General features: G+C 45.7%; 1 pseudogene; it reads right to left on the bottom strand.

Moving 5' to 3' along the window:
* Positions 1 to 32,459: 32,459 nt before the first annotated feature.
* On the bottom strand, positions 32,460 to 140,395 carry LOC147975349 (uncharacterized; annotated as a pseudogene).
* Positions 140,396 to 144,179: the final 3,784 nt, after the last annotated feature.

Here is a 144,179-nt window from a genome sequence, read left to right as displayed (position 1 = left end):
TTGGCTTTTCCTATGGACTCAATGTGATCTTGGATCACTAAAATATAAAATGAAGAGTCTTGAGCTTTTGAGCTTGAGCCAATCCTTTTTCCTTAGCATTTTGAGGGTTCCACTTTCACATCCATGCCATGCCAATCATTGAGCTTTCCTGAAATAATCATCTTGGAATAGCATTAGCTCAATGAGCTATATGTTGTTATGAATTACCAAAACCACCTAGGGATAGTTGCACTTTCAATCTCCCCCTTTTTGGTAATTGATGACAACATATAGATCAAAGCTTCGACAAATGATAATAAGCATGAAATATATCGTCGCTTTGAGAAGTATGTGATAAGTAAGAGCTCCCCCTAAATTTGTGCATATTTAAAATTTGCTTTGGACTGCAAATGCACAAGGAGTTAGAGTCATGGGTTACTCTTCCATGTCACATACATCTTGGTGGAGCGCTTAAAATGATAAGAATGAAATACATGCACTCATCACCAAGAAAAGTGAAAGATCACATAAGATAGATAAGATAATAGCATTAAGCAAACATTAAGTGTAGCTTATGATCAAACACATGATCATCAATGTCTCACAAATAATGACGTAGCACTCAAAAGCAAACAAGTTTGAAAAACCACCAAGTAAAGCAAGAGAGAAAAGCAACACTCTCTCTCTCGAAGCCTATGATCTATACATCTTCTCCCCCTTTGGCAACAAGTTACCAAAAAGTTCCTAGAAAATGCATAGTGCTAGATCGACGCTCAGGCTTGATCTTCTGGTGGTGGTGGAGTTCGGATCACTCCAAGGACGAAGGCTTCGGTAGATGCTGAAGTAGACGCTGGAGTTGGAGCTGAAGTAGATGCTGGAGCTGGTGGAACTGAGACTGTGGCTGGTGCTGAGGTGGTGGCTCTTGTGTTAGCAACTGGCACGGCAGATGACCTCGGGCCTCGTGGCACTCTGGAAAAGGCATGAGTGGTAGTCCTGCCTCTCCTCTCGTGCATGTCCTCCTGGAGCTGCTCCACTGCAGACTGAACTTCCGTTACTTTGACATCCAAGTCATAGAACTTCTGTTCCATGATTCTCTCTAGGCTCTGCTGATTCTGAGTGAGGGTGGCCAGACTTTGCTCAATCCTCAGCGTGGATGCAATCAAGTAACCAAGCTGCTCTTGTTTGGTCTTCAAGAAATATTCAGATGCCTCCTCTTGAGTTGGCATCTTGGCAGCTTTCTCCTTCCTTGCCTTCTCCTTCTTCGCGTATGCTTGGGCAGATGATGGCTCATTCTCAGTCATGACCACTTGGTTATCCTCGAAATCTGGACGGATGGGCAGGTGTTCCTTGTCCAATAAATATATGCCCGTGCCCATCTTGGAGTTGATGAGCTCCTGAATCTGAGGGGCATATCCGCAACTCCTCTTCTGGTCTGCTGCAGTCCTCTTGATTGTTTCCACTATGAGGCTCATCACTTTGAACTTCTGAGGCACATCAAACACATGTAGCAAGTTGATAGCATGGCCTCTGATCATCTTGTGATCACCTGACTTGGGCAATAAGGTGTGCCTCAAGATCCAATTGATAGTCGGGAGCCCTGACAGAAGGTAATGTACTGAGGCAAACTTGAAGGTATCAAGTGCTTCATCTGGGATCTCCTTGTACATATTTGACATTGAGTTGTGGTCCATCTTCTTCTTGGCATAGATGTCCATGTCATCATCATGCTCCTCTGGGGCATTAATCAACTTTGCCCATTCCTCAACAGTGGATTGGTACCTCGTACCCTCAGACATCCATGTGATCCTCCCATCTGGATAAAAGTGAGCTGTGGAGTAGAACTGCATGATGAGTTCCTCGTTCCACTTTGTGAGCTTCTGCCCAACAAAGTCCTCTACTCCACACGCCTTGAAGCTGTCTTGCACTCCAGGATAGTGCTCCTCATTGTCCTTAATGTATTGCCAATCAACCCATCGCATATCACAGACAATGGGCTTCTTATCTAGCAGCACTGTCTCATAAAAATCCTGCTGCTCCTTGGTGTGAAACCTGTAGTCCACAGCAGTCCTCCTCCTTGAAGCATATGGGTCTGCTTCTCTCCACTTCCTCAGCCCTGAATCTCTCCTGAGCTTCATATCCTCAGCCACAGGATGAGCATCATTGTGGTCTGGGATCTTGGGCTTTAGCTTCCTTAGGACATTCTCTTCCTCTTCTTCTGCAGCTTCAGGCACTGGGGCCTTGTTCTTTTCAGCAGCTGGGATGCTTCTTGTGTTCCTCTTTGGCTTTGGCTTTGGAGCTGGCTTGGCCTTGGAAGCAGCTCCCCCTGATTTTATGGCATCTCCCATTAGCTTGGGTGCCTTGGGTGCTGGTGCAGCTACCTCTTCTTCTTCTTCCTCTTCCATGATGGAAGCTTTGCCAAGCACTCTAGCCACAGTCTTCTTCACCCTTTCCTTTCTTTTCTTGCCCTCAGCTGCAACTGGCTCTATGGGCTTCTCAGTTGACATTCTGGCCTTTGACATTGGCTGCCTGCCTGCTGGCCTTTTGATTTTCAGGCCTGGCTTAGTGCCTTGAGCTGGCTCAACTCTCTTGGAAGTGGCCTCTTCCTCTGCCACATAGTCTTCATCTTTGGAGTCTGAAGTTCTCTTCTTCCTCTGTCTCGTGGCAGCCTTTGGCAAGTTGCTAGGGGTGCTCCTGCTGCCTTCATCTGAAGAACTGGAGGGACTAGTGCCCTCACTCATCACCACTTGCTGTTCTGACACATTCTGGCTATCACTTTGATCAAACATGCTGTACTCTGACTGCTGACCCTGTGAACAGATTATAGATGAGGTAGAAAAGGATGAGCATCACAAAATGCAGAGATTTTTCCAAAAGAATGATCCAAAAACTTAGTTTTAGTTTCCCACTGAAATCATCTCGGATCTACCGATTTTCAAACTCGGTGATACGGAAGCAGTTTTGGAACCTAAACTAGTGAACTCGGTAGGACCGAGTCACAGTTCGGTGGCACCGAGACTGCTAGGGTTTCACAGAGTTCCAAAATCGGTCACACCGATAAGTAATTCTCGGTCAGACCGAGTCTCACTTGTGCAATGGCATAAGCCAAATCGGTGGGACCGAGTTTTTCAACTCGGTGGGTCCGAGATGGTTTCGGCGGAAACCTAACCCTAAAATTTTCGAATCAAAGCTAATCTACGGGCGTTTTGACTGGATAGGAGTGTTTCAATCGTGGCAAGAATCATGAAGAACACAATGTGCTAGGAATCAGATTGGAGAATAGCACAAAGATCAAGTCCATACCCTAGTTCGGCGGGGACTTGCTACGGCAGCAACGGCGGGGCAGAATTCCCGTTGACAGCGACGGAGACCAGCTACTCGAGGCGGCTGGCAGCGAGAAGACGATCCGGAGACCACGAGGGCAGAGCAGGCTATCACGCGGGCGAAGGGGTTCGAAGAAATTTCCAAAATTTTGCCCGTGAATATATATAGCCCGACCCTGTCGGTGTGACCGAGTGGAACAACTCGGTGGCACCGAGATTCATAACTGCAGGCAGTTACTGAAACTCGGTGTGACCGAAATGTTCAAATCGGTTGCACCGAGATCGAAAACCTAGATCAACTTAGTGATCTCGGTAGGACCAAAAGTGGGGTATCGGTCAGACCGAGAATCAAAAAGAGGTTTTGGAAGTTTAAGTCTATGACGAATCGGGGACTCCGAGCGCTCCTCACACAGAGTGATTCGAATCTGACTTGATCAAATTTTGTGATGCAGCATGAATAGAGTTTGAGACGAGAAAAGCATAGATAGCTAGAGGAGGTTCTTAGGCATTCTTGTCCATCCACTTGGCAGAAGAAGATAAAACCAAACAATCAAAACAACAAGTGGATGTCCTCGAATGAGTAAAAGATGCAACCAGCATGCTCACACAATAAGATGGCAAATGAAATATGTGACAAGGCATGCACAACCAATTCTAGCATCTATCAAGCAATTTGCGATGACTAGGTCATCTATATATGAGTATATTGACTTAGGAGTCAAGTGAGAACACTTGATCATAGGTCATACTCATCGTTTAAGCTCAAGTGGGGTTACCACTTTTACATAAAGCATTGTTGTGTTCACATCTTTAGAGTTGCTTTAGCTCAAGTCTTAGAGTAAAGCTCCCCCTAGATGTGATATCCCCCCTAAGAGGGATGAACTAACCTTGCGTTTTGTCGATGATGACTTCATGTAGATGTTGAAGATGTGGATGCTCAATGTTGATGTAGATCACTTGGAGCTATCCATTTGAGTGAATTGCACTTTCAACACCTACATGGGTTAGTCCCACAAGGAACAAACAAGGATATCCATAGACATAGTGTGATGCACACAAAAGATGATGTCCATGAAAACTTTTAGGTTACCTTGTCCCTTGTCTTACCAACAAGAGGGTTTGTGACTCCTTGAACTAGTGCAAGATGTGGAAGTTGATTGCACTTGTTCTTGCCAAAATGATAAGAGTGAAGTATGTTGGCGGAGTCACCCTCAAGAACTCTCTAGTTCTTCTTCTTTTGGATCCACATCATCTTGATGGGAATCCTTGGAGTTGTAGTCGTACTTGATGAAGTGGAACTTGAAGTAGTCTTGGGAATCCACTTGACTATGGTTTTAGGAGCTTCTTCAAATGCGTCAATCTCCTCTTGAAGCTTGTCCTTGCCTTTTTGCTTGTAGTCTTGTGGTGGAAGATCATCTTGAGCTTGTGTCCCCTTGAAAGAAGTATCATACTTCTCTTGTTGAGGAACAAACTTTGTCTTGGGGTATTGATCTTCTTCCCACTCAACTCCATTGGCATTGAACTTTCGTTCAAAACCAACACCTTGATTCTTCCGGTGCATTCCTTGCTTGCGCATAATTTCCTCCAATTGCTTACTCCCGGCAAGGCTTTTGTACACTCCTTTCTCTATAATTCCCTTCAATAAACTATTTTCTTGCTCAAGTGTAACTTGGTTAAGAGAATCATTAGTGGAATCAACAGAACTACTAGAAGCAACAATATTGGATTTAGCATGATCATTGTTACTGCTAGAGGAAGAATCTTTCTTGTTCTTGTTACTAGACTTGACTTGAGGCATGTAAGTGGATAAGAGTAAACGCTTGGCAATGTAAGAAGAGCTTTTCTTGCGGAGATCATCATTGATTTCTTTTAAGAACTCATGCTCTTGCTCAAGATTGAGCTTTTCAAAGCGTAATTTCTCATGTGCTCTTAAAAGTTCTCGATGATCTTCGAAGATAGTTTCATGAGCTAACTTAAGAGTGTTTAGTTCTTTAGTTAGAGCCTCAATCTTCTCCTTATCATTGTCATTCGTTTTATCTTGATTAGCATGATTAATTGGTCTTTCATCATAATATTCATCACTAGAGTTGTCACCAAGAAAATCATCACCTAACAAGTCATCTTCATCACTATTGAAATCAACATACTCGGGGTGTGTTACCTTAGGACCTTTGGCCATGAAGCATCTTCCAATTCCTTCATTTGGTGAGTCAAATATGTCATAGGAGTTGGTTGACACAAGTGCTAGACCGACAACACCTTCATCTTGAGTATCTTCGGAGTCGGAGTAATAACTTCTCTCTGAGTGGCTGTCGGAGTCGGAGCCGGATACCCATTCACCAACATGAGCTTGATGTCTTCGTCTTGTGTAGCTCCTTGATGATTTTTCCTTCCTTTCCGAATCCTTGCTTCTTCGTGAGTATCTTCGTTCATAATGATCATCTCTACTCCTTCTCTCTCTTGGTGGTGATTCTTTGCTTCTTCTTCTTGGAGAATCTTCTCTTCTCTTGTAGGGAGCCGTACACTCATTGGAATAGTGTCCGGGTCTTCCACAATTGTAGCAGTTTCGCTCTCGGCTAGAAGATCTTTTGTCATTGTAGGACCTTGACTTGAAGCTTCTATCTTTGCTTCTACTCTTGTAGAACTTGTTGAAGTTCTTCACCATTAAGCTCAATTCTTCATTGAAGTCTTGTTTCTCACTTGATGATGTAGGGGCTTCACATGAGGCTTTATAGGCACCACTTGATTTGTTGTGAAGTTCCTCTTTATCCTTAAGTGACATCTCATGAGCAACAATTCTTCCAATCACCTCCATTGGCTTGAGAGCTTTGTAATTTGGCATCATTTGGATCAATGTGCACACGGTATCATATTTTCCATCCAAGGCTCTTAGAATCTTCTTGATGATGAATCTATTGGTCATCTCTTCACTTCCTAAGCCGGCAATCTCATTTGTGATGAGAGCAATCCTAGAGTACATTTCAGCGACACCTTCACCATCCTTCATCTTGAACTTGTCAAGTTGGCTTTGAAGCACATCCAACTTGGATTCCTTGACGGAGTCGGTACCTTCGTGCATATCAATCAAAGTGTCCCAAATTTCCTTTGCATTCTCAAGACGGCTGATTTTGTTGAATTCTTCGGGGCACAATCCGTTGAAGAGAATATCACAAGCTTGAGCATTGTATTGCAACATCTTCAACTCATCCGCGGTAGCTTCACGGTTTGGTTCTCTCCCATCAAAGAAGTCACCTTGCAAACCAACACACACAATAGCCCAAACGGCGGGGTTATGTCCAAGAATATGCATTTTCATTTTATGCTTCCAACTAGCAAAATTAGTACCATCAAAGTAAGGACCTCTACGGTGATAATTTCCCTCGCTAGACGCCATACTCTCCTAGGTTGTGAAACCAAGGCTATGACCACCAAAAGCTATGGAGATCAAAGCAAATGGAGACCAAAGCTCTGATACCACTTGTAGGATCGAAAGTATGTCTAGAGGGGGGGTGATTAGACTACTTGACCAAATAAAAACTTAACCTTTTCCCAATTTTAGTTCTTGGCAGATTTTAGCTAATTTAGGACAAGTCAAGCAATCATCGCATAATTCAAGCAAGCATGCAAAGAGTATATAGGCAGCGGAAAGTAAAGCATGCAACTTGCGACAATGTAAAGGGAAGGGTTTGGAGAAATCAAACGCAATTGGAGACACAGATGTTTTTCCCGTGGTTCGGATATGTGGTGCTATCCTACATCCACGTTGATGGAGACTTCAACCCACGAAGGGTAATGGTTTCGCGAGTCCACGGAGGGCTCCACCTACGAAGGGTAATGGTTGCGCGAGTCCACGGAGGGCTCCACCCACGAAGGGTCCACGAAGAAGCAACCACCCACAAAGGGTCCACGAAGAAGCAACCTTGTCTATCCCACCATGGCCATCGCCCACGAAGGACTTGCCTCACTAGCGGTAGATCTTCATGAAGTAGGCGATCTCCTTGCCCTTACAAACTCCTTGGTTCAACTCCACAATCTTGTCGGAGGCTCCCAAGTGACACCTAGCCAATCTAGGAGACACCACTCTCCAAGAAGTAACAAATGGTGTGTAGGTAATGAACTCCTTGCTCTTGTGCTTCAAATGATAATCTCCCCAACACTCAACTCTCTTTCATAGGATTTGGATTTGGTGGAAAGAAGATTTGAGTGGAAAGCAACTTGGGAAGGCTAGAGATCAAGATTCATATGGTAGGAATGGAATGTCTTGGTCTCAACACATGAGTAGGTGGTTATCTCTCAGAACATATGAGTTGGAATGGTGTGTGTGTTCTGATGGCTCTCTTCTCGAATGTAGAGGAGGTGGAGGGGTATATATAGCCTCCACACAAAATCCAACCGTTACACACAGTTTTCCAATCTCGGTGGGACCGAATCAACAAACTCGGTCGGACCAAAAATGTAAACCTAGTGACCGTTAGAGATTTTCGGTGGGACTGACATGCAACTCGGTAGGACCGATATGGTTAGGGTTTGGGCATAATGTAATCTCGGTGAGACCGATTACACAAACTCGGTGAGACCGAATTTGGTAATTAGCTAACCAGAGAGTTGGTCAGGCAAACTCGGTGGGACCGATTTGCTCTTTCGGTGAGACCGAGTGGAACTCGGTGAGACCGAAAAGTTACAAAGGGGAAACACTGAGTTTACATTGCAATCTCGGTGGGACCGATTCGCTCTTTCGGTGAGACCGAAAAGTTATGAAAGGGAAACAGAGAGTTTGCAATCCCATCTCGGTGAGACCGAGATCCCTATCGGTAGAACCGAATTGCTAGGGTTTGGCAGTGGCTAATGACAAGAGAAACTCGGTGGCGCCGGATAGGAAGAATCGGTAGGACCGAGTTTGGCTTAGGGTTTAGGTCATATGTGGATATGGGAAAGTAGTTGAGGGTTTTGGAGCATATCACTAAGCACATGAAGCAAGAGGCTCATTAAGCAACACCTCATCCCTCCTTGATAGTATTGGCTTTTCCTATGGACTCAATGTGATCTTGGATCACTAAAATATAAAATGAAGAGTCTTGAGCTTTTGAGCTTGAGCCAATCATTTTTCCTTAGCATTTTGAGGGTTTCATGTTCACATCCATGCCATGCCAATCATTGAGCTTTCCTGAAATAATCATCTTGGAATAGCATTAGCTCAATGAGCTATATGTTGTTATGAATTACCAAAACCACCTAGGGATAGTTGCACTTCCAAGTGCTCGTATCCCCTACCCAGGACAAACTCTACTACGCCGTACAACTTTGCTTCCAGCACAGAGAAAAGGTCTCCAACAACATAGCGGAGTACGAAGGCCTAATAGCAGGCTTGAAGGCCGCAACTGCCTTAGGGGTGAAGCGCCTCATAATCAAGGGCGATTCGCAGCTCCTCGTCAACTTCTCCAACAAGATATACGAGCCAAAGGATGAGCACATGGAAGCCTACCTCGCTGAGGTTCGCAAGATGGAGAAACAGTTCTGGGGGCTGGAGTTGCAGCATGTGCTTCACGGCACCAATCAGGAGGCTGATGACATTGCCAAGAGGGCATCTAGGTGGCTGCCTCAGGAGCCTGGCATCTTTGAGGAGCGGCTCTTCAAACCCTCGGCGGTGCCGTCACTGTCGAGCACGGCGCAACCAAGGGAGGAGCTCCCCCAGCCGCCTGCCTTGGGAGCCCCGGTCTGCGGCCCAGCCTCAGGGGCGTGCCTGCTCCTGGCGTTAGAGCCTCAGGAAGGGTGTTGGATCCCGGAGCTCAAGAACTACCTGATGCAGGGGACTCTGCCGGAGAATGAGGAGGAAGCGGAGCGTGTGGCGCGGCAGGCCACGGCTTATTGCATCAGGGATGGAGAGCTCTACAGGAAGCGACCAAATGATGTGTCCCTACATTGCATCTCCCGAGAGCAAGGGAAGGAGCTACTGGCTGACATACACGACGGAGACTGCGGGCACCACTCGTCGTCACGGACCCTCATCGGCAAGGCATTCCGTAGTGGATTCTATTGGCCCACAGCGCTCTACGACGCCGTTGAGCTTGTGAAGGCTTGCGAGGCCTGCCAGTTTCACGCTAAGCAGATCCATCAGCCTGCGGGGGGTCTACAGACTATACCCCTCTCATGGTCGTTTGCAGTTTGGGAGCTGGACATTCTGGGCCCGTTTCCTCGGGCGCCAGGGGGCTACCGCTACCTCTATGTCGCCGTGGACAAATTCACCAAGTGGGCTGAGGTGGAAGCCGTCCGCACAATCCTGGCAGGCTCAGCAGTCAAATTCATCAAGGGCCTCGTGAGCCAATTTGGGGTGCCCAACCGCATCATCACCGACAACGGTTCACAATTCACCAGTAATCTCTTCAAAACGTATTGTGCTAACCTTGGAACGTAGATATGCTACGCTTCGGTAGCACACCCCCGGAGCAAAGGCCAGGCCGAGCGGGCCAACGCGGAGGTCCCGAGGGGCCTCAAAGCCAAGACCTTCAAGAAGAAGCTGGAAGCCTGCGGCAGGGGCTGGTACGACGAGCTCCAGTCCGTGCTATGGTCAATCCGCACAACTGCGACCAAGCCGACTGGCGAGACCGCGTTCTTCCTCGTCTATGGAGCAGAGGCTGTTCTCCCTCACGAGGTCAGGCGTAGCTCCACATGGGTCCTGGCATTCGACGAGACGCAGCAGGAAGCAATGTGGGGGACGGATCTCGTGCTGGGGGAGGAACGCCGTTGAGAAGCCGCACTGCGAGCGGCAAGGTATCAACAGGCGCTGCGACGATATCACTGCCGCAACATCCGCCTCAGAACTCTTGAGGTAGGGGATCTCGTGCTCAGATGGGTTCTCTCCAGGGAGGGGCTGCACAAGCTCTCTCCCATGTGGGAGGGCCCATTCAAGGTTGTTCATATTTCCAGGCCTGGCTCCGCACGCTTGGAGACCACGGAGGGGGTACCCATCCAGAACGCGTGGAACATTCAACATCTCCGGAGGTTCTATCCCTGAGCGAGGCCTAGCGCCTAGGAAAGGCCCGATGCCTGTGAAGAAGGCGAATGCCTATGAAGCTGCTGCGTTTTGGAAATGCCCGGTTCTTGTGAATAAGGCGAATGCCTGTGAAGTTGCTGCGTTCTGGGAAAGGCCCGGTGCCTGTGAAGAAGGCGAATGCCTATGAAGCTGCTGCGTTTTGGGAAAGGCCCGGTGCATGTGAAGAAGGCGAATGCCTGTGAAGCTGCTGCGTTTTGGGAAAGGCTCGGTGCCTGTGAAGCTCGCCGCCTGTGACACTCTCACGTAATAATGAGTGGGGCTGTACACGCCCCGGAGCCTCCGGAGTGCCGCCCTCGGGCCTCGGGGGCTCCCGCCCACGCCCAGTGGCAGCACTTAGCTCCGCGCTGGTGAGAAGACGTCGAAGACTAGAATAGGTGCCGAACGCGGCTTTCCCATTTGCTTTCTGTAGTTGTCTTGTTTATTCCCGTTTGAAGTTTTATTGGAGTTGCTGACGTTCCTGGCTTGTGACTCTTTGTCTTTCTCACTCGCTTGCCTCGTTTTCTCTCGCACAAGTCTCGCGAGGGAGTCGCGGGCGCCCTCGCGAGTGTTTCTGCCCCGATCATTTGGAGCTTTCCTATCCGAGTCCTCTGTGGGAGGACCCCTCCCAGTTCGTGCCCCACGGGCATCGCGACACGAGCGCAGGACCTAGGCCGATCGCCCCCACAACCAAGACTGTAAGCTACCCCTCCTACTGATCCGTGCAGGGCACGAAGCGCACGACAAGGCCACGACCTCGGGAGGCGAGAACCACGCCAAGCCCCACCGAGCTAAAATAGTTCCCACACATGGGTGCGCGGTACGGAAACACAGCGCAGGAATAGCGGAAACAACACGATGGTTAAATAGCAGCAGTTCTAACACGCCCCCGCGGGGCCCTACATTACTTCCTATTTTTACGCAGGATAAGAAAGAAAACAAAACGGGCGCGATTCGTCCTGCGCCAACCCACAGCGAAGGCTCGAGCTGCTCCTGGGGCTCAGGCGGATCCCTCCTCTCGCTTCACCGGGGCACGACGGCGGGCTGACCCGCTACCTTCACCCAGGCAAGCGCGACAGCGCGGGGGCTGGTCACGGCCACCGCTGGAGGAGCTGCTGCCTGAGAGGGGGTCGCCGAAGCTCAGCGAACCCCGAGCACCGCCGCATGTACGCCAGTCGCCATCTTCATCCTGGTCAGTGCCGGGGCTGGGCAGGCGGCCGCGGTCGTCGTCTTCAGGGCAGCACCCGGCACGGCGACCATCTTCCCCAAACGCCCTCACGTAGAGGGTGGCGTCGCCATCGAACTTGAAGTATAGGGTACACCACCGGCACAGGCCACGCGCGCGGGAAAACGTTTGCCAGCCGCGTGTCAGAGCCCCGTTCCCAGAGACGGAGACCTCTAGCGAAGCCCGGGAGGCCCTGCTGCAGCAGCCGTCTGCTTGGAGCCAGAAGCCGCACCGAGTGCTGGCCAGCAGTTCATCTATGAAGAAACGGGGGAGCTGGATGGGTCCGCTGACCACACGACGAACTCCGGCAGCACCTCCGCAGAGCAAAAGCGTGGCCTAGGGGGGCGCACACCCACGGCGTGCCCCCCATCGGCAACCAGGCGCTCACCACCGTGCAGGGAACCGCCTCCATGGCCGCGCGAGGCTACCACGGGGACTGCAGTATACTTGCGAGGGCGGCCTCGGCCGCGCTTGGTCGGGGGGGGGGGGGGGGGGGGTCAGGCCCTGCCCGGGGGGCCTTTCCTTTCTCCACGGCCGAGAATCTCTTTGGGGCCATGGGAACGGTGAGTAGCCAAGAAGAAGAAAAGGAGCAACAAGAAGGGATGGACTGAAGGGGCTCGCCCAGCCCCGTACTTATAGCCGGAGGAGGCCAACCACCGAGCACCACGATCGCAGGTAATCATGACCGGTTTCTCTGCATGCAGGGACATGTCAAGTCGTGCGGTCACCGAGGCGTCGTGGGGAGCGCAGGCGCCCTCGTCCAATCAATCGCCATGCGGCGCCCAAGGCCGCAGGCTGTTAGGGTCCGTGGCGCTTCGCGCTTGCCCCTTCGCTTTCCTGCTAGGCCAAGCCTGTGCGCGCCTCAGGCCCCAGGGCTACTGTCGGCGTTCTGGGAACGGGGGTCCCCAGACTTGCCTGCCTGCGGCCTGCGGCGTGGCTCAAGTGGGGGCCTAGCGCGGCCCATCTTCATCAGCTCAAGCTCAAGACCCTCGCGAGGGGCCAAGCCTCGCGGGGCGGGTGACAGAAAGCTTCCTCAAAGGCAGCCTCATCCGGCAGGATCACGAGGAGGCGGAGAGATCAAGGCGGGGATACCTCGCGAGGAACCCGTGACGCAAGCCATGACAATCGAGAACAGGCGGGTGCCGGCCTGCGCACTGTCATTGTTTCCCCTTTGGTGCAAAGGGGGCAAGCGCAAGCCAAGGCATCGGTTAAAGGTTTCCATTCCGGTGCAACAAGACCAAGACCAGCAGAGCGGCAGGACGGAGGTCACCGTGGAGCCCAAGACGGCGTCATCACCAATGCTTTTGGCAGCCGAAGACCACCTTTGGTCAGGATAACTTGTACTATATGTTCCCCTTCAAATTGGCCAATTGTTGGCGCCCTTCCCGCTCATCATTTGGGGAGAGGCCCAGCGCCTCTATAAATAGAGCTAGCCACCACAGAGTAGAGACATCTAGAGAAAACGGCCAGAGATCTGGTAGAACCCTAGTAGAGAGAGAGAGGCGACTGAACTCACCCTAGCAGTTCATTGCACCAGCTCAAGAACACCTCTCGCGAGGCTATTCTTCCCTTGTACTGTTCATCATCAGCCCCCGAGGCAATCCACCACACCACACACTGGAGTAGGGTATTACACCACAACGGTGGCCCGAACCAGTAATAAACCTCGTGTCCTGATGAGGACATCAATACCATTGTTACACCCACAGCCCCTACTGTTACATATACTGGACCAATTACTAGAGCTCGTGCACGCCAATTAAATTACCAGGTACTTTCGTTTCTTGGTAATGATTCTAATATTCATGAGATTATGATGCTGCCTAAATTGGATACATTTGTTTTGCTTTCAAATGAAGGGCCTAGCTTGGAGAAGGATGAACATTGGAGCAAGAACACGCATGAAGTTGATGGCATGCGCAAGGGGATCAAGAACGGAGTTACAAGTGATGATTTCAGGACTTTGAAGCCGCCATAAGGAGTGCATGAAGCCATGGACGAAATATACAAGATGCCACTTCATAATATTCGTCCATAGGCTATTCTAGGTGCTGCGTCACCTTATTAATGGGCCAGGCCCATGTAATTTCGAAATACTTAAGTATAGGCTATTTTTAGAGTCCGTATGTGTGGGGAAACAAGAGTTAGGGTTGGTTTCGGACCCCACCCTCAAGGGCCACGAAATTCCCCTCTCTTCCTCCATATATACAGCCCTTAGGGCGTCGTTTAGACTTTGGGTTTTGTTTAGATTAAAAGTTCGCCATAGCTGCAACTTCGCGTACTTCGTTTGTGTCCAACGACCAGACCAAGACGTCACAGAACCCCACCTTGATCAATAAAGCTTTCATCTTATATTCGCAATATCCAGATTGCAATCTCAGTTTCTTGCTTGTTGTTCATTTGCTCGCAGGAAACAGGCCCTCGTGGTCAGGTTGATCGTGCTCCGGCGTGGTCAATAACCCCTCGGAAGTTGGTTTAGCGATTGCTAAGGCGCGACGTCTCGCACGTTCGTAGTCGGATCGTCAAGGTCGACTCCCACAGAAAACGATAGCCACCATCTCATCGAAACATCGGGACACCTTTGCCTCTATCATGTCCCTTGTGTTGTTCGCTGTTTCCAGTTTAGATCACGCGAGGAGATTGGACGTAGATCGGTAGGGGAGAGATCTTCGTGCGCACCCCAGTGTTCGAACCTCCAGGGTCTGCCGGAACCCGAAATCCGACACCATCATATACTTATTACTTCCCAATGCCTTCCTCTAGGCCCAAATAATGGTGAAGTGTCATGTCATTGACGTTCACATAACACCACTAGAGGAGAGACAACATACATCTCATCAAAATATCGAACGAATACCAAATTCACATGACTACTAATAGCAAGACTTCTCCCATGTCCTCAGGAACAAACACAACTACTCACAAAGAATATTCATGTTCATAATCAGAGGGGTATTAATATGCATATAGGATCTGAACATATGATCTTCCACCAAATAAAACAACTAGCATCAACTACAAGGAGTAATTAACACTACTAGCAACCCACAGGTACCAATCCCGGACATGGAGACAAGAATTGGATACAAGAGATGAACTAGGGTTTTGAGAGGAGATGGTGCTGGTGAAGATGTTGATGGAGATTGCCCTCTCCCGATGAGAGGATAGTTGGTGATGACGATAGCGATGATTTCCCCCTCCCGGAGGGAAGTTTCCCCGGCAGAATAGCTCCGCCTGAGCCCTAGATTGGTTCCGCCAAGGTTCCGCCTCGTGGCGGCGGAGTATTGTCCGAAAAGATGGATTATGATTTTTTTTCTCATCAAAATACTCCGTACAATAGAAGATGGTCATCGGAGGGCCACCAGGGGGCCCACGAGGTAGGGGGCGCGCCCAAGGGGGTAGGGCACGCCCCCACCCTCGTGGGCATGGTGTGGCCCCCCTGGTGAACTTCTTGTGCTCAGTATTTTGTTAGACATTCTGAAAATGACTTCTGTGAAATTTCAGGACTTTTGGAGCTGTGCAGAATAGGTCTCTAATATTTGCTCCTTTTCCAGCCCAGAATCCCAGCTGCCGGCATTCTCCCTCTTTATGTAAACCTTGTAAAATAAGAGAGAATAGGCATAAGTATCGTGACATAATGTGTAATAACAGCCCATAATGCAATAAATATCGATATAAAAGCATGATGCAAAATGGACGTATCACCGCGGGCGAATGTGTGCTCACAAAAGTCGTGCTGGAGAAGAACAAGCTCCAGGATTCGAATACCCGATTGGGCGAGGATCTGAAAGATGTACGGGCCCAACTGGCCGACTTTGTGAAGGAGAATAAAAGGCTGCGAGGCGGCATATTTAGTATGTGGCCAAATTTACCTTATATTAGTTCGGAGATGAAAGAAACTGACAAAGTTATGTTTGCAGGTATGCTGACGGGCCATCCCGAAGAGGAGATGTCTGGATTGTCGGACGACCTGCTGCAAGGGCTATCGCAAATGCACGAGCAAGCTCGGCAGGCAATGCGGAGTGTTGCTAAGGCCTTGTGACCATCCGCCTCCCCTCCAGGAAGTATGGAGGAGCTTGTAGAGCTATTCAAGGGAGCGCGGCGACTTATCCGATTAAGGAAAATATCGTCATGCCGGGAGGGTGCGCGAGAGGCCTGGGCCATGGTGAAAAACGGTATACCAAGCTTGATCCAAATCACATGGCCCGGGTCGGACCTTTAGGGTCAGATGGGAAAGAAGTTCCAGTTAATTTGGTATATGACCTGGTAGAAATAGCCGCCAAGTATTCCCAGCAGGATTGTAAGCTAGACAGCCTGCTAGACGGTATAGAGGACGAAATTTTTGAGTCCAAATGACTATGTACCTTCCTTGACGTATGTAACTCTAGCTGAATTGTAAAAAAATAGTCATGGCAGACCTTTTCGCTTCGACCTCTGGACCCGAAGGTGCGGAGTGTTTCCGAATACCTGAGTAGTAAAATAGACCGGGGTATGTGTGGAAACCAGGCGTAGGGGTCATAGTTGCTTGAACAGACAAGTTGTATCCGGCTAGTAATGTTATATTACATTATGCAAGAAACATCTTCCAGAGAGAATAGTTCCATTAAGGGTTCCTTTCCCTGGGTGTGCATGCATTTCATGTGCATGTCCGAACTGTGATTGAAAAAATCACAGTATAAGTAACTTTTGGGGGTTCACGATGGAGTGAATGTGGAAACATCTATAATTCACTGACCGAATATTCCCTTAAGAACACTAGCTTTCGGCTTCACCCAGTCTGAGGTACACCTCCGGATGACCCGACAATAGCAATCACAGAGGTGCTCCCTATATGCCCTAGCCGAATTAACGGGAACGTAGGGCACAAGCAACCCAGCTTGGCCAAAACTTAAGTCATATCGATGCATATAATGGCAAAGAAAAGGTACATATGGGAAAGGACGCATATGTGGTGAGCTTAATGCTCAGAAAATAATAATAGCAAGCTTTTGTCCAAGAAGCCCCCAGGTGTAATGGACGTACATATTTGAAGACGTATGCGTCAGGGGTGTATGGTGTAGCTGCACGAAAGCTTTAAAGCTAAACAGAAAAAACGAAAAGAGAGAAAAAATAATGGAAACAACAGGAAGAAGGAGACGAACATAGGGTTCGGCGCTAGGCATAGAATCGTCGGAGTTTGGCCTCGTTCTAGGGGTTCGGCTCTAAGCGATTGTCTGACGCATCACGCAAGCGGTACGCTCCTCCGGTGAGAACTTCGTCAATGATGAAAGGACCCTCCCACTTGGGCTTGAGCTTGTCCTTTTTCTTTTCCGGCAGGCGTAGAACGAGTTCGCCAACATTATAAGTCTTGGCCCGCACTTCTCTGCTTTGATACCTGTGAGCCTGCTGTTGATAAAATACAGAACATTCTTTTGCGATGCCGCGCTCCTCCTCCAGGGCATCTAAGCTGTCCTGCCGATCAAGCTCGGCTCTCTCTCTTCGTACATGCGCACTCGAGGTGAGTCATGAATAATGTCGCAGGGTAACACTGCCTCTGCACCGTACACCATGAAGAATGGTGTGTATCCGGTAGTGCGATTTGGCATGGTCCACAGCCCCTAGAGTATGGAGTGGAGCTCCTCAACCTAGTGCTTGTTTGATTCTTTCAAAGACCGCACTAGTCTAGGCTTGATTCCGCTCATAATAAGACCATTGGCTCGTTCGACTTGACCGTTTGTCTACAGATGATAGAAAGAAGCGTAATCGAGCTTGATGCCCAGGTTAGCGCACCAGGATTTCACTTCATCAGCTGTGAAGTTGGAGCCGTTATCAGTGATGATGGTGTGTGGAACACCATAACAGTGTACGACGCCGAATATGAATTCTATCACCGGCCTTGACTCAGCTGTTTTAACTGGTTTGGCCTCTATCCACTTAGTGAATTTATCCACAATGACCAGTAGATATTTTTTCATATGGCTTCCTCCTTTAAGGGGTCCAACCATATCTAGTCCCTAGACCGCAAAAGGCCAAGTGATGGGATTGTTTGTAGGGCGGTGGGGGGCATATGGCTTTGGTTGGCGAAGAGTTGGCATCCGACGCAACGTTGGACAAGGTCCTGTGCATCTGCTCGCCGTCGACCAATAAAACCTTGTACGGAAGGCCTTGCTAACAAGGGCCCGAGCTGCAGCGTGGTGCCCGCCGAGACCGGCGTGAATCTCAGCCAAGAGCTGCCGCCCCTCCTCCTCGGAGATACATCTTTGAAGGACTCCGGTAGCGCTTTTCTTATAGAGCTCTCCGTCGTGAACCTTGTAGGCCTTCGAATGCCGGACAATGCGGTGGGCCTCATTCTGATCCTCAAGAAGTTGCTTCCTATTAAGGTACACCAAGAAGGGTTCGGTCCATGGGGCAATGACTGCCATAATGAGATGGGCCGACGGTGTTATTTCGGTGGCCGAGTCTCCGATGATATCGGTGGGTTCGGAATCTGGGGTTGTGTTCGGATTCGGACTAGTGTTGCCGCTTTCCCCCTGCGACACCACGGATGGCTGAAAAAGCCTTTCCAGAAAGATATTAGGTGGGACAGGGTCATGCTTAACGCTGATACAAGCAAGAACGTCCGCCGCTTGATTACTTTCTCGGGCCATGTGATGGAACTCGAGCCCCTCGAACCGAGCCGACATTTTTAGGACGACATTACGATAAGCTACCATCTTCGGATCTTTGGCATCAAAGTCTCCATTTATCTGAGATATTGCAAGGTTTGAGTCCCCGCGCACCTCCAGGCGCTGTATGCCCATGGAGACTGCCATCCGGAGACCATGCAATAAGGCCTCGTATTCGGCTCCGTTGTTGGAGTCTGTTGGAGATATGCCCTAGAGGCAATCATGTATGATGATATTTCCTATGTGTTTATTAATAAAGATAGTCCTTGGACATTATCAATTATGTGTATCAGCAAGTACGCGACTTGTTTGTGGGACTATGCATTGTATGCGACTGTCCGAAAAGGTCGCAAGTCGAAAGGGCTGTGTGGACGCGCAGCCAACTAGACTAGCATATGACACGGTCGATGGCTTGGTATCACTAGACATGGAGCATTGGATGCTAACCGGATAACATGGACATGGAAGGATCCGGTCGGATTTGACATAGTCGGATCTGAGTCGAGACAAGGTCTGAGTCGGACAGACCCAACTATGAGACGCAGCGATATGTCATCTGTGAGTCTCGAGTACAACATATGTTCTATGTCCTAAGACCTGAGCTGACGCATGTACTCAGGATGGTGACAGACTTGCTTTGGGCCGACCAAACGCTACTCCGTAACTGGGTAGTTATAAAGGTAGGTTTCGGGTTTGTCTAGAACCATGTTGCGAGACGTGGTCGACAAAGATCGGATTTGCCCCTCCGATCAGGAGAGATATACTCTGGGCCCCTCGTGTGATCCGACCAGGATAAGCATGGCCATGCAACAAGGATTATGAGATAATCCGGTTTGTGGTCAGCATCACTGGAATGAGAAAGAGGTCGGGCCAGCACAAGGATGACAGACTCGCCTTGAGCCCGACAACATATATTGTGTGGCAAAAGGAATGGAAGTATGATGTACAGGTTCGCCTAACCAGCTTCATAGTCTGTTTGGTGTTCGGCATGCCTTGCTTGAGGCCGCTACCAACTGTGCAGTTCGGAGGTGATCCGAACTGCGACCAAGCCGGCTTGAACCTAAGGGGTTGCATGCTTAAGGGAAGGAACCTACGAGGTCGGATCCGAGGACACTGGTCGGATGTGATCCGAGCTGTATTCGGATTGTGGCCGAGTAGACTTATGGGCTTTAGGGTCCGTGTGAGGCCCAAGTGTTGAGCCCGCGACGGACGCCTGTAGAAAGTGGAGATGCCGCAAACTCACGGGTTTGATTGCTTCGGCACTGTCACCAGGGTTTGCATGTGTTGCGAATAGACACCTCCACTCGCCACTGGTTGTGTGATCGGAACTAGCAGTCCGCTGCACGACGTTCCTCCTGCACGCGCGGATACCATTAGACGTGGTGCACTTGCGCCGCTCCGGCGAACCAGTACTTCGGAACCGACTACCGGCTGTACGAGGGAGATCGGACGAGGAGGAGGCGATCCACGCGGACGCGCTGCCCCAAATCTTTCCGCTGCACGACACTGCGCATCTAGTGGTAATGAACTGTGATCCATCTCCCGTATCATGTTCTTGGTTGTTCTGTGCGTAGGAAAATTTTATTTCAAAGTCGACGCACCCTACCGTAGAACCTAACAGTGGTATCGAGCCTCTGCTATAGGATTTGGATTCAGATCGTATGCATATTAGATATGTGGATGCGATAGATGAGATCTGTTGTCGTTGATAAGATTGGCTGTGTGCACGGTTGATGAGATCAACTACACATGGGGATCGATGTGGCTATGTTTTCTGATGATCGGAATCGATGAGGTCGTGACACAACCTACCCCTACCGGTCGGTATCCACCATCGGGGTTAACAGTGAAACATAAAACCGAATCGGGCTCGCGATGATCGATAAGATCGGCCAGATTGGAAAATTCGGCGTGATCAGAGTTCAGATGTAGCACCTTGTATTTCGTACACGATCACTCAAAACCGATAGAATGCATTCTATACATAACTTTATTTTGCAGGGTTTGATGCGAATAGTATGGCTCATTGGTATGTGATGCATGTGTGCAAAGTATACATGGCCTGCGTGTCATGTTTGTCAGCTGGCAGGAGCCAAAGTGCTGTCATTTTATTGTATAACGACCTGCGTGACGACTTATGACTCTATGTAAAATTCATTACTAGTTGTAGTATTTGGATAATAGAGATCAAGTTGGCAGCTTGGCGGCCTGGTGTGACAAACAAGCTGGAGTTTCTAGATGGTCATCGGAGTTGGAGCCGACCTGGAAGAACATCCATGAAGGAGCCATACTATTTCACAATGATCGGAGAGTCTCAAGAGCATGTTTCAGGTGCATGCTAGGACTGGAAAGGTTCAACGTCTGGTGATCCTTGGTGGATTGTAAGCTGAAGGAAGGTGATCCACTGAGCCCGCATGTGATCATGATGATCGGATATGTGCAAGCTTTGGATCGGTTGGGCTTCCCGCTCTTGGATGAACTGGCTACTGATGCAGTTCTAGGTTCTCTTCCGCCCGGCTATGGGACGTTCATATCGAACTATCATATGCATGGCATGGATAAGAAGCTCACTGAATTTCATGGGATGCTCAAAGTGGCAGAGCAGGATATTAAGAAAGGCACGCATCAAGTGTTGATGGGCAGGAATCGGCTAAGTTCAAGAAGAGTTGGTCCCAGAAAAAGGCTAAGGCAAAGGGCACGGAGATGGTAACCTCCGCCGCTGCGCCGAAGTCTAGACCGGACTCAAAGACCGTTTGCTATCATTGCAAGGAAACTGGTCACTGGAAGAGGAACTGTAGCAAGTGGCTTGGAGAGCATGGCAAGATGGCCGGTAATGCTGCTTCAGGCAAAGGTACACTTGTTGCATATGTTATAGACATTGACCTTGCGGACATACCTAGCAGCTCTTGGGTATTTGATACTGGACCGATTGTTCACATTTGCAACTCTATGCAGGGGCTGGTAAGAACAAGGCGTGTGACGCAAGGGGAGATTGACATCAGGGTCAGCAACAAAGCAAGAGTTGCTGCGTTGGAGGTCGGCACGATGCAGCTCCAGCTTCCTTCTGGATTTATTTTGGAATTGAATAATTGTTATTACATTCCTGCACTTAGCCGGAACATTATTTCTGCCTCATGCTTGATGAGTCAGGGTTATGAGTTCAATTTAAAGGACAATGGTTGTTTGATTTATTTGAATGGGATGTTCCACGGCTATGCACCCATTGTTGATGGGTTATTTATATTGAATCTAGAACAGGAACCGGTCTATAACGTGAATGTCAAGAGGCATAGGCCTAATAAGATAAATCCGACATACTTCTGGCATTGCCGGCTTGGACACATTAGTCTGAAATGCATGAAGAAGCTCCATGATGATGGACTCCTAACTTCGACCGACTTTGGGTCGTTCGAGACATGCGAATCATGCTTGCTCGGCAAGATAACCAAGTCTCCTTTCGCAAAGAGTTGTGAGAGGGCATCCGAGCTGTTGGAACTGATACACAGTGATGTGTGTGGACCAATGAGCACAACCGCCAGAGGTGGCTATCAGTACTTCGTGACTTTTACCGACGACTTGAGTAGATATGGATATATCTATTTGACGAGGCACAAGTCGGAGACTTTTGAAAAGTTCAAAGAGTTTCAAAACGAGGCTGAGAATCAGCTCGGCAAGACTATAAAACTTCTACAATCTGATCGTGGAGGTGAGTACATGAGCCAGGAGTTTGATGATCATCTGAAAAGCAGAGGTATAGTACCTCAGCTCACACCTCCGGGTACTCCATAGAGAAATGGTGTATCGGAACGGAGGAATCGTACGTTGTTGGACATGGTTCGATCTATGATGAGCAAGTCGGATTTACCCTTGTTATTCTGGGGATACGCTTTAGAAACTGCAGCTTTCACACTTAACAGGATACCATCAAAATCCATAGACAAGACACCACATGAGATGTGGACCGGGAAGAGTCCCAGTTTGTCTTTTCTAAAGATTTGGGGTTGTGAAGCATTTGTCAAGAAACTTATGTCAGACAAGCTTACACCCAAGTCGGATAAATGCATATTCGTGGGATATCCAAGGGAAACCTTGGGATATAGCTTCTACAACCGGGAAGAGAACAAAGTGTTTGTTGCTCGGAACAGGGTTTTCCTTGAGAAAGAGTTTCTTAGTCGGGAGGCCAGTGGGAGGACGGTCCGACTCGAAGAAATTCGAGGACCACTCAGGGACGGCTCAGCTGGTGATGAGATCATACCGAAGTCAGTCAGGGAACCCGTAGTGGAAGCGGAACCGGAACCACGGAGGTCGGAAAGATTGTGTAGAGTGCGTGATGTATTGTTGCTAGAAAGTGACGAGCCGGCCACGTATGCGGAATCAATGGTGAGCCCAGGTTCCGAGGTATGGCTGGAGACCATGTGATCCGAGTTAAAGTCCATGGATGAGAATCAAGTCTGGGACTTGGTTGATCCGCCGCCTGGCGTAACAGCCATTGGTTGCAAATGGGTCTTTAAGAAGAAAACCGACGTGGATGGAAATGTTCAGATCCACAAAGCTTGGCTTGTCGCTAAGGGTTATGGACATGTTCAAGGAATTGACTATGACGAGACTTACTCACCGGTAGCGATGCTGAAGTCGATGAGGATTGTACTAGCTATAGCTGCATATTTCGATTACGAGATATGTCAGATGGATGCCAAGACGACTTTCCTTCACGGAAATTTAACCGAGGACGTTTATATGATATAGCACGAGGGTTTTGTCGATCCGACTAGCACTAGTAAGGTATGCAAGCTCAAGAGATCCATTTATGGGTTGAGGCAAGCATCTCGGAGCTGGAACATTCATTTTGATGAGGCCGTCACTGGTTTCGGCTTCATCAAAAGCGAAGAGGACTCTTGTTTATATAAGAAGTTAAGTGGGAGCTCGATAGTGTTTTTGATCTTGTATGTGGATGACATACTACTGATCAGAAATGATATTTTGATGCTGAAATCGGTCAAGGAGTCATTGAATGGCAAGTTTTCGATGAAGGACCTTGGTGAGGCAATGTACATTTTAGGAATTAAGATCTATAGAGATAGATTAAGGAGGCTGCTCGGCTTAAGCCAAAGCACGTACATAGATAAAGGGTTCTTGCCACTCTCACATGGTATAAGGCTAAGCGAGACTGAGAGTCCTTCGACATCTGATGAGCGAAGCAGGATGAGTAGGATTCCGTATGCCTCGGCAATCGGATCCATCATGTATGCCATGATATGTATGCAGCCCGATGTTGCTTTTGCAATAAGCCTAACAAGTAGATACCAGGCCAACCCAGGTGAGAGTCACTGGGCAGCGGTAAAGACTATTTTGAAGTACCTGAAAAGGACTAAAGAGATGTTCATAGTTTATGGAGGTGAGGAAGAGCTCGTCGTAAGGGGTTACGCCGATGCTAGTTTCCAAACCGACAAAGATGATTGTCGATCACAGTATGGATTTGTGTACGTCATGAACGGAGTAGCAGTGAGCTGGATGAGTTCCAAGCAAGATACAGTGGCCGATTCTACTACAGAAGCCGAATACATTGCGGCTTGTGAAGCTGCAAAGGAAGGTGTTTGGATCCGGAACTTTCTGGATGATCTAGGTATTTTCCCAGCCTCGGTAAAATCGTTGGACATTTATTGTGATAATTCTGGTGCCATCGCACAAGCCCAGGAGCCGAGGAATCACCACAAGGTCAGGAACATAGATCGGAAATATCACCTGATACGAAAGATCGTAAAGAGTGGTGATGTAGAGTTATGCAAAATTCACACGGATGCAAATGTTGCAGATCCGTTGAATAAGCCGCTTCCACAACCCAAGCATGAGGGGCACGTTAGAGCTATGGGCATCTGATGTCTATTTGATTGACTCTAGTGCAAGTGGGAGACTGTTGGAGATATTCCCTAGAGGCAATCATGTATGATGATATTTCCTATGTGTTTATGAATAAAGATAGTCCTTGGACATTATCAATGATGTGTATCATCAAGTACGTGACTTGTTTGTGGGACTATGCATTGTATGATGACTGTCCTAAAAGGTCCCTAGTCGAAAGGGATGTATGGATGCGCAGCCAACTAGACTAGCATATGACATGGTCGATGGCTTGGTCTCACTAGCCATGGAGCATTGGATGCTAACCGGATAATATGGACTTGGAAGGATCTGGTCGGATTCGACGTAGCCGGATCCGAGTCGAGATAAGGTCCGAGTCGTACAGACCCAACTATGAGACGCAGCGATATGTCATCTGTGAGTCTCGAGTACAACATATGTTCTATGTCCTAAGACCTGAGTTTACGCATGTACTCGGGATGGCGACATACTTGCTTTGGGCCGACCAAATGCTACTCCGTAACTGGGTAGTTATAAAGGTAGGTTTCAAGTTTGTCCAGAACCATGCTGCGAGACGTGGTCGAGCAAGATGGGATTTGCCCCTCCGATCAGGAGAGATATACTCTAGGCCCCTCGTGTGATCTGACCAGGATAAGCATGGCCATGCGACAAGGATTATGAGATAATCCGGTTTGTGGTTGGCATCACCAGAACGAGAAAGAGGTCGGGCTAGCACAAGGATGACAGACTCGCCTTGATCCTGACAACATATATCGTGTGGCAAAAGGAATGGAAGTATGATGTACAGGTTCACCTAACTAGGTTCATAGTTTGTTTGGTGTTCGGCATGCCTTGCTAGAGGCCGCTGCCAACTGTGCAGTTCGGAGGTGATCCGAACTGCGACCAAGCCGGCTTGAACTTAAGGGGTCGCGCGCTTAAGGGAAGGACCCTACAAGGTCGGATCCGAGGACACTGGTCAGATGTGATCCGAGATGTATTCCGATTGTGGCTGAGTATACTTATGGGCTTTAGGGTCCATGCGAGGCCCAAGTGTTGAGCCCACGATGGACGCCTATATACAGTGGAGGTGCCGCACACTCACGCGATTGATCTCTTCGGCGCTGTCACTAGGGTTTGCATGTGTTGCGAATAGACACTTCCACTCGCCGCCGGTTGTGTGATCGGACCTAGCATTCCACCGCACGACGTTCCTCCTGCACGCGCGGATACCGTTAGAAGCGGTGCACTTGCGCCGCTCTGGCGAACCTGTACGCGGGAACCAACTACCAGCTGTACGAGGGAGATCGGACGAGGAGGAGACGATCCACGCGGACGCGCTGCCCCAACTCTTCCGCCGCACGGCACTGCGCGTCTAGTGGTAACGAACAGTGATCCATCTCCCGTAACATGTTCTTGGTTGTTCTGCGCATAGGAAAATTTTATTTTGAAGTCGATGCACCCTACCATAGAACCTAACAGAGTCTGTGTATAGTATTTGGTGTACGTACTGAACGACGTCTCCAGTGGGGGACGTTAAAATGACGCCCGCTCCTAGCCCTGCCAGCATTTTGGAGCCATCGAAATACATAACCCAATTGGAATATGTGCCATACTCTTTAGGGAGTTTGGCCTCTGTCCATTCGGCGACGAAGTCAGCCAGTACTTGGGATATAATAGCTCGACGTGGTTTGTATGTAATATCAAATGGAAGGAGCTCAACAGCCCATTTGGCAATCCGGCCCGTGGCATCGCGGTTGTTTATTATGTCGCTGAGTGGTACTTCGGAAGCCACCATGATCGAACAATCCTGGAAGTAGTGTCATAGCTTTCGGGATGCCATGAAGACCGCTTATGCTATCTTTTGATAATAGGGGTACCAGGATTTGCATGGTGTAAGGACAGTGGATACATAGTATACTGGCTTCTGAAGCGGGAATTTGTGTTCGTCCTATTGTCGTTCAACGACGAGCACGGCGCTCACCACTTGATGTGTTGTCGATATGTATAGCAACATGGGTTCACCGATGTTTGGCGCGGCTAGGATTGGGTTGCTCGCTAGAAGTGTTTTTATTTCTTCCACTCCGGCTGTTGCCGCGTTCGTCCACTCGAAGTGATCGGTTTGCCGTAGAAGGCGATAGAGTGGCAGTGCCTTTTCTCCCAATCTGGAGATAAAGCGACTTAGAGCTGCCACGCAACCCGTGAGTTTTTGGACTTGTTTAAGGTCTGTTGGCATAGCCAATTGTGACAGATCTCGGATTTTGGCTGGATTTGCTTCAATTCCTCTATTGGAGACTATGAAACCCAACAGCTTTCCTGCAGGGACGCGAAAAACACACTTTTCTCGATTGAGCTTAATGTCATATGTGCGAAGGTTGTCAAATATGAGACGTAGGTCGTCTAGTGTTTCGACGTGCCTTGTCTTGATCACGACATCGTCCACATAGGCTTCAACTGTCTTTCCGATCTGTTTCTCCAGGCATGTTTGGATCATGCGTTGGTAGGTGGCGCCGACATTATTGAGCCCGAAGGGCATGGTATTGAAGCAGAATGGCCCATATGGGGTGAGGAATGCTGTTGCAGCTTGGTCGAACTCCTTCATTTTTATTTGATGGTATCTGGAATATGTGTCGAGGAAACACAGTGAGTCGTGTCCTGCGGTAGCATCAATGATTTGATCAATGCGGGGGAGGGGGAAGGGATCCTTAGGGCAAGCCTTATTTAGGTCTTTAAAATCGACGCGCAGGCGCCAATATTTATCCTTCTTTGGTACCATCACCAGGTTTGCCAGCCAGTCCGGATGTTTTATTTCTCTAATGAATCCGGCTTCGATTAGCTTGGCTAGCTCCTCTGCCATGGCTTGACGTTTGGGTTCAGAAAAGCGCCGCAGTGTTTGTTTGACCGGTTTGTATCCCTTTAATATGTTGAGGCTGTGTTCAGCCAGCTTGCGTGGGATTCCTGGAATGTCAGAAGGGTGCCTGGCGAATATATCCCAGTTTTCGTGAAGAAAATCCCGTAGCGCGGCATCGACCGTTGGGTCTAGCTGTGCCCCAATAGATGCTATCTTCTTAGGGTCCGTTGGATGGACCTGGAATTTTACTATCTCTTCCGCTGGCTTGAAGGAGGTGGATTTGGGGCGTTTGTCTAAGATCACATCGTCCCTGTCCACCGTGGAGTGTAATGAGGTTAATTCTTCGGCCGCGAGGGCTTCAGATAATGCCTCAAGGGCCAGGGATGCGATTTTGTTTTCGGCCCGGAGTGCTATGTCCGGATCACTAGCGATAGTGATTATGTCGTTGGGCCCGGGAATCTTAAGCTTCATGTACCCGTAATGAGGTACAACTTGGAAGCGTGTAAATCCCTCTCGCCCCAAGAGAGCAGGATATCCGCTGTTGAAAGGGGCCACTTGGAAGGTTATTTCTTCAGACCGATAATTCTCCGGCGTGCCGAATACCACGTCGAGTGTTATTTTTCCCGCACACCGCGCCTCCCAACTGGGAATGATTCCTCGGAAGATCATGCTGCTTTGCTCGATGCAGCTCCTGTCTATTTCCATTTTGTGGAGTGTATCTTCATATATGAGGTTTAGTCCGCTGCCGCCGTCCATGAGAACCTTGGTGAGCTGAAAGCCATCCATGATTGGACTAAGGAACAAGGCGGCTGGTGCTCAGACTGTCCTATATTTTGGTTCGTCACCGGCATTAAAAGTTATAGCCGTGTCATTCCAAGGATTTAATTGCTGCTATTTGACAGACTTCGGCGAGTCCTCGGAGTGCCCTTTTGCGCCTATTGTTTGAGGTGAATGTCTCGAAGACCGTCAGTACTTTGGGGTCGTCGTCTTTTGGGGGGTGTTGTTCTGGGGTATTCTTGGTGAGGATATCCTCGCCGCTCTTGGCCACTTGCCGGAGTATCCAACATGCTCTAAGGCTATGTGTTGGTATGTTATCCGGTGTTGCGTGTATTTTGCATGGCCCATCGAGCCATCCTTCCAGAACGGTTCCGCGCCTCGTAGTGGACTTATATTTCTTTACTACTGGACCATACATGTTACAAGGGTGCGCCCTTTTCGCCTAAATGAGGGGTTGAGTGGGGACCGATGGTTCCCAACGGGCCGCCTGGGTTTTCCAGGAACTTTCCATTGTGTTGTACTTCTGTACGATAGTTGCCAAGTCAGCGAACTGTAGTATGTGACGGCGGTTGATGGCGTTGAGGATTCTTTCGTCCATGCAATTGTTGCGGAACACTGAGATCGCTTCCTCGTCGCGGCAATCTTTAATCTTGTCTTTGACAAGAAGGAGTCTGGCCCAGAAGTGGTGGACCTTTTCCTGAGACTGCTGCTGTATGCTCATGGGAGCGCTTATATTTGGGTGGGTGGGTTGTTTTAAATCTGAACCCTGACCCAATTTTGGATCTGGAGTCCGAAGGACTTCCAAACTTAACAGATCGGGCTCCGGGATATCCACTGATTTCTTAGGCCCATCGTTCATTCTATGTTCGGAGGGCAGGATGCACCTCCTCGCAGGTGGGTGTCCGGCTCTCCAAAGCCGGAGATCCGGACATAGTCCGTCCTTAGTATGGAGGAAGAGTTGTCGTCTCGCTCCTCGACTACCGCTATCTCGTGGGGGATTGGTGGAGATTTGATTTCTCTCTGGTCGGGGCGGCGATGCGATCTAGGAGCTCGTTTAAAGACGAAAGCTCTGCTGGATCCACAGAGGGTTCAGAGTCGATACGAAGGGGATTTTCGATGATCCGGGAGGTCATCATCGGCTTAACAATCAAACGGGCGGTCATGGTAAAGCCGCCCAGCCGGAGGGTTTGGCCTGGGGCCAGTGCTCCTCTGGCGGTGATATTCCTTGAGAAGAAGGCGAGCCATCGATCCTGTCGTCGACGTCACAGCGGAACTCTCAATGAAAGAACCAATGTCGGTGTCAAAACCGGTGGATCTCGGGTAGGGGGTCCCGAACTGTGCGTCTAAGGTCGATGGTAACAGGAAACAGGGGACACGATGTTTACCCAAGTTCGGGCCCTCTCGATGGAGGTAATACCCTACTTCCTGCTTGATTGATATTGATGAATATGAGTATTACAAGAGTTGATCTACCACGAGATCGAGATGGCTAAACCCTAAAAGCCTAGCCTGTATGACTATGGTAATGATTGTCGCCCCTCCGGACTAAGTCCTCCGGTTTATATAGACACCGGGAGGATCTAGGGTTACACAAGGTCGGTTACAAAGAAAGGAATCTACTCATTTGATCGCCAAGCTTGCCTTCCACGTCAAGGAGAGTCCCATCCGGACACGGGTGCAGTCTTCGTTTTTCGTATATTCACAGCCCATCAGTCCGGCCCATGGCTAACAGGCCGGACGCCCGAGGACCCCTTAGTCCAGGATTCCCTCAGTAGTTGCCATGTGTCAAGTGGGTCAAAAGGTTGTTCAACAAGGAGAGAGTTAACCTCGTTCTCGATAGCCCTTGCACGAGCTCGTGTCATGGGTCCATGTGGTGTCTTGGGAGATGAAGGTAGGTCCATGGGGATGGTCGTAGGATGCTCCGCATCATCTCCCCCCTTGGGAAAGATCTGACCTCGGATCAAAAAACTCATCACCATGGTAGGGAGAGAGATCTTTGACGTTGAAGATGTCGCTCACGGAGTACTTGTCGCGTGGGATGTCGATCTTGTAGGCGTTGTTGTTTTAGCATTAAAGCACCTTGAAGGGTCCATCGGCTCGAGGTCGAAGCTTGGACTTGCATTCATTGGGGAAGCAGTCCTTGCGAAGGTGTAGCCACACAAGATCTACAATGTTGAATATCATGGGTTGCTTGTTGATGTTGAGCTTGGTCGCGAGTCGTTGTACTTGGCGCTTGATGGTGTGCCTTGTATCTTCATGCATCTTCTTGAGGTAGCTCACTCACGCACTCGTGTCCATGTTGATGCGCTCTTGTAGTGGTAGAGGTAAAATGTCCAATGGGGACAACAGGTTGAAGCCGTAGACGATCTCGAAGGGGGACTTGCCGGTAGTAGAGTGTCTTGTGCGGTTGTAGGCGTAAACACTCCTCCCACTCCTTGATATTCTTCTTGATCAACACACGTAGTAGAGTGGAGAGTGTCTGGTTCGTGACCTCTGTTTGGCCATCGGTTTGTGGGTGGTATGCCGAAGAGAACAAGAGCTTAATTCCAAGCTTGGTGCATAAGGTCTTCCAAAAGTAGCTCAAGAACTTGACGTCGCGGTCCAAGACAATAGTCTTTGGCACTCCAAATAGGAGCAAGATTTGCAACATGTGAAGCATAGTCTATCTTGTTCCATGGTATAAAATGTGCCATCTTAGAGAATCGGTCCACAACAAAAAACATAGAATCTTTGCCATTTCGAGTTCGAGGAAAACCAAGCACAATGCCCATACTAATATCTTCCCATGGGTGATATGGAATTGGAAGTGGAATATATAGACCATGAGATTGAGCTTTAGACTTAGCTTTGCGACATGTAGAGCATCGGTTGGTGAAGCGTGAGACGTCGTGGAACATCTTGGGCCAAAAGTAGTTCTTGGAGAGTGTTGCAAATGTCTTATCGCGTCCAAAGTGTCCCTTTGGTCCTCCTCCATGAGCCTCTTGCAGAAGTAACAATCAAAGAGAAGACCCAGGGATACAAAGTTTGTTAGCTCTCATAAGATAATCATCTTTGATGTAATAGCGTTCCCAAGATGTATGCGTCAAACATTTAGCATATGGAATAGCAAAAGTAGGATCATGCGCATACAAGTCTTTTATGTTCTCAAAGCCAATGACATTCAATTCAAGTTGGGTAAGAAGCATGCATCTACGGGAAAGCACCTCCGCCACAACATTCTCGTTGCCTTTGATGTACTTGATGACATGAGGAAATGACTCAATAAAATCACTCCACTTAGCATGACGCTTGTTTAACTTAGTTTGACCCTTAAGGTACTTAAGTGTTTCATGATCCGTGTGAAGTATGAAATCATGAGGATAAAGATAATGCTCCCAAACATGCAAGACTCTCACTAAAGCATATAGCTCTTTGTCATAGATGGGATAATTGAGTTGTGCTCCGTAAAGTTTTTCACTAAAGTCAGCTATAGGGCGCTTCTCTTGCATTAACACACCTCCTATGCCATAGCCGCTAGCATCGCAATGTATCTCAACAGGTTTATTGAAGTTGGGTAAAGCAAGCAAAGGACCAGGTGTAAGCGAATTCTTAAGCTCATTGAATGCGGTATCTTGGGATGGTTCCCAAACAAATGGTGCATTTTTCTTACTTAAGGCATGTAAAGGTAAAGCAATGGTGCTAAAATCCTTCACAAAGTGACGATAAAATTCGGCTAAGCCAAGAAAACTACGCACTTGTTGCAAGTTTGTTGGTTGGGTCCAAGTCTTAATAGCTTCAATCTTAGATTCATCTACATGAACACCCTTAGAAGACACAACAAAACCCAACAAAACAAGCTTATCAACACCAAAAAGGCATTTGCCCATATTAGCATAAAGGCGCTCTTTCCTAAGGGTTTGCAACACGGTTCTAGGATGGGTGACATGATCTTTGAGGGATTTGCTAAGGATAAGGATATCGTCAAAGTAGACCACAACAAATACGCCAATGTATGGGCGAAGAACAAAATGCATGACTCGCATGAAAGTACCGGGTGCTTCGGATAAGCCCATTGGCAAGACCAACCATTCATACAAGCCAAACTTAGTTTTAAAAGCGGTTTTCCATTCACCACCTTCTTGGATGCGTATTTTATAGTAGCCACTTTTTAGGTAAATCTTAGGGAAAATTGCAGCTCCGCTAAGCTCATCTAGCATATCATCTAGGCGTGGAATGGGGTAACGATAACACACGGTGATGGTGTTGATAGGACGACAATCGGAACATATGTGATATGTACCATCTTTTTTCGGAACAAGGATTACTAGGGCAGCACAAGGGCTCAAGCTTTCTTGTACATGGATATTGTCGATGAGTTGTTGTACTTGCCGTTGGATGTCCTTGGTTTCCTCGGGGTTGATGCGGTAGGGAGCCTTGTTAGGAAGAGGTGCTCCAGGGATGAGGTCAATGCGGTGTTCGATGCCTCAAAGTGGAGGTAGACCCGGAGGTAGCTCATCGGGGATTATATCTTGGAATTCCTGCAATAGAGAAGATAACACTAAAGGTAGATTGTGAGAGGTGTTAGTTTTTGGTGCCTCGTCCTTGCACAATAGGACATAGTGCATAACACTTGATGGGTTCTCACACACTTATCTCATCTCACTTTTGGTGGCAAATAGTACTAAGTTTTTCTTGTCGCTCATCGCGGAGGCACTCAATTTTGGTTTGTGGCGCTCACTCTCTTTTTGGTGGTTCGCTGTCTCACTATTCTCTCCATGATGGGTGGCTTGCTTGTCGGCGATCACTTGGCTAGGAGACATAGGTCGTAGCACGTAATCCATTCCCTTAATCTTGAAGATATAGTGATTGGTTCGCCCGTTGTGGATTACGCCTCGGTCAAATTGCCATGGTCGTCTAAAAAGGAGGTGGCAAATGGTCACTGGAACAACATCACACTCCAAAGTGTCTTCGTATGCTCCAATTTTGAAGGAAACTTGCACCATGTGTTCCACTTGAATAGTGCCAGAGTCGCTTGGCCATTGGACCTTGTAAGGATGGGGATGCTTCATCTTGACAAATTGGAGCTTGGAGCATAGTTCTTCACTTTCTAAGTTATGGAAACTTCCTCCATCGATGATGACCTTCATGGACCTTCCATTGATGCTGGCCTTGACATGGAAGATATGGCATCTTTGGTCTTCGTCTTGTTGATATTGAAGTGTCAAGACCTTGGAGACAAGGAGAGCGGGGCTCGAATCTTCGTCACAAAAGACTTGATCATCTTCATCATTGTTCACTTGCTGGTGCATAGCCACATTCTCAAGGGCTTCCATTTCTCCTTCACTCATGGATTCGTATGTACCGTCGTCGTTGAAGATCATGGTGCGCTTGTTGGTACACTCGAAGGACTTGTGGCCTCGGCCGCCGCATGTGAAGCACTTGATTGAACTTGTCTTGATGGTGTCATCGGTTGGAGTAGATGATGATGAAGCTCTCAGGTTGAAGTTGCTTGTAGTAGGAGGACGACTTGAGGTTGTCGAAGTTTTCTTGGAACTTGACTTGTCGCCGTTGCTTGTAGGAGGTTTGGTCGTGGTAGAAGGCGTTGGAGTCTTTGAAGCTTGGTTGTTGAAGAAGCCGTATCTCTTGGAAGAGTATTTGGCATACTTGAAGTCATTTTGCACTTGTCCCTCCGCCTTGGTGTCTTGGTGCACTAGCTTGATTAGGTTTGAGTATGGTTGGAAGTCGGCGATCTTCTTGATAGGGTTATTGAGTCCATTCAAGATGCATGCCATAGTTTGCTCATCATCTTCCGTGACATTGGATCGTATCATGGTAATCTCCATTTCCTTGTAGTAGTTATTCAATGCTCTTTGTTCCTTGCTTGAGGAGTTGTAATTTCTTGAAGAGGTCGCGGATGTAGTAGGTTGGCACGAAATGTTCTCTGATGACATCCTTCATTTGCACCCAAGTAGTGATGGGTGGTTCACCTCTTGCCTCATGACGCTCAATGACTTGCTCCCACCATATAAGGACATATTCTTGGAACTGAAGGGATTCCATGGCGATCTTCTTCTCCTCCTCATAGTTGTGCAAACGGAAGATCTTGTCAACCTTCAATGCCCATGAAAGGTACTCTTCGGGATCATTGCTTCCGGTGAACTTGAGTTTGTCGTAGCGTTGCTCTTCATTATGTTGGGGTCAAGGGTGATGACGTCCATGAAGAAGAGGATTTCCATTGTCTTGTTGCTCTTGGTGAACTTGAGGTGCTTGTTGAGCTTGTGGAGGAGCTTGTGGAACTTTTCGGTGCAATCGTGCTTGCTAGTTCCTTTCTTGAACTTCGTCGCGAAGTCCTTATTCTTGCTCACGCGTATGTCGCTTGCGTGCGGCGAGATTGCGACTTGTTTCTAGAAGGGCACGTTGCACCTCAAGTGCTTGAGCTTCTCGCCGTTGTTGTTCTTGACATTGCTCCTCGACATCTTGTTCGTCTTGGTGTTGGCGCGCTCGCCTTCCTCTTATTGGCGTAGGCATTGCCGTTCTTGCGCTTGCGCAAAGGTAGCTTGATTTTGGCGATGCCGGTGTTCTTGCTCTTCAAGTTGCTCTTTTGTATGATTGCTGTGTAGGGGGTTGCGGTTTGCTTGATGGTCTTGGCGTGTGGCTCGGCGAAGATTGTTCAATGTCGGTGTACTAGAGTTGTCGGAGGAGTGTCCACTTGAGTGGCTCTGTCTTGAGTATGATGACGAGGTAGAAGGGCGGTTCACCAAAAAGGCACGTATCTCATCCATTCTTGCATCATTCTCTTGTTTTTGTTCGTCAAGCTTGTTGTCGAAGTAGTCTCTTGTACGTTGCTCGGAGAGACGCAAGTCGGTGGCGAGGATGTAGATGCGGTCGCTCAATGCTTGTTGTTCTCGATGCAAAGCTCGTTGTGTGCCAAAGAGGTGGTTCCTGGAGACGTAGTTGTTCGGGTCCTCGTCTTGCTCGATGAAGAGTGGGTTGGTAGAAGAACTTGCCCTATCCATCATTCCAAGAAAAAATATGATTGGGGTAAAGAGAAGAACTTATACCAAATGTACCTTGACCGATGTTGAAGACCGATCAATGATCACTCAAATGTGTAACAAGGAAATACCACAATTGGTACCAATTCTTTTCGGTTCTCACACCTACACAAATAAAGCTTATAGTGGAGCTCGGTTAGGATGGTGGCACAAAATTTGATGCAATTGTTAGTGAGACTCAATAATGTTGAAAATGATTCACAAATTTGCAAATGCAACAAGTAGACCAATAGCAATGAGGTGTACAGAGAAACACACACATGGTAGATAAATGGGGTCGTGCAACCAAGGAATGAGCCAAAATGTGGAATCCATGAAAATGCTCTTCTTACACAACTCTAGAGAGACGCTAGCGTGATTACACAATAGGCGGATACGAAACTTGTGCACAACCTACTAAGCAAAAATGCAACGACTTATATCCCAAGTATGCTATATGTATGGTGTTCCGAAGATATGATCCAAGATGATCGAGTATGACAATCTTAATGTAGTGTGATGTTATGGTTCTTTGTTAAAAGCTCTTTGCTTTTCTTTCTCTTTTGCTTAAAAGCTTGTTTGGCTCTTTCACTTTTGAGCTCTTTCTCATGCAAAACTTCATGAACCAAGATAGCAATTGTGTATATGCTATGACAATCTTGTGACACAAGAGGTGATACCAAGATATGTACCAAGATGATATGGTATGTATTCAATAGGAGCTATGATCACTAATGTGCACAAGTATCATTGTCGGTAATACTCAAATGGCTAGTCTCGATAGGCAAGGTACACAAAATGGTCTATGGGTTTATCAATGCAATGGCAAGAATGATGATACCAAGATGATGTGGAAGTTACCGTTCTTGCTTATGGTGAGGGTGTCAAAATTGTAGAATGGTTGTTGTCGATGAAGAGTCCATGGCGAAGATGAGCAGTGGTGATTTAGATGTTGAAACGTTCCTAGCTAGACAAAACACCCTAGGAAACGACGAACCACAACTCAAATTCTCAAAACCAAAGTCAAATGGTGGTAGCGGGATGCGGTGGTGGTTTCGTAGTTGGCAATGCAGAAGTGGCGGTGGTGGTTGATGAAGAAGCAACCATCCCTAAGTAGCCGAAACACCTTAGGATACTCAAATCACTACTCAAACAACCGCAAATGCTATGGGAATCAAAATGGGTTAAGTTGCAGAAGTCGGTGGTGGTAATGCGGATGATAGGGTTGAGGATCTCGGCAAAGATGCCAAAGTTCCAAAAAATTTGGAGTGAAATGATATTTTAACCTATCTATATTGATGGGGGACATCAATAGTTATCCAACGAGCAAAAAAACGTCAAAATCCGAGTCCGGATGAATTAGTTATGGTCAAAACTGTCAATCAGCTGAGGCTGAAATTGGGAGGGGCGGTTGTACCACTTGCGAGGGTGGTTGTACCGCTCCTTGAGCATCCTGGGGTTCTAGTTTTGTGTTGGCAGAAGTATCAGGACGTGGGGGAGCAGTTGTACTGCCTCAGGGGCCGGTTGTACCGATTTTGTCGGGAAAATTTCTCAGATCTGGGTACGGGATGGACTTGGCGCGGACCAAACTCGAAAATTTGGTGCCAAATCGAAGCGGAAAAGAAGATTTGGGATGGAACTCGTGGTGGGGAGGTGGGGAATAGCTAGATCTACCTCCAACACACAAAATCCATGGATCAAATCCAACAAAACATCATCACACCAACAAACCACAAAAAAATTGGGGCTATTTTGGTGGGGATTTTCGAATTTAGGACAAAAAACAAGCAAAAGAAGGCTACAAAAATGGAGGGGAAGACTCCAAATTCGTGATCAACGTATCTCATGATACCAAGATGGTGTAGGGCAGAACCCTAGATGCCTGATCTTTCATGATTGGAGCTGATCCCGTGAAGAACACGAAAAACACAAGGGGAAAGCATGAGAGAAATCACTCAAACCAATAAGATTCGATTACACATGTGCTAGACCCTCGAAACACAAAGAGATACATGATCCACGATCAACAAGGGACAATTCAAGTAGCAAGTTTCTTGTCCGTGACGAGGTCTTGAGGGGTCTTCCCGTGAGGGGTCTTGAATCAACTTGGGGGATCTTCTCCGTAGAGGTCATCAACTCCGATGGAGAAGGGATCAAGTGGAGAGCAAAGCTCTATCTGAAATGAGCTACTACTTTGCTAACCCTAATACGGAGCTAGGGGATGAGTATTTATAGTCCAAGGGGTAAGTTGGGGATACATGGGCGAAATCCCTTTCACTGCGCACAGGCAGGGCCTTAGTACCGGACATGGGGCGGTTGTACCGCATGGAGCTCTTGTACTGGTTCTTGGAGGTGTTTCCCGAGGTGCTTAGCAGTTGTACCGGTGTTTTGAGAGGTTGTACCGGCCTTGCACCGCTCGATCACTGAAGCTGGACCGGTAGTTCGGTGGTAGTCAAGCTATTGTACCGCCCGGGCGGTAGTTTGGCGGTAGTTGGGCAGTTGTACCGGGATCTCTGGACTGGGCAGATTCTCTTCATGCTCTTGATGTCCATCTTGCACCATAACTTCTCCTTGGTTGCTTACTTGGTACCTAAGTACACAAAGCATCTCCGTTTGAGGTAGTAGCCATGTCTCAAGTGGGTCAAACAGGAGTTCAACCAGGAGAGAGTTAACCTCGTTCTCGATCGCCCTTGCACGAGCTCGTGTCATCGGTCCACTTGGTGTCTTAGGAGATGAAGGTAGGTCCATGGGGATGGTCGTAGGATGATCCGCATCATGAAGGGTGAACATTGGAGCAAGATCAAGCAATGGGATGAAGGTGCACGCGAAGGAAACAAGCACAGACTTTTCGGTGGAGATTTCCGCACTTTGAAGCCACCATGATGACATACAAGAAGATTGGTGAAATATACAAGATGGCCTTTCATGAATTTCGTCTATATCTTATTATCGGTGTTGCGCCACCTTATTTTTGGGTTAGGCCCATGTAGTTTTGAAATATTACTTCATAGGCTATTTTAGGGTCCGTGTTATAGGAGAAAGGACTCAGGAGGTGGTTTAGTCCCACTTGCCAAGGGTGGACAAAATCTCCTCTATTTTCCCCTATAAATACAACCCTTAAGGCATCGTTTAGACTTGGGTTTTAATTAGTTAAAATTTAGCCACTGCTGCAACTTTGTGCACTTTGTTTGTGTCCATTGACCAGGCCATGACTGCTTTTAGAACCCCACTTTTATCAACAGTTCATATATATTCGCAATATTCAGATTACTTTATCATATTCTTGCTTGCTCTTCGATTGCTTGCAGGAATAGACCTTCGTGATCCGGTTGATCATGATCCGGCATGGTCAATAACCTCTCGGAGTTCGTTTAGCGATTGCTAAGGCGCAACGTCATGCACGTTTGTAGTCGGATCCTCAAAGTCGTCTCCACCAAATCAATAGTAATCATCTCATCAAAAGACCCCCCATGCCTCTATCACATAAAGTAGCACAAGTGATGTCATGGTGCCCATGTCAAGTCTAGAAGCGGTTAAACTTTTTTAGCATAACTCATTTTTGTTCGTTATTGTACATGGTAGTATAATTTGTTTCTGCGCACTATAGTAAACAAGGCAGGCTAAAGTTCGAGAAGTTGTTAGCTATGAAGTATGAACTAATAGTAAGAGTTCTGTTTGTACATAGGTTATGTTCCTGGCAAGTCGCGGCACCTCAGGTTTGTTTCTTTTTGGGACATGCTGCAACACATGGAGATTAGAGAAGTCCATTGAGGCGGGAGAGGTACCATGAGGAGGGCATGTTGATGTGTTTTGCTGTGGTACATCCTAGATTGTAAATTTTATGGTTTTAAGTGCCTAATTTCATATGTAATAGTTTGCTAGACAATTGCGTATTGCAATCAAGTTTCTCATCGTAACATCTTGGAAATTTTGTTTAGACGAAACAAAAATCCTTCATGTGTTGTCTTTAATTAAATGATATAAACAATGCACATGCTTTTGTGAGATTATCAATAGCATAAATAAAAAATGCATTCAAATTTTATTATCATTTGTAGTGCAGCACACAATGAAGAGTTTAATGTTTTTGTACCACCTTCATTTTGTCCATCGGATATGATAAGTCTTTCTATGTAGATGGTGGAATTATATTTTTTAATCAAAATACATTGCAATTGAAGTGGATTTTAATTATTTTTTAGTCTATTTTTCTATCCATTAAAATTTGACATGCAACTAGTATAAATTTTAAAAATCCCGTATCAACACACGAGCATTCTACTAGTTGAGGAAGTGGTTATGCCTCACGTGGGTCATACAGGATGTCAATAAGGAGAGATGTCACCTCGGTCTCGAGGGATCTTGCACGTGCTCGTGTCATTGGTCCACTTGGCACTTGGGGAGACGGAGGTTGGTCCATGGGGATGACCATAGGATGCTCCACATCATATCCCCTGCCCCCCCTTGGGAAAGATTCGACCTCAGATCGAAAACCTCATCACCATGGAAGGGAGATAGACCCTTCACATTAAAGATGTCACTCACATTGTACTGGTCGCGTGGAATGTCGATCTTGTAAGCATTGTTGTTGTAGCGTGCTAGCACCTTGAAGGGTCCATCGGCTATAGGTAGTAGCTTGGATTTGCACTCGTTGGGCAATTGTTCCTTGCGAAAGTGTAAACACACAAGATCTCCAATGTTGAATATCATGGGTTGCTTGTTGATGTTGATCTTGGTTGCGAGTCATGGTACTTGGTGCTTGATTGATTGCCTTGTATCTTCATGCACCTTCTTGAGATAGCTTGCTCGTGCACTCGTTATGCGGAGCATCCTACGATCATCCCCTTGTACATTACGACTACTCCCCAAGCCCCAAGTGCCCACATGTTGAGACCTCGAGCATACGCCATTGGACCTAAGGTGAACTTGCTCCTTTCCGAATCTTCCCTTTCGGCATGTAAGACATGGATGCTACCTCAAATGCGTACCTTGTGCATACTTAGGTACACCCGAGGAGACCGGGAGAGCCCAAGGACCAAGGCCAAGTGCGAGCGAAAGTGAAGGAAGAAGAGCCAGCTGCTACAGCGGCCGGACATCCAGCCCGTGTCCCCGGAAATCCGGCCCTCCATCACCGAATGCATCTGGAAGCGACCCAGTCCAGCCCAGACATCCGGCCCGTCGCGAAGCCCCGGACATCCGGCCTGACGCCCGGACATCCGACCAACCCTGCGCACAGTATAACGAGCCACCGGTCCATGTACCCCTTCACTTCGTCCCCAACTTTCACTACGATTATAAATAGACTTCTCCCACCTCCTAGTTAGGGTTAGCGTTGTGTTAGCTCATATGTGAGATAGAGCTTCGCTCATCCATCCGGATCTACTCCTTTGCGAGGGACCGTTACCTCTTCGGAGAAGATCCACCTTGGATTCAAGACCCCTTCACGGGATGACCCCTCAAGAACTCCTCACGGAGATGAACTAGTTACCACTTGTATCGTCCTTTGTTGGATTCATATTGTGTATCTCTTTGTGTTTCGAGGATCTAGCATATGTGTGACCGAATCTTGTTGGTTTCAGTGTTGCTCTCGTGTTTTCCCTCATGATCTTCGTGTTCCTCGTTGGGATTCACTTCTTTCGTGAAAGATCGGCCATCTAGGGTTCCACCCTACATCATCTTTGTATCATGAGCCACGTTGATCACGATTTCGGAGCCTCCCCTCTTTGTTTTCTAGCCTAATTTTGTTGGTTTCGTCCTAAATTCGAAAATTCCCCAAAAAATAGTCCCCAATTTTTTTTGTGATTTGTTGGTTTTGATGATGTTTTGTTGATTTTGATCCATGGATTCGTTGTGTCTTGAGTAGATCTATATTTCCCCCAATTTTCCCCACCTTTCATCCACAAAATTTGTCAAATTTTGCCCCTGAAATCATCAATTTCCGTCCCCAAAATCGAGTTCCTCGAGTTCATCCTCGGATTTGGAGCCCAGACATCCGACTCATGGCCCCGGACATCTGGTCCCCCAGACATCCGGCCCATAGGCCTGGACATCCGGCTCGTGGAGCGAAAAATCTGACTCGGTTCGGACATCAGGTCCCGGATTTCCGCCCCCGACCCCCGGATGTCCGGCCCCTGGCATTTCAGCCTTCGGTGTTTCGCCGTTTTGACCATAACTAATTCATCCGGAGTCCGTTTTTGACGTTCTTTAGCTCGTTTTGAAGCTATTGACATCCACCATCCCATAAAAATACTACCATCACCATTTGACTCCATCAAAGTTTTGGCACTTTGGCATCTTTGCCTAGGGCTTCCACCATATCATCCGCATAACCACCACCGACTTCCGCAACCTAACCCATTTTGTCCCCCATCACATTTGAGGTTGTTTGAGTTGTGGTTTGAGTCTCCTAAGTTGTTTCGACTACTTAGGGATGGTTGCTTCTTCATCAAACACCACCATAACTTCCGCATAGGCTTGACCACCATACACTTCAGCCACTGCAACTTAACCCAATTTTGTTTGTGTTGTGAGTTGTGTCTCCTAAGGTGTTTCGGCTACTTAGGTACCGTGCCGCGAACTCCGACACCGTCATTGCATTTCTCATAGTAGTCCACCACCTTACCCTCCACTTCCGCATAGTGTCTCAAAACCCATCATTGCATTTCTGCAATCCCATTGAGCTTCTGCAACCACCACCGCATTCCTGCTACCACCATTTGACATTTGAGATTTTGAGTTCACGGTTTTTCCGTTTTCTAAGGTGTTTCGGCTAATTAGGAATGGGTCGACATTGACAACACTGTCTCTCATCATCTCCACGGACGGTAACCTCAACGACATCATTGTATATTCTTGACATTGCATTGATAACCCCTAGCACATTTTGCGTCACTTGCCTATCGAGACTAGCCTTTGAGTATTGCTGGCAACGTTACTTGTGCACATTAGTGATCTACACCATCCATTGCATACATACCATATCATATTGGTATCATATCATCCCTTGTGTCACAAGATTGTTCCCATATATACAAAATTGCTATCATGGTTTGTGCATTTCGCATTGTAGCCATATAAAAAAAGAATAAGCTTTTAAGCAAAGAAAAAGAGAGCAAAGAAGCTTGTAAGCAATAGCCATAGCATCATACCACATTTCATATAAGATTGTCATATCCGATCATCTTGGATCATCTTGAGAGGAACACCGGGAACCATACATACATAGCATACTTGGGATAGAAGTCGTTGCATTTTTGTCTCTTATAGGTTGTGCACAAGTGTCATATCCGCCTATTGAGCAATCGTGCTAGCGTCTCTCTAGAGTTGTGCAACAAGATCATTTTCCGTGGATTCCACATTTTGAGCTCATTCCTTGGTTGCACGACCCCATTTATCTATCTGTGTGTGTGTGTGTGTTTTCTTGTGCCACATATTGCTATTGATCTACTTGTTTCACTTGTGGATTTGTGAATCCCTTTCAACATTATTGACTCTTGCTAACATTTTGCATCAAAATTTTGTGCCCTATCCTCACCGAGCTCCACCATAAGCTTTACTTGTGTAGGTGTGAGAAATTGACGAGATCGGTACCAATTGTGCTATTTCCTTGTTACATCATTGAGTGATCATTGATCCATTTTCAACATCAGTCAAGGTACATTTGGTATAGTTCTCTGCTTTCTCCCACTCATATTTGCTCGAGTCCTGTGATGGATAGGCAAGGCATTTCATCTCCGGTCTTCCACAACAACGATGGCGCGAATAACTACATCACCAAATCGTCCATCTTCGGACTACAACACAAAATGCAAGGTGCACAATCTACCTTGCGAGAGCACCTCGACAACCTCGCCATCGACATACGACACTCTAAAGCAAGGAAAAGGGACTACATCGACACCAAGTTGGACGAGCTAAAGGATCAACTACGAGAGATGGTGGCCGACTACAAGTCTTCTTCCCCATCATCATCCTCAAGGTGACGGCGAGCAAGTCAATCATCTTCGGAGCACCCATGCGACGCAAGCGCAATTCGTCCACGTCCATATCTCCACGGTGACCATCATCATATTTGTGATCCACGTCGTCATGAAGGGAAAGTAACCTCCAAGCATCATGTGCACGACAACGATGAACGACATCTACTACGAGCTCAAGTACGACAATGACACCATCAACATGAAGATGCTCGAACGCGCAAACCTACAAGTCCCAACAAGCTCTACACCGAGCTACGACCAAACTTCATGAGCACAACAGAAGACAGTGAGACAAGCACCACCAAGAGGACGCTACAGCTACTATCACCACCACTTCGGCATCTTCGCCAAGTGCTATCAAGGAATCTTCGCCTTTGGACATACGGCATCTTTGCCTACATCCCATGAGTTTGCCTACATTGACATCTTCGACAACAAGGCGACCACCTACAAGCGAGGGCGACACTTCCATCTTCGGAAGCCCCTCAAGGAAGATGGCCGAGCACGGGAATTTCCCTTCGGTCATGGAGACGAGCTATGAGGTGCCACATCATATGGGCCTCCAACAACAAGACGACGACAACAAGGTCGAGCAAGGGCCATACCCTTTGACCACAGTGACGAAGATGAACCTCTTCAACAACATGAAGACGGCGCCCATATTGGACTCATACTCCGAGTCAAGCTACGTGAGCACATATGAGACCTTCTCTTTGATCTCGGAGGAGAGTGATGTTTTGCCACATCCTACAACATTCATCTTTGGTGGCGTTATGGATGAGGAGGTTGAGCATGGGACTATCCCTTCAACCAAGGGGGCGATAGGAGTTGAACATGGAGATATTTGCACCAACATCTCTCCGACACCCACATATGACGAGATGCCCCAAATGCCATGTGAGGAGAGCCACTACCCCATGAGTGAGATGAGTCAATCCACCATATGTGACATTGAGTGAATTTCCTATGAGAGGATGAGTGTGACCACCACTAGCCCCACACTTGAGAGCATGCCACACATCCTATGTGAGGTTGAGATCCATTTGAGTGACTCCACGAACCATACAAGTGAGAGCATCCAAGAGGGAGTGAGTGATCCACAACACTTAGTGAGTGAGGTAATTGATACGGCATGTGAGGCCACTATGATTTCTAATGACTTACCCTCTACTCCAAGTATGTTTTCTTCTTTGGTGCTAGATCTCCAACAAAACGAAGCGCCAATCCTCGATGAGTCCAGACCTCCAATGGAGATGATGATGTCCATGGTGGAAGATGATGCACCCCCCACATGGTTCCATCAAGATGAAGATGACAATGAGTGGATCTTCGACACCTCACCTACAACACATGAGCGGTGTTCCAAAGGTAACCTAGGTGATGGTACTTCTCTTGTCCCACTAGTGGACTATCTTGCAAATGATTGCTTGCATGATGATGATCACCTTACGGATTCACCACATACTATGTTTTCTACATGCTTAGATATGCCACCCATTTATGATGAATATGATAATGAGCATGTTGAGTTGCCTAGTTGTGATGCTATGCTCCATAGGATATCTTGCGAAAATTCCATTGGTCACGTCATGATTGACAGTCCATTAAACTTGTCATATGCTATGAGTGAGATCTCCCATATTGCATCATTTCAATCTCAACATAGTTACTATGCATGTCCAATTAAAATAAACCCCATTTGCACTTATGGCATACATGACGAGATGATGGTCATTGGCTTTTGTTATTCATGCGATGATATGGCTATGCTTCCTTTACATGATTTGCGCAATTCATCTACTATGCCATGCCATGATCACATTGTTCCGAATATGCATTGTTTTGGATGTTTTCAATATTCTCCATGTGATGTTTCCACTAATGATCACAAGGGGACCCCCATAGTTTCCTCATACATATTAGGAGATTTTGATGCATCCCATACTATGCATGATTCCCATAATTGCATGCAACATATGCATTCCATGAATAACAATGCTCTACATATTTCTCGTGATGCATTACACAATTTGAGTCTCCATTATGCTATACATAAAAACAAACCTCTCATGATGGATAACATGTTTCTATATCACACATCTCATTTATTTGAGCATTGGATATTTGGTGCTAACCAACATGATGCGGAGCATCCTATGGTCATCCCCATGGACCTACCATCGTCTCACCAAGTGCCAACAAGACCTATGACACGAGCTAGAGCTAGAGCTCTCGAGACCGAGGTGACTTCCTTCCTTAGTTATATCACATATGATCCACTCGAGACATGGCTACTACCTAAGTCCGGAATGTTGTGCATGATTAGGTACCAAGAGGACCCTCCCGAAGATGCACATGAAGACGGTCAAGTCCCCAAGTTCACGGATGAAGAGAACCAATGGAAGGAGTCAAGAGCAGCTTCTAGGACCCGGACATCCGGCCATGACCCCGGATATTTGGACCCTAGAGCATCTACAATGACAACCTTCATGTAACTATAGGCCCTGGACATCCGGCCTCAGCCCGGACATCCGGCCAAGCCCGGAAATCTAGACCAAGACCGGAAATCCGGCGGCCTCCATCCCGAATGCATCAAGGCCGCCCCCGATAGCCCTGACATCCGGCCCGACGCCCGGACATCCGGCCTTCCCTGTCTGCACACAGTGTAGAGCCGAGGCCCATGTACCCCTTAGACCCCATATACTATATATACTCATCCTCCTCCCTCTTTCTAGGGTTAGTGTTGTGATAGCTCATTTGTGAGATAGAGCCTCGCTCATCCATTCGGATCTACTCCACCGCGAGGGACCGACACCTCTTCGGAGAAGATCCACTTGGATTCAAGACCCCTAACAGGAAGATCTCAAGAACTACTCACGGAGAAGAACCGGTTACCCTATGTATTGCCCCTTATTGGATTTGGGCCGCGTGATCTCTATGTGTACTCGGATCTAGCATATGTGTGACCATATCTTGTTGGTTTGAGTGTTTTCTCTTGTGTTTCCCTTCGTGTTTTCCCCTTTGTGTTCTTCGTGTTCATCGTGGGATCTGGTCCTTTCATGAAACATCATCTTGGTATCATGAGCCACGTTGAACACGATTTCGGAGCCTCCCCTCTTTGTTTTCTAGCCTTGTTTTGTTGATTTTGTCCCAAATTCGAAAATTGCCCACAAAAATAACCCCCCTTTTTTGTGATTTGTTGGTGTGATAAAGTTTTGTTGGATTTGATCCGCGGATTTCATGTGTTGCAGGTAGATCTAACTTTCCCCCATCTTTTCCACAATTTCCATCCACAAAATCTCCCGAATGTTTGTCGTTAATTTCCCCCTTCGACGCGGAGTTCCTCGAGTTCATCCATGGATCCAGAGCCTGGACATCCGGCGTGACCCCCAGACATCTAGCCACCCCGGACATCCGGCCCTCAAACCCGGACATCTGGCCCCTGACAACATCACTCCCATCCACCACCCCGTCTCCCGCCTAACTTTCGCCAAATTTTGCTCCGGTGCCCATTTTCACTTCCGCATACCACCACCACTTCCGCATAGCACCACCTTTTCCCGCAAAGACCACCATCGCTTAACCGCTACCAATTCCGACAATTTGGTCATGTTTTGCGTTGAGAATTTGAGTTCCGGTTCCATGTCCTATTGTGTTTCGGCTATTTAGGTACGGTTCAACATCAACATCACCGCAGCTCATCTTCACCACAGATGCATCATCAACAACGATCACTCCACCATTTTGACACTGTCATCTGTTCTCTCTTACAAACAACCAACCTCAACAGTAACCTCATCTTTGTATCATGATATCCCATCATTATACATTCTTGCCATTACATAGATAACCACCATAGCTCAATTTTGCGTATCATCCCCATCGAGACTAGCCTTTGAGTATTGCTGGCAACGTCACTTGTGCACATTAGTGGTCATACTTCACATTGCATACTTACCATATCATCTTGGTATATATATCTTGGTATCATCTTTTGTGTCACAAAAGTTGTCATCGCATACACAATTGCTATCTTGGTTCGTGAAGTTTTGCATGATAAAGAGCTCAAAAGATAAAGAGCCGAACAAGCTTTTAATCAAAAGGGAAAGATAAGCAAATAGCTTTTAAGCAAGAACCATAGCATCATACTACATTAAGATTGTCATACTAGATCATCTTGGATCATATCATCGGAATACCATACATAGAGAATACTTGGGATAGAAGTCGTTGCATTTTTTCTTAGTAGGTTATGCACAAGTCTTCGTATCTGCCTATTGTGCAATCGTGCTAGCGTCTCTCTAATGTTGTGCAACAAGAGCATTTTCCATGGATTCCACATTTTGGCTCATCCCTTTGTTGCACGACCCCACTTATCTCTTTGCGTGTGTGTTTCTGTGTACCTCATTTTGCTATTGGTCTACTTGTTGCATTTGCAAATTTGTGAATCTTTTCCAACATTATTGAAGCTCACTAACAATTGCATCAAATTTTGTGCCACCATCCTAACCGAGCTTGACTATAAGCTTTTACTTGTTTAGGTGTGAGAAACCGACAAGAATTGGTACCAACTGCGCTATTTCCTTGTTCCACATTTGAGTTATCATTGACCCATCTTCAACATCGGTCAAGGTACATTTGGTATAATTTCTTCCTTTCTCCCACTCACATATTTGCTTCGAATGATGGATAGGCCAAGTACTTCTACCAACCCACTTTTCATCGAGCAAGACGATGACATGTCCTCCTACGTCACCAAGAGCCACCTATTTGGTGCACAATGAGCTTTGCATCAAGAGCAACAAGCAATGAACGAGTGCACCAAAAACCTCGCCACCGACTTGTGACTCTCCGAGCAAAGTACAAGAGACTACTTCGACCACAAGCTCGATGACCACAAACAAGGGAATGATGCAAGAATGGACGAGATTCGTGCTTTGTTGCTCAACTGCTCTTCTTCCACTTCATCCTACTCAAGATGGAGCCACTCGAGTCGACACTCCGATGACACAATCTCTAGCTCAAGTACACCGACATTGAACACTCTTTGACATGCCGCGTGCCAAGACCATCAAGAAAACCGCAATCCTCTATAGGACAACGACTCTCAAGAGCAATGATACCGTCAAAACCAAGCTACTTTTGCGCAAGCAAGAGAACGGAAATGCCAACGCCAACAAGAAGAGGAAGAGCGAGCGCGACTACGACAAGATGCACAAGTTGCCGAGGCACAACGTCAAGAACACCAATTGCGAGAAGCTCAAGCACTTGAGGCGCAACATGCCCTTCGAGATTCAAGTCGAGCCGTAGCCACACGCAACCGGAAAAATTGTGAGCATCAAGAAGCACTTTGCGAAGAAGTTCAAGAGAGGATTTATCAATCAAGAGTGCATCATCAAGTTCCTCAAGCTCATCCACAAGCTCGACAAGCACCTCAAGTTCACCAAGAGCAAGAAGACAATGAAGATCCTCCAAGACAAGAGCAAGTTGAGGGAGACAATCCTCCTCCTCAAGGATGTCACCACCCTCGACCCCAACACAATGAAGAGCAATGCTACGGCAAGCTAAAGTTTACCATGCCCAAGTTCAATGGAAGCAATGATCCTGAAGAGTACCTTTCATGGGCATTGAAGGTTGACAAAATCTTCCATTTGCATAACTATGAGTAAGAGAAGAAGATCGTGATGGCATCCCTTGAGTTCCAAGATTACGTCCTCATTTGGTGGGAACAAGTCACCGAGCGTCGAGTGGAAAGAGGTGAAACACCCATCACTACTTAGGCGCAAATGAATGATGTCATGAGAGTACACTCCATGCCAACCTACTACAACCGTGACCTCTTCAAGAAACTCCAACTCCTCAAGCAAGGAACCAAGAGCATTGAAGAATACTACAAGGAAATGGAGATTGCCATTATACGAGCCAATGTCATGGACGATGATGAGCAAACTATGGCACATTTCTTGAATGGACTCAATCATCCTATCAAGAAGATCGTCGACTTCCAACCATACTAAACCCTCATCGAGCTAGTGCATCAAGGTACCAAGGAGGAACGTGAAGTGCAAGATGACTTCAAGTATGCCAGGTTCTCATCCAAGTCATATGGCTTCTCCAACACCCAAGCTTCAATGACTCCAACACCTTCTACCTCAACCAAGCCATCTACAAGAAACGGCGACAAGTCAAGTTACAAGAAAACTTCAACAACTTCAAGTCGTCCTCCTACAACAAGAAACTTCAAGCCAAGAGCTTCATCATCATCTACCCCAACCGATGAGACCATCAAGACAAGTTCCTTCAAATGCTTCACATGCGGAGGCCGAGGCCACAAGTCCTTTGAGTGTACCAACAAGCGCACCATGATCTTCAATGATGATGGTACATATGACTCCATGAGTGAAGGAGAAATGGAAGCACTTGAGCAAGTGGCCATGCACCGGCAAGTGAACGTAGATGAAGAGGATCACGTCTTCTGTGACGGAGATTAAAGCCCTTCTATCGTTGTCTCCAGGGTATTGACTCTTCAACATCAACAAGAAGAGGACCAAAGATGCTATATCTTTCATACCATGGCAGGCATCAATGAACAGTCCGTCAAGGTCATCATCGATCGAGGGAGTTGTCATAACTTGGCAAGCGAAGAACTATGATCCAAGCTCCAATTGGCCAAGATGAAGCACCCACATTCCTACAAAGTTCAATGGCTAAGCGACTCCGGCACCATCCAAGTGGAGCATAGAGTACAAGTTTCCTTCAAGATCGGAGCTTATGAAGACACTTTGGAGCGTGATGTCATTCCAATGTCCGTTTGCCACCTTCTTCTTGGGTGACCATGGCAATTTGATCAAGGTGTCATCCACAACAGCCGAACGAATCACTGTATCTGCAAGATGAAAGGAAATGAGTACATACTTTGACCTATAGCACGTCGGTCCTTAACAAACGGTTTTAACCCCTTTCCGCGATGGCATTCAGAACCGTCGCCAAGTGAGTGTGGGCGATAGGGAGGGGGTCCTTCCCACATGACCCAGAAACCATTGGGGATATGCCATCCTGGCACACACGCTTGGCAAAATGAGGTCGCGTGGGACCGACGAGCACTAAAATACAGAAATACGTACAGTAGTGCTCAAAAAATACAATTATACAGGCGAAATCATTTCCGGTCGTAAGTACATCCCACACAGCCAGTCACCACTAAATGTTTCCGTTCATATACACATCTCACACAGTCACTACAAGGAAAACGTTTGCACAAGGTGGCGTAACGCAAACAGATTTGAAGAGAATGTCGTGTGTGATTGTTCATTGATCCAACACGGTTTATTCCTAGAAAATGTGTGCGTTGCCTGAGGTCATCACCCACGGTGTTATCTCATTAACCGTTTGCAATAGGAAAACCCAATTAGCAAGCAAATTGGCCAATTAGCAGGCTAATTGCCCTACTATTAATAATCCATTTACTAATCTAATTGACATTCATATTAAGCACATAATATATTCCATTTCCATATTAAGGAAGCAGGATTTCATAATTGAAATACATGAGAGTACAACATGATATAGCTTCAGCACTCAGCTACCCCATTACACAATTGCACCAGTAGCAAGTTTCACATGCAACATCTGGAACCTTTCGAAATTAGCATCATAAACGGTACATAGAGATGCATCTCATCTGGAAAACTGCTGAAGCGGAAGGCTAATATTGAGCCTTCATTCATGTTGAAGGTCTTTGCAACTTTAGGCCAGTGCCTGTGGATGATTGACCGTCCATCCTTCGACCTCTTCAGGAACACTTCAATATTGAACCGCGGGTGTTGTATGAAAACTTTCCTCGCCTCCTGACCACAGAGGTGGTTTGAGAGGTAATCATCAGTGAAGCCTAAAAACAAGGATGTGCATAAATATCTTCTCTATATTGGAAATGGGGCAAAGGAATACAAAAAGGCAAGGTATAATAGTTAGTACCGTCTTGTAAACCTCAGTGCTTCCCATTGTTTCCCTGCAACACATATAAGGTAGTTAGTCATCAGGTTAAGTAAGGGTTCGCATGCTATCAGTAAAATATGTTGATGATAAATAAGCACATTGCAGATTCATCAGATTAATTCAAGCCACATGGACACCCATTTATCCAAACCAAGCATGATTAAGAACTAGGAAATATAGCACTTGTATATGTTTCTCATGTATTAAGGTAGCCAAATTTGATTTACTCCTCACATGGTATACAATAACAGAATGCAGCCACAACAATTGAACATCGCATTGCAGAATTGAACCAAGCAGTTAACTAAACACCACAACAAATGAACCAAACGTTAACTAAGCACCACATTGCACAATATAACATACTCCTAATAGAAGGTCAGACAGTTAACCAAACCAAGCATGCTTAACAACTTGGAAATATAGCAATTGTATTTGTTTCTCATGTATTTAGTACAGCCAAATTCGATTTATTCCTCACATGGTATACAATAACAGAATGCAGCCATAACAATTGAACATCGCATTGTAGAATTGAACCAAGCAGTTAACTAAACACCACAACAAGTGAACCAAGCCACAACAAATGAACCAAGCAGTTAACTAAACACCAATTGAACAATATAACGTACTCCTAATAGAAGATCACACAGTTAACCAAACCAAGCATGCTTAACAACTTGGAAATATTGCACCCTAAAGAATTTAACATCACATTTGCATAATTGAACAAAGCAGTTAACTCAACACCACATTGCACGACATATAGAACATATACACTATAATAGAAGATTGCATGGTAAAAGTAGATAACACAATTCACTAGAATTTGTTAATGAAAGGCAGTAGCTAGCAAACTAAACATGGGTCCTTATAGTGAGCTAATAAGACAAGCTACTCCGCATTGTCGGAGATATCGATGACGATCGGCTCCTTGGATATGGAAGAGGGTGAGGCCTCCGCATCGTGGGTGCCCTCGTTGTAGTGGTGAGTTGCCTGAGCCGCTCCAGGCACCAACCTTCTGGCTCTCGAGATGAGTTAAGCACGTGCATGCTGAGAAAACACCTCATAGTCTTCGTCGAAGGCACCAACGGTGGCCTCAAGAAAATGCCACGAACTGTCGTTTAAAGCAGCCAACTGCGTCACGGCGTCGGAGCGCGGGGCGTCAATGGTGGCCTCGACGGCGAGGTGCTCCTCCAAGATCTGGGGGTCGGCACGAATGGCAGCCATCGCGACCTCATCCGCGCGTGCGGCCGTGATTTGCTTCCCCGCTGCCAAATGCTCCTTGAGGTCCTAGCTATACTCTGTGCATCATGGCTTAGGCCGGCGCTTATTTGGTAGAGGGGTCGGTGATTTGGGTGGAAGGTGTCGCGCTCGCGCTGGCGGTCGGGCATGTGGGATGTGGAAGGAGGAGGAGGATGGGGGTCGGGTGTGGATTACCTGCCTGGATTGGTGAGGCCGAGTAGCATGAAGGTGGGTCATCGGCGAGGAGGGGGCGGCGCTGCAAGCAAGGAGTGAAGGTTTCAACTTGGAAAGGAAGGCGGAAAGAGGGAAAATGTGGCTTTTTGTAAGGGGGAGGGGAAATTTGGAATCGCTTCAGACAAAATACTGGCATGCAAAGTGTCATCAGACATGGTCCCTTATCCAGACACGGTCCGAAGATATTTTGTGCTGCATCTCACACAGTTGGTTATAATAAACTATGTGGGATCTACTTGATTTTTGGTTGTAATGGGGTCACAGCGGCCATGGACGGTGTTTGAATTGCTAGACCTTTTATCTGTAGTGATCATAAAAGAATTGGAATTATTCAGGGTTCGTTTGGACATTTTTATGCATTAAGTGAGTTTTCAATGCATATATGTGCATAATTCAAATTTGACCTACATGCACATGCTACAGTGCATATAAATTCGATGAAAAATCAAAACTTTGTCCTTGGGTGCATGCTTAGGTCCCATTCAAGAAATGGGAATGAATTTCAAACACCATGGCACCGTTGATTGCCGGCAAAACATTGAGATGCCTGGTTTTTAAATTCTAGTAAATCCAAAACTTGTGTGAAATTCATGAAGCTTGGCATGCTATCATGGAGCGGCATCAACATGCCGTGGTACAAATTTTGTCCCATTTGGGGGCAGGTTTGGGTATATGCTTCTCAGAAACCGGAGCTTCTCACAACAAGCATAGTTTTCGGTAGGGGACGTACCACCTTTGGGGACGAAACGATATCCATTGCCTCTTATTGCTTTCAAGTTTTTTCTTGTGGCAACATAGAACAACAGGAGTGTTGTGTGAATTTTTGTGATTTTTTGGGGTTCGTTTGGACATTTTTATGCATTAACTGAGTTTTCAATACATTTATGTGCATAATTCAAATTTGAACTACATGTGCATGCTCCAGTGCATATATGTCACAGCCCTGGCTTAGCCTTTGCTTGACCTTGCTTGATCATCATGGCATCATGTTTAATTCTTGAAAAGTTGAAATGGGGGCTGTTCAAACCCTAGCACCAGAACCAAATCAAATAGGTTCAACTTAAAAATATTTTCAGTGAATCCAAAATGCCCTTTGGAAATGTTCATGATTTTTGATAAAGGTGAAAACCTTTGACAAAAATGATGAACATATTTATAGGCCATTCCTGGATTTTTGAATTAACCCATAATGTATTTGAATTGGACATTTAAATTTTATAAATATTTTAAATGTCCAAATACTCATGAGCTGAAATGGTTACTGTCGGAAATATTCCAAACAGTGCCCACAAGCAAGCTCATGATTTTTGAACATGCTCTGGCATTTTAATTTAAAGCCAAAACATTTGCAGAAAATAGAAAAAGAAAAGAGAAGAGAGAGAGAGAGAGTTAGAGCTTACCTGTCGCCCTGGCCTGGCCCAGCTCGGCCCAGCCCACTGGCTACTGCCAGTCATCCCCCTCCTCTCGCCAGGAGGACGAGAGGCGCGTGCCCGGCGCCCGCAGCCACACGCCGGCCACCTCCTGCTTCTGCCGACACCCAGGACGCCGTCTACGAGTGCCACGCACTCTCCCTTGTCCCCCTCTCACTTTCCCCACTCTCCACGTGCCCCTCTCCCTCCTCTAGCTCTCTCCCCATCCCCTCCCGAGAGGAGCTCGTCGCCACCGTCACCGTCCACCGCGCCCATCGACCCTCTCCCGTCTCTTGAATGTGTCCCCGAGCACCGCCGACGTCTTCCTCTTCCTCACGGGCGAGCCACGACGCCTCGGACGCACTACAACGCCGCTAGCGCCGTCTTCTTCCACCTCAGTCCGCCGAGATCGCCCGCGACCGTACGCCGCCCCTGATGCCTCCCCGAGCTCGCTGAGGCCACCGCTACACTCCCCGTGAGCCCCTTCGCCGTTCCCCTCTCTTCCCTTTGCCGTTTTCTCCCTCTAATTGCGGGCTCCGTTGAGCCCGAGAGCTCACCGCCGCCACACATGGCGCCGCCATGGCCACAGCTGCCTCCTTAACCTTTTGAGCCCGCTGTTATGCTCACCGTGCTTCTAGAAGCATGCCAAGCCCACTAGGCCCTCCTCCCGTGCACCCTAACGCCGGGCACGACCTGGCCGAACTCCGGCCGCAGCGCAAGTCGCCGCCGTCATCGACCTAGGCCACTAGGGCCGCTGCTGTTAGCACCATTGGATGCGGACGAGTCTTCTCGTCCCGTAGGTAGTCTCCGCCGTCTTTTTGGTCGCCGGAGACACAATCCCGACTTCCTCTGCCGTTTCGGCCTCACCGGCGGCTCAACGCCGGCCAAACTCCGGCAGGGTTTGACCCCTGTTTGACCTCCCCTACGTCCTGACATGTGGGCCCAAGCTCCTGATTAGTTAACTCTAGATTAATTAGAACTAACTAATTTAGACAACTAAACAAGTCACTGACATGTGGGCCCCACCCTGCTAACAGCCTAGTTAGGGTTAGTTTAACACTAACTAACTCAGTTAGTGGACTGAGTCACTGACCAGTGAGTCCCACTGGTCAGGTTTGACCCGGACCAGCCCCTATTGACCTGCTGACGTCAGCATGACCTGATGCTGACGCAATAAGTATTTTCTGGATTTATTTTTATATAGGAAATTCCAGAAAATGTTGCAAACTTCAAAAAATCGTAGAAATTCAACCGTAACTCCAAATGAAATAAATTATATATGAAAAATTATGAGATAAATTCAAGGAATCCATATGTACCATTTTCATGCATGTTAGAACAACTTAAGGCCACTGTTTAGGACAAATAAAATGAATGGTATTTAAATAACCACATGTGGAGTTTGAATTTGAACTTTCGGTTCAAACCAACTTCATTTAATTGTGTTGCTAGTTGCATTAGCTCAATCAACAACATATTGCCATGTCATTATCATGCATCATGTTGTGTATTGCATTGATTGTGTTCCTTCTCTGTTGCCGGTGGTTGTCCCCTCTCGATAGACGTTGTACCGACGTTGTGATCGTTGACACTGATGAAGACCCAATGATATCTTCAGAAGTGCCAGGCAAGCAAAACCCCCTTCTTCATTCCGATACAATCCCTCTCTCTCGCTCATGCTCTCTTTTACTGCATTAGGACAACAACGATTCATCTGTTACTTGCTGCGGTAGTTGAACCCCTTTCCTCTACATGACCTGTCATTGCCACAGTAAATAGATGAAACCCACTAGCATGAGTAGGAGTTGTTTGAGCCCTGATGTGCCTACTCATTCTTGCTTGTTTGTCATGCCTGCTATTGCATAGAGTTGTGTCGGGTCTGATTCATCCGGAATGAATTGGAATGGTGATGAACATGTCTCATTGAAACCGTCCTCAGGAACAGAGTTCTGTGTTTGTGATCCATGAAACAGCTACTACCACACATTGGCCCCTGAAATATGACCCCGCTCGACTTATTGACCCCTCTCGTCCTCTGTCCAGGAGTTGCAACTAGTTTCTAGTGTTTGTAGGTTATGTGTTGGCGGCCGTGCGTAGCGCTGACCCTAGGGGTGGGCTATAATGCGGTAGATACACTATGGCCGGGTATGCCGGTCGCCCGTTTGGCATCTCGGGACCCTGTACACATCGTTTGGGGCCGTTGAGGACACCCCGGCCAGATAAACCTGGACTAGAGACTTGTGCAGTTAGTCAGGTCGTGGTCTACACCCACGTCGGCTTTCGCTTGAAGTCTGCCGAGCACATGTCGTGTGGAGACGCTAAGTGGTGGAAACATGTGTGACGAAGTACACCCCTGCAGGGTTATAAATGATCTATTCAAATAGCCGTGTCCGCGGTAAAGGACTTCTGGGTTGCCTATAACAGTTCATAGACAAGTGAAAGTGGATACTCTAAAACTCGCAAGATAAGTGTGAGTGCTATGGATGGCCTTCTCGTAGGGAGACGGGAGCGGATCCATAGTGGTGTATTGTATGGTGAATATGTGGACTCGTGTGCGCCACCTCAAAAGAGTTGCTTGCAGTCGTAGTTCAGGTTAGCCACTGAGTCAAAGCTGGCTTGCTGCAGTTAAACTCCACCACCCCCCTTGTTGATACTTATGCATATGTAGCTAGTTCTGATGTAAGTCTTGCTGAGTACCTTTGTACTCACGTTTGCTTAACTTATGTTTTGCAGAGAGACTTCAGTCTCGCTAGTAGTTCCGCGTGGACTTCGACGTTTAGCTTGATACCTCAGCTACGATCTTGTGCCCTCTGTAGGATCTGGTAGATAGTCAGGCTTCTTAGCCTTTTTCATTTGTAGATGTCTGTACTCAGACATGTTAAGATTCTGCATGTGCTTGATTTGTATGCTATGATTGTTGGGTCATGAGACCCATGTTTGTAATATCTCGCTCCTCGGAGCCTAATGAATAAGTACTTTGAGTCGTAGAGTTATGTTGTGATGCCATGTTGTTTTGCACATATCGAGCATATTGTGTGTATGATTGAAATGCTTGGTATGTGTGGGATCCGACAACCTAGTGGTTTATCCTTGGTAGCCTCTCTTATGGGGAAATGTAGTCTTGTGCTTCCATGAGCCATAGTAGTCCGCTATAGCCCGGTTCACCGGAGTCCTGCTAGCCCAGCACTCCTGCTCAGGACACTTGACTGGCCGGCATGTGTTTCACTTTGTTCTTGTGTCTGTCCCTTCGGGGAAATGTCACGCGGTGACATCCGGAGTCCTGCCTAGCCTACTAAAGCCCGGGTTACCGGAGTCCTGTTAACCCAGTGCTACAGCCCGGATTCACACGCTGCTGACCGACATGCTCGAAGTTGATTCATGTATGCCTGTCCCCATGGGTTAGTGCCGCTTTGGGTTCACGACTAGCCATGTCGGCCAGGGTTCTCTATCATATGGATGCTAGCGACACTATCATATACGTGAGCCAAAAGGCGCAAACGGTCCCGGGCCATGGTAAGGCGACACCCGTGGGAATACCGTGCGTGAGGCCGCAAAGTGATATGAGGTGTTACCAGCTAGATTGATGTGACTTGGAATCGAGGTCCTGACAGCGTTGGTATCAAAGCCTCACTGCCTGTAGGATTACCAAGCCAAACTGGTCGAAGTTGTGTCTAGAAATGCTTTAGCTATATAAGGGAATTGATTGTGGAAGGGAACGTAAGGCTCTTTTTACTCCTTATACCTCATGGCCTTCTGATCTGAGTCAATGTCTTCTCTTCTACGGGGATTAAGAACTAGGCCTTCTCATCTATCTATCAGGATGACGAGTTACTATGATAGAGACTTATAGGATTGATGGATTTAAGCCCCAGTTCTGTTTCTACTACTTCCGTGTGTTGTTAGTTAATCTCAGAACCTTGATATGATGTTGTTAAGTGACTATGCAAATCCTTGTGAATGTCTTAAATCTTTTTGTGAGCATTTACAGCCGTTATGCTGTCCGAGTCATCCCAGGTTTCTAAACTATCAGATGCATTTGCAAATTCCTTCCTCCCGTTACCGACGTTCCTTTGGGCCAGTTTAACCACACTAATCGGTGAGTTGAGGTACTCTGTTGCCTCGACATATATGTTGGAGCTATTATTATGACCCTAGGTGTTTTATGGAGTCACCTAGTAATCTAGCTATGTTTTGTGTTCCCGGTGTGATGATTTTGGCCACCATTCTAGAAAGCATCTCGTGATGCTACTTAGTAGTAGGTATTCTACTCCTGGGCTTTTTGAACCCAAGATTCACCCTACTTCATGTTGTTACTATTTGCTAGTTCCCTCAAGATATTAGTAACCCTGCGATAGTCCTCGAGGTCCGTGGTATATTCTTCTTCCAATACCATGAACCAATATGGCAAAAGCCTTTGAACCAAAAGATCACAATAAGAATGCTCTTAATGGGTTCTCCATTCAAGAATTGTGAATTTGCAAGTCCTACCTTTCTGCATGGGTTATCCGGAAGAAACCCGTTGAACTTCGTTCGACATGCTAAACCATGCATCCACAACTCAGGAAATCATATGTTCTTTTGGGTTGTCCCTCTTTAGTTATTTCCTAGCCCTCGTCTATCAATTGATAGTCAAGAGTATGTGTGCATTCGTTAATCGATGCCTAATTATTCTTGTGGTCTGTCAAGCCATTCTATTTCGGAATGACTAGGAGAAACAAACTCCAGTACCTCATCCATATCTAGGATTGGGTCAAAGTAGTTGTATCCCGCAGATCAAAATGCCAATCGATCTTTTGTTCTGTTCTACCTTGGAGTGTTGCCCTCTTTATGTCAAGAATATCATAGGAATTGCACCATCTCTTATGAACTCTTGATGCAGTGATACTTCTCACCATCATCATTCATTCCTCGGTCATCGTGTTGTCGTAACCGGAATGCCGATAAGTGAATCGTGATGTGTGAAATCAATACTCCGAGCAACTCGTTGCTTGGTAGTAAATGGACAATATTCTCATTCTTAGCGTGATGGTTACCAAATCATCATTCTAAGATAGATTGTGCAACCTAGTCCTTATTCCTGGTGCACTTTTTGATCGATGAGTCAAGATTTTTCCAAACCCTCGCTCTTTTGATCATGTCATCCTGCCTTGAAAGGCAAGATTGTTCTTGAGCTTAATAACATAATGGTGGTTCGTAATATTCCGAATATCTTCTCGGAGGTATTACCAGGTTGTCACCTGACCGCTATGTTGAGCTCGTGATCAGATGGGTTTTCTTATAAACCACCCCTTCTCCAAGAATCTATGTTGGATATCCCTGAGCTAGTTGGTTGAGCTAGACAACAACTTGGAGAGTTGGAAGATGGAAGCTTGTCCCGCTTAGTTCATCTCCAAAGGGATATCCTTGTGTTTGAGTGTTTGTTGAAGGAACATGATATCTCCATTGATTGGTCCTCGTGATCAGTTGTTGGATCCATTGCCTTGTCAAAACTTTGACTTGAGTATGGGCTATCCTCAAGTCAAATCAGAACCAACGATGTTCGTAATGTTGTCTTACTCGTGGTTGATCCCTCGAGCATACACCATTACATCTTTTGGTCTGACCAATGCTATCACCGTGTTCACATGATGGTGGAAGTCCAGTGATATGGATATTCCGATGAGTTGCTGTTGAGCCCATCAGCAGCATCTTGTCTCCTCCATGATTCATGCTGAACATTCAGCTAGTGTTGGAAACTTGTGTAAGCATTTTCTTCATGCCCCGTTCATGAAGTATATGTTTGGATGGAAGTGGTGACTTCCTCTAAGTTCACGTGCAATCGATGTAAGTTGCCGCCGTGAATTCGAGGGAGCTTGTTTTTGCTCCCTTTGGAATCATCCCAAGTCAGTCATGCATTCGTGCGAAGTATTCTATGCTTTGGCAGATTAATTACCTCCACTCCATTTGTATTCCTAGTACACCAAGCCACTGGTTGATTTGTTCAAAGATAATAAGTTCTAAGTGCTAGTCCTGAAGGTACCAGAAGGATTTGTACATGATTTCATTATCCTCGATGTTGGTTCCCAACCAGAACTCGGTAGTGTTATAGTATAAGACTACCATGTGGTCATGCTTGTCTAGGACAGTGTGTTCACAGGTGTGTAGCAGAACCAGCTCATGTTTTGGAGCTTGCTATCGTAGTTCTTCTCCCGAGAGTCTCGCAACATTATCTCGTCGATTTGTGTTGCAACTTTTATTTTCAGACATGTGAGTCTAAAGTATCCTGCTTCTAACCAGATCTGAATCTCAGGCAGATATGATGGTTGGAATATTCTCAACATTTGCATTTTGTTCCCAGCTTGCACCCCATCGTGTCAATTTTCCATGAGATGTCCTACTCAGCAGTTGCTGTCCAGGACCATCTTCAAAAGTGGTCCTGTCATGGGTCCCATCCATTTCCGGTGATGAGCAAAAATCATCCATTGTGTTGTCTTCAACAAGGTAGTCCACATCATCCATTCTAGTCCGAGTATGTCATTCTTTCGAACTCCTTCAAAAGATCGATTGTGATTGCCTTAGGCTAGTATAAAGAGTTCCAATGATCTATGGGTCAAAAGTAATTCTTTTTGCCACTTAAGGGAATATCTCTACGAGTCACCTTCACTAAGGTGCCTCATTATGGTATTATGGACAACATAACTTCTCGCTACTTTGAAACCCCCTCACCATCTATTTAGGCGTGGAATTGTTGCCCACCAAATCAAACTCTGTCGTTGTTCTTCCAACCCTCTCAATGTGTTTTGTGTCTCAACATGAGATGTTTCAACATCTCATTCCGCGAGTTGATATTGTTTAGCTCGATCTTCGAGAAGATCAATCCTAGTTGAGTTTCTTTCCGTCGTCATCGTGTGGATGAAGATCTCAAAAGCGAGGATGTCAAGATCGACATGATGCAATGAATCAACATCTTCGAGAAGGGCAATCGGATCGTGAAGATTTTTTATTGGTGTTCCCTCTGTCTTCTTACCTCATGTCTTGAATCTCGGGATGAGATTCTTGTTTAGTGGGGGTGAGTTGTCACAGCCCTGGCTTAGCCTTTGCTTCACCTTGCTTGATCAACATGGCATCATGTTTAATTCTTGAAAAGTTGAAATGGGGGCTGTTCAAACCCTAGCACCAGAACCAAATAAAATAGGTTGAACTTAAAAATATTTTCAGTGAATCCAAAATGCCCTCTTGAAATGTTCATGATTTTTGATAAAGGTGAAAACCTCTGACAAAAATGATGAACATATTTATAGGCCATTCCTAGATTTTTGAATTAACCCATAATGTATTTGAATTGGACATTTAAATTTTATAAATATTTTAAAATGTCCAAATACTCATGAGCTGAAATGGTTACTGCTGGAAATATTCCAAACAGTGCCCACAAGCAAGCTCATGATTTTTGAACATGCTCTGGCATTTTATTTTAAAGCCAAAACATTTGTAGAAAATAGAAAAAGAAAACAGAAGAGAGAGAGAGAGAGAGAAAGAGAGTTAGAGCTTACCTGTCGCCCTAGCCTGGCCCAGCTCGGCCCAGCCCATTGGCTACTGCCAGTCATCCCCCTCCTCTCGCCAGGAGGTCGAGAGGCGCATGCCCGGCGCCCGCAGCCACACGCCGGCCACCTCCTGCTTTTGCCGACACCCAGGACGCCGTCTACGAGTGCCACGCACTCTCCCTCGTCCCCCTCTCACTTTCCCCACTCTCCCTGTGCCCCTCTCCCTCCTCTGGCTCTCTCCCCATCCCCTCCCGAGAGTAGATCGTCGCCACCGCCGCCGTCCACCGCGGCCATCGACCCTCTCTCGTCTCTTCGACGTGTCGCCGAGCACCGCCGACGTCTTCCTCTTCCTCACGGGCGAGCCACGACGCCTCGGACGCACTGCAACGCCGCTAGCACTGTCTTCTTCCACCTCAGTCCGCCGAGATCGCCGGCGACCGTACGGCGCCCCTGATGCCTCCCCGAGCTTGCTGAGGCCACCGCTACACTCCCTATGAGCCCCTTCTCTGTTCCCCTCTCTTCCCTTTGCCATTTTCTCCCTCTAACCGCGGGCTCCGTTGAGCCTGAGAGCTCACCGCCGCCACACATGGCGCCGCCGTGGCCACAGCTGCCGCCTTACCCTTTTGAGCCCGCCGTTGTGCTCACCGTGCTTCCAGAAGCATGCCAAGCCCACTAGCCCCTCCTCCCGTGCACCCTAACGCCGGGCACGACCTGGCCGAACTCCGGCCGCCGCGCAAGTCGCCGCCGCCGTTGACCTAGGCCACTAGGGCCGCTGCTGTTAGCACCATTGGATGCGGACGAGTCTTCTCGCCCCGTAGGTAGTCTCCGCCGTCTTTTTGGTCGCCGGAGACACAATCCCGACTTCCTCCGCCGTTTCGGCCTCACCGGCGGCTCAACGCCGGCCAAACTCTAGCAGGGTTTAACCCCTGTTTGACCTCCCCTGCGTCCTGACGTGTGGGCCCAAGCCCCTGATTAGTTAACTCTAGATTAATTAGAACTAACAAATTTAGACAACTAAACAAGTCACTAACATGTGGGCCCTGCCCTGCTAACAGCCTGGTTAGGGTTAGTTTAACACTAACTAACTCAGTTAGCGGACTGAGTCACTGACCAGTGGGTCCCACTAGTCAGGTTTGACCCGGACCAGCCCCTGTTGACCTGTTGACGTCAGCATGACCTGATGCTGACTCAATAAGTATTTTCTGGATTTATTTTTATATAGGAAATTCCAGAAAATGTTGCAAACTTCAAAAAATCATAGAAATTCAACCGTAACTCCAAATGAAATAAATTATATATGAAAAATTATCAGAAAAATTCAAGGAATCCATCTGTACCATTTTCATGCATGTTAGAAAAACTTAAGGCCACTGTTTAGGACAAATCAAATGAATGGTATTTAAATAACGACATGTGGAGTTTGAATTTGAACTTTCCGTTCAAACCAACTTCATTTAATTGTGTTGCTAGTTGCATTAGCTCAATCAACAACATATTGCCATGTCATTATCATGCATCATGTTGTGCATTTCATTGATTGTGTTCCTTCTCTGTTGCCGGTGGTTGTCCCCTCTCGATAGACGTTGTACCGACGCTGTGATTGTTGACACTGATGAAGACCCAATGATATCTTCAGAAGTGCCAGGCATGCAAAACCCCCTTCTTCATTCCGATACAATCCCCCTCTCTCTTTTACTGCAGTAGGACAACAACGATTCATCTGTTACTTGCTGCGGTAGTTGAACCCCTTTCCTCTGCATGACCTATCATTGCCACAGTAAATAGATGAAACCCACTAGCATGAGTAGGAGTTGTTTGAGCCCTGATGTGCCTACTCATTCATGCTTGTTTGTCATGCCTGCTATTGCATAGAGTTGTGTCAGGTCTGATTCATCGGGAATGAATTGGAATGGTGATGAACATGTCCTACTGTGTATGAGCTAAGTGTGTGAACATGATTTGGTAAAGGTAGCGGTGAGAGGCCATGTAGGAGTACATGGTGGGTTTTCTCATTGAAACCATCCTCAGGAACTGAGTTCTGTGTTTGTGATCCATGAAACAGCTACTACCACACATTGGGCCCTGAAATATGACCCCGCTCGACTTATTGACCCCTCTCGTCCTCTGTCCAGGAGTTGCAACTAGTTTCTGGTGTTTGTAGGTTATGTGTTGGCGGCCGTGCGTAGCGCTGACCCTAGGGGTGGGCTATGATGCGGTAGATACACTGTGGCCGGGTATGCCGGGCACCCGTTTGGCGTCTCGGGACCCTGTACACATCATTTTGGGCCGTTGAGGACACCCCGGCCGGATTTCCTTGCGGATGGAACCCGAGTAGGCGATAAACCTGGACTAGAGACTTGTGCGGTTAGTCAGGTTGTGGTCTACACCCACGTTGGCTTTCGCTTGAAGTCTGCCGAGCACATGTCGTGTGTAGACGCTAAGTAGTGGAAACATGTGTGACGAAGTACACCCGTGCAGGGTTATAAATGATCTATTCGAATAGCCGTGTCCGCGGTAAAGGACTTCTAGGTTGCCTATAACAGTTCATAGACAAGTGAAAGTGGATACTCTAAAACTCGCAAGATAAGTGTGAGTGCTATGGATGGCCTTCTCGTAGGGAGACGGGAGCGGATCCATAGTGGTGTATTGAATGGTGAATATATGGACTGGTGTGCGCCACCTCAAAAGAGTTGCTTGCAGTCGTAGTTCAGGTTAGCCACTGAGTCAAAGCTAGCTTGCTGCAGTTAAACTCCACCCCCCTTGTTGATACCGATGCATATGTAGTTAGTTCTGATGTAAGTCTTGCTGAGTACCTTTGTACTCACGTTTGCTTAATTTATGTTTTGCAGAGAGACTTCAGTCTCGCTAGTGGTTCCGCGAGGACTTCGACGTTTAGCTTGATACCTCAGCTACGATCTTGTGCCCTCGGCAGGATCTGGTAGATAGTCAGGCTTCTTAGCCTTTTTCATTTGTAGATGTCTGTACTTAGACATGTTAAGCTTCCGCATGTGCTTGATTTGTATGCTATGATTGTTGGGTCATGAGACCCATGTTTGTACTATCTCGCTCCTTGGAGCCTAATGAATAAATACTTTGAGTCGTAGAGTTATGTTGTGATGCCATGTTGTATTTGCACATATCGAGCATATTGTGTGTATGATTGAAATGCTTGGTATGTGTGGGATCCGACAACCTAGTGGTTTATCCTTGGTAGCCTCTCTTATGGGGAAATGTAGTCTTGTGCTTCCATGAGCCATAGTAGTCCGCTACAGCCCGGTTCACCGGAGTCCTGCTAGCCCAGCACTACTGCTCAGGACACTTGACTGGTCGGCATGTGTTTCACTTCGTTCCTATGTCTGTCCCTTTGGGAAAATGTCACGCGGTGACATCCAAAGTCCTTCCTAGCGTGCTACATCCCGGGTTACCGGAGTCCTATTAGCCCAGTGCTACAGCCCGGATTCACACGCTGCTGACCGACATGCTCGAAGTTGATTCATTTATGCCTGTCCCCATGGGTTAGTGACGCTTTGGGTTCACGACTAGCCATGTCGGCCTGGGGTCTCTGTCATATGGATGCTAGCGACACTATCATATACGTGAGCCAAAAGGCGCAAACGGTTCCGGGCCATGGTAAGGCGACACCCGTGGGAATACCGTGCGTGAGGCCGCAAAGTGATATGAGGTGTTACCAGCTAGATTGATGTGACTTGGAATCGGGGTCATGATAATATAAGTTGGTTGAAAAATAAAATATGTGTCCTTGGGTGCATGCTTAGGTCCCATGCAAGAAATGGGAATGAATTTCAAACACCATGGCACTGTTGATTGCCGGCAAAACATTGAGATGCGTGGTTTTTACATTCTAGTAAATCCAAAACTCGTCTAAAATTCATGAAACTTGGCATGCTATCATGGAGTGGCATCAACATGCCGTGGTACATATTTTGTCCCATTTGGGGCAGGTTTGCGTGTATGCTTCTCACAAACTGGAGCTTCTCACAACAAGCATGATGGTTTTTGGTAGGGAACGCCCCACCTTTGGGGACGAAATGATATCCATTTCCTCTTATTGCTTTCAAGATTTTTTCTCCTGTCAAAATAGAACAACAGGAGTGTCGTGTGAATTTTTGGTGTTTGTTTGGACATTTTTATGCATTAACTAAATTTTCAATGCATTTATGTGCATAATTCAAATTTGAACTACATGCGCATGCTCCAGTGCCTATAAATTGGTTGAAAAATCAAATATGTGTCCTTGGGTGCATGCTTAGATCCCATGCAAGAAATGGGAATGAATTTCAAACACCAGGGCACCGTTGATTGCCGGCAAAACATTGAGAAGCTTGCTTTTTAAATTCTAGTAAATCCAAAACTCGTCTGAAATACATGAAACTTGGCATGCTATCATGGAGCGGCATCAACATGCCATGGTACAAATTTTGTCCCATTTGGGGCATGTTTGGGTATATGCTTCTCACAAACCGGAGCTTCTCACAACAAGCATGATGGTTTTCGGTAGGGAACGTCCCTCCTTTGGGGACAAAACGATATCGATTGCCTCTTATTGCTTTCATGTTTTTTTCTTGTGGCAACATAGAACAACAGGAGTGTTGTGTGAATTTTTGTGATTTTTCAGGGTTCGTTTGGACATTTTTATGCATTAAGTGAGTTTTCAATGCATTTATGTACATAATTCAAATTTGAACTACATGCGCATGATCCAGTGCATATAAATTCGTTGAAAAATCAAATCTTTGTCCTTGGGTGCATGCTTAGGTCCTATTCAAGAAATGGGAATGAATTTCAAACACCATGGCACCGTTGATTGCCGGCAAAACATTGAGATGCCTGGTTTTTAAGTTCTAGTAAATCCAAAACTTGCATGAAATTCATGAAACTTGGCATGCTATCATGGAGCGGCATCAACATGCCGTGGTACAAATTTTGTCCCATTTGGGGCAGGTTTGGGTATATGCTTCTCACAAACCGGAGCATCCCACAACAAGCATGATGGTTTTCGGAAGGGAACATCCACCTTTGGGGACGAAATGATATCCATTTCCTCTTATTGCTTTCAAGTTTTTTCTCGTGTCAACATAGAACAACTAGAGTTTTGTGTGAATTTTTGTTATTTTTTGGGTTCGTTTGGACATTTGTATGCATTAACTGAGTTTTCAATGCATTTATGTGGAAAATTCAAATTTGAACTACATGCGCATGCTCCAGTGCATATAAATTGGTCGAAAAATCAAATATGTGTGCTTGGGTGCATGCTTAGGTCCCATGCAAGAAATGGGAATGAATTTCGAACACCAGGGCACCATTGATTGCCGGCAAAACATTGAGATGCCTTCTTTTTCAATTCTAGTAAATCCAAAACTCGTCTGAAATTCATGGAACTTGGCATGCTATCATGGAGCGGCATCAACATGCCGTGGTACAAATTTTGTCCCATTTGGGGCAGGTTTGGGTGTCACATCCCTAGTTCTGGTATGACCTAGACTAGCTAGTCATGTGTGCATCATGTTTAGGTTTCAATTAAAGTTGAAATGGGGATGGCAGAAACCCCCAGCACCACTTAATCCAACTAGGGCTACTAAAATACTCTTTCAATGAACTTGAAATGCCCTTCAAAAATGTTCATCATCTTTGCCTTGGTCGAGAACCTCTGACAAAAATAGTTCACATCTTTCTAGGACAACATTGGGTCACTGAACTAAATCATACCTTATTTGCATTTGGGCATTTAAATGCTATATAATATTTTAAATGTCCAAATATTCATGAACTGAAATGTTTACTGTTTGAAATAATACAAAAAGTAGCCTTGAGAAGTTTCATGATTTTTGGGTTTGTTTTGGTATTTTAAATAAAGCCCTCAAATCTACATAATAATAGAAAACATAAATAAAAGGAAAATGGACTTACCAAGCCAAACTAACTTGGCAGCCCACCTACGGCCCAGCACTAAGCTCGCCCATGCCAGTCAGCTGCTTCCTCCCGCCAGGAAGGCAGGGAGGTGAGCGCTGATACGTCTCCAACGTATCTATAATTTTTGATTACTCCATGCTATGTTATCTACTGTTTTGGGCAATATTGGGCTTTATTATCCACTTTTATTTTATTTTTGGGACTAACCTATTAACCGGAGGCCTAGCCAAGATTTGCTGTTTTTTGCCTATTTCAGTGTTTCGAAGAAAAGGAATATCAGACGGAGTCGAAACGGAACAAAATCAACTCGAGAAGTTATTTTTGGAAGGAAAGCTACCGGATGGACTTGGACCCCACGTCAGGAGCCAAGGGAGGTGCTCACGAGGGTGGGGGGCGCGCCCCCTGCCTCATGGGGCCCCCGAAGCTCCACCGACGTACTTCCTGCACCCATATATACTCACGTACCCTAAAACTTCCAGAACAAAATACAATAGATCGGGAGTTCCGCCGCCAGAAGCCTCCGTAGCCACCGAAAGCCAATCTAGACCTGTTCTGGCACCCTGCCGGAGGGGGAATCCTTCTCCGGTGGCCATCTTCATCATCCCGGTGCTCTCCATGACGAGGAGGGAGTAGTTCTCCCTCGGGGCTGAGGGTATGTACCAGTAGCTATGTGTTTGATCTCTCTCTCTCTCTCTCTCGTGTTCTTGAGATGATATGATCTTGATGTATCGCGAGCTTTTCTATTATAGTTGGATCTTATGTTTCTCCTCCCCCTCTACTCTCTTGTAATGAATTGAGTTTCCCCTTTGAAGTTATCTTATCGGATTGAGTCTTTAAAGATTTGAGAACAGTTGATGTATGTCTTGCCGTGCGTATCTGTGGTGACAATGGGATACCACGTGATTCAATTGATGTATGTTTTGGTGATCAACTTGCGGGTTCGGCCCATGAACCTATGCATAGGGGTTGGCACACGTTTTCGTCGTGATTCTCGGGTAGAAACTTTGGGGAACTCTTTGAGGTCCTATGTGTTGGTTGAATAGATGAATCTGAGATTGTGTGATGCATATCGTATAATCATACCCATGGATACTTGAGGTGACATTGGAGTATCTAGGTGACATTAGGGTTTTGGTTGATTAGTGTCTTAAGGTGTTATTCTAGTACGAACTCTAGCGTTGTTTGTGACACCTATAGGAATAGCCCAACGGATTGATTGGAAAGAATAACTTTGAGGTGGTTTCGTACCCTACCATATTCTCTTTGTTCGTTCTCCGCTATTAGTGACTTTGGAGTGACTCTTTGTTGCATGTTGAGGGATAGTGATGTGATCCAATTATGCTATTATTGTTGAGAGGACTTACACTAGCGAAAGTATGAACCCTAGGCCTTATTTCCTAGCATTGTAATACCGTTTACGCTCACTTTTATCATTAGTTACCTTGCTGTTTTTATAATTTCAGATTACAAATACCTTTATCTACTATCCATATTGCACTTGTATCACCATCTCTTCGCCGAACTAGTGCACCTACAAAATTTACCATTGTATTGGGTGTGTTGGGGACACAAGAGACTCTTTGTTATTTGGTTGCAGTGTTGCTTGAGAGAGACCATCTTCATCCTACGCCTCCTACAGATTGATAAACCTTAGGTCATCCACTTGAGGGAAATTTGCTACTGTCCTACAAACCTCTGCATTTGGAGGCCCAACAACGTCTACAAGAAGAAGGTTGTGTAGTAGACATCAAGCGCCGACGCGCCCGAGCTCGCCACGCCTCCACCTGCTTTCTGCCGAGTTGCTGGACGCGTGGATGAACTTCTGCTCGTCGCCCCGACCTCCTCGACACCTCTTTCGCCCCACTGCACCTCTCCTTCGCCCTCCCCCACCATGGCCGACACCGCCGCAACCGCGACGCTGTCATAACCGCGCCCCATAGTCGCCTCCTCGTCTCCCCACCATCTCCAGAAGCTCCGCCACCGTCCGCTTCGTCGAGCAGATCGGGCCCCAAGCGCTCGTTCGCCCCGGAGCCACCGCATCGACCTCGCTTCGACTCGCCATCGCCGGAGATCCACCTCATCGCCCCGCTCGCTCCAGCTCGTCCCCGACCCTACTGCCTAGCTCGCCGTGACCCCTGTGAGCTCTTGCCTCTCCTCCCCTCCCCGTTCTCGCTGCCGCGCGCCATAGCGACCGCACCAAGCACACCCACACTCGCCATCGCCTGAGCTCAACGCCGACGTGGCTACGACCACGCAATGACCTTGTCATCTTGTCCACTGACCTCCTCGCACCTCGTAGAGCTTGTAGGAGTTAACCCTAAGCCTCCACGCTCACCATAGCAACAGCTTCGACTTCGCCCGAGCTCCGACAGCCGCCAAGCTCGTCGCCGGCGTTGTTTCCAGTGACCCCAAGCTCAACCACCACCACCACTCGACGCGACTCACTCCTAGCTACACGTAGGTGGCCTCCGCCGCCCGCTTGGTCGCCGGAGTGCGAAACCCGCACCCTCCGCCGCGTCTGGTCGTCGCCGGTGGCTAAACGCCGGCGATTTGACCTAGTTGACCAAGGGTTTGACCTCCCATGGGTCACTGACAAGTGGGCCTTGGCCCTCGGTAATCATAGTTTAACTTTTAATTAAGTTTAATTAACTCCACTGACATTTTTAGCTAGTAGTAGTTAACACTAATTAACTTAGATTAATCAGTTAGTCACCGACGTGTGGACCCCACATGCTAGGTTTGAGCTGGACCGGCCCTGTTGACCGCTGACATCACAGTGTCATCATGCTGATGCAATAATTCTTTTCTAGAATTTAAATAAATCTTAAATGGTTTATTTATTTCAGAAAATGTTATAAACTTCTAAAAATCATAGAAATTAATCTGTAACTCCAAATGCAAAGATTTATATACGAAAAATGATCAGAAAAATCCAATCTATCCATCTGTACTGTTTTCATGCATGTTAGAACAACTTATAGCTGTTGTTTAGGAAAAATCATATAATTGGCATTTGAATATCCACATATGGAGTTTGAATTTGAATCTTGGATTCTAACCAACTTCATTTAACCTGTTGCTAGTTGCATTAGCTCAGATCACAGCATATTGACATGTCATGACCATGCATCATATTGTGCATTGCATTGATTGTGTTCTTCCTTGTTTGCCGGTATTTGTCCCCTTTCAGTAGACGTGGTTTCGACGATGAGATCGATGACACTGATGAAGAACTATACTATCTTCAGAAGTGCCAGGCAGGCAAAACCCCCTTGTTCATTTCGATACAATCCCACTCTCTCGCTCCTGCTCTCTTTTTTACTGCATTAGGACAACAACGATTCAACTCTTACATGCTGCGGTAGTTGAACCCCTTTTCCTCTGCATGACCCGTCATTGCCACAGTAAATAGATGAAACCCACTAGCATGAGTAGGAGTTGTTTGATCCCTGATGTGCCTACTCATTCATGCTTGTTTGTCATGCCTGCTACTGCTTAGAGTTGACTTAGGTCTGATTCATCGGCGGTGAACTGGAATGGTGATGAACTTGTCCTACTGTGTGTGAGCTAAGTGTGTGAACACAATTTGATAAAGGTAGCGGTGAGAGGCCATGTAGGAGTACATGGTGGGTCGTCTCATTGAAACCGTCCTCAGGAACTGAGTTCTGTGTTTGTGATCCATGAACAGCTACTACCACACATTGGGCTCCGGGCACTCCAAGCTCTCTCGACTTATTAATCAACCTGATCTCTGTCTAGGAATTGCAACTAGTTTCTGGTGTTTATAGGATATGTGTTGGGGGCCGTGCGTAGCGCTGACCCTAGGGGTGGGCTATGATGTGGTAGAGACACGAGGCACGGTTGTAACGCCCCATATGTAACTTGCCATATTTGTATTCCAACTCTTGCCATTTTCGGCTCTAAGTCATAAGTCATTTTCGGCTATAAGTCTTCGTGTTGATTTTGTCCATGTCATGCATCTCATATCATGTCGTCATGTGCATCGCATTTGCATACATGTTCGTCTCATGCATCCGAGCTTTTTCCCCGTTGTCCGTTTTGCATTCCGGCACTCCTACATCCTCCGGCATCCCCTTTTGCCACTTTTCATGTGCGGTTGTTAAACGTTCTCGGATTGGACCGAGATTTGCCAAGCGGCCTTGTTATGCTACCGGTAGACCGCCTATCAAGTTTCGTGCCATTTGGAGTTCGTTTGATACTCCAACGGTTAACCAAGGACCCGTAAAGGCCTCATGTGTGTTGCAGCCCAACACCCCTCCAAAGTGGCCCAAAACTCATCTAAACCCCCTCCATCCTCTCGGTCGTTCGATCATGATCGCGTGGCCAAAAACCGCACCTCATTTGGACTCTCCTAGCTTCCAAAATCTATAAATAGGCATCCCCCTCCGAAATTCGGGCGAAACCCTAGACTAGCTCCTCCCGCCGCCACCGGACGCGTCCGCCACCACCGGACGCATCCGCCGGTGCCGGACACGTCCGCCGCCGCCTCCCTCGCCCAATCTGCCGCCGCCATGTCAGCCCCGCGCCTCCTCTCTCCTCCTGCGCCGCCGCAGCCCGCCCGGCCCACGGCCGGCCCGCCCCGGGCCGCACCGGGCCCGAGCCGCCCACGCTCGCCCCGCCGCCATCTTCTCGCGTGCCGGCCGCCCGTGCCGCCCTTCGCCACCGCGCCGCGCGCTCGCGTCGCCGGCCACCACCCGCCCGCGCGTCGGCCACCGAGCCGTTCCAGCGCCGCCGCCCGGCTCCGCCGCCTCCGCCACCCAAGCTCCGCTGTCCTCCGGCCAGATCCGGCCGCGGGGGGGGGGGGGGGGGGGGGGGGGGCGAATCCGGCGACCCCGACCACGCCGGCCGCAGTCTTCGTCCGTCTCCGGCAAGAACTCTGGCGGTCCTCGGTTCGCACACCAGATCTGAGAAACCCTAGGTCAATTTTGCCTAAGTCCTTTTTCTGCATATTTTTTTAGCTATGTTCATCATGCCATATCTCATCATCCGTAGCTCCGTTTTGCGCGTGTGAGATATCAAAATGTTCATCTGTTTGTCCTCTTCATTTCATTCCATTGCACCATGCTTGTTTGAATCCATCTTGATGCCAAAATGCTGTTTCAAGAGTGCTATATAATGTTAGTTTCTGTTTCTTAGCAGTTTATGAGCATTTGTCATTTTTTCCATGATTATTGTGTTCCTCCTATGAACTTGAGCCCTACATGTGTTTTGGAATATGCCATGCCATCTTTACAGGGGTGTATTCCATGTATTTTTGTGATCAATGTGGTGACTAGCACATGCATGCAAAGTAGCTCTCGTGATGTTGCTGATTTCAGGGACTTAGGATTCATCCAAGTCATTTCCCTGATGTTATTTTTATGCCATGTATTCATGTTGCTACAGAGTGATCCATTCCTCTTTTGAGCATGTTCAGTAAGGATGCTTTTGAGATATTGTTATGTTCTATCCATCCATGTCTTTGTTTGAAATTATGGAGTACCATAGCATGACTCAACCTTGCTCTACTTTTGCTATAAAATATTCCTGGCAGATTTTTTACATGTTAATCAATTTTGCCAAGGTTGTTGTAGTTGATCCATGCATTCTATGAGATTGTTCTTGCCATGGTTAGCTACTTGATCATGTCTTCTTGTTGGGTGTATGCTTAGTTTGTCATGCAATGCCTTGTGGTGAGTGCATTGAGCTCACAAACATGTCTACGCAACTCTGTTTTTGCCATGTCCAATTTTCTGCTAAGCTGTATCTGTTAACGAAACTTGCTATGTTTACATGGGTGCCATCATATCTTCTGATCCCTTTTGGCTTATGGTCAGTAAGGGATTTTTGTTATATGCTTTGAGTAGTTTCATGCCATGCCTTGTGTTGCTACGTCCTATTCCTGTCGCATGTTGTTATCTTGCTCTAAACATTGCTTCCTCATGTTAATTCCTGGCATGTTATTATTTTCACTAAGTCTGTGAAGCTGATATCTTTTGCACTTTTGCCATGCTTGTTTGAACCTTCTATTGTGTGATTTAGCCGTAGCTAAGTGTTCATCTTTTGTCAAGCATAGTGAGTAGATCACTGCCATGTGCTTTGTTGGTATGTTGGAGTGAAGTAGCTTAGTTTCTTGTTGCATTCTAGATGGGATCGTGTTGTTAATCACACAATAGTGCCATTATTGTTTTGCTTGCCATTTGCAAACCGTGCATCCGATTCCGATGATCTTTATATCGATTTCGACCGAAATCAACTCATCTTTCCAGCGGAGCTCTTGGTTTGCCAAGTTGAGGCCTGGTTCAATCTTTTCCTTCCGGAGCAAGCATATGCATTGCATATTACATCCCACATATCATTCCATGTTTTGCATCATGTTGCTTGTGCATTGCACCATGGTTGATTGTGTTTCCCTTGCTTGTGTCCTTGCCTTGGGTAGAGCCGGGAGATGAATACGTGATCGAGGAACCCGTTGAGTACACTTACAAGGATTAAGCTTACGTCAACTCGAAGAACTTTGCAGGCAAGATGACCATACCCTCGAAATCACTTCTATCTTTGCTTGCTAGTTTCTCGCTCTTTTTCTATGCCTATGTCGCGATACCTACCACTTGCTATATCATGCCTCCCATATTTCCATGTTAAACCTCTAACCCACCTTGTCCTAGCAGACCGTTGTTTGGCTATGTTACCGCTTTGCTCAGCCCCTCTTATAGCGTTGCTAGTTGCAGGTGAAGATTGGAGTTTGTTCCTTGTTGGAACATGATTATTGTTGGGATATCATTATTATACCTTGTCTACTTTAATGCACATATATACTTGGTAAAGGGTGGAAGGCTCGGCCTTATGCCTGGTGTTTTGTTCCACTCTTGCCTCCCTAGTTTCCGTCATACCGGTGTTATGTTCCTTGATTTTGCGTTCCTTACGCGGTTGGGTTATAATGGGAACCCCTTGACAGTCTGCCTTGAATAAAAAACCTCCAGCAATGCCCAACCTTGGTTTTACCATTTGCCACCTAGCCTTTTTCCCTTGGGTTCCGCGGACTCAAGGGTCATCTTTATTTTAAACCTTCCCGGGCCAGTGCTCCTCTGAGTGTTGGTCCAAACTAGAGCCCGTTGCAGCGCCACCTCGGGGAAACTCGAGGTTGGTGTTAGTTGTACGGATTGATTATCCGGTGTGCCCTGAGAACGAGATATGTGCAGCTCCTATCGGGATTTGTCGGCACATTCAGGCGGCTTTGCTGGTCTTGTTTCGCCATTGTCGAGATGTCTTGTAACCGGGATTCCGAGTCTGAACGGGTCGTCCTGGGAGAAGGAATATCCTTCGTTGACCGTGAGAGCTTGTGATGGGCTATGTTGGGACACCCCTGCAGGGATTTGAACTTTCGAAAGCCGTGCCCGCGGTTATGGGAAGATGGGAATTTGTTAATATCCGGTTGTAGAGAACTTGAAACTTAACTTATTTAAAATGAATCAACAGTGTGTGTAACCGTGATGGTCTCTTTTCGGCGGAGTCCGGGAAGAGAACACATTCTAGTGTTATGCTTGAACGTAAGTAGTCTTAGGATCACTTCTTGATCTTTCTAGCTTCTCGACCGTGCTTTGCCTCTTCTTCTCGCTCTCTTTTGCGTAAGTTAGCCACCATATATGCTAGTGCTTACTGCAGCTCCACCTCACAACCTTTTCCTATCTATTAAGCTTAAATAGTCTTGATCGCGAGGGTGTGAGATTGCTGAGTCCCCGTGACTCATAGATTACTTCCAAAACCAGATGCAGGTGCCGATGATACCGTTCTAGGGGATGCGACTGAACTCAAGTGGGAGTTTGACGAGGACTCAGGACGTTACTACATTTCCTTTCCGGACGATCAGTAGTGGAGCCCAATTGGGGCGATCGGGGATCTTATGCATTTGGGGTTGTCTTTATTTTGGTTCCATAGTCGGACCTTGATTGTATCTGGATGATGTAATGCTATATTTATGTATTGTGTGAAGTGGCGACTGTAAGCCAACTCTGTACCTCTTTCTTATTCAGTAGATGGGATGTGTAAAGATTACCCCTCTTGCGACATGCCTACCATGCGGTTATGCCTCTAAGTCGTGCTCTGACACGTGGGAGATATAGCCGCATCGAGGGTGTTACAACGGTGTACCGGGACGCCCGTTTGGTGCCTCGGGAACCCTGCTCTCATCGTTTGGGGCCGTGAGCGAAATCCCGACCTGATCTCCTTGCGGATGGAACCCGAATAGGCTATAAACCTGGACTAGAGACTTGTGTGGTTAGTCAGGTCGTGGCCGACACCCTCGCCAGGCTTCCGCTTGAAGGTTGCCGAGATACATGACGTGTACATGGCGGTAAGTGGCGAGAGTGTGTGTGAAGAAGTACACCCCTGCAGGGTTAACATCATCTATTTGAATAGCCGTGTCCGTGGTAAAGGACTTTTGGGTTGCCTGTACAGTTCATAGACAAGTGAAAGTGGATACTCTAAAATGCGCAAGATAAGCGTGAGTTCTATGGATGGTGTTCTCGTAGGGAGACGGGAGCGGATCCATAGTGGTGTATTGATATGGTGAATATTTGGATTCATGTGCGCCACCTCAAAAGAGTTACTTGCAATCGTAGTTTAGGTTAGCCACTGAGTCAAAGCTAGCTTGCTGCAGTTAAACTCCACCACCCCCTTTGTTGATACCAGTGCATATGTAGTTAGCTCTAATGTAAGTATTGCTGGGTACATTTGTACTCATGTTTGCTTAATTTATGTTTTTGAAGAGAGACTTCAGTATCGCTAGTAGTTCCGTGTGGACTTCGACGTTTAGCTTGTTACCTCAGCTATGATCTTATGCCGTCGGCAGGATCTGGTAGATAGTCAGGCTTCTCAGCCTTTTTCATTTGTAGATGTCTATACTCAGACATGTTAAGCTTCCACATGTGCTATTGCTTGTATGACTTGAATGCTGGGTCATGAGACCCATGTTTGTAATATCTGGCTCTTTGGAGCCTAATGAATAAATACTTTGAGTTGTAGAGATATGTTGTGATGCCATGTTGTATTTGCACATATCAAGCATATTGTGTGTATGTTATTGAAATGCTTGGTATGTGTGGGATCCGACAACCTAGTTGTTTATCCTTGGTAGCCTCTCTTACCGGGAAATGTCTCCTGGTGCTTCCACTGAGCCATGGTAGCTTGCTACTACTCCGGAACACTTAGGCTGGCCGGCATGTGTCCTTCTTCATTCCGGTGTCTGTCCCTTCAGGGAAATGTCATGCGGTGTCTACCGGAGTCCTGTTAGCCTGCTACAGCCCGGATTCTTCGGAGTCCTGCTAGCCCAGCTGCTACAGTCCGGATTCACTCGCTGATGACCGACACGTTTGTTGCTGGGTCATGTATGCATGTCCCTGTAAGTTAGTGCCACTTTGGGTTTATGACTAGTCATGTCGGCCCGGGTTCTTTGTCATATGGATGCTAACGACGCGTGCCACCCATGGTAAGGTGGCACTCGTGGGAGTACCGTGCGTGAGGACGCAAAGTGATATGATGTGTTACATGCTAGATCGGTGTGACTTAGGATCGGGGTCTTGACAGCTTTGGTATTAGAGCCTGACTGCCTATAGGATTAGCAAGCCAAACTGGTCGAAGTCGTGTCTAGAAATGCTTTAGTTATATAAGGAAATTTATTGTGGATGGGAATGTAAGGCTCTTGTTCCTCCTTTACCTTATGCCTTCTAATCTGAGTCATCTTATCCTTCCTACGGGGTTAATGAAACTAGGATTTCTATTCTTCTATCAGTTTCATGTGTTACTAATCCATAGACTCTTATAGGATTGTTGGTTCCAAGCCTCAGTTCAGTTTCTACTACTTCAGTATGTTGACAGTTGATCTCGGAACCTTGATATTGTGATTCTGAGTGGTTATGCCACCATTCTTGCAGAATGTCCCAATCTTTTTGAGCATTTATAGCCGTTATGCTGTCCGAGTCATCCCAGGTTTCTAAATAGTTTGATGCACTTGCAAATCATTCTTCCTGGTCTCGATGATCCTTTTGGGCCAGATTAACCACACTAATCGTCGAGTTGAGGTACTTCGTTGTCTCGACATATATGTTGAAGCTATTGTTATGACCCTAGATGTCTTAGAGTGCCACCTAGTAATCTAGCCATCTTGTGTGTTCCCAGTGTGATGATTCTGGCCATTATTCTTGAAAGCATCCCGTGATGCCATTTGGTTAGTAGGCATTCTATTCCTGGGTTCTTGAACCCGAGTTTCACCCTACTTACTTCGTGTTGATAGTGTTTGCTCGTTCCTTTAGGTTATTAGTAACATTTGTGATAGTCCTCAAAGTCTGTGGTATTTCCTTCCTCCAATACCATGAATTGTTTATGGCAGAAGTTCCTCGTTGAACCAAAAAATCACAACAAGAGTGCTCTCGATGAGTTCTCCATTCTATATTGTGACTCTGCCAGTTCTACCCTTCTGCATGGGTTATCCGGAAGAAATGTTGAACTTTGCTCGACATACTAATCTATGCATCCACAACTCAAAAAGATATATGTTCCTTTGAGTTTTCCCTCTCTTTAGTTGTATCCCGATCTCCGTCTATCATTTGATAGTCAAGAGCATGTCATGCATTCATGCTCATCGATACCTCATATTCTTGTGGTCTGTCAAGCCATTCTATTCTGGAATGACTAGGAGAAACAAACTCCAGTACCTTGTCCACTTCGAGGATTGGGTCAAAGTAGTTGTATTCCGTTAATCAAAATGCCAATCTAGCTTTTGCTCTCTTCTACCTTGGAGTGTTACCATCTTTATGTCAAGAATGTCATGAAAATTACACCAGCTCCCATGAATTCTTGACGCAGTGATACTTCTCGGCATCATTATTCATTCCTCGGTCCCGTGTTGTTATGACCGGAATGCCGACAAGTGAACCGTGATTTATGAAATAAATACTCCTAGCAACTCCGTTGCTTGGTAGTTAATGGACAATACTCTCATTCTTAGCATGCTGGTTATTGAAACATCATTCAAAGATTGACCGTGCTACCTAGTCCTTATTTCCTGGTGCACTCTTTGATTAATGAGTTAGGATTATATCAATCCCTTGCTCTTTTGATCATATCATCTTGCCCTGAGAAGCAAGATTGTTCCCGAGCTTAATAACATATCGGTGGTTCATGATTTTCTGAATATCTTCAGGAAGTATCACCAGGTTGTTTCCTGACCATTATGTTGAGCCCGTGATCAGGTTGGTTTTCTTGTAAACCACCTGTTCTCCAAGAATCTATGTTGGATACCCCTAAGCTAGTTGGTCAAGCTGAACAACAACTTGGAGAGTTGGAAGATAAAACATTTGCCTAACTTAGTTCATTCAAAGGGATATCTTTTTTGTGTGTTTATTGGAGAAAGATGATATCTTCATCGACTGATCCTCGTGATCAATTGTCGGCGCTATTGTCTTATCCAATCTTTGATTTGCGCATGGGCTATCATCAAATCAAATCAGAACCAACGATAATCATAATGTTTTCTTACTCGTGGTTAATCCCTTGAGCATACACCATTACATCTTTCGGTCTGACCAATACTATCATATTGTTCACGTAATGGTGGAATTCCAGTGATATGGAAATTCCGATGAGTTGTTGTTCAGCCCATCAGCAGCATCTTGTCTCCTCCATGATTCATGTTGAACATTGAGCTAGTGTTGGAGACTTTGTAAGCATTTCCTTCGTGTTCCACTCATGAGGTATATGTTTGGTGAAAGAAGTGACTTACTCCAAGTTCACGTGCATTAGGTGTAAGTTGCCGCCATGAATTTGAGAAAGGTTTTTTTTGTTTCCCCTGGAATCATCCCAAATCAGTCATGCATACATGCGAAGTATTCTACGGTTTGGTAGAGTAATTACCTCCACTCCGTATGTATTACCTAGCACACCAAGCCACTGATTGATTTGTTCGAGGAGAAGTTCCTTTTAAGAATCATGACTTATGTAAGGACTACGATATCCTCGATGATGGTTCCCCACTTGGACTCTGTAGTATTTCATTGTAAGACTACTATGTGGTCATGCTTGTCTTGGACAGCGTGTTCATAGGCATGTAGAAGAACCAGCTCATGTTTTGGAGCTTGCTATCGTAGTTCATTCCCCGACAATCTCGCAACGTCATCTCGTTGATTTGTGTTGCAACCTTTCCTTTTCCAGACATGCTGTCTGAAATATCCCGTTACCAAGCAGATCTGAATCTCAGTCAGATATGATGGTTGGAACGTTCCCAACATTTGCATTATGTTCCTAGATTGCATCGCCATTGTGCCAATCTCCCATGGGCTTCCCTTCTCAGCAGTTGCTGTTCAGGATCATCTTCAAGAGTGGACCTACCATGGGTCCCATCCATTTCCGATGATAAGAAAAAATCACTCATTGTGTTGTCTTCAGCTAGGTAGTCCACATCATCCATTCTAGTATGAGTATGCCATTTCTTCAAACTCCTTCACATGATCGATTGTGATTGCCTTATGATGGTATAGAGAGTCTCAATGATCTCTATATCAAAAGTAATTATTTTTCCACTTGAGGGATAATTCTATGAGTCACCTTCCCTAAGGTGCCCCATTATGGAATCATGGCAGTTATTTCCTCACTATCTTGAAACCATGCACCATGATCTTAAGCATTGTAACATCCCAAAATTCTAAATTTTGGAATGTTATAATAAATAGATAGAATTGATTGATTGTTTGATTGATTGCGTGAAATTGAGTGAAATTCGAATCCTTTTTGAAAGTTAAATGAGAGGGAATAAAAGGACTTTCCCAAACTTTCATATTTGCTTTCTGATCTCCATGAATTCAAATTCTTTTCAAATACAAAACCCTTGAGTGAAGATGATATGACTTCTTCCATTTAAATTAAATGAAAGGGTATTTGAAAATAATTGGATTTCATTTGGAAATATTTCAATTCATAAACTTCATGTAGCTCAATGATTTTCATGAGAGAAGATAAAAGGACTTCTTCAAATTATATGAAATATGAGTTGGGAGTTTCAAAGAATTAAATTCAAAGTTCTTTTGAATTTATTTTCAATTTGGAGTTATTTGAGTTTTATTCAAATTATTTTTCTCCAAAAATAAAATATATGGAAATTAGGGTAACATGATTCCCTACAATTGAAAATTGGAGAAAAATTAATTTGAAATCATTTTGGTATTTTTAAAATGATTTTTGTTGGATTTTAATAGACCAGTAGCACTCTTTGAATTATTAGAATTTGTGTGTATTTTATTTAATGCTAGAAAAATGTTCATGTTGTAGAAAATCTTTTTCTGAAAATTTTGATATATAGTATGCCTATATAAAGTTTTATTTTATTTTCGTTTTTCAGTTTATCGCATTCTGTATTAAAAAAACTGCGCGCGCGCCTGAAGCTAACTGTCGCCCACGTGCGCATCAAAGTACCAGCGGGTGCCCTAATTTTTTCTTTATCCTATATGGGCCAGGCCCAGCCAGTCTTTTCAGTTTTTTTAGGCCGAATTTTCCAAAAAAAAAACTGCACCGCGCACGCTGCGGCCGGCCGAAGGCCTTTAGGCCCATCGCCTCCTTTCTTCTCTGTTCCGTATATTTTCGTCTATGTTTAGTCCCACATTGTCTAGCCTTTGATCCCTAAGCCTCTTTTCCACCAATAAATATAGACCCATAGAGCCTCCAAAAATCATCCGATTCGGGTTAAATCAATATTTTGGTTTGACTAGATTCATTTAAGAAAAATATATTTCTACTCTCCGGCGCGACTTCTAGAAATTTTCTCTTCTTTTCAAAGTCATCTTTTGTCTGCCTTATAAAGGTATATCTCTTTGTTTTTTTTCTTCTTATACTTCCGTAGTTCATTATTTTTAGACTAATAAGATAGAATAATTAAATTATCAATTAGTCTATGTATTTATACATTAGACCCTAGTCTGTATCTATTTTTTTTCTTCCGTAAAACAACTTGGCCTTGATTTTTCAAATAGCCATAACTTTTTACTCGTTAGTCCAAATCCAACGAAACCAACACCCACTTCTTCGTTATGATGTCCTCTATCCAGTAATCCAACCCAAACATGTTTTTGAAATTTTTTAAATTTTGAATTAGATCAGATTTGAATTCAAACTTCTTTTGATCATATCTTTTTATCCGTAACTCCGTTTGAGTTGATTCTTTTTGCAAACCGAAGCTCTTGACCTAAACATTCTAATAAGGCCAAATTCACATAATTTTGGTACTGTTAGAAATTGTTTTATGTTGCAAGAGTTATTTTCTTGGTTTTGAAGTTTTCCGAATCGTCTTTTTCGTTCTTTCTGATCTTTTGAGTGATTGCTTATGTGTGGTTACTATTGTTTGCTTACGATAGATTGACCAGAGTGTGACGAGTAGAGCTATCAAGAGTTTTGAGTGCGAATCATCTTCATCAACATTGCAGGCAAGTTCACACTTTGATCATACCTTTTTCTACAACCCAGTTTTATTGCATTAGATCAATCCTCAAAGATTGTATGATTAGGATCTAATTAAATTGTGGGATGGGAAGTTGATGAGGTAGTACCTATTACCTGTTTATTATAAAACCTTTGAGAGTTACTTCTACGTTTGCTTATTATGCCATGCTATGCTAGTAGACATGGATTGGGTGAGTGATATCCATGACAGATGTGAGATTGATAATTTTAATGGTTTATCTAAGGTGGCAACTTAAACACACATCTGGGTGGATTGAGGCACCTGATGTCTATCAGGACTTGCCTGTTTTATTTTGGACCGCCACCTAGGCTCAAAGGGATCATAAGATAATTCATGCTAGAAACTTCCGTGTGCAGCCACAAGCCATTATGGGCTCTGGCATAGTTGATTAAGTTGTGCGAACTCTTACAGTGGTAGACTAGCAGATGTAAGGGATGTAGGTGGTACGGTCTACCCGATCGTAAGGTGCTAGCGCTTCCTAAAGACTATGTCTCGGTCATCCGTTTCTCAAACACCATGTAGTGCGCGAAATCCAACGGAGGCGATCGAGTCTTGTGGGGAAAAGTGCGCAAACCTTTGCAGAGTGTAACAAACTAATCATGATTAGCCGTGTCCCCGGTTATGGACATCTTGAGTATCTAGTTCTTGGATTATCCTGTTGATCTCATCATGTTACTTTAAATAAATATTGTTGGGTTTTAATGATATTACTTAATTGGGATTGAGAATGCTGTCAACCATTCTCAATGTTCAACAACCACCATGATAGTTAAATAAAATTTATTCCTTTGCAGTAGGGAAAAATTGGCTTTACGCAAAAACCTTATAACCATAGAGCTTTTCCACCAGCCAAATGTGCATGTAGTGATAGCCTTCATTCATCATTCTCTATGGTGTGAATTTGCCAGTACATTCAATGTACTGACCCTCTGTTGCTGCAACGTCTCATGTTGCAGGATTATATTACGACGAGTAAGTGATACGTTAGGGTTACGATTTCTACACTCAACTTTGTCGTTGGTGTTGATGGGAATCCACAACCTTGTTGCTTCCGCTATATGGATTGAGGTAATAGTATTTACGTTACTTTATACATGTGATTTACCTCTGTTATAAATCCTTCGAGTACTGTGTGTGTCAGCATACCGATCCAGGGATGACACTTAAGCACAGAGACTTGATCCATTTGGGTCAGGTCGCTACAAGCATGGAATTTTTTCCTACCCAATCGAACCGTTGTCATATACCTCTTGCCATTGCTCTTGATATGTGTTTTGTGACTCAACTAAGGAGATGTTCCAATGTCTCACTCCATGAGTTGATCTTGGTTGTTTGATCTTCAAGAAGATCGATTCCTATAGAGTTTCTTTCTGTCATCATCATGGGGGATGAAGATCTCAAAAGCAAAGACATCAATGACAACATGAAGCAATGATTCAACATCTTCAAGAAGGGCAGTTGGATCATGAAGATCGTGTTAGCTTTGTACCCCCTCTGTCTTCTTACCTCGCGTCTTGAATCTCGGGACAAGATTCTTGTTTAGTGGGGGTGAGTTGTCACATCCCTAGTTCTGGTATGACCTAGACTAGCTAGTCATGTGTGCATCATGTTTAAGTTTCAATTAAAGTTGAAATGGCGATGGCAGAAACCCCCAGCACCACGTAATCCAACTAGGGTTACTAAAATACTCTTTCAATGAACTTGAAATGCCCTTCAAAAATGTTCATCATCTTTGCCTTGGTCAAGAACCTTTAACAAAAATGGTTCACATATTTCTAGGACAACATTGGGTCCCTGAATTAAATCATACCTTATTTGCATTTGGGCATTTAAATGCTATATAATATTTTAAATGTCCAAATATTCATGAACTAAAATGTTTACTGTTTGAAATAATCCAAATAGTAGCCTTGAGCAGTTTCATGATTTTTGGGTTTGTTTTGGTATTTAAAATAAATCCCTAAAGTCTACATAATAATAGAAAACATAAATAAAAGGAAAAGGGACTTACCTGGCCAAACTAACCTGGCGGCCCAGCACGATGCTGGCCCATGCCAGTCAGCTGCTTCCTCCCGCCAGGCAGGCAGGGAGGTGAACGTCGGCGTGCCTGAGCTCGCCACACCTCCACCTGCTTGCCTCCGAGCTGCTGGACGCGTGGATGAACTTCTGCTCGTCGCCCCGACCTCCCCGACACCTCTTTCTCCCCACTGCACCTCTCCTTCGCCCTCCTCCACCATGGCCGACGCCGCCGCAACCGTGCCGCCGCCGTAACCGCGCCCACCATCGCCTCCTAATCGCCCTGCTGTGTCTAGAAGCTCCGCCACCGTTCCGCTTCATCGAGAAGATCGAGCCCCGAGAGCTCGTTCACCCCGGAGCTACCGCACCGACCTTGCTTCGCCTCGCCGTCGCCGGAGATCCACCTCGCCGCCCCGCTCGCTCCAGCTCATCCCCGACCCCGCTGCCTAGCTCATCGTGATCGTTGTGAGCTTTTGCCTCTCCTCCCCCTCTTCGTTCTTGCTGCCGCGCGCCGTAGCGACCGCACCGGGCACACCCACACGCGCCACCGTCTGAGCTCGCTGTCGACATGGCTCTGGCCACGCAACAGCCTCGCCGTCTTGTCCACTGACCTCCCCGCACCTCGTAGAGCTTGTAGGAGTTAATCCCGAGCCTCCACGCTCACCTTAGCAACGGCTTCGAGTTCGCCCGAGCTCTAGCAGCAGCCAAGCTCGTCGCCGACGTCGTTTCCGGTGACCCGAAGCTCAACCACCACCACCAGTCGATGCGGCTCACTCCCAGCTACACGTAGGTGGCCTCCGCCGCCTGTTTGGTCGCCGGAGTGCGAAACCCGCACCCTCCGCCACGCCTGGTCGGTGACGGCGGCTAAACGCCGGCGATTTGACCCAGTTGACCAGGGGTTTGACCTCCCCTGGGGCGCTGACAAGTGGGCCCTGGCCCCAGCTAATCCTAGTTTAGTTTTTACTAAGTTTAATTAACTCTAGTGGCATTTTTAGTTAGTAGTAGTTGATACGTCCATTTTGCATCATGCTTTTATATCGATATTTATTGCATTATGCGCTGTTATTTCACATTATGTCACAATACTTATGGCTATTCTCTCTTATTTTACAAGGTTTACAAAAGGAGGGAGAATGCCGACAGCTGAAATTCTGGGCTGGAAAAGGAGCAAATATTGGAGACCTATTCTGCACAACTCCAAAAGTCCTGAAACTCCACGGAATACCTTATAATAAATAATGAAAAATCCTCGCCAAAGATGAAGACCAGGGGCCAACACCCTTTCCACGAGGGTGGGGGGGCGCCCCCCTAGGGCGCGCCCCCTACCTCGTGGGCCCCCTGGTGGCTCTCCGATGACCATCTTCTGCTATATGAAGTCTTTCGTCGAGAAAAAATAGGAAGCAACCTTTCGGGACGAAACTCCGCCGCCACGAGGCGGAACCTTGGCGGAACCAATCTAGGGCTCCGATAGAGCTGTTCTACCCGGGAAACATCTCTCCCGGAGGGGGAAATCATCGCCATCGTCATCACCAACGCTCCTCTCATCGGGAGAGGGCAATCTCCATCAACATCTTCATCGGCACCCTCTCATCTCAAAACCCTAGTTTATCTCTTGTATCCAATTCTTGTCTCCAAGTCCGGGATTGGTGCTAGTAGGTTGCTAGTAGTGTTAATTACTCCTTGTAGTTGATGCTAGTTGGTTTAATTAGTGGAAGATCATATGTTCAGATCCTTTATGCATATTATTACCCCTCTGATTATGAACATGAATATGCTTTGTGAGTAGTTACATTTTTTCCTGAGGACAAGGGAGAAGTCTTGCTATTAGTAGTCATGTGAATTTGGTAATCGTTCGATGCTTTGATGAGATGTATGTTGTCTAGCCTCTAGTGGTGTCATGTGAACGTTGACTACATAACACTTCACCATTATTTGGACCTAGAGGAAGGCATTGGGAAGTAATAAGTAGATGATGGGTTGCTAGAGTGACAGAAGCTTAAACCCTAGTTCATGCGTTGCTTCGTAAGGGGCTGATTTGGATCCATATGTTTCATGCTATGGTTAGGTTTACCTTAATACTTTTGTTGTAGTTGCGGATGATTGCAATAGAGGTTAATCATAAGTGGGATGCTTGTTCAGGTAAGAACAACACCCAAGCACCGGTCCACTCACATGTCAAATTATCAAAGTACCGAACGCAAATCATATGAACGTGATGAAAACTAGCTTGACGATATTCCCATGTGACCTCGGGAGCGCTTTTCGTTATATAAGAGTTTGTCTAGGCTTGTCCTTTGCTACAAAAAGGATTGGCCCACCTTGCTGCACTTTATTTACTTTTGTTGCTTGTTGCTCATTACAAATTATCTTATCACAAAACTATCTGTTACCACTTATTTGAGTGCTTGCAGAGAATACCTTGCTGAAAACCGCTTATCATTTCCTTATGCTCCTCGTTGGGTTAAACACTCTTACTTATCGAAAGGACTACGATAGATCCCCTATACTTGTGGGTCATCAAGACTCTTTTCTGGCGCTGTTGCCGGGGAGTGAAGCGCCTTTGGTAGGTGGACTTTGGGAAGGAAAAATTTATATAGTGTGCTGAAATTTACTGTCACCTGTTACTGTGGAAAGTAATCCTCTGAGGGGCTTGTTCGGGGTATCTTCACCCCGACCAGTAAAGCAAAGAGTTTCTCCTCAACCTACTGAACCTATTGAAAATGAAATTCCTTATGAGTATGCTTCGGGTATGATAGAAAAACTGCTAGCTAATCCTTTTACGGGGGATGGAACAAAGCATCCTGATGAACACCTAATATATGTGGATGAAGTTTGTGGATTATTTAAGCTTGCAGGTATACCCGATGATGTTGCTATGAAGAAGGTCTTCCCTTTATCTTTGAAGGGAGACGCAATGACATGGTATAGGCTATGTTATGATAAGAGATCATGGAACTATAGAAGATTGAAATTGGAATTTCATCAAAAGTGTTACCCTATGCATCTTGTTCATCGTGACCGCAATTATATATATAATTTTTCGCCTCGCGAAGGAGAAAGCATCGCTCAAGCTTGGGGGAGGCTTAAATCAATGTTATATTCATGCCCCAATCATGAGCTCCCAAGAGAAACAATTCTTCAAAAAATTTATGCTCGGCTTTCTGAAAATAATCGCACCATGCTCGATACCTCTTGTGCGGGCTCTTTTATCATGAAGACTATTGGATTTAGATGGGATTTATTGGATAGAATTGAACGCAACTCTGAATATTGGTATCTCGACAAAGGTAAGGAGTCAGGTATGACATCTAAGTTTGATTGTGTTAAATCTTTTATGGATACCGATATTTTCTGTAAGTTTAGCACTAAATATGGACTTGATTCTGAGATAGTAGCTTCTTTCTGTGAATCTTTTGCTACTTATGTTGATCTCCCTAAGGAGAAGTGGTTTAAATATCATCCTCCCATATAAGTAAAAGTAGCTACACCTATTAAAGTTGAAGAAAAGACTGTCACTTATAATGATCCTATTGTTCCTACTTGTTATGTTGAGAAACCACCTTTCCCTGTTAGGATAAACGATCATGCTAAAGCTTCAACTGTGGTTCATAGAAGCAATATTAAAACATATACACCTCCTGAGCAAATTAAAGTAGAACCTAATATTGCTATTGTTAAAGATCCCTTGTCTGATAATATAGATGGGCATGTTATTTACTTTTGTAATGAAACTGCTAGAATTGCTAAATCCCGTGATACAGATAAACCTAGACCTGTGGTAGGCATCCCTGTTATTTCTGTTAAAATAGGAGATCATTTTTATCATGGCTTATGTGATATGGGTGCTAGTGCTAGTGCAATACCTATTGACTTATACAAAGAAATTATGCATGACATTGCACCTGTTGAGTTAGAAGAAATTGATGTTACTATTAAACTTGCTAATAGAGATAGTATTTCACCAATGGGAATTGTTAGAGATGTTGAAGTCTTGTGTGGGAAAACTAAATATACTGTTGATTTTCTTGTTCTTGGTTCCCCACAAGATAGCTTTTGTCCCATTATATTTGGTAGATCCTTCTTAAATACTGTTAATGCTACCATAGATTGCACAAGGGATGTTGTTACTGTCGGCTTAGATGATATCACTCATGAGTTTAATTTCTCTAAATTTAGTAAACAACACCGTGAAGAAGAATTCCCTAGTAAGGATGAAATTATTGGTCTTGCTTCTATTGCCATACCTCCTAGCGATCCTTTAGAACAATATTTGCTAGACCATGGGAATGATATGTTTATGAATGAAAGAAGGGAAATAGATGAAGTATTCTTTAAATAGGAACCTATTCTGAAACACAATTTGCCTGTTGAAATCCTAGGGGACCCCCCTCCACCTAAGGGTGATCCCGTGTTTGAGCTTAAACCGTTGCTTGATAATCTTAAATATGCTTATCTTGATGAAAAGAAGATATATCCTGTTATTATTAGTGCTAACCTTTCAGAGCATGAAGAAGAAAGATTATTGAAAACTCTGAAGAAGCACCATGATGCTATTGGATATACTCTTGATGATCTTAAGGGCATTAGTCCCACTCTATGTCAACATAAAATAAATTTGGAAGCAGATGCCAAACCAATTCGTGATCCTCAACGACGTCTGAATCCTAAAATGAAAGAAGTGGTAAGAAAAGAAATACTAAAGCTTCTGGAGGCAGGTATAATTTATCCCGTTGCTGATAGTCAGTGGGTAAGTCCTGTTCATTGTGTCCCTAAGAAGGGAGGTATTACTTTTGTTCCTAATGATAAAGATGAATTGATTCCACAAAGAATTATTATAGGTTATAGGATGGTAATTGATTTCCGCTAATTAAATAAGGCTACTAAGAAAGATCATTACCCTTAACTTTTATCGATCAAATGCTAGAAAGATTATGCAAACATACACATTACTGCTTTCTAGATGGTTATTCTAGTTTCTCTCAAATACCTGTGTCGGCTAAAGATCAATCAAAGACTAATTTTACATGCCCTTTGGTACTTTTGCTTATAGACGTATGCCTTTTGGTTTATGTAATGCACCTGCTACCTTTCAAAGATGCATCATGGCTATATTCTCTGACTTTTGTGAAAAGATTTGTGAGGTTTTCATGGACGACTTTTCCGTCTATTGATCTTCCTTTGATGATTGCTTGAGCAAACTTGATCGAGTTTTGCAGAGATGTGAAGAAACTAATCTTGTCTTGAATTGGGAAAAGTGCCACTTTTATGGTTAATGAAGGTATTGTCTTGGGGCATAAAGTTTCTGAAAGACGTATTGAAGTTGATAAAGCCAAGGTTGATGCTATTGAAAAGATTCCATGCCCCAAGGACATCAAAGGTATAAGAAGTTTCCTTGGTCACGCCGGATTTTATAGGAGGTTCATTAAGGACTTCTCAAAAATTTCTCGGCCTCTAACTAATTTATTAAAAAATGATATACCATTTGTCTTTGATGAGGATTGTGTAGAAGCATTTGAAATACTTAAGAAAGAATTAGTCTCTGCACCTATTGTTCAGCCACCTGATTGGAATTTACCCTTTGAAGTTATGTGTGATGCTAGCGATTATGCTGTAGGTGTTGTTCTAGGGAAAAGAGTTGATAAGAAATTAAATGTTATCCATTTTGCTAGTAAGACTCTAGACAATGCTCAAAGAAATTATGCTACTACTGAAAAGAACTTTTAGCAGTTGTATTTGCTTGTGATAAGTTCAGACCTTATATTGTTGATTATAAAGTAACTATCCACACCGATCATGCTGCTATTAAATATCTTATGGAGAATAAAGATGCTAAACCTAGACTTATTAGATGGGTTCTCTTGCTACAAGAATTTGATTTGCATATTGTTGATAGAAAAGGAGCTGAGAACCACGTTGTAGACAACTTATCTAGGTTAGAGAATGTTCTTGATGACCCACTACCTATTGATGATAGCTTTCCTGATGAACAATTAAATGTCATAAGTACTTCTCATAGTACTCCTTGGTATGCTGATTATGCTAATTACATAGTTGCTAAATTCATACCACCTAGCTTCACATACCAACAAAAGAAAAAGTTCTTCTATGATTTGAGACATTACTTTTGGGATGACCCACATCTTTATAAATAAGGAGTAGATGGTGTCATTAGACATTGTGTACCTGAGGATGAATAGGAACATATCCTACGCAAGTGCCTCTCCGAAACTTATGGAGGACACCACGCGGGAGATAGAACTGCACATAAGGTATTGCAATCCGGTTTTTATTGGCCTACTCTCTTCAAGGGTGCCTGTAAGTTTGTCCTATCTTGTGATGAATGTCAAAGAATTGGTAATATTAGTAGACGTCAAGAAATGCCTATGAATTATTCACTTGTTATTGAACCGTTTGATGTTTGGGGCTTTGATTATATGGGACCTTTTCCTGCCTCTAATGGATATACACATATTTTAGTTGCTGCTGATTACATTACTAAGTGGGTAGAAGCTATTCCAACTAGTAGTGCTGATCATAACACTTCTATTAAAATGCTTAAAGAAGTTATTTTTCCGAGGTTTGGAGTCCCTAGATATTTAATGACTGATGGTGGATTACATTTTATTCATGGTGCTTTTCGTAAAATGCTTGCTAAATATGACGTCAATAATAGAATTGCATCTCTGTATCACCCACAGTCTAGTGGTCAAGTAGAATTGAGTAATAGAGAACTCAAATTAATTTTGCAAAAGACTGTCAATAGGTCTAGAAGGAATTGGTCCAAGAAACTTGATGATGCATTATGGGACTATAGAATTGCATATAAAAATCATATGGGTATGTCTCCATATAAAATGGTATATGGAAAAGCATGTCACTTAACTCTTGAACTAGAACATAAGGCATATTGGGCTATTAAAGAGCTCAACTATGATTTTGAACTTGCCGGTGAAAAGAGGTCATTTGATATTAGCTCACTTGATGAATGGAGAACCCAAGATTATGAAAATGCCAAGTTGTTTAAAGAAAAGGTTAAAAGATGGCATGACAAAAGGATACAAAAGCGTGAGTTTAATGTAGGTGATCATGTATTGTTATACAACTCTCATTTAAGATTTTTTGCAGGAAAACTTCTCTCTAAATGGGAAGGCCCCTATGTTATCAAGGAGGTGTATCGTTCCGGTGCCATAAAAATGAACAACTTCGAAGGCACAAATCCGATGGTGGTAAACGGTCAAAGAATCAAACATTATATCTCAGGTAATCCCATAAATGTTGAAACCAATATTATTGAAACCGTAACCCCGGAGGAATACATAAGGGACACTTTCCAGAAAGTTTTAGACTCCGAAAAGGAATAGGTATGTGGTACTGTAAGTAAACCGACTCCAAAACAATTTTTAAGGCAATATTTCTCCGTTTTGGAATATTAAAAAAATAGAAAATTAGGTAGCAGTCTGGGAAGGACACGAGGGCCCCACGAGGGTGGAGGGCGCGCCCTACCCCCTGGGCACGCCCCCCTACCTCGTGAGCACCTCGTGAGCACCTCGTGTGCCTTCCGGACTCCGTTTTCTTGCACGATACGTATTTTGGTCGGTAAAAATTCACTATATATTCTCCCGAAGGTTTTGACTCCCATATCACGCAAATATTCTCTGTTCTTGTTTCGAGCTATTTTTCTGACAGGTCTAGATTATCATGACGTCCCCAAGTGCTTCCAAGGACAAGTTCTTCGAGAAGGTCATCAACCCTTACCTCGCGGAGGTGCTGCGACACCCTCAAACCATTGAGATGCATGATGGGTTGCTGCACATCCGCGATGCTGAGGGACCAAAGGGAACCGGGAGCGTGGAGACGAGGCTCGAAGCAATGGAGCAACAAGTTTTCAAGTGCCAGGGGATGGTGGAGCGTGGAATCAACGCTAGCCACATGATGGTCGCGGAGTTCACTAACAACTACAAGCCGGATGCCAAGAACACCGAGGAGGCCATCTTCAAGCTACATGAGAAGATCGAGCACCTCCAAGCCCAAATCTATGACCTGCAAAACCAAAACTGTGAATATGAATATAGATTCAAAAGAATGAGTTTGGCTGCAGATTCGAGGATTCCGGAGACTCAATCATCCTTATATGATGGTGAACCTATGCCTTGGAAGATGGATGACAAGCCCGCATCATCAACAGCACCTCCACCTTCTTCACCAACCAAGGAGATATAATCACATGGGTATGGGCACTCCCCTTGGCAACTGCCACGCTTGGGGGAGGTGCCCCGGTATCGTATCACAATCACAACTCCTATCTTTACCGCTTTCCTTAGTTTGATCCTATTAGTAGTATTTTGATCTAGTAGAATAAAGTTTATGGCATGATCTAGTTTTGAGTTTTTCCTTATGATCTTTCTATGTAATCGAGTCCGTGAGCTATATAATAAAGACTAGTGTTGAGTCAAGGGCTTGATTTTCTTGCTATGATCTTGGGTGAATAAAAGAAAAGAGAAAAAGAATAAGAAGAAACAAAAGTTCATATTGATCTTATTGATAGTAATGATTTCACATAGAAAGAGTGTGACGATTAAAAGTTGTTGGGAGTTGGCAGACATAGCTTTGGTCATCGTTGCAATTAATAGGAAGTAATAAGGAAAGAGAGGTTTCACATATAAATATACTATTATTGACATCTTTTATGATTGGGAGCACTCATCAAAATATGACATGCTAAAGAGTTGATGTTGGACAAGGAAGACAATGTAATGGGTTATGTTTCCTTATATCTGAGATAAAGTATGTTGTCATGGATCATCCAACATGTTGAGCTTGCCTTTCCCCTTCATGCTAGCCAAATTCTCAGCACCAAGTAGAGATACTACTTGTGCTTCCAAATACCCTTAAACCAGTTTTACCATGAGAGTCCACCATATCTACCTATGGATTGAATAAGATCCTTCAAGTAAGTTGTCATCAGTGTAAAGCAATAAAAATTGCTCTAAATATGTATGATTAGTGTGGGAGAAATAAGCTTTATACGATCTTATGATGTGGAAGTAATAAAAGCGACGGACTGCATAATAAAGGTTCATATCACAAGGGGCAATATAAAGTGACGCTCTTTCACATTAAGATTTTGTGCATCCAACCATAAAAGTGCATGGCAACCTCTGCTTCCCTCTGCGAAGGGCCTATCTTTTATTATTATCTTCTACCTTATGCAAGAGTCATGGTGATCTTCACCTCTCCCTTTTTCATTTTATCCTTTGGCAAGCCCAGCATGTTAGAAAGAACCTGATCTAATTGGATGTAAGGGGGCATGAGTTATTATTTTTGACATTACCCTCGAGGTAAAAGGTTGTGGGGCGAAACTATAAGCCCCTATCTTTCTCTGTGTCCGCTTAAAACTCCGTAACCACAAGTATTGCGTGAGTGTTAGCAATTATGAAGGACTAGATGATGGTTGAGTATGTGTACTTGTTTTTTAGCTCTGACATAGACTCTTTCCGATGTTATGATAAATTGCAATTGCTACAACGACTGAGGTTATAGTTTGTTGGTTCTCAATAAGGTTTCTGATTCATACTTTTGCATTGTGAATAGATCATCACTTGAACATAAGTAATCATATGAAAATATCTATATATGTTGTTGTTATGAGAATAATCATGATGCCTTCATGTCCATATTTTATTTTTATCGACGCCTCTACCTCTAAACATGGGGACATATTTATTGTTATCATCTTTCGCTTGAGGACAAGCGAGGTCTAAGCTTGGGGGAGTTGAAACGTCCATTTTACATCATGCTTTTATATCGATATTTATTGCATTATGGGCTGTTATTTCACATTATGTCACAATACTTATGGCTATTCTCTCTTATTTTACAAGGTTTACATAAGGAGGGAGAATGCCGGTAGCTGGAATTCTGGGCTAGAAAAGGAGCAAATATTAGAGACCTATTCTGCACAACTCCAAAAGTCCTGAAAATCCATGGAATACCTTATAACAAATAATGAAAAATCCTCGCCAAAGATGAAGACCAGGGGGCCCACACCCTTTCCACGAGGGTGCCCCCCCCTAGGGCGCACCCCCTACCTCGTGGCCCCCCTGATGGCTCTCCGATGACCGTCTTCTGCTATATGAAGTCTTTCGTCAAGAAAAAAATAGGAAGCAACCTTTCGGGACGAAACTCCGCCGCCACGAGGCGGAACCAATCTAGGACTCCGGCAGAGCTGTTCTGCCGGGGAAACTTCTCTCCCGGAGGGGAAAATCATCGCCATCGTCATCACCAACGCTTCTCTCATCGGGAGAGGGCACTCTCCATCAACATCTTCATCAGCACCATCTCATCTCAAAACCCTAATTCATCTCTTGTATCCAATTCTTGTCTCCAAGTCCGGGATTGGTGCTAGTAAGTTGCTAGTAGTGTTAATTACTCCTTGTAGTTGATGCTAGTTGGTTTAATTAGTGGAAGATCATATGTTCAGATCCTTTATGCATATTATTACCCCTCTGATTATGAACATGAATATGCTTTGTGAGTAGTTACGTTTGTTCCTGAGGACAAGGGAGAAGTCTTGCTATTAGTAGTCATGTGAATTTGGTATTCGTTCGATATTTTGATGAGATGTATGTTGTCTAGCCTCTAGTGATGTTATGTGAACGTCGACTACATAACACTTCACCATTATTTGGGCCTAGAGGAAGGCATTGGGAAGTAATAAGTAGATGATGGGTTGCTAGAGTGACAGAAGCTTAAACCCTAGTTTATGCGTTGCTTCATAAGGGGCTGATTTGGATCCATATGTTTCATGCTATGGTTAGGTTTACCTTAATACTTTTGTTGTAGCTGCAGATGCTTGCAATAGAGGTTAACCATAAGTGGGATGCTTGTTCAAGTAAGAACAACACCCAAGCACCGGTCCACCCACATGTCAAATTATCAAAGTACCGAACGCGAATCGTATGAACGTGATGAAAACTAGCTTGATGATATTCCCATGTGTCCTCAGGAGCGCTTTTCCTTATATAAGAGTTTGTCCAGGCTTGTCCTTTGCTACAAAAAAGATTGGGCCACCTTGCTGCACTTTATTTACTTTTGTTACTTGTTGCCCGTTACAAATTATCTTATCACAAAACTATCTGTTACCACTTATTTCAGTACTTGCAGAGAATACCTTGCTGAAAACTGCTTATCATTTCCTTCTGCTCCTTGTTGAGTTCGATACTCTTACTTATCGAAAGGTCTACAATAGATCCCCTATACTTGTGGGTCATCAGCAGTTAACACTGATTAACTTATATTAGTCAGTTAGTCACTGACATGTGGACCCCACACATTAGGTTTGACCTGGACCGGCCTTGTTGACCACTGACATCATAGTGACGTCACGCCGACGCAGTAATTCTTTTCTGGAATTTTGTCGGATTTCGGGTTCCGGCAGACCCTTGAGGTTCGAACACTGGGGTGCACGTGGAGATTTCACCTTCTACCTACCTGCACCCCTCCACCTCGCTAAGATCTAAGCTATGGAAAGAACAGCACAAGAGACATAGGGTTTATACTGGTTCGGGCCACCGTTCGGTGCGGACCTGCCCAATCAGGACCGTGGAGCCATCGGTGACTCCGGAGAAAGGCTTGGTTGGCTAAAGCTGGTTGTAGGGAACTTGGAGATTGTTGAATGTTTCCACGGACAGGACGTTGAGCCCTGCCCCGCCATCGATGAGGGTCCTGGTGACCACCACGTTGCTGATGATTTGGGAACAAAGCATCGGGAGGACTCCGGCTATGGCCGCACACTTGAGCTGATCTGCTGAGCTGAACATGATGGCGCACGCCCACCACCTGAGAGGGCGCGTGGCTTCGAGCTTGGGGAGGACTACATTCACTTCGCGTGCGAACTGCTTGAAGATGCGTTGAGAGGCTGGGTCTTGAGCCCCGCCCAGGATGCAGGCGATCGTGCACGGCTCCTGGAAGCCCCTAGCCCCCTTGTCCTGATGGCGGTCCTCGTTTCTCCTTGGCTGCGGCGACAGCGGAGGGAGGCCTGCGTTGCCTTGCGGGCGATCCTCGCGAGGCTGATCCCTCCAGTCTCCCTCGCGAGGCGGGTCTTGCCAGCGATCCTCGCGAGGTCGATCGCGGCACCCTTGGTGCGGGCAGCGGTCTTCCCGGCGTGCTGCGTTCCTTCCTCCTCCTCGACCGTAGCCCCGGTCACCGCGGTCGGGGCGACGTCCGATCCTTACTTCTCGCACGGCTCGGAGCTCTTGACATTCGTTGGTGTTGTGGGTGTGGAGGTCGTGGTACACACAGTACCGACTGCCCTTGGAAGATTCGGGCTGATCTCTGCCCGCTTGGTGTCTGGTTCTGCCGCGAGCACGGCAGCCCCCTTGCGCTTCACATCCTTGGCCTTGGGCTTCTTCTCTTCTGGGTCTGCGGCAGGCAGCTCGAGGAGGGAGAGACACCCTTCTTCAGCCCTGGCGCACTTGGTTGCCAAGTTGAACAACTCCAAGGAAGTGCACAGGTCTTCATGCATCGCCAGCTCCTCCTTCATCTTGACATCGCGCACGCCGTCGGAGAAGGCTGAGATGATGGCCTCCTCGGTCACCTTGGGAATCTTGAGGCGTGTGTTGTTGAAGCGCTGGATGTACTTCTGCAGGGTCTCTCTGGGTTGTTGCTTGATGCGGCGCATGTCGCTCACGGCGGGTGGCCGGTCGCGAGTACGCTGGAAGTTGGCGATGAAGCGGGTGCGCATCTCGTCCCAGGAGGAGATTGTGCCTGGAGCCAGGTTCAGGAGCCAGGTGCGGGCCCCGTCCTTGAGCGCCATGGGAAACCAGTTCACCATGACCTTCTCGTCTCTGTTGGCAGCTTCGTTGCCCAACTCATAGAGCTGGAGGAACTCCGCAGGGTCGGACGTGCCGTCGTAACGAGGAGGCAGGTCTAGCTTCAACTTGCCGGGCCACGCGATGCTGCATAGCTCGGTGGTGAAGGCATGGCAGCCTGCTGTGTCCACGGGAGGCCTTGGGTGACGGAGAGCTTGGTCTTGCATGTCCCCATGCGCTGCAGCTGGGAGGAGCGCGGGGTCTTGACGTGCAGGAGCAGGAGCATGGTCGCGGCGTGCTGGAGCAGGGAGCGTCCGGGCAGCATCTTGCGGGCGAGGGACTTCTTGGCAGCTCTGCTCTTGGCACGCTGGCACCTGACGGAGCGGGCTCCGCCCAGGGGCCACACGCCTTGGAGCCATGGAGCCTTCTTGAGGAGGAGGCGGCTGGGGCGCCCCCGGAGCTTCGTCACCCGCGCGGGGCGGGGTGCGGTGCAGCGGAACGGACGGCGCAGGAGAGCCCCCTGCGGCGCGGACGAGCTCGGTGACGCGGTCGAGCCATTCTTCGTAGACGTCGTCGATGGGACGGTAGCGCAGGAGCTCGTTTGCCGCGATGAGCGCAGCTCGAGCCTCCATGGGTGCGCGGAGCGCGCGGGACGAAGAACCAGCTGGGGTGAGCAAGGGAGTAGCGGTGCGGCCGTCTTGCCGCACGGACGGATGCTGAGACGATGCTTGCTGCTCTTCCCCTGCCGGGCCGGTGGCGGCGTTGACGGCAGGTGACGGGGAACGGCGAGGACGCCCGCCGACAGGAGCCGTCTAGGCGACATGGGAGGCGAGAGCGGCCCGGCGCTCGGCGCGGGCCCGATGAGCGTCAGACATGGACGCGATGGTCGGAGGAGAACGGGGTGGTGGAAGACAAATTCCGGCGCACCCCTACCTGGCACGCCAAATGTCGGATTTCGGGTTCCGGCAGACCCTTGAGGTTCGAACACTGGGGTGCGCGTGGAGATTTCGCCTTCTATCTACCTGCACCCCTCCGCCTCGCTAAGATCTAAGCTATGGAAAGAACAGCACAAGAGACACAGGGTTTATACTAGTTCGGGCCACCGTTGTGGTGTAATACCCTACTCCAGTGTGTGGTGTGGTGGATTGCCTCTTGGGCTGATGATGATGAGAAATACAAGGAAGAACAGCCTCACGAGGGTCTGTTCTTGGCTGGGGCGACGAACTGCTAGGAGGAGTTCAGTCACCCTTCTCTCTCTCTTTCTTCTCGATTGCTATCCGATCTCCTCTACCCTGTGGGTGGCTAGTCCTATTTATAGGCAAAGGCCCTGGGCCTCTTCCCAAATATTGAGCGGGAAGGGCGCCAACAACTGGCCACTTTGAAGGGGAACATCTGGTACACTTATCCTGACTAAAGTTGGTCCTCGCCTGCCAAAGGCTCTGGTGGTGACGCTGGCTGGGGCTCCACAATGACTTCCTTCCTGCCGTTGGACTGGTCTTGGTCTCGTTGCACCGAAACGGGTGCCTTTGCTTGATGCTCTCGCCTGCGCTTGCTCCCTTTGCACCAAAGAGGAAAGAAGGACTCTGCGCAGGCTGGCGCCCGCCTGGCACCCTTGGTCGTCATGGCTTGCGTCACGGGCACCTCGTGAGGTACCCTGCCTTGATCTCTCCGCCTCCTTGCGAGCCAGCCTGATGAGGCCATGCCTGAGGAAGCTCTGTGTCGTCAGCCCCGCGAGGCTTGGCCCCTCGTGAGGGTCTTGGGTCTGTGTTGATGAAGATGGGCCGTGCTGGGGCCCCCTTTGAGCCACGCCGCAGGCCGTAGGCAGGCAAGTCTGGGGACCCCCGTTCCCAGAATGCCGACAAATTTAAATAAATCTTAAATGGTTTATTTATTTCAGAAAATGTTACAAACTTCTAAAAATCATAGAAATTAATCTGTAACTCCAAATGCAAAGATTTATATATGAAAAATGATCAGAAAAATCCAATCTATCCATCTGTACTTTTTTCATGCATGTTAGAACAACTTATAGATGCTGTTTAGGACAAATCATATAAATGGGTTTTGAATATCCACATATGGAGTTTGAATTTGAATCTTGGATTCAAACCAACTTCATTTAACCTGTTGCTAGTTGCATTAGCTCAAATCACAGCATATTGACATGTCATGACCATGCATCATATTGTGCATTGCATTGATTGTGTTCTTCCTTGTTTACTGGTACTTGTCCCTTTTCAATAGACGTGGTTTCGACGATGAGATCGATGACATCGATGAAGAACTATACTATCTTCAGAAGTGCTAGGCAAGCAAAACCCCCTTGTTCATTCCGATACAATCCCACTCTCTCGCTCTTGCTCTCCTTTTTACTGCATTAGGACAACAATGATTCAACTCTTACATGCTGCAGTAGTTGAACCCCTTTTCCTCTACATGACCTGTCATTGCCACAGTAAATAGATGAAACCCACTAGCATGAGTAGGAATTGTTTGAGCCCTGATGTGCCTACTCATTCATGCTTGTTTTTCATGCCTGCTACTGCTTAGAGTTGAGTCAAGTCTGATTCATCTGGGATGAATTGGAATGGTGATGAACATGTCCTACTGTGTGTGAGCTTAGTGTGTGAACATGATTTGGTAAAGGTAGTGGTGAGAGGCCATGTAGGAGTACATGGTCGGTTGTCTCATTGAAACCATCCTTCGGAACTGAGTTCTGTGTTTGTGATCCATGAACAGCTACTACCACACATTGGGCTCCGGGCACTCCAAGCTCTCTCGAATTATTAATCAACCTGATCTCTGTCTAGGAGTTGCAACTAGTTTCAGGTGTTTGTAGGATATGTGTTGGGGGCCATGCGTAGCGTGACCCTAGGGGTGGGCTATGATGCGGTAGAGACATGAGGCACGGTGTACCTAGACGCCCATTTGGTGCCACAGGAACTCTGCTCCCATCATTTGGGGCTGTGAGCGAAACCCTGGCCGGATCTTCTTGTGGATGGAACCTGAATAGGCGATAAACCTGGACTAGAGACTTGTGTGGTTAGTCAGGTCATGGCCGACACCCTCGCCAGGCTTCCTCTTGAAGGTTGCCGAGATACTTGACGTGTACATGGCGGTAAGTGGCGAGAGCGTGTGTGAAGAAGTGCACCCCTGCAGGGTTAACATGATCTATTCAAATAGCCGTGTCCGCGGTAAAGGACTTCTGGGTTGCCTGTACATTTCATAGACAAGTGAAAGTGGATACTCTGAAATGCGCAAGATAAGCGTGAGTGCTATGGATGGCGTTCTCGTAGGGAGACGGGAGTGGATCTATAGTGGTGTATTGATATGGTGAATATGTGGACTCATGTGCGCCACCTCAAAAGAGTTACTTGCAGTCATAGTTTAGGTTAGACACTGAGTCAAAGATGGCTTGTTGCAGTTAAACTCCACCACCCCCTTTGTTCATACGGTGCATATGTAGTTAGCTCTGATGTAAGTATTGTTGGGCACATTTGTACTCATGTTTGCTTAATTTATGTTTTTGCAGAGAGACGTCAGTCTCGCTAGTAGTTCCGCGTGGACTTCGATGTTTAGCTTGTTACCTCAGCTACGATCTTATGCCCTCGGCAGGATCTGGTAGATAGTCAGGCTTCTTAGCCTTTTTGATTTGTAGATATCTTTACTCAGACATGTTAAGCTTCTGCATGTGCTATTGCTTGTATGACTTGAATGCTGGGTCATGAGACCCATGTTTGTAATATCTGGCTCTTCGGAGCCTAATGAATAAATACTTTCAGTTGTAGAGTTATGTTGTGATGCCATGTTGTATTTGCACATATCGAGCGTATTGTGTCTATGTAATTGAAATGCTTCGTATGCGTGGGATCCGACAACCTAGTTGTTTATCCTTGGTAGCCTCTCTTACCGGGAAATGTCTGATGGTGCTTCCACTAAGCAATGGTAGCTTGCTACTGCTCCGGAAGACTTAGGCTAGCCAGCATGTGTCCTTCTTCGTTCCTGTGTCTGTCCCTTCGGGGAAATGTCACGTGGTGTCTAAGGGAGTCCTGTTAGCCTGCTACAGCCCGGATTCTCCAGAGTCCTGTTAGCCCAGCTGCTACAGCCCAGATTCACTCGCTGATGACCGACACATTCGTTGCTGGGTCATGTATGCCTGTCCGTGTAAGTCAGTGCCACTTTGGGTTTATGACTAGTCATGTCGGCCCGGGTTCTTTGTCATATGGATGCTAGCGACACTATCATATACGTGAGCCAAAAGGCGCAAACGGTCTTGGGCCAGGTAAGGTGGCACCCATGGGAATACCATGCGTGAGGCTGCAATGTGATATGATGTGTTACATGCTAGATCGGTGTGACTTAGGATCAGGGTCCTGACTTTGGGTATATGGTTCTCACAAACCGGAGCTTCTCACAATAAGCATGATGGTTTTCGGTAGGGAACGTCCCACCTTTGGGGACGAAATGATATCCGTTGCCTCTTATTGCTTTCAATTTTTTTTCTCATGTCAACATAGACAACAGGAGTGTTGTGTGAATTTTTGTGAATTTTCTTGGTTCGTTTGGACATTTTTATGCATTAACTGAGTTTTCAATGCATTTATGTGCATAATTCAAATTTCAACTATATGTGCATGCTCCAGTGCATATAAATTGGTTGAAAAATCAAATATGTGTCCTTGGGTGCGTGCTTAGGTCCCATGCAAGAAATGGGAATGAATTTCAAACACCAGGGCACCGTTGATTGCCGGCAAAACATTGAGATGCCTGGTTTTTAAATTCTAGTACATCCAAAACTCATCTGAAATTCATGAAACTTGGCATGCTATCATGGAAGGGCAGCCAACATGCTGTGGTATTTTTCGTGTCCATTTTGAGAGAAGGCGCACTCGAATAATGACAGCAAAAAAAGACATTTTGAAAAAAAGAGCTACCACTTTAATATTTCAAATGTTTGTATAATTCAAACCGTGTGCGTTCGGTTAAACATTCACGTGATGCCACGTGTCTTGATTTTAATGGCTATAGGAGGTGCCGTGTGGACAACTGCTTGATTGAACGGGGAGGCGTGCGAGCGTAGTCCGGTGCGCAGGCTCACCGGGAAGCGTACAAGCTGTTCAACGCAAGATTTGTGCATCTCTTCAACGCAAACGGTTCAGATTACGGTATGCAAATTAAAGCCAGACTTCGGCGCTAAGCCAAGAGACACTGCAATTTGTCAAAATATGCAGCTAAAATCAATATCACTATCTATTTTTTGCAACTAAAATTCAGTAATTAAGCATAGATTTCATTCATACTAGAGATTAAGCAGTCGTTCTCACCGGGAAGCGAGACAGCCTTGGACTGCCGCCCGCCTCGCTCCCATTGGTCTGTATTAATGGCACCGCCGAGCGGCCGCACGCCCCATCCTCGCCACACGCACATTCCTCTCTCTCCTCCTGCATCCTTGACGCCGCTCTGAGTCCTCAAAGCCGTCAGTGTATGAGGATGCCGCCGAAGTGCCCCACCGGAGGGAGTGGCGATGCCGGGGCTGCTAAAGCACCGGAGCATGGCGTGAATATGGAGACAGAGGTTCCTGTCCCCGCCAACGAGGTGGAGAACGAGGATGCCAACAAGCAGAGGCGGGTCGAGAAAGAACCGCAAGCGACTCCAGCAGGCCTAGACTTCATCAACAACCTCTCTAATGATATGTTGATAGTCATCATATCCCTCCTCCCAATCAGAAATCGGGCGAGGACAGCCGCCATTTCCCGGTGGTGGTGCACCCTATGGCTCTGCACCCCTATCGACCTCCTCCACGCCCACAAGCTCTGCCATTGCTATCGCCAAAGCTTGGATGTGTTCTCCCAAATCCTCGGCAGTCACCATGGCCCAATCAAAGGCCTTATCACGCAGCTAGCCAAGCTTGACGAGTGGTGCTAACGTCGGTGCTCCTCTTCGCGCCCACACTACGCCTCGCCAAGTTCATGAACTGCCATCCCCCCTTAATGACGCGCCCACTCTTTTTCTACCACGACTGAAGCACCTCGAGCTCGTCACCGTCCACATCCCGAAGGATGACATGTAGCGCCTGCTCTGCGGCTGTACCGCACTCGAGTTCCTTCGTCTTCAGGCGATGAATTGGACGAGTACCTTGCACATCACCTCCAGGACTCTCCGCACTATTTATGTGTGTTGCTGGTGCTGCAATGAGAGATCACAAAAGGTGGACCACAATATGGTCATCCAGGACACACCTTCACTTGAGAGATTACTTGTAGTTGATCAACAAGGTCCAACAAGAATCAATGTCATTTCTGCGCCGAAATTGAAAGTTGTGGGCTACTCGTCTGTCAAATACTACAACTTTCAGGTACAACAGTCACCTTATATACCTCTCCTTGTTGATATCAATGTTATTTCTAGTTTTGAAGATGTATGTTCGTCTGTCATCCAGTGAAGCTTCACCTAGACTCTGGGCACAGTGAAGGTCTTGGCACTAGAATATGTCATCCCCAACCTAGACCAAGTTTTCAGTTGCCTGAGATGCTTTTCGTGCCTAAAGAAGCTGTATATCGAGGTGATGTTCCTTTCTTGTTAAATGTTAACCATAAGGGAGTTCAATTTTTTGCACCTTTTCCCAAGTTTACAATGACTATGTACTACGATTTCTGAAGGAATTATGGAGGATTTTAGGACATACACCCCCACTCCATATTGGTTGCTTCATTCATATGGTAACAATCGTCCATAATCATTTATCCTTTGGATTCATCTGTACTAGTTTTCTTAGGGAATTTTTCATCCAATCCAACCTCTTGTGAAGAAGGCTATATGTTTCTAGATTGTAATCAAATTAATGCCCATGTTAATCATGATAGATTGAAGATGGCACATTGGTGCATTTTACAAATCCTGCAAACCAAATGGGCGTGTAGCAGTTCAGAACTGCATGTAGGCACTAACACGTTCTCTTCTTTTGAAGTGCATATTAGGCCCGGTGGAAGATGTTGATAACGACAATCACATCGAATGCCTGGATCTGCGTCTCTCAAATATTACTTTGAACTCCTATCGAGGGACCCCACCAGTGATTACACTCGCCATGTTCTTTCTTGCTAGAGCAAAGGTGCTGAGGGTACCGAGGTTGAACATGCATTTAATTAGGAAATATCAATGGTATGATTATCAGAGGCGGTTGGTACTGCGGAATGGAAGTGCCTCCAAGCATGCCAAACTTAGTATTGGAAGAGCATATGGCAAAGCAATTCGAAGTTATTGTGTCAAAACCATACATGACTTGTCAGTGGCTGATCCCTTTTCAGAAATTACGCGGTTTGCAATGTTTGCATTTGGGCGTTGTAATCTTTGAATTTGAACCTTGCAATATTTATGGTATTTGTTATATTGAACCATTTCTATTCTCTTGTCTCAACGCAAACAGTTCATCCGGGTGAATTGCATGTCGTACATTGCACACACCTTTATCTAGCTGACCATTTCTTTTGTGTTTCCTAATCACAAATAGTTCATCCGAGTGAACTGTATGCTGTACATCGCACACACCTTGATCTGGCAGACCATTTCTTTTGTGTTGCCTAATCACAAACAGTTCATCCGAGTGAACCGTATGCTGTACGTCGCACACGCCTTCATTAGGCTGCCCGTTTCTTTTGTTCTGCCTCATCGCAAACAGTTCATTGGACTGAACCGCATGCCTTGGATCGCACACGCAACTAAAATCTGAACCGTGTTTGATGCATCCTCCATTGTAAACGTTTTGCACCTTTTTTGACGGTTTTTTACATCCCTGTTTGTGATTAATGCATCGCACACAGTTTCATGAAAGGGTCACTGATCGTAGTGCCGTGTTAGTAGCATCCTGCAGTAGTGTATGTCTCCAAGCCAAGTGATCGCCGACAAGCAAACCACCCATCGTGGAGAGAATAGTGAGAGAGCAAACCACCAAAAAGAGAGTGAGCACCAAATGCCAAAATTGAGTGCCTCCACGATGAGTGACAAGAAGAACTTAGTTCTATTCGCCACCAAACATGAGATGAGAGAAATGTGTGAGAACCGATCAAGTGTCATGCACTATGTCTTTTTGTGCAAGGACGAGGCACCAAAAGCTAACACCTCTCACAATTCCTTTAGTGTTATCTTCTCTATTGCAGGAATTCCAAGATGTTTTCCCCGACGAGCTACCTCTGGGTCTACCTCCTCTACGAGGCATCGAACACCAAATCGACCTCATCCCCGGAGCACCCCTTCCTAACAAGGCTGCCTACCGCATCAACCCTAAGGAAACTAAGGAGATCCAATAGCAAGTACAACAACTCATCAACAACGGCCATGTACGAGAAAGTTTGAGCCCTTGTGTCGTCCCGGTAATCCTTGTTCCCAAGAAAGATGGTACATAACACATGTGTTCCAATTGTCGTCATATCAATGCTATTACTGTGCGTTATCGTTACCCTATTCCACGCCTAGATGGTATGCTTGGTGAGCTTAGCGGAGCCAAAATTTTCTCTAAAATTGATCTTAAAAGTGGCTACTATCAAATATGCATCCAAGAAGGTGATGAATGGAAAACCGCATTTAAGACCAAATTTGGCTTATATGAATGGATTGTTATGCCAATGGGTTTATCCGAAGCACCCGGTACTTTCATGCGACTCATGAATTTTGTTTTTCGACCCTATATTGGTGTATTTGTTGTGGTCTACTTTGACGATGTTCTTGTCTTTAGAAAGTCTCTAAAAGACCATGTCACCCACCTTCGAACCATGCTACAAACTCTTCAAAAAGATCACCTTTATGCTAATATGGACAAATGCCTTTTTGGTGTTGATAAGCTTGTTTTCTTGGGTTTCGTTGTATCTTCTAAGGGTGTTCATGTAGATGAATCTAAGATCAATGCTATTAAAACTTATCCCCAACCAACCAACTTGCAACAAGTGCGTAGTTTCCTTGGTTTAGCCGGTTTCTACCGTAGATTTGTGAAGGATTTTAGCACCATTGCTTCTCCTTTACATGCTTTGAGTAAGAAGAATGCACCCTTTGTTTGGGGACCATCTCAAGATAGCGCATTCAATGAGCTTAAGAATTTGCTTACTCATGGTCCCGTGCTTGCATTACCAAACTTTGACAAACCCTTTGAAATTCATTGCGATGCTAGTGGTAATGGCATAGGAGGTGTGTTAACGGATGAGAAGCGCCCCATAGCTTACTTTAGTGAGAAACTTCCTGGAGCGCAACTCAATTACCGCATCTATGACAAAGAGCTATATGCTTTAGTGCGAGTTTTGCATGAATGGGAACATTATCTTCGCCCTCATGAATTTGTTATCCATACCGACCATGAAACGCTCAAATACCTTAAGGGTCAAACTAAATTGAACAAGAATCATGCTAAATGGTGTAAATTCATTGAGTCTTTTGATACGTCCATTTTGCATCATGCTTTTATATCGATATTTATTGCATTATGGGCTGTTATTACACATTATGTCACAATACTTATGCCTATTCTCTCTTATTTTACAAGGTTTACATAAAGAGGGAGAATGCCGGCAGCTGGGATTCTGGGATGGAAAAGGAGCAAATATTAGAGACCTATTTTGCACATCTCCAAAAGTCCTGAAACTTCACGGAAGACGTTTTCAGAATATATAAAAAATACTGAGCGCAAGAAGTTCACCAGGGGGGCCACACCCTGCCCACAAGGGTGGGGGGCGCGCCCCTACCTCATGGGCCCCCTGGTGGCCCTCCGATGGCCATCTCCTCGGACGAAACTCCGCCGCCACGAGGCGGAACCTTGGGGGATCCAATCTAGGGCTCCGGCAGAGCTGTTCTGCTAGGGAAACTTCCCTTCGGGAGGGGGAAATCATCGCCATCATCATCACCAACGCTCCTCTCATCGGGAGAGGGCAATCTCCATCAACATCTTCACCAGCACCATCTCCTCTCAAAACCCTAGTTCAACTCTTGTATGCAATTCTTGTCTCCAAGTCCGGGATTGGTAGTAGTAGGTTTCTAGTGGTGTTAATTACTCCTTGTAGTTGATGCTAGTTGGTTTATTTGGTGGAAGATCATATGTTCAGATCCTATATGCGTATTAATACCCCTCTGATTATGAACATGATTATTCTTTGTGAGTAGTTACGTTTTTTACTGAGGACATGGGAGAAGTCTTGCTATTAGTAGTCATGTGAATTTGGTATTCGTTCGATATTTTGATGAGATGTATGTTGTCTCTCCTCTAGTGGTGTTATGTGAACGTCGACTACATAACACTTCACCATTATTTGGGCCTAGAGGAAGGCATTGGGAAGTAATAAGTAGAAGATGGGTTGCTAGAGTGACAGAAGCTTAAACCCTAGTTTATGCATTGCTTCGTAAGGGGCTGATTTGGATCCATATGTTTCATGCTATGGTTAGGTTTACCTTAATACTTTTGTTGTAGTTGCATATGCTTGCAATAGAGGTTAATCATAAGTGGGATGCTTGTCCAAGTAAGGACAGTACCCAAGCACCGGTCCATCCCACATACCAAATTATCAAAGTACCGAACGCGAATCATATGAATGTGATGAAAACTAGCTTGACGATATTCCCATGTGTCCTCGGGAGCGCTTTTCTCTATGTAAGAGTTTGTCCAGGCTTGCCCTTTGCTACAAAAAGGATTGGGCCACCTTGCTGCACTTTATTAACTTTTGTTACTTGTTGCTCGTAACAAATTATCCTATCACGAAACTATCTGTTACCACTTATTTCAGTACTTGCAGAGAATACCTTGCTGGAAACCGCTTATCATTTCCTTCTGCTCCTCGTTGGGTTGAACACTCTTACTTATCGAAAGAACTACGATAGATCCACTATACTTGTGGGTCATCAAGACTCTTTTCTAGTGCCATTGCCGGGGAGTGAAGCGCCTTTGGTAGGTGGAATTTGGTAAGGAAAAATTTATATAGTGTGCTGAAATTTACTGTCACCTGTTACTATGGAAAGTAATCCTCTGAGGGGCTTGTTCGGGGTATCTTCACCCCGACCAGTAGAGCAAAGAGTTGCTCCTCATCCTACCGAACCTACTGAAAATGAAAATGTGTGCTTTGAAATTCCTTGGGGCATGATAGAAAAACTGCTAGCTAATCCTTTTGCAGGAGATGGAACAAAGCATCCTGATGATCACCTAATATATGTGGATGAAGTTTGTGGATTATTTAAGCTTGCAGGTGTACCCGGAGATGTTGTTAAGAAGAGTGTCTTCCCTTTATCTTTGAATGAAGATGCATTGACATGGTATAGGCTATGTGATGATACGGGGTCATGGAACTACAAACGATTGAAATTGGAATTTCATCAGAAGTTTTATCCTATGCATCTTGTTCAGCGTGATCGCAATTATATATATAATTTTTGGTCTCGCGAAGGAGAAAGCATCGCTCAAGCTTGGGGGAGGCTTAAATCAATGTTATATTCATGCCCCAATCATGAGCTCTCAAGAGAGATGATTATTCAAAATTTATATGCTCGGCTTTCTGATAACAATCGCACCATGCTTGATACTTCTTGTGCTGGCTCTTTTATGATGAAGACTATTGAATTCAAATGGGATTTATTGGAAAGAATTAAATGCAACTCTGAAGACTGGGACCTCGACGAAGGTAAGGAGTCAGGTATGACACCTAAGTTTTATTGTGTTAAAGCTTTTATGGATACCGATGTTTTCCGTAAATTTAGCACTAAATATGGACTTGACTCTGAAATATTAGCTTCTTTCTGTGAATCTTTTGCTACTTATGTTGATCTCCCCATGCAGAAGTGGTTTAAATATCATCCTCCCATAGAAGTAAAAGTAGCTGCACCTATTAAAGTTGAAGAAAAGACTATCACTTATAATGATCCTATTGTTCCTACTTCTTATGTTGAGAAACCACCTTTCCCTATCAGGATAAAGGATCATGCTAAAGCTTCAACTGTGGTTCGTAAAAGCAATATTAAAACTTATACACCTCCTGAGCAAATTAAAGTTGAACCTGATATTGCTATTGTTAAAGATCTCTTGTGTGATAATATTGATGGGCATGTTATTCATTTCCTTGATGAGACTACTAGAATTGCTAAACCTTGTGCAAAAGATAAAAAACAGACATGTGGTAGGCATGCCTGTTTTTTTTGTTAAAATAGGAGATCATTGTTATCATGGCTTATGTGATATGGGTGCTAGTGCTAGTGCAATAACTTACGCCTTATACAAAGAAATTAATTATGATATTGCACCTGCTGAGATAAAAGATATTGATGTCACAATTAAACTTGCCAATAGAGATACTATTTCACCAATGGGAATTGTTAGAGATGTTCAAGCCTTGTGTGGGAAAACTAAATATCCTGCTGATTTTCTTGTTCTTGGTTCCCCACAAGATAGCTTTTGTCCCATTATATCTGGTAGACCCTTCTTGAACACTGTTAATGCTAAGATAGATTGCAAAAAGGATGTTGTTACTATCGGTTTAGATGATATGTCTCATGAATTTAATTTCTCTAAATTTAGTAGACAACACCGTGAAGAAGAATTACCTAGTAAGGATGAAATTATTGGTCTTGCTTCTATTGCCGTACCTCCTAGTGATCCTTTAGAACAATATTTTCTAGACCATGAAAATGATATGTTTATGGATGAAAGAAGGGAAATAGATGAAGTATTCTTTAAATATGAACCTATTCTGAAACACAATTTGCCTGTTGAAATCCTAGGGGATCCTCCTCCACCCAAGGGTGATCCCGTGTTTGAGCTTAAAGCATTGCCTGATACTCTTAAATATGCTTATCTTGATGAGAAAAGGATATATCCTGTTATTATTAGTGCTAACCTTTCAGAGCATGAGGAAGAGAGATTATTGAAAACTCTAAAGAAGCACCGTGCTTCTATTGGGTATACTCTTGATGATCTTAAGGGCATTAGTCCCACTCTATGTCAACATAAACTAAATTTGGAAGAAGATGCTAAACCAGTTCGTGATCATCAACGATGGTTGAATCCTAAAATGAAAGAAGTGGTAAGAAAGGAAATACTAAAGCTCCTTGAGGCAGGTATAATCTATCCCGTTGTTGATAGTCTGTGGGTAAGTCTTGTCCATTGTGTCCCTAAGAAGGGAGGTATTACCGTTATTCCTAATGATAAAGATGAATTGATTCCTCAAAGAATTATTACAGGTTATAGGATGGTAATTGATTTCTGCAAATTAAATAAGGCCACTAAAAAGGATCATTACCCCTTACCTTTTATCGATCAAATGCTAGAAAGATTATCCAAACATACACATTTTAGCTTTCTAGATGGTTATTCTGGTTTCTCTCAAATACCTGTGTCAGCCAAGGATCAATCAAAGACTACTTTTACTTTCCCTTTTGGTACTTTTGCTTATAGACGTATGCCTTTTGGTTTATGTAATGCACCTGCTACCTTTCAAAGAAGCATGATGGCTATATTATCTGACTTTTGTGAAAAGATTTGTGAGGTTTTCATGGACGATTTCTCCGTCTATGGATCTTCTTTTGATGATTGCTTGAGCAACCTTGATCGAGTTTTGCAGAGATGTGAAGAAACTGATCTTGTCTTGAATTGGGAAAAGTGCCACTTTTATGGTTAATGAAGGTATTGTCTTGGGTCATAAAGTTTCTGAAAGAGGTATTGAAGTTGATAAAGCCAAGGTTGATGCTATTGAAAAGATGCCATGCCCCAAGGACATCAAAGGTATAAGAAGTTTCCTTGGTCACGCCGGATTTTATAGGAGGTTCATTAAGGACTTCTGAAAAATTTCTCGGCCTCTAACTGATTTATTACAAAAATATATACCATTTGTATTTGATGATGATTGTGTAGAACCATTTGAAATACTTAAGGAAGCATTGATCTCTGCACCTATTGTTCAGCCACCTGATTGGAATTTACCCTTTGAAATTATGTGTGATGCTAGTGATTATGCTATAGGTGCTGTTCTAGGGCAAAGAGTTGATAAGAAATTAAACGTTATTCAATATGCTAGTAAAACCCTAGACAATGCTCAAAGAAATTATGCTACTACTGAAAAAAATTCTTAGCAGTTGTATTTGCTTGTGATAAGTTCAGACCTTATATTGTTGATTCTAAAGTAACTATTCACACTGATCATGCTGCTATTAAATATCTTATGGAAAAGAAAGATACTAAACCTAGACTTATTAGATGGGTTCTCTTGCTACAAGAATTTGACTTACATATTGTTGATAGAAAGCGAGCTGAGAACCCCGTTGCAGACAACTTGTCTAGGTTAGAAAATGTGCTTGATGACCCACTACCTATTGATGATAGCTTTCCTGATGAGCAATTAAATGTCATAAATGCTTCTCATACTGCTCCATGGTATGCTGATTATGCTAATTACATTCTTGCTAAGTTTATACCACCTAGTTTCACATATCAGCAAAAGAAAAAGTTCTTCTATGATTTGAGGCATTACTTTTGGGATGACCCACATCTTTATAAAGAAGGAGTAGATGGTGTTATTAGATGTTGTGTACCTGAGCATGAACAGGAACAAATCCTACGCAAGTGTCACTCCGAAGCTTATGGAGGACACCATGCTGGAGATAGAACTGCACATAAGGTATTGCAATCTAGTTTTTATTGGCCTACTCTCTTCAAGGATGCCCGTAAGTTTGTCTTATCTTGTGATGAATGTCAAAGAATTGGTAATATTAGTAGACGTCAAGAAATGCCTATGAACTATTCACTCGTTATTGAACCATTTGATGTTTGGGGCTTTGACTATATGGGGCCTTTTCCTTCCTCTAATGGATATACACATATTTTAGTTGCTATTGATTACATTACTAAGTGGGTAGAAGCTATTCCAACTAGTAGTGCTGATAATAACACTTCTATTAAGATGCTTAAAGAAGTTATTTTTTTCCAAGGTTTGGAGTCCCTAGATATTTAATGACTGATGGTGGTTCACATTTTATTCATGGTGCTTTCCGTAAAATGCTTGCTAAGTATGATGTTAATCATAGAATTGCATCCCCTTATCACCCTCAGTCTAGTGGTCAAGCAGAACTGAGTAATAGAGAGCTCAAATTAATTTTGCAAAAGACTGTCAATAGGTCTAGAAAGAATTGGTCCAAGAAACTTGATGATGCATTATGGGCCTATAGAACTGCATATAAAAATCCTATGGGTATGTCTCCGTATAAAATGGTTTATGGAAAAGCATGTCACTTACCTCTCGAACACAAGGCATATTGGGATATTAAAGATCTCAATTATGATTTTAAACGTGCTGGTCAGAAGAGGTTATTTGATATTAGCTCACTCGGTGAATGGAGAACCCAAGCCTACGAAAATGCCAAGTTGTTTAAAGAAAAAGTTAAAAGATGGCATGATAAAAGGATACAAAAGTGTGAGTTTAATGTAGGTGATTATGTATTGCTATACAACTCTCGTTTAAGATTTTTTGCAGGAAAACTTCTCTCTAAATGGGAAGGTCCTTATGTTATCGACGAGGTCTATTGTTCCGGTGCCATAAAAATCAACAACTTCGAAGGCACAAATCCGAAGGTGGTGAACGGTCAAAGAATCAAACATTATATCTCAGGTAATCCCATAAATGTTGAAATCAATGTCATTGAAACCGTAACCCCGGTGGAATACATAAGGGACACTTTCCGGAACGTTTCAGACTCCAAAAAGGAATAGGTATGTGGTACGGTAAGTAAACCGACTCCAAAACTGTTTTTAATGTAATATTTCTCGGTTTTGGAATATTTTGAAAAATAGAAAAATAAGAAGCAGTCCGGGAAGGACACGAGGGTGGAGGGAGCGCCCCCTACCTCGTGGGCATCCCGTGCGCTCTCCGGACTCCGTTTTCTTACACGACACATATTTTGGTCGGTAAAAATTCATTATATAATCCCTCGGAGGTTTTGACTCCTGTATCACGCAATTATCCTCTGTTTGCGTTTGGAGCTATTGCTGCTGCAGATTAGAGCAAGATGTCTTCGCAAGAGTCAGTCGGGGAGAGCCGGGTGTTTCATCCGGCACCGAGATCAATGACAAACAACAATGTTGACCTCTTTGGGCCAGCAACGGAGGAAGAGATGGAGGCTCATTTGAAGAGGATATATTGTAACGCCCCGAGACCGATGTGCCAGGTGTCTTGTTGCCATGTCATTGCTTGCGTGTCATGCATTGCATATCATGTCATCATGTGCATTGCATCATCATGTTTTCAAAACATGCATCCGTCCGGGTTTCCCCAGTTCCGTCCGTTGTCCGTTCTGAGCCCAACCACACTTGCACGCGCCCGCGGCATGTCCGAAATAATATTTTATAAGTGGCCAGAAAATGTTCTCGGAATGGGATGAAAGTTGGCGTGTGGTCTTATTATAGTGTAGATAGACCGCCTGTCAAGTTTCATCGCATTCGGAGTTCGTTTGATAGCCCAACGGATAACTATAGCGACATTATAGTCGGTCTAACGTCGGACGTTTTCGGTCTCCGAAAACTGTTGCCGGGCTTTCCCTCTCTTTCCTCTCTAGTCCGTCTACACAGTCCGCTACCTACCGCCGGGCCCAACCTAACCTCTCTTGGTTATGCCCGCGGCCCTCCCCTCGCGCGCGTCCGGAAGTTGTCCCGGACCCGACGCGGACAGTCGTCACCGTTGGGTCCGGATCATCCCCAAACATCTACAAAACGTCTCCGTTTTGTTAATTGGACTTCCTAACATATTTTTTCTCGACCGCCCGATTACGATCGGAGGGACGAGGTAGCCCCTACCCAAAAATCCACATGCTATATATGTATCAGTCCAACCCTAAAATCAAGGAGAGATGTCCCATCCCGCCGCCACTCCACCCAAATCCTCTTGGGATCCCCTTAGTCGATCCTGCAGCCTCCTCCCACCTCTCTTCGGATCCAGATCCAGCCAACCACCACAACCTCTTCCCACCCGATCTGGATCACCGTATCTCAGATCCGACGGCCCAGAGAGCCTTTGCAGCCCCAGCTTCTCCCAGCTTCTCCCAACTCCCGCACGAGCCGAGAGCCTCCTCCCGCTCGACCGCGTTGGCGAGCGCCACCGCCGGAGATGCCCCGTCCGCCACCCGAACCTGCCAAGACGAGCTCCAGCAGGGCCGCCCTCTCCTACCCTGTCTCTCCATTCTTCTTCCCTTCTCCCTCTCGTCTCATCTTCCTGCCTTTTCTCCACAGGAACCGGAGCGCCGCTTGACTCCCTCGATCTGCAATGGGAGACACCTCAAGCCGCCACCATCTTCTTCCAGGAGCCCGCGGCCTTCGCTGCTTCCTCTCCCCACGCCTCGCCTGCAGCAGGCTCCACTACGCCAAGTCCGCTGCCGTTCTCGAGTTCCTTGCTGCCATGGACGCCAAGACGACCTTCTCCGAGCCCTGCTTCCCCTGTAGGCGGCCCCTGTTTGTCTCCTAGCCATGCGCCGCCGCTTTTTCTTCTCGAAGACCCGTCCGTCTCGCCCGGCCTCCGTTCGCCTCCACACTGTCCCCGTCCCCAAGTCCGGCCATGGTCGTCGCCCATGCATCCTCTGCTTCAAACAGGAGAACGAGCGCTGCTCGTGTTGACCTCCTCCCCACGACGACCTCGCCCGCTCGTGCACACATGTGTGCGTGGGCTGCTAGTGCCGCCAAGGCCCAACGACGCCTTGCTTCACCAGATCCAGCCCCGCTGGCCTGCTGCTACCTCTCCAGATCTGGGCTTTGGCCCATGGTGAGAAACCCCAGCCCATCTATCCGATTGCCCCTGCGCACTATTGGGCCATTAAGTTTCGGTCAGTGTAGTTTTTTTTTCTAGATCCGCGTTTTTTTCCTATATATCCCGAGACAGCAGTTTTGCAGTTTAGCCCCTAAACTTCATGCATATAACAACTCATTAACGGTGCATCGGATTAGAACAATTTATATATGAAACTTGCTTAGAATTTTATCTAGTTTCATAATTTGCCACTTTCATCTATGTTTAAAATGTTTAAATGTTGTTTGATGAAATTTGCTCCTATGCCATGTTAAAATGCTTTAATTCATAACTAAATAACCGTAGCTCCGAATTAAATAATCTTTATATGTAAATGGGGTAGAAAAATGCCTAGTTTAACACGGTGGCATCATCTTGCATGTTTAATAACTATAAAATTATGTTTAGGGCAGAACAGTACCAAACCTAATATATGCATGTGGGGATTTATCGGAATTGTTGTTTGTTGCCTCCGGCCTCATTTAAACTTGCCTAGTTACACTGGTAGAAAAAGGGCCTATAGTCCCGGTTCGTAAGGGCCTTTAGTCCCGGTTCCAGAACCAGGACTAAAGTGTCGGTACTAATACCTCCCCCCTTTAGTCCCGGTTCAATCCAGAACCGGGACTAAATGCCCTCCACGTGGGCAGTGCGCAGAGCCCAGTCAGGAGACCCTTTGGTCCCGGTTGGTGGCACCAACCGGGACCAATAGGCATCCACGCGTCAGCATTTCTGTGGCTGGGGTTTTTGTTTTTTTTTGAAAGGGGGGGTTGGGGGTTTTGGGGGGTTAATTTAGGTGTTTCATATATTGTGTTAGCTAGCTATAATTAATAGAGAGAAGTGTCCTCTCTTATGTCCGTGCTTGGTCGATGCTACGTACTATACATACGTATAGAGAGGACTAGACACGCTGGCTAGCTAGTAAGCAAACGAAGGAAACAGAAGATCGTCATGAACATATATGCATACAGAGAGAAGTGATATCGACCACCTCTCCTTCTCCGAGAGATTGGTCGAACAACAAGTTCTCGTATATCTATCTGACACTACCGGCTACATATATACAATAATTATCTCTTACAAATATAATCATACGGACTCAGGGTCCACATAGAATTCTCCGTCTTTAGGGATCACGTGGTCAAGAAAGAATGCTGCCAATTCCTCTTGAATTGCTCGCATGCGAGCTGGTGCTAGGAGTTCATCCCGCTTCCGAAACATCTAATTTGAAGAAGGGGGTCAATATATATATATATATATATGAATGAATGAAACTCAACACAAATGATGGTAATAAAATAAAATTGTGAATGTTGTTATTTACGTACTTCATATTGTTCGTTAGAGTACCCGCCCCGCTCACAGGTCGTGTGGCGGATGGACTCGCAGATGTAGTATCCACAGAAATCATTCCCTTGTTCCTGCCACAACCACTTTACAGGAAATAGAGGTCAATCAAACTGATAAGCAAGAATGCTAAATGGTATTGATGAAACTAGCGCTTGAATCACTAGGAGATGCGTGGAACATGCTACTATAGTACTTACTTTCGGGTGTCTAAATTCCAGCTCCTTCGGCAGTCCCGGAACTGTTTTGGTGAATTTTCTCCAAACCCTGCCGGACAAAGAAAACAATTACTTGATATCAGGAAATGAACAAAGTTGCTGATATGGTGGATAATGATCGATTTAACTTACTTCGGGAGTATTTGAGTCATGTCTGCATAGTCCTGGGGATCTTTTCGTTTAGAGTCTAAGACGGTTACTACTCCCTACTCAAGCTTAATCTCTAGGAGAATATAGTGGAAACTACACACACATGCATAACTCATCAATTACATTACTATAACCTTGATTAATATATAAGGGAAACCGAATACGCACAAGACAGTAACACTCACCTGAAGTTGTAAGGAAAGAGTATTATATCTTTGTTTTGATTTATTACGAACGATCGTAGCAAGTTGGCCTCGGTAGCTGCGGCATGAAGTTTAACCTCAGTTGCATCTATGAGATATGTGTTAATGAATCCAATATCACCGACTTGTCTTTTCTTCAATTCGGCGATCTTCAATCTGCATAATATAGTGAGGATGATTATAAATACATGCAATGAAATAGCTAAGCTATATAGAGAAACTTAATGACAGAAGTAGTACTACTTACAGACAGTAGCAGGCGACCGTTGTTTTATCGAGGGCCAATTGATTGAAAAACTGATAGAACTCCTCAAATGGAACAGGCAACAGATCAATTCCAACGAGGTCATGCTCCTTTTTAACTTTCACATACAAAGTACTCCTCCCCCCAGAGTCTCTGCAGATTTTCAAGTACCAACCATGCAATCTTCGCATCATCGTTGATAGAGATCTTTCATCTTTGACGAGAGGCTTCCCGTACTCGTATCTTTGTATCTACACGTCCATGGGTTCATAATGTACTTCGTCGGGCAGGTAATCTGCAAGATTGCTATAACCAGGCACCATCCTCGGATCATTAGCGATGTTGTGGCTAGGCACCTTGAGCGGGGGGCACGATTGCTTCGCTTGTTCGCTGAGCTGGGCAATTTGTTTCCCAGCTCGTCGTTCTTTCAGCTTTTGATCACTGACAGTACTTCTGACCGCTCCGCTTCGGCAAATTCCTTTCCAATAATGCGGTCATAGTTTCCTTTCGGCGGATCATACTTCGGTGGTTTTGTCAGGGCAGCCAGAGTGCGCTTCACTTTCACCCGATCTACCTTCTCCTCCGGAGGTGGATGTTTCTTTGCTTTCACCCCTTCAAAGAAGTTCCTCACTTCTTCTTGCGCGATCTCGGCGTTCTCCTCCAGGGTCCTCTCATATGTTAACTTCTCTGGAGTCTTCAGAGAAGGACCGAATCTATATGTCCTCCCGCCTCTGGTTGTACTGCTAGACGCCGACCGAGCAGACGTAGCGGTTGTCTTCTTTACTTGCTTAAGAGGCGGAGGAGAAGGACTACGACGCGCCGGAGCAGCTGGAGCGGCGGCAGGTCTCTTCCGCCCTTGCTGACGAGGCGGAGAAGGAGGAGGCTGGCTGCTCGGGCGCATCGGCGCAGGCGGAGAAGGAGGCGGAGTGCCGCCACGCGCCGGAGAAGGAGCCAGCCGAGGGCCCTGATCGTCACTCGCCGGAGGAGGAGGCGGTGGAGGCGGAGTGCCTTGACTCGCCGGAGGAGGAGGAGGAGGAGGCGGTGGCGTCCAGTTCGGAAGGTTGATGAGCTCCTTCCGCCATAGGCATGGAGTCTTCAAAGCAGACCCCAGCCGAGTCTCCCCTTCACCGGTAGGGTGGTCAAGCTGGAGGTCCTCAAATCCCTTCGTTATCTCATCCACCATCACCCTAGCATATCCTTCTGGAATCGGCCGGCAGTGAAAAGTTGCGCCGGGTTCAGTAGGATAAACAGAGCCAACAGCCGCCTTGACCTTCAAATTCATCCATTGCGTCATAAGGTGGCAATTTTGAGACTCCGTTATAGCATGCACGGGATAGCTGGCAGGAGCCGTCAAGGCATGCTCCGGCTGAAGCAGCTCGGTGGAAGCCACGCTGCTTCTGCGCTGAGATGGCGGGGTAGCTTCGGGGGAGGCTTCGGCAGTACGTTTGCTGCGATTTGCTTCTCGTTCCTCTATCGTGTCTACCCTTGCTTGCAGCGCCTGCATTTGGGTCTGCTGCACTTTTTTCCTCCTCTCATGGGATTTGTAACCGCCTGCGTCCGGAAACCCAACCTTCCACAGAATGGAGCCTGGCGTGCCTCGTGTCCGTCCAGGGTGCTCAGGATTCCCAAGGGCCATTGTAAGCTCGTCGTTCTCTCTGTCTAGAAAGAACGTCCCTTCCTGTGCTGCTTCGATATACTTCTTAAGCTTACTGACTGGTATGTCCATTTGATCATTCGTCCAAATGCACTTCCCTGTTACAGGGTCCAGGGTTCCGCCAGCCCCGAAGAACCAAGTCCGGCAACGGTCTGGCCAGTTAATTGTCTCTGGTTCGATCCCTTTATGAACTAGATCATTCTTAGTCTTGTACCACTTAGGCCGGGCTACGAGGTAGCCACCTGACCCCGTGCGATGGTGAAGCTTCTTCTTCGCATCATTTTGCTTGTTTGTCGCCGACATCTTCTGACTCTTTTCCGATGTCTTGTGGGCCACAAATGCGGGCCAGTGATCTCTGATCTTCTCATATCTGCCCTTGAATTCTGGTGTCTCATTATTTTCGACAAACTTATTCAGCTCTTTCTTCCACCTCCTAAATAGTTCTGCCATCCTATTCAGAGCAAAAGACTTGATTAATTTCTCTTTAATTGGGTTCTCTGGATTATCCTCAGGCGGTAGGGTGAAATTTGACTTCAGCTCAGTCCAAAGATCATTTTTCTGCATATCATTGACATAAGAGACCTCAGGGTCTTGTGTAGCCGGCTTAAACCATTGCTAGATGCTTATCGGGATCTTGTCCCTAACCAAAACCCCGCACTGAGCAACAAATGCGCTCTTTGTCCGGAGGGGTTCAATAGGTTGGCCGTCGGGCGCGATTGCTATGATCTCAAACTTTTCATCCGAGCTCAACTTTTTCTTCGGGCCTCGTCTCTTTACCGAAGTTGTGCTCGATCCGGAGGGCTAGAAAAAAGAACAAAGACTTAATTAATATGTGTGCATACCAAAACAATGAATGCATCAATCAGCTAGTCAGCGTAGGCTTAACTAATATATATACCTGGCCGGACTCGGTTCGGTCACCGGAGCCGTCATCACGGTCTCCTTCTTGCACCGGCATTGGGTCACCGGAGCCGTCCTCATGTTCTTCTTCTTGCACCGGCATTAGGTCACCGTAGCCAGCTTGTCCACCCTCTCCTTCCAGACCATCGGTTTCGTTGAGAAACAACGAGATGGCATCACTTCCTTCTACGATTATGTCCCTCAACAACGCTTCTTTTGTTGCTTCGTCTAGGGCGGTGTCCATAGTTTCTACAAATATTTACAACATGGCAATTATTATTCAAACATGACAGATGGATATATTAGTGCCAAACATAGAACTAGCTACCTAATCATAGTAAGCTATCGGGAGGGGGTATATATCGACAACGATGACACTACATCTATGTCCCTCGACGACCCTCGTTCCCGATAAAAAAAAGAGGAAGAAGAAGAAAAAAAAGAGGAGAAGAAAGAATAGAGGAGAAGAACCCTCGAACCCTCGACCCCTAGACGACCCTCTTCTTCCTCTCATGTTCGAGAGGATCGCCGAGGGGTCGGGAGGTTGCCTAGTGTCAAAGGATTCAACAAAACCATGTCTTCATCATTAGGCGAAAGTAACATGTGCATGATGGTACGAAGCTCTTCAAAGTTGTTCTGGAACGGAGTCCCAGATAGGACAATTCACTTTTTGGTACAAAGTTCAGCAAGATCCTTCCGAATATCGCTATTTGGAAGGCCTTTGCTGAATTCGTACCAAAAGGCGGATTATTCTATCCGGGACTCCATTCCAGAACAACTTTGCAGAACTTCATACCAATATGCCCTGGTTACTTCCGGCTAATGATGAAGGCATGGATTTCTTCAATACTTTGACACTAGGAAACCTCTCTCGACCCCTCGGCGATCCTTGACCCCTCGAACCCTCGACGACCCTGGAACCCTCGACCCCTAGACGACCCTCTTCTTCCTCTCATGTTCGAGAGGATCGCCGAGGAGTCGGGAGGTTGCCTAGTGTCAAAGGATTCAACAAAACCATGTCTTCATCATTAGGCGAAAGTAACATGTGCATGATGGTACGAAGCTCTTCAAAGTTGTTCTAGAACGGAGTCCCAGATAGGATAATTCGCTTTTTGGTACAAAGTTCAGAAAGAGCCTTCCGAATATCGCTATTTGGAAGGCCTTTGCTGAATTCGTACCAAAAGGCGGATTATTCTATCCGGGACTCCATTCCAGAACAACTTTGCAGAACTTCGTACCAACATGCCCTGGTTACTTCCGGCTAATGATGAAGGCATGGGTTTCTTCAATACTTTGACAATAGGAAACCTCTCTCGACCCCTCGGCGATCCTCGACCCCTCGAACCCTCGACGACCCTAGACCCCTCGAAGAGGAGAAATAAATAAGAAGAAGAAAAAAGAAGAAAAGGAAGAGGAGAAGGAAGAAAGGAATAGTGGAGAAGAAGAGAAAATATATTCTATTTTCTCTTCTTCTCCACTATTCCTTTCTTCCTTCTCCTCTTCCTTTTCTTCTTTTTTCTTCTTCTTATTTATTTCTCCTCTTTTCCTCTCCTCTTCTTCTTTCTTTCCTCTTCTTATTTTCTTCTTTCCTATCCTTCTTTTTCTAAAATTGTAATTTTTGCATATATAAAACTTTTCTAAAATTGTAACTTTCTATATAAAACTTCCCTATCGGGAGGGGGAGAAGATCGAAGAAAAAAAAGAAGAAAAAAAAGAGGAGAAGAAGAAAGGAATAGAGGAGAAGAAGAAAAAATAGAATTTTTTTTCTATTTTTTCTTCTTCTCCTCTATTCCTTTCTTCTTCTCCTCTTCCTTTTCTTCCTCTCCTCGTCTTCTCCTTCTTCTTCTCCTTCTTTCTCTACTTATTTTCCTTTTCCTTATTTTACTTTTTCCTCTCCACTAACATAAAATGCACTAACCTAAAATGCAACAAACATAAAATGCACTAAAGAGGCTCAACTAACCTAAAATCAGTGATAAAATGCACTAACCTAAAATCGATATCTACTAACAACTTAAAAAAATTAATACATATATGAAAAAATGCATATATGAAAAACTTTTGCATATATACATCAACATATATATATATACACTAACCTAAAATGCACAAAAATGCTATCGAAGAGGGGGTATATCGACCCCCCTCATGTATCCACATACATACATCTATACATACATACATTTCTCATATATAAATACATACATTTCTCATATATAAGTTTTTCTTCTTCTTCCTTTCTTCCTTATTCCTAGCTAGATATATAAATTTTTGCATATATAAAATACATATATACTTGCATATATGTATAAATTTTTGCATATATAAACTTTTGCATATATAAACAGAGCCTAGAGGGCGGCGGCTCACAACGGGGGCGGCCGGCGAGGGCGACAGCGGCGGCGATGGCGTCGGCGACGACCACGGCGTTGGCGGGGGCGGGCGGCGGGCGGCGTCGGGGCAGCGCCTGGCGGCGACGGGGCAGGGGCGACGAGGACGGCGGGCTCGGGGCAGCGCGGGGCTCGGGCGACGGCGGGGGCGACGCGGGCGACGACGGGGCGGCGCGGGGCGCGGGCGACGACGGGGGCTGCGACGACGTGCGCGGGCGACGAGGACGAGAATGAGGAACTGAATGAAATTTTTGACAAGTGCTGTATATATAGCAAGAGCATTGGTCCCGGTTCGTGGCACAAACCGGGACTAATGCCCCCCTTTATTCCCGGTTGGTGCCACGAACCGGGACCAAAGGCCAATTTTCGGCAGCCGAAAGGGCGGGAAGCGAAGGCCATTGGTCCCGGTTGGTGGCACCAACCGGGACTAAAGGGGGGCAATGGTCACGGTTGGTGCCACCAACCGGGACCAATGGCCCCTTAGTCCCGGTTGGTGCCACCAACCGGGACCAATGGCCTTGTGCTGCCCCGCGCCCAAAAGTTTAGTCCCACATCGCTAGCTGAAGGGCGCCGGCAATGGTTTATAAGCGCTGGTGTGCCTCCCCATTCGAGCTCCTCTCTAATGCAGGCTTTCGGGCCTAAACTTGCTACTGCCTGTGGGCCTATTGGGCCTTCTGCGGGCCTGAATCCTGGCCCATGTAGGGTTTCTAGTCGTATTCAGGCCGTGGAGGCCCAGTAGGAGGCATTTTTCTGGTTTTTTCTTTTTTATTTCTACATTTTTTTGGTTTTTTATTTTTTTATTTCTACTTACAACTAAATACTTATAGTTTTTTAGTGATTTCTTTTTGCTTTTAGGTCACAAAAATTATAAACTTTCTTTTAGTGCCATTAGTTTTAAATTTTGAATAGTTTAAATTTGAATTTTTAAAAATTTGTGTGAATCACTAGTTTTTGAATAACTTTACTATAAAAATAGAGAGGGTTACGACAAAAACTTGATGCACTTCGTGTACAAAATGGACAATCACTTTCAAAGTATCAAAGTTTCGAACCATAAGATATGAAAGCATTTCAAATGAACTCTGAAAAAGTTGACAGTTGGGATGGTATCATAATTTCACCCACATAGCATGTGCATGTACAAAACGGACAATGGTAGCATGTTCGTCTGTTACAAATTTGGCACGGTATCATCATAATAGTTGCGGGAGAAAGTCTTCACTTTTTCTTCGCTTGTGTCATTTGCTTATTGCGCCGTAACCATGGATAATCTTCATTGTTTATCAGGATGCTTGGGTCAGCCTTGACATTGAAGGGAGGAATTTCATGAAACTTTTCATAATCTTCAGACATGTCTGTCTTGCCGTCCACTCCCAGGATGTCCCTTTTTCCTGAAAGAACTATGTGGCGCTTTGGCTCATCGTATGATGTATTCGCTTCCTTATCTTTTCTTTTTCTCAGTTTGGTAGACATGTCCTTCACATAGATAACCTGTGCCACATCATTGGCTAGGACGAACGGTTCGTCAGTGTACCCAAGATTTTTCAGATCCACTGTTGTCATTCCGTACTGTGGGTCTACCTGTACCCCGCCGCCTAACAGATTGACCCATTTGCACTTAAACAAAGGGACCTTAAAATCAGGTCCGTTGTCAAGTTCCCATATGTCCACTATGTAACCATAATATGTGTCCTTTCCGCTCTCGGTTGCTGCATGAAAGCGGACACCGCTGTTTTGGTTGGTGCTCTTTTGATCTTGGGCGATCGTGTAAAATGTATTCCCATTTATCTCGTATCCTTTGTATGTCAATACAGTCAAAGATGGTCCCCTTGACAACAAGTACAACTCATCACAAATAGTGTTGTCACCTCTGAGACGTGTTTCCAACCAACTGCTGAAAGTCCTGATGTGTTCACATGTAATCCAGTCGTCGCACTGCTCTGGGTGTTTGGAGCACAGACTGTTCTTGTGTTCATCGACATACAGGGTCACCAAGGTAGAGTTCTGTAGAACTGTGTAGTGTGCTTGAGACCAAGAATATCCGTCCCTGCATATTATTGAGTCTCTTCCAAGAGTGCCTTTTCCAGTCAGTCTCCCCTCATACCGCGATTTAGGGAGACCTATCTTGTTAAGGCCAGGAATGAAATCAACACAAAACCCGATAACATCCTCTGTTTGATGGCCCATGGAGATGCTTCCTTCTGGCCTAGCGCGGTTACGGACATATTTCTTTAGGACTCCCATGAACCTCTCAAAGGGGAACATATTGTGTAGAAATACGGGCCCCAGGATGACAATCTCATCGACTAGATGAACTAGGACGTGCGTCATGATATTGAAGAAGGATGGTGGGAAAACCAGCTCGAAACTGACAAGACATTGCGCCACATCACTCCTTAGCCTTGGTACGATTTCTGGATCGATCACCTTCTGAGAGATTGCATTGAGGAATGCACATAGCTTCACAATGGCTAATCGAACGTTTTCCGGTAGAAGCCCCCTCAATGCAACCGGAAGCAGTTGCGTCATAATCACGTGGCAGTCATGAGACTTTAGGTTCTGAAACTTTTTCTCTGGCATATTTATTATTCCCTTTATATTCGACGAGAAGCCAGTCGTGACCTTCATACTGAGCAGGCATTCAAAGAAGATTTCTTTCTCTTCTTTCGTAAGAGCGTAGCTGGCAGGACCTTTATACTGCTTCGGAGGCATGCCGTCTTTTTCGTGCAAACGTTGCAGGTCCTCTCGTGCCTCAGGTGTATCTTTTTTCTTCCCATACACGCCCAAGAAGCCTAGCAGGTTCACGCAAAGGTTCTTCGTCACGTGCATCACGTCGATTGAGGAGCGGACCTCTAGGTCTTTCTAGTAGGGTAGGTCCCAAAATATAGATTTCTTCTTCCACATGGGTGCATGTCCCTCAGCGTCATTCGGAACAGCTAGTCCACCGGGACCCTTTCCAAAGATTATGTAGTGTAAATCATTGACCATAGCAAGCACGTGATCACCGATGCGCATGGCGGGCTTCTTCCGGTGATCTGCCTCGCCTTTGAAATGCTTGCCTTTATTTCGACATTGATGGTTGGTCGGAAGAAATCGACGATGGCCCAGGTACACATTCTTCCTGCATTTGTCCAGGTATATACTTTCAGTGTCATCTAAACAGTGCGTGCATGCGTGGTATCCTTTGTTTGTCTGTCCTGAAAGGTTACTGAGAGCGGGCCAATCGTTGATGGTCACGAACAGCAACGCCTTAAGGTTAAATTCCTCCTGTCTGTGCTCATCCCATGTACGTACACCGTTTCCATTCCACAGCTATAAAAGTTCTTCAACTAATGGCCTTAGGTACACATCAATTTCGTTGCCGGGTTGCTTAGGGCCTTGGATGAGAACTGGCATCATAATGAACTTCCGCTTCATGCACATCCAAGGAGGAAGGTTATACATACATAGAGTCACGGGCCAGGTGCTGTGATTGCTGCTCTGCTCCCCGAAAGGATTAATGCCATCCGCACTTAAAGCAAACCATACATTCCTTGGGTCCTTTGCAAACTCATCCCAGTACTTTCTCTCGATTTTTCTCCACTGTGACCCGTCAGCGGGTGCTCTCAACTTCCCATCTTTCTTTCGGTTCTCACTGTGCCATCGCATCAACTTGGCATGCTCTTCGTTTCTGAACGGACGTTTCAACCGTGGTATTATAGGAGCATACCACATCACCTTCGCAGGAACCCTCTTCCTGAGGGGCTCGCCGTCAACATCACCAGGGTCATCTCGTCTGATCTTATACCGCAACGCACCGCATACCGGGCATGCGTTCAGATCCTTGTATGCACCGCGGTAGAGGATGCAGTCATTAGGGCATGCATGTATCTTCTCCACCTCCAATCCTAGAGGGCATACGACCTTCTTTGCTGCGTATGTACTGTCGGGCAATTCGTTATCCTTTGGAAGCTTCTTCTTCAATATTTTCAGTAGCTTCTCAAATCCTTTGTCAGCCACAGCATTCTCTGCCTTCCACTGCAGCAATTCCAGTACGGTACCGAGCTTTGTGTTGCCATCTTCGCAATTGGGGTATAACCCTTTTTTGTGATCCTCTAACATGCGATCGAACTTCAGCTTCTCCTTTTGACTAATGCATTGCGTCCTTGCATCGACAATGACCCGGCGGAGATCATCATCATCGGGCACATCGTCTGGTTCCTCTTGATCTTCAGCAGCTTCACCCATGGCAGCATCATTGGGCACATCGTCTGGTTCCTCTTGATCTTCACCAGCTCCCCCCGTTGCAGCATCACCGTATTCAGGGGGCACATAGTTGTCATCGTACTCTTCTTCTTCGCCGTCTTCCATCATAACCCCTATTTCTCCGTGCCTCGTCCAAACATTATAGTGTGGCATGAAACCCTTGTAAAGCAGGTGGGAGTGAAGGATTTTCCGGTTAGAGTAAGACCTCGTATTCCCACATTCAGTGCATGGACAACACATAAAACCATTCTGCTTGTTTGCCTCAGCCGCATCGAGAAACTCATGCATGCCCTTAATGTACTCGCGGGTGTGTCTGTCACCGTACATCCTTTGCCGGTTCATCTGCGTGCATTATATATAATTAAGTGTCCAAATTAATAGAAGTTCATCATCACATTAAAACCAAAGTGCATACATAGTTCTCATCTAACAACATATAGCTCTCCAAAGCATCTAATTAATTAAACCATACATTGAAACTATGTAAAACATTTCAATGCGAAAACAAATGCGATCATAATCGCAACCAAGGTAACAATTGATCCAACGGCATAATGATACCAAGCCTCGGTATGAATGGCATATTTTCTAATCTTTCTAATATTCAAGCGCATTGCATCCATCTTGATCTTGTGATGATCGACAACATCCGCAACATGAAACTCCAATATCATCTTCTCCTCCTCAATTTTTTTTATTTTTTCCTTCAACAAATTGTTTTCTTCTTCAACTAAATTTAACCTCTCGACAATAGGGTCGGTTGGCATTTCCGATTCACATACATCCTAGATAAATAAAATCTATGTCACGTTGGTTGGCATAATTTTCATAAACAATAAATGAACCAATAGTTATAAAGATAATATACATACCAAATCCGAATCATAGACAGGACGAGGGCCGACGGGGGCGGATACCAAAACCATCGCACTATATAAGATGCAATAATAAATGTAAGAAAATGATACAAGTATCTATCTAAACATACAAGTAAGAATATTTTTCCTTTCAGAAAGAAGATAAGAACAAGAGGCTCACCACGGTGGTGTCGGTGATGAGATCGGCGCGGGTGATCGACGGCGGTGAAGACGGGGACGGGGCGTGACGGACCGCTAAATCTAGACAAATCTTGAGGAAAATGGAGATTGGAGGTCGAGCTTCGAGAGGAGAAAGCTTAAGTGGTGTGGCTCGGGCATTCCATCGAACACCTCATGTGCATAGGAGGTGAGCTAGAGCACCAAAAAGCCCTCTCCCCCTCGGCCAGAAAAAACAGAGCACTGTGCTCTGCTCTTGCGCGAGGGGGTATATATAGGCACCTCATTGGTCCCGGTTGATGACATGAACCAGGACTAAAGGGAAGCCTTTGGTCCCGCTTCAAGCCACCAACCGGGACCAATGGTGGTGGGCCAGGAGCGAGGCCCATTGGTCCCGGTTCGTCCCACCAACCGGGACCAAAAGGTCCAGACGAACCGGGACCAATGGCCCACGTGGCCCGGCCGGCCCCCTGGGCTCATGAACCGGGACCAATGCCCACATTGGTCCCGGTTCTAGACTGAACCGGGACTAATGGGCTGAGCCGGCTTGGACCATAGCCTTGTTTTCTACTAGTGTTAGGTGGTTTCATCATGTTTCACCTCATATAGCGTTGTTAGTTGCAGGTGAAGATTGAAGTTTGTTCCTTGTTGGAACATGGAGATGTTGTTCCTTGTTGGAACATGTTTACTTGTTGGGATATCACAATATCTCTTATTTAATTAATGCATCTATATACTTGGTAAAGGGTGGAAGGCTCGGCCTTATGCCTGGTGTTTTGTTCCACTCTTGCCGCCCTAGTTTCCATCATATCGGTGTTATGTTCCCGGATTTTGCGTTCCTTACGCGGTTGGGTAATAATGGGAACCCCTTGACAAATCGCCTTGAATAAAACTCTTCCAGCAATGCCCAACCTTGGTTTTAGCATTCGCCACCTAGCCTCTTTTTCCCTTGGGTTCCGCGGACTCAAGGGTCATCTTTATTTAACCCCCCCGGGCCAGTGCTCCTCTGAGTGTTGGTCCAAACTAGAGCCCTGTGCAGCGCCCCCTCGTGGAAACTCGAGGTTTGGTTTTAGTTGTACGGATTGCTCATCTGAGTGTGCCCTGAGAACCAGATATGTGCAGCTCCTATCGGGATTTGTCGGCACATTCGGGCGGTGTTGCTGGATTTGTTTTAACTTGTCGAAGTTGTCTTGTAGAACCGGGATACCGAGTCTAATCGGAATGTCTCGAGAGAAGGTATATCCTTCGTTGACCGTGAGAGCTTGTCATGGGCTAAGTTTGGACACCCCTGCAGGGATTTGAACTTTCGAAAGCCGTGCCCACGGTTATGGGCAGATGGGAATTTGTTAACGTCCGGTTGTAGAAAACCTGAAGTTGACCTTAAATTAAAATACATCAACCGCGTGTGTAACCGTGATGGTCTCTTTCCGGCGGAGTCCGGGAAGGGAACACGGTGTTGGAGTTATGCTTCACGTAGGTTGTTCTAGGATCACTTCTTGATCATAGTTTCTCGACCGTGCTTTGCCTTCTCTTCTCGCTCTCTTTTGCGTATATGTTAGCCACCAAATATGCTAGTCGCTTGCTGCAGCTCCACCTCATACCTTTACCTTACCCATAAGCTTAAATAGTCTTGATCGCGAGGGTGCGAGATTGCTGAGTCCCCGTGACTCACAGATACTTCAAAACCAGTTTGCAGGTGCCGATGTTACCAAGAAGGTGACGCAACCAAGCTCAAGGAGGAGCTCGATGAAGATCTTGTCCCATATGTTGTTCCTTTTCCAGTTGATCAGTAGTGCAGCCCAGTCGGGACGATCGGGGATCTGTGTAGCATTTGGGGTAGTCTTCTTTTATTTTGGTTCCATAGTCGGACCTTGATTGTATCTGGTTGATGTAATGCTTTAATTCATGTATTGTGTGAAGTGGCGACTGTAAGCCAACTATGTATCTTTTCCCTTATGTATTACATTGGTTGTGTGAAGATTACCTCACTTGTGACATTGCTTTCAATGCGGTTATGCCTCTAAGTCGTGCTTCGACAGGTGGGAGATATAGCCGCATCGAGGGCGTAACAAGTTGGTAATCAGAGCCTTACCCGACCTTAGGAGCCCCACTGCTTGATCGTTTTTAGTAGTCGTTGTTGAGTCTAGAAAAATGTTTTGAGTCATTTAGAAATTATATATCGGAGAGTTTAGGAATTCTTTTTAGTCCCTAGTCTCCTCATCGCTCTGGTAAGGCATCCTGACGTAGAGTTTTGACTCTTCTCTTCTAAAATTTCACTAAATTTTTTTTAGGATCACGCGGGTATCTTGGAATCGTTCCGATGGTTTTGTGATGAGAACATTGTTCTTGGTGCCTCTTGTCATTTAGGGGTTGTGGCAGTGTCCCGGGGAGTTGAGCTCCGAGGTGTTGTCGTCACAATTTTATCGTTGCAGTTCTGGAATACCTGAGTTTAGTTTCGCCAACATCGAAAATCTCTTTTATGCAGTTATTGGTGAGATAACCTCGACGCCACCCAGTACTAGGGCGGGAGTTCGGGAGTATTGCCATAACTCGTATAACGGATGCTTTTCGAAGGTTGAGGTAGACGATTTCCGAAGGTTTCTTGGTTATGTGTTGAAGGATGGATATAGATGGATGTAGGATTTGCTAGTTTGGGTGACATATTATGCTTCCCTTGTATCCCCAACACCTGATTGCATAACAGGGAAAGTTTCAGGAGTTTATAAGTGGGAATTCAAGTAGCTCTTAGGATATCTTTCCGACAGATGTATGATATGAAATTGGGGTTCGACGTCTAGTGGTCCGCCTATCCACGTTTGGTTTTACAGTGGTCTCGTTGTGTCTTAAAGAGTCCTTGGCTATGCCGACTCGGGGACGCTTCGTATGTCATGTGCACTGCCTTGTACATGATGGTGCTGTACGATCGAGCCCGTGTAGGCCCCACCACGAAAACTTCGGACGAAATCTTTATCATATGTTTGTTCCGGCTTATTTTGCAAGCCAATCCTTTGTTTTGTTTTGAGTTGTGGTATTCGAGTTGCTTCAATGTCAAGTGTTGATTCCATACCTTCCCCAAATGGTGTTCTCATACTCCGATGTGAATACCAATCCTTCATAACAATCGAGATTGTCATGTCAATCTTGTTCAACCAGTGTGTCTCTCTTCAAGTGGATCCGATCACGTCAACATCCGCAAGATCAATTATCAGTTCTTCTCAATGGTGTTTGTTTCATTCGTTCCAAGCTGCCTTTGTTTTCCCACCCACCCACCCTTTTTCTTCAAGGACTCAGATTTCCTAATCAAGTATCCTTTGATTCATGTGAAGTCTCTCCATTCTTTTTCCTTCATGTTTTTACCCGGTGTTTCTCATGAAGATTCTCTACTCGTTCTTCATTCTCCATTCTTTTCTTCTCCGGTGGTTTCAATTCTAGTTTTTTTCTGTGCTGATCATATTCTTTTCCTTGCTTCAAATGCCTTCTCATAACGGTGCTCCTCATATTCATTCATTTTTCTCTATTCAATTATTCCGGAGTGCTAAAGATATCTCGAAGATTCGTGTTTCCACTCTGCATTCGTTCAAGATCTTTCGAGGTTGTTATCTTATTCAAGTCTTTTAATTCAACCGGTGCAATCTCTCTTTCAAATCATTCTACGGTGTTTCTTTTGAGTGGGCCCTAACCCACAGGTCTTTTCCCAGGATCTTACCTGACTCTTCTAATTTTTCCGAAGTTATCCTCAAGTTCTTTTTGAAGTTTGACGTAAGAATGATTTATCATCAGTCAAATGCATTTCTCCAAGATTGGTTAAATTCTTTCATCATTGTCTCAACCTTTTCTATTTGTCATTCCGGAGTGCATCAACGATTCACGGTGGTGTTTCTCATCGTCATTCTCTGCATTTGAAGACCGAAGAAGATTTTCCCTCTAAATCTTGCTCTTTTCTCTTCAAGAGTCATGGCTCTAGCTTTATGCCATCCTCTCATAATTGGTTTTGATTGTGAGAATTCTTTTCACCCACCCGGAGCATTTCATGAGTTGTTTCCATTTATTTCCTCCGAAGGCCATCTTTTCAAATATTATTCATTCTCAGCTTTCAGCTCTAGTTCCCCAAATCTTACCGGTGCATCATTCAAATATTCTCTAATCAGTTCATGATCTCTTCGTTCTCTTATATCTAAACTCTCTCATATATCTTCATTCATTTGCTAATTCTTACCGGTGATTCACCCCTACTTCGTTCATTTCCAATTCTTACGGTGGTTCGTTCAAGAGTTCTTTTCCTTGGTTATCATATCAATTCATTCGTTGTTTCGATTCCACCAGTGTTTTCGTTGAAGACCTTCTCAAGTTGGCGTGGCATCTATCTTAATCCTTTCTACAAGAATAAGTAGTGTGCCAAAACCATTGTTGGTCATCAATTTAATTGGCGAAGGATAAGCTTAATGTAATTCTTATTCTTGTTTCATCAAGTGAACTCAATTCCTTATTCCGGAGGCTCACAAAATTCTTGATCTCAATTGTTTCATCTTCTATTTTCCCGGAGTTCCTACCTCTCGCAATTATATCACCATATAGATCCATCTAATAATTGCAAGGCTTCAACCTTATTCTTTTCATCCTTCATTTCATTTGATCATTCTTTTATTACCGGAGTTCTTTATGGAGGCTACATGATGTTTCACAAAGGATTTAATTCCTTCTCGAAGTTTTCATCAAGATTCTTTTCTAAGGAGCTCAAGCATTCTTCATCTTGCAATCCGGAGTGCAATTGTTCCCCCTTATCTTTTGAGATGGTGTTATGTCTTTCTTGACAATGTCCCTTCATGTTTCATGATTCGCAAGCTGTCAAGTATGAGATAGTTTAAACCCATCAATTTCTTCGAGCATGAGCTCTTCTCAATCCATCAACCTCTTCATTGAATTTATCTTGGATTATATTTCACCTAAAGCCTTCTCTAAGGTTTGTTGCTATTATGGTGCTTATAAATGATCCAAGTTCTTCACTTATCCTCCCGGTGAAATATTTTCTCGTCTCCTTGTTGATATCAATCCAATCAAATCTTTTCCGTGAGTGGCAAGTTGTCACCTCATAATTTTGAGATGTCTTCTATAAGTCCATATCAAGTTTATCCTTTACGTTGTTGTTTTTTTCCTACAACTCCGTTCGAACCTTCTTCTAAGGATGCCTTTTCAAGCTCTTTTGTGGCAGAAGTTGTCATTTTCTTCTACATTCTTTTATCCCAATGATCTATCTTCTATTTCTCTCTTCCGGAGGCATTGTGTTGTTGCTCTCTTCAACCCTTCTTCTTGTTCTTGTCAGGACCTTGTTCTTTTCTTGCTTATCCATTTAACCGGAGTGGTGTGCCTTGTTGCTCAAGTTCTTTTCGCTTTACCAAGTCTTCCATCAATTTTCAACCGGAGTGCTGCCCAAATTTGTTCTTCCATGTCCCTCTTTTCTAACGGAGTGTTTTCAACTTCGTCATCTCCGTTGTATTCTTTTCTCGAAATGGCTTAACCTTTTTCAAGGTTCCTTGGTTTCACTCATTGGTCAAAGAAGCAACTTAGTTTTTACCGCTTATCTTCCTTTTTCCGTTTTCCCTCTGGTGCCATTCTAGATCTCGGGACGAGATCCTCTCGTAGTGGTGGAGTGTTGTAACACCCCGAGACCGATGTGCCAGGTGTCTTGTTGCCGTGTCATTGCTTGCGTGTCATGCATTGCATATCATGTCATCATGTGCATTGCATCATCATGTTTTCAAAACTTGCATCCGTCCGGGTTTCCCCAGTTCCGTCCGTTGTCCGTTCTGAGCCCAACCACACTTGCACGCGCCCGCGGCATGTCCGAAATAATATTTTATAAGTGGCCGAAAAATGTTCTCGGAATGGGATGAAAGTTGGCGTGTGGTCTTATTATAGTGTAGATAGACCGCCTGTCAAGTTTCATTGCATTCGGAGTTCGTTTGATAGCCCAACGGATAACTATAGCGACATTATAGTCGGTCTAAGGTCGGACGTTTTCGGTCTCCGAAAACTGTTGCCGGGCTTTCCCTCTCTTTCCTCTCTAGTCCGTCTACATAGTCCGCTACCTACCGCCGGGCCCAACCTAACCTCTCTTGGTTATGCCCGCGGCCCTCCCCTCGCGCGCATCCAGAAGTTGTCCCGGACCCGACCCGGACAGTCGTCACCGTTGGGTCCGGATCATCCCCAAACATCTACAAAACGTCTCCATTTTGTTAATTGGACTTGCTAACATATTTTTTCTCGACCGCCCGATTACGATCGGAGGGACGAGGTAGCCCCTACCCAAAAATCCACATGCTATATATGTATCAGTCCAACCCTAAAATAAAGGAGAGATGTCCCAACCCGCCGCCACTCCACCCAAATCCTCTTGGGATCCCCTTAGTCGATCCTGCAGCCTCCTCCCACCTCTCTTCGGATCCAGATCCAGCCAACCACCACAACCTCTTCCCACCCGATCTGGATCACCGTATCTCAGATCCGACGGCCTAGAGAGGCTTTGCAACCCCAGCTTCTCCCAGCTCCCGCACGAGCAGAGAGCCTCCTCCCGCTCGACCACGTTGGCGAGCGCCACCGCCGGAGACGCCCCGTCCGCCGCACGAACCTGCCAAGACGAACTCCAGCAGGGCCGCCCTCTCCTACCCTGTCTCTCCTTTCTTCTTCCCTTCTCCCTCTCGTCTCATCTTCCTGCCTTTCTCCACAGGAACCGGAGCGCCGCCTGACTCCCTCGATCTGCAATGGGAGACTCCTCAAGCCGCCACCATCTTCTTCCAGGAGCCCACGGCCTTCGCTGCTTCCCCTCCCCATGCCTCGCCTGCAGCAGGCTCCATTGCGCCAAGTCCACTGCCGCTCTCGAGTTCCCTGCTGCCATGGACGCCAAGCCGACCTTCTCCGAGCCCTGCTTCCGCTGTAGGCGGCCCCTGTTTGTCTCCTAGCCGTGCGCCGCCGCTTTTTCTTCCCGAAGACCCGTCCGTCTCGCCCGGCCTCTGTTCGCCTCCACACTGTCCCCGTCCCCAAGTCCGGCCATGGTCGTCGCCCGTGCATCCTCTGCTTCAAACAGGAGAACAACCGCTGCTCGTGTTGACCTCCTCCCCACGACGACCTCGCCCGCTCGTGCACGCATGTGTGCGTGGGCTGCTAGTGCCGCCAAGGCCCAACGGCGCCTTCCTTCACTAGATCCAGCCCCGCTGGCCTGCTGCTACCTCTCCAGATCTGGGCTTTAGCCCATGGTGAGAAACCCCAGCCCATCTACCCAATTGCCCATGCGCACTATTGGGCCATTAAGTTTCGGTCAGTGTAGTTTTTTTCCAGATCTGCATTTTTTTACTAGATATCCCGAGACAGCAGTTTTGCAGTTTAGCCCCTAAACTTCATGCATATAACAACTCATTAACGGTGCATCGGATTAGAACAATTTATATATGAAACTTGCTTAGAATTTTATCTAGTTTCATAATTTGCCACTTTCATCTATGTTTAAAATGTTTAAATTCTGTTTGATTAAATTTGCTCCTATGCCATGTTAAAATGCTTTAATTCATAACTAAATAACCGTAGCTCCGAATTAAATAATCTTTATATGTAAATGGGGTAGAAAAATGCCTAGTTTAACATGGTGGATCATCTTGCATGTTTAATAACTATAAAATTATGTTTAGGGCAGAACAGTACCAAACCTAATATATGCATATGGGGATTTACCGGAATTGTTGTTCGTTGCCTCCGGCCTCATTTAAACTTGCCTAGTTAGGTGGTTTCATCATGTTTCACCTCTTGCCATGCTAACAACATTTAATCTTGCTGGGTACATAAACGAGAGAGAACTAAATAAGTCACGTGGTGTTTCGTCAATATGCAACTCGTTGCATAGTGAGCTCCACTTAATTTGTAGGATTGCTTATGCACTTTGCCATGCCATGCTTCTTTAAACCGGACATGCATCATACTCGGTTGTGCATCTTGCCATGCTCATGTGGTGGTTGTTTACTATGTTGTTTGCTTTCTTTCCGGTGTTGCTTCTTCGGGTTGGTTCCGATAACGTCGCGTTTGTGAGGATTCATTCGTCTATGTCCGTTTGTCTTCTTCATGGACTCGTTCTTCTTCCTTGCAGGATTTCAGGCAAGATGACCATACCCTCGAAATCACTTCTATCTTTGCTTGCTAGTTGCTCGCTCTTTTGCTATGCCTATGCTGTGATACCTACCACTTGCTTATCATGCCTCCTATATTGTTGAACCAAGCCTCTAACCCACCTTGTCCAAGCAAACCGTTGATTGGCTATGTTACCGCTTTGCTCAGCCCCTCTTATAGCGTTGTTAGTTGCAGGTGAAGATTGAAGTTTGTTCCTTGTTGGAACATGGAGATGTTGTTCCTTGTTGGAACATGTTTACTTGTTGGGATATCACAATATCTCTTATTTAATTAATGCATCTATATACTTGGTAAAGGGTGGAAGGCTCGGCCTTATGCCTGGTGTTTTGTTCCACTCTTGCCGCCCTAGTTTCCATCATATCGGTGTTATGTTCCCGGATTTTGCGTTCCTTACGCGGTTGGGTAATAATGGGAACCCCTTGACAAATCACCTTGAATAAAACTCTTCCAGCAATGCCCAACCTTGGTTTTAGCATTCGCCACCTAGCCTCTTTTTCCCTTGGGTTCCGCGGACTCAAGGGTCATCTTTATTTAACCCCCCCGGGCCAGTGCTCCTCTGAGTGTTGGTCCAAACTAGAGCCCTGTGCAGCGCCCCCTCGTGGAAACTCGAGGTTTGGTTTTAGTTGTACGGATTGCTCATCTGAGTGTGCCCTGAGAACCAGATATGTGCAGCTCCTATCGGGATTTGTCGGCACATTCGGGCGGTGTTGCTGGATTTGTTTTAACTTGTCGAAGTTGTCTTGTAGAACCGGGATACCGAGTCTGATCGGAATGTCTCGAGAGAAGGTATATCCTTCGTTGACCGTGAGAGCTTGTCATGGGCTAAGTTTGGACACCCCTGCAGGGATTTGAACTTTCGAAAGCCGTGCCCACGGTTATGGGCAGATGGGAATTTGTTAACGTCCGGTTGTAGAAAACCTGAAGTTGACCTTAAATTAAAATACATCAACCGCGTGTGTAACCGTGATGGTCTCTTTCCGGCGGAGTCCGGGAAGGGAACACGGTGTTGGAGTTATGCTTCACGTAGGTTGTTCTAGGATCACTTCTTGATCATAGTTTCTCGACCGTGCTTTGCCTTCTCTTCTCGCTCTCTTTTGCGTATATGTTAGCCACCAAATATGCTAGTCGCTTGCTGCAGCTCCACCTCATACCTTTACCTTACCCATAAGCTTAAATAGTCTTGATCGCGAGGGTGCGAGATTGCTGAGTCCCCGTGACTCACAGATACTTCCGAAACCAGTTTGCAGGTGCCGATGTTACCGAGCAGGTGACGCAACCAAGCTCAAGGAGGAGCTCGATGAAGATCTTGTCCCTTATGTTGTTCCGTTTCCAGTTGATCAGTAGTGGAGCCCAGTCGGGACGATCGGGGATCTGTGTAGCATTTGGGGTAGTCTTCTTTTATTTTGGTTCCGTAGTCAGACCTTGATTGTATCTGGTTGATGTAATGCTTTAATTCATGTATTGTGTGAAGTGGCGATTGTAAGCCAACTATGTATCTTTTCCCTTATGTATTACATGGGTTGTGTGAAGATTACCTCACTTGCGACATTGCTTTCAATGCGGTTATGCCTCTAAGTCGTGCTTCGACACGTGGGAGATATAGCCGCATCGAGGGCGTAACATATATGGCATGGAAGAGGATCAAGAAGTCACTTCCCGCTTCCGAGCTGGATTCACAATTGGAGAACTGCAGAGCTCGGCTATTCAAACTCGGTTATCCCTTCCAATGTTAGATTTCTTTCTTATGAGAATATGAAAAAAGAGTGTCACTGGTTCTCCCGCAGCTATGCAGCACCCTTGGGTGCAGGGAGCTTTGGCTGTTACACGAAAACTCTGAAAGGAAATAATGGACCTCAAGCAGCAAGTCAATAAGCTCGAGGAGGAGAATCGTATCCTGAGGGGCATCATCGCCAAGAATATCACATCACCATCCGCGAAAAGAGAGACATAATCACATGGGTATGGGCACTCCCCTTGGCAACTGCCAAGCTTAGGGGAGTGCCCCGGTATCGTATCACCATCACTTTTATCTTTACCGTGAGTTTATGGCATGATCTAGTTTTGAGTGTTGCTTTATGACCCCCCTATGTAATCGAGTCCGTGAGCTATATATAATAAAGATTAGTGTTGAGTCAAGGGCTTGATTATTTTTCCATGAGCCTAAGTGAATAAAAGAAAAGAGAAAGAATAAAAAAGGAAACAAAGAGATCATATGGATCTTATGGAGAGTAATGAGCTCACATAGAAAAAGTATGATGAATAAAAGTTGTTGAGAGTTGACAAGCATAGTTTTGGTCATCATTGCAATTAATAGGAAGTAATAAAGAAAGAGATGTATTCACATATAAATATACTATCTTGGACACCTTGTATGATTGTGAGCACTCATTAAAATATGACATGCTAAAGAGTTGACGTTGGACAAGGAAGACAACATAATGGGTTATGTTTTCTTACATCTGAGATAAATTATATTGCCATGGATCATGCAACATGGTTGAGCTTGCCTTTCCCCCTCATGCTAGCTAAATTCATCGCACCAAGTAGAGATACTACTTGTGCTTCCGAATACCCTTAAACCAGTTTTGCCATGAGAGTCCACCATACCTACCTATGGATTGAGTAAGATCCTCCAAGTAAGTTGTCATCGATGCACGCAATAAAAATTGCTTTGTAAATATGTATGACTTATTAGTGTGGGAGAAAATAAGCTTTATACGATCGTGTGATATGGAAGAAATAAAAGCGACAGACTGCATAATAAAGGTTCATATCACAAGTGACAATAAAAAGTGACGTTCTTTCGCATTAAGATTTTGTGCATCCTACCATAAAAGTGCATGACGACCTCTGCTTCTGTAACACCCACAATGCAGCTATATCTCCCATGTGTCGGGGCACGACTTAGAGGCATAGTCGCATGGTAGCTTTATCGCAAGAGGGGTAATCTTCACACAATCCCATGTACTGAATAAGAATGGGATAAAGAGTTGGCTTACAATTGCCACTTCACACAAATACAAGTTAAACATACATCATCCAGAATACAATCAAGGTCTGACTACGGAACCAAAATAAAAGAAGACAACCCCTAATGCTAGGTCCCCGATCGTCCCAACTGGGCTCCACTATTAATCAACTGGAAAAGACATAACACAATGAACAAGATCTTCATCAAGCTCCCACTTGAGCTGGGTTGCGTAACCCGCACTGGTATCTTCGGGACCTGCAACTGTTTGGAAGTATCTATGAGCCACAAGGACTCAGCAATCTCACACCCGCGACATCAAGACTATTTAAGCTTATGGGTAGTAAAGGGGTAGTGAGGTGGAGCTGCAGCAAGCACTAACATATATGGTGGCTAACTTACGCAAATATGAGCGAGAAGAGAAGCAACGCAATAGTCGTGAACTATAAGTGATCAAGAAGTGATCCTGAAACTACTTACATTAAAGCATAACACAAGAACCGTGTTCACTTCCCGGACTCCGCCGAGAAGAGACCATCACGGCTACACACGCAGTTGATGCATTTTAAATTAAGTTAAGTGTCAGGTTTTCTACAACCGGATATTAACAAATTCTCATCTTCCAATAACCGCGGGCATGGCTTTCGAAAGTTCAAACCCTGCAGGGTTGTCCCAACTTAGCCCATCAAAACCTCTCACGGTCAACGAAGGATATTCCTTCTCCCAGGAAGACCCAATTAGACTCGGAATCCCGGTTACAAGACATTTCGACAATGGTAAAACAAGACCAGCAAAGCCGCCCGGATGTGCCGACAAATCTTGATAGGAGCTGCACATATCTCGTTCTCAGGGCACACCGGATGAGCCAGACGTTGGGTTGGCATAGACCCTGGTTGCCTAGGGGGCACCGGACATCGCTTAGGTTGGACCAACACTTAGAGAAGCACTGGCCGGGGGGGGGGGGTTAAAAAAGATGACCCTCGGGCTCCGGAAACCCAAGGGAAAATTGCTAGGTGAGGAAAATGTAAAACCAAGGTTGGGCCTTGCTGGAGGAGTTTTATTCAAAGCGAACTGTCAAGGGGTTCCCATAACACCCAACCGCGTAATGAACGCAAAATCAAGGAACATAACACCAATATGACGCAAACTAGGGCGGCAAGAGTGGAACAAAACACCAGGCATAAGGACGATCCTTCCACCCTTTACCAAGTATATAGATGCATTAATTAAATAAGAGATATTGTGATATCCCAACATATCCATGTTCCAACATGGAACAAACTTCAACTTCACCTACAACTAGCAACACTATAAGAGGGGCTGAGCAAAGCGGTAACATAGCCAAACAACGGTTTGCTAGGAAGGTGGGTTAGAGACTTGACATGGCAATATGGGAGGCAAGATAAAGCAAGTGGTAGGTATCGTGGCATAGCAATAGAGCGAACAACTAGCAAGCAAAGATAGAAGTGATTTCAAGGGTATGGTCATCTTGCCTGAAATCCCGCAACGAAGAAGAACGAGTCCATGAAGAAGACAAACGGACAAATTCGAACGAATCCTCACAAATGCGATGTTATTGGGACTAACCCGAAGAAGCAACACCAGAAAGAAGCAAACAACATAGTAAACAACCAGCACATAAACATGGCATGATGCACAACCAAGTATGATGCATGTCCGATTTACAGATTCATGGCATGGCATGGCAAAGTGCAACAAACAATCCTACAAATTAAGTGGGGCTCAATATGCAACTCTGTTGCATATTGACAAAACACCACATGACTTATTTAATTCTCTCCCCTTTAAGTACTAAACAAAATTAAATGTTGGTTTCCATGGCAAGGGGTGAAGCAAATGAAAACTACCTATCTAGGCAAGTTTAAATGAGACCGGAACAACAAGCAACAAGTCTGAAAACTCCTCATGTGCAAAAATATGGATTTGGTACTGATCTTCCCTATACACAATTTTAGAGTTATTAAACATGCAGAGTAAAGCCCCCATGTTAAACTAGGCATTTTTCTACCCCATTTACATATAAAGTTTATTAAATTTGGAGCTATGATTATTTAGTTATGAATTAAATCATTTTAGCATGTTATTAAAGCAAATTTAATCAAACAACATTTTAAACATGTTAAACATGGATGAAAGTGGTATATTATTAAACTAGACAGAAATCTAAGCATTTTTCATATATAATGTTTTTACATACGATGCATGGTTGTTGAGTTTTTAATATGCATGGAGTATGAGGGTTTTTCTGCAAAATTGGAAATCCTGGAGTAAATAGGAATATCGCTGGATGAAAAAAACACGTAACGGGCTGGATCTGGAACAAAGCTGGGGAGCTGCTCAAATTGGGCCTCGGCCCGTTCGGAGAGGAGACAGGCTGGTGGAGAGGCTGGGCCTCAACGCCTTGCTGGGCCACGATGAAGCACAAGGCGAGGCCGACCCAGGCACTCGATCGGGACACAGCAGCGGCTGGTCAACATGCAGGGCGCGGGACAAGCGATATTCTCATTGTAGAGGAAGCACGGGCCATGACAGGTTATGGCGAGGCAGGGGACTTGGCGCGGCGGCGAGGAGCTTGGCGGACAGCGGCGAGCGGCGCTGGGCATCCCTTGCTTCGGTCGAAGATGGAGCGTCGGGATTGGTGAAATCATCTACTGAAGCAGTGGTCGGTCCGCGCACAAGGTGAAGATGAGCAGGGGCGATGCGCTTGAGGGTCGGCACAGTGGCCTCCATGGCCGGCGGCCTGCAGTTCGCGCAAGGTGAAGGGCGCCATGAGATGGGGCCTGTGGAGGGGAGGAGGCACGGCGGAGCGGAGAGCTTGGGGCGCCGGCGACGGCCTCGGGAAGGAGAAGAGGGGCTCCGGCTGCTGGACAGCGGGGCGAGCGAGCTCATGCTCCTTGACGCCGGGAGGCTCGGGGAGGCTAGGGATAGAACCCCTCTCGATCTGGATCGAGGAGGGAGCTGGAGGGTAGGAAAACAGAGTGTGAGGGGAGTCGGGTAAGAGAGAGAGAGAGAGAGAGAGAGAGAGAGAGAGAGAGAGATGAGAGAGCCAGAGGAAGGAGGAGACGGAGAAGAGGTGCGGCGACCTGCTAGTGCTTGATGGCGAAGGGAGGTCCGGTGGTGCTGCTGCTTGTGGCGGCGCACGGGAATCACGAGAGGATGCAGGGTTGCGGCTCCTGCTTGTTGCGTGGGGAAGCACCCACGTGGAGGAGTTGTTTGGGGACGAATGAACAGAGGAGTGCGGCTGGTTGGCTGGATCCGATCTGGGAGAATCCTAAGATAGAAAAGAGTTGTTCGGGGAGGCTGTGGGATTGAGGGGGGGGTCCCGAGAGGATTTTGTGGAGTGGCGGCGCAAAATAGGAACGATGGGACAACTCGCTAAAATCTAGGGTTAGACTATATATATAGGTAGGGATTAGGGTAGGGCTATCTCGTCCCTACGATTATAATCAGACGGCCGAGAAAAATATATGTTAGGAAGTCCAATTAACAAAATGGAGATGTTTTGTAGATGTTTGGGAAAGATCCGGACACAACGGTGATGACTGTTCGGGTCTGGTTCGGGACAGTTTCGGACACAGGCGAGGGGGTCTGACAAAAGGCCACGGAGGCAAGGGGGGTTAAGAGGGGTTTTCGGAGCCTTCGATCGCGACCGATGGATTCGATCGACAGGGGGAATAGGTAGGCCTACGTGGGCTGGTTGTGACTGTGTAGAAGGTCGAGGGCTGCGGGAGAGAAGATAGAGAGACCCGGCAGCAGTTTTCGGAGACCGAAAATGTCTGACGATAGACCGACTATACTGCCGCTATAGTTATCTGTTAGGGCATCAAATGGACTCCGAATGTGATGAAACTTGACGGGCGGTCTATCTACACTATAATAAGACCATACGCCAACTTTCATCCCACTATGAGAACATTTTCCGGCCACCTATAAAATAATATTTCGGAGATGCCGCGGGCGCGTGCAAGTGTGTCTGGGCTCAGAACGGACAACGGAGTGAATCGAAAGACCCGGACGGATGCAAGTTTTGAAAAAAAACATGATGATGCAATGCACATGATAACATGGCAAGATGCGACACGCAAGAAAATGACATGGCAACGAGAGTGAATAACTGGAAGACACCTGGCGCATCGGTCTCGGGGCATTACAACACTGCACCACTACGAGAGGATCTCGTCCCGAGATCTAGGATGATACTGGGGAAAACGGAAGAGGAAGGGGAAGAGGTAAAACTAAGTTGCTTCTTTGACAAATAAGTGAAACCAAAGAACCTTGTGGGGTTGAACAAATTGAAAGAAAGAATACAACGAAGATGAAAAAAGTTGAAAACACTCCATTGGAAAAGAGGAACAAGGAACATTACTAGAACCTTGTTGGTTGACAGACATAAGAAAAGGGGTGCACTAGATAAGAAGTACATGCAAGCACTCCGGTTGAAACGAGTTGTACAAGGAACAATAAAGATCAATTATGACAACACTCCTGTTAAAACAAGATAGAGAAGGAATAAGAATGATATAATTTGGACAGCACTCCGACTGTAAATGGAAGGAATTGAAGATGAGCTTGACAAGATGAGAAGATACTTGATGAAATCAACAACACACTGCCTCCGGAACTATTGAAAGAATGGCACAAAGGGTAAGAAAGATTCCAGACAGCACTCCGGTTGAGAAGGGAGGCAAAACTTGACAAGATGAGAGAGCTGGAATGAAAACACGACACTCCAATTGAATGGATAAGAAAAAAAAGGAAAGAACATGATCTTTCACACAAATGAGATGATTAGTTGAATAGAACAACATCACAAAGCCTCCGAAAGAAATAAAAAATGGAATTAAAGGAACGGAGAAGAAAACAACATCTTCTACCTCAAATGAGCTTGAAAAAGCTTCTTTAGAAGAAGGGTTGAATGGAGTTGTCGGAAAACCAACAATGAAAAGAGTAAGTTTGTTGTGGGCTTATGGAGAACAACTCGAACTCTTGAGGTGAAAATCTGCCACTAACGAAACAAAAGATTGGATTGATATGAACAAGGAGATGAGAAACTTATTTCACCGGGAGGATAAATGAAGAACTTGGGTCATTTATGACCATAAATAGCACAATCCTTAGGAAAAAGCTTTAGGTGAAATATAACCCAAGATAACTCCAGTGAAGAGATTGATGGATTGAAAAGATGTCTTGAGCGAAGAGAAAATGATGGATTTAGATATGTCACTCTTGAGAACTTATGAATCATGAAACACGAAGGGAAAATATCAACAATGTCATAACACTACCTCAAAAGATAAGAAAGAAAGAATTGCACTTCCGAACGCAAGATGAAGAATGCTTGACTCCTCAAAACAAGATGTGCTGAACACCATGTTTACTTCAGAGTTTATCTTGGCGGATCTTACTTTGAGAAAAAATCTTGAGGACAATTGAAGAATGAAAGAAATCCTTGACGAACCACCATGTAGAGCCTCCATGAAGAACTCTAGACAGTAAAAGATAACATAAAAGAATTGAAGGTTTGAAGCAAACAAGATTGAAGCCTTGCAATGATTAGATGGAGCTATGCGATGAGATAATGCGGAAAAAAATTGAAACTCCGGGAAAAAAAGATGAACAAAAGAGATCAAGAATTTTGATGAACCTCCAGAATAAGGAATTAATATCTTGGATGAAACAAGAATAAGAATTACATGATGCTTATCCTTCACCAATTCAAATTGATTATAAGCAACGGATTTTGCATTCCACTTATTCTCGTAGAAAGGATTAATATAGGTATAGCGCAAACTTGAGAAGGTCTTCAACGAACCACCGGTAGGATTTAACCAACGAATAAATTGATATGATAATGAAGGAATAGAAATCTTGAAAGAACCACCGTAAGAATTAAAAACGATCAAGGAAAAGATAGCAAAACACCAGGAAGAATTAGCACATGAACGAAGATGCTTGATTAGAGAATATTTCGATGATGCAGCGGTAGGACTTGGAGAACAATAGCTGAAAGCTGAGAATGAATAATTCTGAGATGATGGCCTTTGGATGAATCAAACTGAAAAGACTCCTGAATTGCTCTGGATAGGTGAAAAGAATTTTCATAATCAAAAACAATTATGAGAGAATGGCATCAAGCTTGAACTACGCATCTCTGAGAGAACGGATAAGATTTGGAGGAAAAACTCTTCTTCGGTCTTCAAATGTTGAGAAAGACGATGAGAAACACCACCTTGAATTGTTGAGGCACTCCAAGATGAAGAATAGAAAGGTTGAACCAACGATGAAAAGATTTTGAAAGATCTTAGAGAAGGACATTTGACTGATGGCAATTCATTCTTATGTCAAACTTTGAAATGAATTTGAGAATAATGCCGGGAAACGAAGTGTTATGACCGGTTTGGTCTATTCTAGGAAGAGGCCCACCAGGCATTAGTATTAGGGGCTTGGCCCACAAGTTATCTTAGGCAAGTTATCTTAGGCTAAAGTTATAAATACTAGTTGTAAGACACCATTG

Source organism: Triticum urartu, chromosome 4A (assembly GCF_056163025.1).
Source record: "Triticum urartu cultivar PI428250 chromosome 4A, HENAU_Tu73, whole genome shotgun sequence".
In the NCBI taxonomy this organism is placed as follows: domain Eukaryota; kingdom Viridiplantae; phylum Streptophyta; class Magnoliopsida; order Poales; family Poaceae; genus Triticum; species Triticum urartu.
This window is presented reverse-complemented; position numbering and strand designations above follow the sequence as displayed.